At 40.2% G+C, this 135,752-nt stretch overlaps 1 protein-coding gene across 4 annotated transcripts; it reads left to right on the top strand.

The window, feature by feature from the left end:
- The first annotated feature begins 27,975 nt into the window (after positions 1-27,975).
- On the top strand, positions 27,976-55,203 carry nab2 (NGFI-A binding protein 2 (EGR1 binding protein 2)). 4 transcript variants are annotated; one of them, XM_039747350.1, is made up of 7 exons: positions 27,984-28,835; positions 35,075-35,995; positions 40,892-41,025; positions 42,109-42,160; positions 43,945-44,086; positions 44,332-44,532; positions 54,239-55,203. In XM_039747350.1, exons 2-7 carry the CDS (start codon positions 35,087-35,089, stop codon positions 54,340-54,342), a joined length of 1,542 nt encoding a protein of 513 aa, XP_039603284.1. In that variant the 5' UTR covers positions 27,984-28,835; positions 35,075-35,086; the 3' UTR covers positions 54,343-55,203. The 4 variants fall into 4 exon arrangements, with proteins under 4 accessions (XP_039603286.1, XP_039603287.1, XP_039603285.1 ...); XM_039747352.1 differs by lacking the exon at positions 44,332-44,532 and having other exon boundaries at positions 27,976-28,835; XM_039747353.1 differs by lacking the exon at positions 54,239-55,203 and having other exon boundaries at positions 27,977-28,835; positions 43,988-44,086; positions 44,332-44,478.
- The last annotated feature ends 80,549 nt before the right edge of the window (positions 55,204-135,752 follow it).

Raw genomic sequence — 135,752 nt, forward strand, 5'->3', positions numbered from 1 at the left:
CTAGTCATTATCACTGATTTAGTGTTTTCTTTTATTTTTTCTTGTTACTCTATGGTTGTGCCATGTGACATTACCCATGGTCTAAGGACACTGCTGCCTTCTTTCAGTACTGGAAAGATAAAGAAAAAGAGCTCCATAAGACTATGTAGAAAATGGGGACACATAAAGGATGGTAGAATGCCCAGAGTGGCTGGTGGTTTTTTTGACTTATCTTCTCTAAAACCTTGTCAAATGGAGTTTTTATTTTGCTCTCCTCCCTGCCCATTTGACCATAGTTTTTGGAATTAAGCTGGATATTCGCCTTCTCTGCTGTAAGTAACTATTCTTTAGTTTTAGTTTCTTTTGTACCTGTGTTTAGCAGTATTTATTTTAAATCCCTTTGAGCTACTTTCATATATGAAAATGTGCTATATAAATGCACTGCATGTCTCTAGGTGTTACAGTGTCCAACCACACCCTAAATGCATGTTAATGCAGTTCCAAATCAGTGACTAACATAACATAATGTTCTCAAACTTGCTTAATCCTGCTCATGGTCGTGGAGGCCCAAAGCCTGTCCTGACAGCATTAGATGCAAAGCTTAGCAGCAGCCCTGAACAAAGAACTAGTAGCCTATCACAAGGCCCACTCATGCACACATAGGGCAAATTTGTTATTCTCAATTAACCTAACATATCTTTTTGGATGTGGGTGGGAGAAATGTACTACCTAAAGAAAAACCCCACACATATGAGAAGAAGATGCCAGCTACATACTGGCATTCAGGAGTAGGATTTGAAGCCAGGATGCTGCATTTCTAAAGTACACATACATTAAATATATGGTACATGTACACAACACACATATTATGGCCTGTATACTCCTAAATCGTCTAATGCCACTCCAGAGAATGTTGAATACACACACATAAAACCAAAGAAAACCCACACCTTCCTCCTTTCAATTCTCCTCCTCCTCTCCAGGTAAATGCATTCCTTCTCCTCTCCAGACACACACCATCTTTAAAGTCTAATCTTTGGTGTAGTTTTGAGGTCTCTTCCAGTCTCTTCTGCAGAACTTCCTGGGCCAGACATAACCCTACAAAACCCAATGGGTTGTCTGTGAAGAACTCTTTTTGGTGGTCCCAAGTGTTTCTGCCAGACATGTAACAAAAGGGCTAGACAACCCTACAAGGTTCTCAATAGAAGCCTGATGCTACCTGCAGTTACAAGGGTGGGAATCTATTATTTTTTTATTGTGCTTTCTCCTACTGTCCTTCCATCATGCTCACATCCCTACAATAATTCAAGGGACTCCCTTGGCTGATGTGTCTTTCTGGAATTCCTGTGATTGGCCTCCTGTCCAGGACAGCATCTACCACCTGCTGACACAGACCCAATCTTTGCAATATATATTGTACATACATTTATATATACAGTTAGGTCCATAAATATTTGGACAGAGACAACTTTTTTTCTAATTTTGGTTCTGTACATTACCATAATGAATTTTAAATGAAACAACTCAGATTCAGTTGAAGTGCAGACTTTCAGCTTTAATTCGGTGGGTTGAACAAAAAGATTGCACACAATCCCTTTATTTCAGGGGCTCAAAAGTAATTCGACAAATTAAATAACTGGAAATAAAATGTTCATTTCTAATACTTGGTTGAAAACCCTTTGCTGGCAATGACAGCCTGAAGTCTTGAACTCAAAGACATCACTAGATGCTGGGTTTCCTCCTTTTTAATGCTCTGCCAGGCCTTTACTGCAGCGGCTTTCAGTTGCTGTTTGTTTGTGGGCCTTTCTGTCCGAAATTTAGTCTTCAACAAGTGAAATTCATGCTCGGTTGGGTTAAGACCAGGTGACTGACTTGGCCATTTAAGAATTTGCCACTTCTTTGCTTTAATAAACTCCTGGGTTGCTTTGGCTATATGTTTTGGGTCATTGTCCATCTGTTTCATGAAACGCCACCCAATCAATTTGACTGCATTTAGCTGGATTTGAGCAGACAGTATGTCTCTGAACACCTCAGAATTAATTCGGCTGCTTCGGTCCTGTGTCACATCATCAATAAACACTAGTGTCCCAGTGCCACTGGCAGCCATGCACGCCCAAGCCATCACACTGCCTCCACCGTGTTTTACAGATGATGTGGTATGCTTTGGATAATGAGCTGTTCCACGCCTTCTCCATACTGTTTTCGTGCCATCATTCTGGTAGAGGTTGATCTTGGTTTCATCTGTCCAAAGAATGTTTTTCCAGAACTGTGCTGGCTTTTTTAGATGTCCAAAGTCCAATCTAGCCTTTCTATTCTTGAGGCTTATGAATGGCTTGCACCTTGCAGTGCACCCTCCGTATTTACTTTCATGCAGTCTTCTCTTTATGGTAGACTTGGATATCGATACGCCTACCTCCTGGAGAGTGTTGTTCACTTGGTTGGCTGCTGTGGAGCGGTTTCTCTTCACCATGGAAATGATTCTGCGATCATCCACCACTGTTGTCTTCCGTTGACGTCCAGCTCTTTTTGCGTTGCTGAGTTCACCAGTGCTTGCTTTCTTTCTCAGGATGTACCACACTGTAGATTTTGCCACTTGTAGTATTGTAGCAATTTCTCGGATGTTTTTTTTCTGTTTTCACAGCTTGAGGATGGCTTCTTTCACCTGCATGGAGAGCTCCTTTGACCGCATGTTGTCTGTTCACAGCAAAATCTTCCACATGCAAGCACCACACCTCAGATCAACTCCAGGTCTTTTATCTGCTTAATTGATAATGACATAACGACGGACTTGCCCACACCTGCCCATGAAATAGCCTTTGAGTCAATTGTCCAATTACTTTTGAGCCCCTGAAATTAAGGGATTGTGTTAAAAAAATGCTTTAGTTGCCTCACATTTTTATGCAATCTTTTTGTTCAACCCACTGAATTAAAGCTGAAAATCTGCTCTTCAACTACATCCGAGTTGTTTCATTTAAAATTCATTGTGGTAATGTACAGAACCAAAATTAGAAAAAAGTTGTCTCTGTCCAAATATTTATGGACGTCTGTATACTAGCAACTGGAAGCCCTATCGATTTGGGCTACAAATTCTACGGTTGTGAAATCTACTTTCTCTGCAAAGAATTATTTGTTTTTTTAAGTCTTTGAAATGATTTTGTAATCATGGCACTGATCTGTGCTTAAAATAGACCTTTTCGGCCGATGTAATGAAGAGCTTTCTGTCTAAACAGGGCTGCGAGACGTGAACTCAGCTCTTCGGCGCACCTCATTTGATCTTCTCCGGCAAACAAATTTTCAAAACAAACCGTATTTTACGTCTCTAATCAGAGTCGGAGTAATAATTATGTTGCCATGGTCATTTTAAATATGAGATCGGCTAAAACTTAAGCAATGACCGTTGTTAATACCCAGCCGTCATTACTCAGTTTGCCAATAGATGTCAGAAGGACGGATGCCAAAACTGAACTGCCCAAAGATAGATTTCAACGTACCAAGCAAATGGCGATATGTTGTAAATTAATTATGGTTCTGAAGATGTCAAAGGGTTTAAGTCTGTCGATGATGTTAGTCCTGGAAAGTACTCCCCACCAAACCAACGTTCCAAAAACCAACCGAACTTATCTGCTCGAACCAACACCGACTTACTATACTCGGCCGTCCAGCGGCATCACTGAAGCATTAGAACAGTCTTAGCCAATCATGCAATACTGCGTCCGAGTTTGCCACGTTATGTTCTAACTACAGAGGCAGAGTCCCATTGGATGGTTCTAACTTGTATTGAGTAGAGGTATTGATGCAAACACCATACATACAGGGTATTGATGTGAGCACCATACAGATGGGGTATTGACGCGAACACCATACATACGGATAGTATCAAATGATATACAAGGATATATATATACTAGGGGGCTTCGCTGCCTGCTTGCTTTGCTCACCAGCCCCCATTTTTGTTTTTACGGATACACACTTTTAAGATTTTTTTTTCTTTGGAATTGTTGCTATTTAATTAGTTTCACTTTTATTTCAGAACTTCTGTAAAACAATATTTTGAATCTTTCGAGTCCCAATGTGCTGAATCGTTTTAATGAGGTCAGTGAGACATGTGTTTAATGACTTTGTACCATAATTTAGGATAGGTTCCTCTGTTTGGAATTTCAGCACAGACAAAACAATCTACATCATCAGCAGTTAATATTTTTTTTTGCAAAGTAACCAATAAATACATGTGACGTAAACTCTGTTTTTGAAATTTTCTTTTGACTTAAACTTCAAAGCCTTACAATATTTACATACTTCTGACATATCACCTATGTCCATATATTCAATCTCTATTCGCCTTTTAGTTATTTCTCTGAGTAATAATATCTTTCTTTGCGCTAATGTGATGTTTACTTTCTTTGTTTTCGAATTCCACTGCTTTCATAATCTATAACCTGCTCTGCATGTGTATAGCGCTAACATCCGGAATGGATGTGCTTTTTTTTCAATTCCACTTGCCCCGGGTTGATAATTAGTTTCCTTATTTTCTGAATTAGCACCTAGATTATTGTTTTTCTTTTTTGTCTCTCCAACGCTTTTGTGTCTGTTTTCTCCACACTGCTTTCTTCTTCGCTTAGTTGTCTACGTTTCATTTATAACGTATTGTCCTTATATAATTTATATGTGCTGAGAGCACTGGATCTGTGTGTGCTCAAAGCCAAAACAAGACTGAGTATTTTGCTGCCCGTGCTGTTATTTGGTTGTAAGTAGGGCGTGTCTTGCAAGAATCTCATGTTCTATGTCATCGCGAGATGATCTTGGGTCAATCTCTTGGCACAAAGTCTCATGTTTAAGGTCCCCACGAGACGCTCCGTGGCCAATCTGTTTAGTCTCGCAGGTCTTTTAAGTGTCTTCCATGATTTTGGTGGCAGAGTGTCTGACTGTCTCTCTCAGTTTCTTGCAGACCATTCCCGGGAAATGTGGCCAGTTTCTGGCACCTCTGATGATGTCACTTCCAGCACCTCTGATGATGTCACTTCTGGCTCTGGCATAGATGACAAAATTTCCTTCCCCAGCCCTTAAAACGGCCATCGTACCTCAAAATATTCAGTTCTGTTTTGGACTCAGTCTTGTGAATATCTCTGTTCAATTATTTCAAACTTTTGCAACTTGGATATAATATATGGACGGCTGTCCCAAACCTTTATAATGTCTAAAGACTCATTCTTGTTACAAAATATATTTATAGATATATATATGTATATGTATATGATGTATATGTAAATATGTGTGTGTGACTGTCTTGCAGCTACCCAGTCCCACATGCAGCAGAGGGACACAGACACTGTGTATCTAGACAAATTATTCCCGTTACCATAACTAAAATTATTTGTGATTAGTGCAACAGTAGCCCTTCTGTTGTTTCCTACCAGGTGGGCCAGACTTTGCTAACATGTGGTTTTTCCATCCTGGAACCACCATCAACAGCTACTTACCACGGCTGACCATGAGCACCCCACAAGCCATGAAATGGCCCTTATCAAAATCACTCTAGCCTTTACATCAACTTTACATTTGCCACGAGTAACTAATGTCAGTTTACAGTCTAATATATCGCTGACCTTGATGTGTGACATTGTTATGAGATAAAGCCATTTGCTTCATGTGAGAGTGGTTATAATGTTTTGGCTCATCAGTGTATGTGTGTCTGTGTGTGTGCATGTTGGTGTGTGAATTTATTTATTTATATATATCGTCACACATGTGCACGTTGTGACCACCAAGAAGGCTTAGGTAAATCTATCAGTACACCTTCAAAGCAATAGGGGGCACTGTCACTAACTGTTTCTTCTGTTTCTTCCACAGCTCAGATCAGGGCGTCAACGCCTAATCCTACCCCTCACACACCTTCCACACCCTGCCCCTTCCAGGCATGGATCTATTTATACTGAGGGTATGGATGAGGTCATCAGTCTTGGATGCACCACTGATGGAGACAGGACTCTTGATAGCGGGTCTTTTTGCAGTTAATAAGTGCTTCAACACTATTTTCTTTTCCTTGTTTATCTTTAATTGAGCCAGATTGGATATTTTCTGTTATTAAACGGGGTAATATGGCTGATACCCCAAAAACTTGCACTCTCGTCCAGCAAACCTTTCACAATAAATACCATAATTTATTTATTTTTTTTACAGTTGAAGCACAAGCCACGTTCAGTGTCACACACTGGGCCAAAAGAGAAACTGAACCAGACGCCTTGTGGCTAAACGTCCAGTTCCTTAACCATTAAGCAAGAAAGCCAGTTAGATCAAATATTTTCTTAAAAACGCCCTGTTTATGTGAAATGTCTTGCAATGACCTTGCGTCCTGTCTGTGGTTGCGACCTGCCTTATCACTTAATGCTCTCAGGACAGGTTTTAGTTCCACTGTGACCTAAGCAAGGAGACAAAAACATGGATGGCAATTTAAAAAGATTTTTTCAGGACAAATATACTTAAATTCCACTTTGTAAACCTCTTTGATTTTTGGTGAGATGGTAGGCACTGGAGATGGGAGCCTCCATCTCCTGGGGCATGACTTTTGTCTTCAGCATAGAAATTTGATCAATTAAAGAAAAGCAGGATTTTTGATAAAGCATCTGGGTGTTTGTTTTTGTAAAGTGAATCATGACACACTCTTTGCAAATTTACCATTATTTACATAGAAATATTCCAGTGAATCACATTGATGATGGTCGCGTACCCCGTGGGTTTACCCACTGTAGACTGAGAACTACTGACCTTGAAGTCTTAGCTAGTTTCATGTGCACATTATTGATGGAGAGTTAAGTTACTTGAAACACAGCGCACTGAGAGAGGCTGGCCACATGTGACATGTCAGCCTGTATATCGACAGGGAGTTTGGGACACGTCAGCCTGTGCATTGACGAGCTACTCTCTCGTGATGCGTGTGCATTGAGCCTGTATTTTCTTCTCTGGCTCCAGCAAGCCTCCTTGCTCTTTGTCTCTCCGCCTACTCACTCCTGTCATGTGGGTGCTATTCCTGACGATTCCGGTTGCCGGGCTAATGGCATCCTTGAGGAATTGCAGGCTGTGGATAAGCTGAGGAGTGCTAGAGCTGATAGGAGGGGGGCGGCCCGCTTGCAGCTGTGGGCGGAAGGATGTGCGTCATGCATTGAGGGGACAGACAGAGGTGGGGGAAGGAAGAGAGGCCAGGATAGGGAGACAGCTAGCGTCAGAATTTTAAACATGGACGCTGGACAGAAAGGAAATATAAGATAAAAGAGTATAGTGGAAGAGAAAGTTTATTTATTCACCTGCTGAAAGTTTGATCATGGTCCAGGTTACTCAGAATGTCAGGTTTTCAACATGATTTCGCTTGACCACTTTGACTAGAATTCTGCTTGGTGCAATATGGTTGTATTACCACTAGTTTAGAATACTTCAGCCAATTGACACTACGTTATCCTAGTTACAGTGCCAAAAATTCTTTAAGGTTTGGCCTGATCACACTGCCATGGACAGATAATGATCAAGGTTTAATAAACTCCAGCTTCTGTCAAAATAGCTGCACATCATCAAGGTGCACTTCAGTCATTGTGAGGTAAGCCGAATGGTGGCAAGCTAGTTATAGCACAGAGAAGTCAAAATCTATATAAAGTTTGGTTGGGTCACACTATACAAGAGTCTCAAACAAAATGTCATGTTCTTTGATCTCCAGATAAGTGGACTCAAACAAGAGTTTTTCACAACCTGGCAAAGCCCTCTATGTTGAGAATAAAATAAATCAAAGACTTATGAGAGGCACTTCACAGTCAGGGTGACTTATGCATTGTATGAGTCTTGTTGTCTAGACCAGCCTTGCTTATAATAAGGACTAGCCTGCTCAAAACTTTGTTTTCGTAGTTGTTTTATTCAGGCATTTGATGTCAGCTAACCACCCTGTCTGTTTACATGGTGGGAGGTGGACATGCCCCATATCAAATTGTGTAATTCTAGCTTTTCTGATGAGCAGGGCGGATGGCCCACGCTGAAGAACTGGCATGAAGCGAGGGGCCTAGGAGGCTTGGCTTCAAGCCTGAGTCTTTTGAACAATACATCTGCTGTCCTGGATAGCAGGCCAGATGAAGCTGGACTATTTCACTCCTACACATTATACTTACATTCCAGTCACTGCCATGCGGACAGTACAACTGCTATACAAATCTATGTGAATGCTAACCAAACCTGTGGCAGGAATCAATTGTCTACTTCATACTTTACTAATCCGTCTTAATTGTGTCCAAGCTGTAAGGGGCTGGAGAGATTCTGTTTTCACATATGGGATGCCCAACCATTAAACTGGGGTCTGTAGGATGTAAGCAGATAGCACTCAACCAATATGCAGTAGCACAGATATAACTTTGTATGACCATGATGGGCTTCCTCTGCAATGATTAAGCAGTTCTGTGCTAAATGGATAGTGCAATCAAAGTGAAACTGGGGTAGCACTCATCAAACCAAGATCTATGATATGACTAGGTTGTAGTCCTACCACCCTAGGAACCAACCACTATGATGTGACTATGCTTGCTAGTACTACTAGTAAATATCAGCGGTCTAGGCAGTTCCCACTGTGGTAAATATCTAAACAGACCACCGCACAATGAACACAGTGAGAGCTCTGTCACTGACAGGTCCTGTGCTGACCCATACGACATAACCAGGTGCTCTTTATTTTTAGAGCTGTAATCTACATATTGAGATGAAACCCTGAAAAATAGGCAGAAGTGCTGCCCACGGTTTTCCGCTGAGCCGCAGGCCAGAATCCATTTGAAATAAAAGGTTTCCAGTGACGCCAAAGTAAGCGAATGCCTGCAGATTGAGCTGCTGCCATAAGAACTGTAGACGCACATGTCCAGGATAACCTAATTTGCCGCTAACATCAAACAACATGAGCGTCATTTACAGGCTTTCAAACTGCAGTATAGGAGTGTAAAAATAAATACTCCCTCTTCCTATCTCAGTAGTGCATGGATAAATAAAAGCCTTCTTCCACTCTGACCAGCAAGCTAGGTTTGTAAATAAATACAGAATCCACTAGTTCCCTTTTTTCTCTGAACAGTGGAAAAGAAAATATATAAAGATCCTCCTTTACCTTGCTGACCAGTGCCATAACCTGTAAATACAAATCTCCTTTATCCCTTTGTGACCAATGTACATAAAACTATAACTAAGTACACTCCTCTTTCTCCCTGACAAGTGCACAAGACTGTACCTATAGCTGTGCTTCTCACACTGATGGGGTCTTAGGGCTGCCACAAAATATGCTGTTTGATTTGAAAATTCTAGGAGCTGAAGATCTTGGGATTTCATAACCTCAAGTTCCTAGAAGGCTAGAACCACCTTCCCTTTAATCTCCTTTCCAAGTAGTGCCCCCCCCCCCTCCTTTTCATTTCTTGTTTCCATCACTTTTTCATGGGGAAAATATCCATTAGGGTTTCAGTTTGTTAAAAGAGCTTAGGTTCAGTACAAAAGTGAATCAAGCCCTACTCGGATGGGATTAACTTTACACCAGGAAGTATCGAAGGTTGCTTTTAACGTCAAAAGAATTCTCACGAATAATTTTGTTTTCCTTTAGGTTTAATTTATTGGGAGGAGAAGGGTGCTGTTAGAACCTTTGTATTGGCTCAGAGGGCTTTGGAAGAGAATGGTTTCAGAAGCACTGATCTATACAGTCTCTAAGTTCACCTCCTGATCAGTGCATAGCAGAGTAAATACAGAACCTCCTCTTTTTAAAATAGAGTCTCCAGGCAAGTACTGAAACTCTTTCAATTGATACTCCCCAAGCAGACACTGCTCTTTCTTCCTGATCAGTGCTACAGAGAATCGTATGTATTCCTTCACTCCTCATACTCCTTGCATGTAACTACGGAGTCACCTAGTGCCTCACCTGACAATTGCATGACAGAGTAAACACAGACCATCCTTATTATCTGACCAAAGCCTAGGCATGTACTGTCAATGGAGTCCAGTATTGCTCCCTGACCAATGTGGACCCTCCTCTTTCTCACTGGTAAAATGTCTTTTTCCTCCTGTCCAGTATTCAAGTGGTAATACTGTCACTGCTCTTCTACAATGGCCAGTACCCAGACACAGAGTCTCCCAATTTATGGCTTGACCAGAATAGCAAATGGAGATCATCCTGTTTTTTTCCCTTGTCAGAGCCCAGGACTATGAGTAAGGAAGGTCACTTCTCTAAGCAGGAGCGCACATTACACGTGCACTTTCTCCAAGGTGGTGGCGGGGGTGGCCCACGTCTGCAAGCTTGACGGGGTCTCTTTTTGTGTCGGTGGGTGTCTCCGGTGTTGGGGGGAAGAAGGGGGGTGCTGCTAATTTTAATTCCGCAAGTTTAAAGCAGCAATGCGGTCGGTGAGACTGGCGTCACAGGGAACTCCCCTCCGCCGCCCCCGCGCCCGTCAATCATGAAGACGCAACGCTCGCCCACGCGCCGCCAACAAGCGGATTTGGCTTCGAGGCGCAAAGACAAAGGCGGTAAAAACCCTGGGTGGTAATCTCAAATGACACAAAATACGTTTAACGGGTGAAAACGTGGATGACTTAGTAAGAGTGCGGGGTTGCTGTGACCCCAAATGAAGGCGCAAGGCGCGTCAGGAGCTGCAGCTTCCACGCAGGTGTCAAGTCACACTAAATAAGATGTATGGATATCTTGCATTTTCTTTCTCAGTCCATTGTGTGTAAATTGCGTTATATGACACTTTGGTAAACATAAAATGCAAGTCGTGCAAAAAGAAAATATATATAGCTTAAATATACATTAAACGTATGTCGTGCCAGAACACAGACATGTTAAGACTACCTACCTCTCGTCGATTGCTGTCATTCAGTTAGGAAGTTTAAATGGGCGGTCCGGGAATCCCGCTCGTTGATTGGTGCACAGCATTGTCAATCAGGAAGCGTACTGTTCACGGCGTAGCTGGCGTGAGATCGAATATGCTGACATCCTGTGTATAGCACCAGTGGGGGAGTGGAATTCCTCTTGAAGTGTACGTACTGGCTGCGGGGTAAAATGCTGCTTGAAAACCATCTTGGCACAACACACCCTGTTAGAAATATATACAGTACTTGATCTAAATCCAATACATTATTGACTTTCCCCTCAAAATAAGAAAGGAAATCAAGGCGAGGCTGATCATGTTTAATACATGTGGCTTATTAAAGACGTATTTTTCACTATTGCCTTCAACTTTGCGCAAATCAACTTCATTATTGGCCAAGCTTGTCATCCTCTCAGGTCAGACGTGTAGGTATATAGGTAGACGGTAAGGTGTGAGCAGGGAGAAAAAAAAAGTTTGAGTATACGAAATGGAGAAAAAGGTAAACATATTTATTAAGCTGGGGAACATTTCATCTGCTACGCAACTTGGTAACCCATTGGATTTCATGGTCTGGGTAGTATCCGATTGTAGAATGACAACGTTCTCCACGTTTTTTTTAAGATTTTTTGTTTGTCAAAAATCTACTTGAGATCAGATAATGTTCATCTAACTACTTCGTTTACTCTTTGCTGTTTCCAGTTCTTCAAAGCTCTGTACTCCTTAGTCTAGTCTGATAAACAGAACCATTTCTTAGACTTATTTATATCTCAATTTTTGCATATTAAACACATTTTTTTGCATTTTATTTAAATTTCCTGTAATCCTTTTTTCCCTAAATCCTTTTTTTTAACAATCATTCTTTTGTTATTTTTATCCATTCTTAATTGCATTATCTCTTACTTCTGTGTAGAATTCCAAACATGGTAGACTAGCAGATATCTTGCAAATTCAGACAAATCCATTGGCTTTTTCTTAGTATAAAAATTGTGGTGAGGGCATACAGCAATTTTCCTTTACGTCTACAGTCCTCTCTAATATTACATTAGCTTAACTATGGCTTTTGCTAATAACTTGCGAGACATCAATCCAGCAATGGGATGCTCATGCTTGATCTGTCCTGATTGGCGTCAGGTCATTGTGATACTCTTTGACATTGTCATCATCTGACAGAATACTGCCATATACAGCAAATTTAAATATGAGGTAAATTGAAAGCCTCACAACCACCTACTTCCCTGGAAAAAATATTGAATATGAATTGTCTAAACTGAAACAGCAACACCTCAAGATTAGATTAAAAAAACTGAGGCACAAAGGACAAGACACAGTTAAACTCGAAGAAGACAACACACATTGCACAACCTGGATCTGGGGCAATCTAGCAGCAGTGCTAACCACTGTGTGGCCAGACATTAACTGAAAAGCATGAGGCTGGCAAACAATTCAAAAAAATATTTTCTAAGTACCTGTTCTTTCTGCAACAAAACTCTGGCTTCTTTGAAACAGAAGCATCATATTGCTTGCATTCTTTCCAAAAAGTGGATAGAGCACACATAAGGGTTCCTTGTTGGCTTTTTAAGAATTTAGCACCACAATTTTGAGTGAAGATCAGGAATGTATGGTTCTGTGTTGGAAAAGCTTGACTTGGAACTGTAAAAAAAATATCAGTCCTCTTTTAATTGCCAAGAATGAGGGGCATTAGCCATCAAGCCTACCAGATTGTGTGCGGTTTACCTGGTAAGCCAAAACCACTGCAGGGCCAATTAGTCCATCCTCTCATTCAGAAACAGGCTTACAGCAAACTGCACGAAGAAAATTTAACATACCACAAAATACAATATTGTTCTACATAAGAAATTACATTAAGTGTATGATGGAAAAATGGGTAAAATTTGATTAAGAAGACAAAGTGGAGAGTTGTTCTAAACATTTTAAATTGCTGAGGGAAGCTAATTTTGCATAACATTTGCTCCACTGGCCATTAAAGCAGAAATGCTGTTGACTAAATCATATCCTTTACCACATTATTTCATGTGAAAAGAAATAAAAAAATATTTCCCATTGTCTCTTTTCTGTTTTCTCTTCTCGTCAATAGTGGGTGTTTTCTTGTTTTTTAATTTGCTCCTCAAACATTCTTTCGCATCATTTTCTTAACTTTCCTTTACTGAAGATATCTTGGACATTCAAGATCAATATGACATTGATTCTGTTTCATGTCAGATTACTCTAGGGCATTTGACATCTTTACTAATCTTTCTTTTGAACATTGCTAAATTGGCTGGAAGGGTGTTATGTAGACTTAGCCATCCAAGGTCCTTATTTTCGTTTTTTAATTGAATATTTGTCTACAGATTATTGGAGGCCTGTTAAATAATCCACCCTAATTAATTTATAACTTTGTCTTGTAAACTCAAAAAATTTCTTCATAATTTCCGTTATGTGCTGTATATCCCACTGGTATTTATTCAAACACTTTACTGCTTTTCTGTAATGGTCTGCCACATTAGAGGCTACTGGTTTGTTTTAGGCAGGAAGCAGAACAGTACTTTCCTTTAGATGATTTTCTATTTGATATTTTATCATTTTGGCTGAATTGAATTTTTCACTTTTCACAGTATTAACTGCTGTTACTGCATATTTCAAATGTACAAGTTTTACTTTTAAAAAGCTTTTTCTTTCTTTGCTTTATTTGTCGCAGCTTTTTCACACTTCAAGCCCCAAAAGAGCACAAAGCATCTCCTCTTTATCTGTTTGATCACTTTAGTGTGTGAATGAAGCACCAGAGCTATATTACAATATTGTGGGCAAGATTACTTTTTAAGTTAATGTTACTTCCTCTTCCATGGTCTAAGGAACAGAGACTATAAACCTAACATTTTGTCTCACTTTTCTTTCTTTCTAGTTTACTGTTTACTGACAGCCAAATTTAACCCCCACTATTTAAGTTTCCTTTTTTTAAATCATTTTGTGATTTAATTAATATGCTGTGTTAACATTCAGAATCCTGCTTGGTCAGATTTTATCCTGACAATAATGCACTCAAAAATTATTCTTTAGGTGCAATGCTATTACTCATTTAACTTTAATTATCTTTTCTCAAAATGAGGAGATTTTACCAATTACTGGTACAACTGACTTATATTTCTTTGCTGTCACATTAAGAAATATAGTTTACGAGGAAAAAATGTGAAAGAATTTCACAGTTGTAATTAATAACACCACTCCAAACCCTTGGACCTTTCTAGGGTATACTGTCATTATTCAGTTACCTTAGGTTAACTTGAAAGGCAATGATTTTAAGCTTTAAAAAATGTTTTTTTGGAAAGTTTCTCATTACACAACTATTTTTAAATTGATTCAACTTAAAATTATTCTGTTTGTAGTCTTTGTTTATCTTTTTGTAGTAAAATTGACATAAGTTTGCATCACACGAATGTCTTCCAAGTCTTGGTGAAGAGAAATGCACCAGGAAGACTATATGTGAAACACACACTCATCTGGTTTCCATTTAAGTCTCTAGAATGGAGCAGAACCACTGGTTTGAAGCTGCAAGCCAGGCCTCTTCTGGTCCATCCTGTAAATGTATTGCCACCTTCCTGGAAGTCTGTGTTCATTTTGATACCAGCTTCTCAGGAGCACAGAGCTTGCCCCTCCAAAAGCCTTTATTTAGCTCATGGAGTACTGTCAAGTCTGGCAAAAAGTGCCAGAACTACCTTTTTCATTTGTTTCCTTTTCATTTCATCCACCCTTTACCTGTTTACTCGTACCTCCTTTCACATTTGTTAGATGTCATAACAACTAGATTAATCTTAGTTTTAAAAAAAGCAAATGAGTCTCATTTTCATAGAATCAGTAATTATGTTAGGAAGGCACACAGCAGTGTTGCTAAGATGACAGGTTCCCCCAGATAATGTGTTTTTTTTAAATTTTCTATTGAGGTAGAAGAGGATTGGATAAAGTGCTATGTTTTGTGAAATCTTCCAAAATATTTCTGGAGTTTTAGGCTATTTTCGGTGGCAAAAAAAATCCTTGTTAGCACAAGTTTTTTAGTTAATTTGCATTAAGTAACTACTCTTTTTGCATAAATATTGCTGAGTTTTAACAGTCCACCCATTTGTTTAATGTCAGAGAAAGGTAAAGGCCTGACACAATAGTACATTTTTAAGTGATAAACATTTTTGTATTTATGAGAGCAACTTTAGGCATGTCTGTCTTTGATAACCTATGGCACTCCTTACATCACATGAGCAGGCTTTTCTTCTCCTTTACTGGAGTACATGTACAGAGGTGGTGTAATATATTAATTACCCTGGTATATTCAGTTACTTAGTAGTATTATGTAGTAATGACATGGTGGAGGTTAGTTATAATGTAACTTGCCATTTTAATTAAATGTGAAAATAAAATTTCTAAAAAGAAAGGTTTGCTGTTTGGGTTGACCTAATTAATGTGAAATTATCAAGTAATGTAAGAGTGTGCAGACATCATATTTAAATTTTAACTTAAAATTCAGCAAATTGATTTTATGACACTGTTTAACAGTTATCAGTTAAAATATATCTTGAGTAACTCATGTAAGTTACTTTAATCTGATTCTTTCCACTGTGGCTAAAGCAACTCAATTGGTTGGTGTTAGCACAACCACAATATAATATGAGTTTGAATGACTCAATTCATTTTGCAACAAAATTATAGGAATTAATTTTATGATGTGGGTGGCATGGTGGCACAGTGGTAGCGCTGCTGCCTGACAGTAAGGAGACCCAAGTTCGCTTCCTGGGTCCTCCCTGCATGGAGTTTGCATGTTCTCCCCATGTCAGCGTGGGTTTCCTTCGGGTACTCCGGTTTCCTCCCAAGTTAGATGCATTGGCGATCCTAAATTGTGCCTAGTGTGTGTGTGTGTGTGCGGTGGGCTGGCGCCCTGCCCAGGGTTTGTTTCCTGGCTTGCACCCTGTGTTGGCTGGGATTTTTTTTTACAAAATGTAATTATGTTCTTTCAATAATCATTTTTTGAGTGTGAGCACATATCAAGAATCATTACTGGATCGAGAGCATGTCCATCACAGAGTCCAGTCATCCAGACTCACGCTAACCCAGAGCCAGTTCTGAGTTGCATTTAACCTAACCTGCAGTGGTGAATAAGTTAAATTGGATGAAATTGAGCTGAAGTTATAACATTTGAACATCTGAGCAGTTTTCATGAGAACAGCCTATTCAACCCAACAGGCTTACCTATCATATTCACATACATTCACCAAAGAAAGATCAAGTAGGGTTTTAAAGGTCCCCAAATTCCTAATGTCTACATGGTTTGGTAACTTATTACATATGTCTATGGTTCTCTGGGTGAAAAAGAACATTGTAAAATTTGTGCAAGATTTTACCCTTAATAAGCTCCCGTGTTATTTTCCCATGTATACAAATAAATGTTGAAGATGACCCCAAAACTGCACTTCCTTTTTGCTGCTGTTGGTCATGTCACTGTGCATAGTGCCAAGATATACACCTTTGCTTGTATAATTGCTGGTCCTGTTTGTGCCTGCAGGTTGGCTGCAAACATAAAGAAGGCATTGTGAAAAAACAAACATAGATGAAATGGAGTTGATTATATAAGTATTGGCGATAACTATAAGAAGACATAATAACACCTGATTTTTGCTTGGTGCTGATAGTATCCATTCATACGTTGGGCATATTGTTCATGTTCAAATCATGGTGGAAATTTTTAAATTAAAGTCACCAGTTTATTGAAACATCAATTTCAGTAGTTAGTAATTACATGTAAAGGAAAAAATAGACATTCATTTATACATATATAGTCAATGTCAATGTTTCTGGGAAAACAAAAACAATAAGGTGAAAGCTTTTTTGCATCTTGCAGGTTTTGTTTAAAAGTAATCCCTTGTATTCTTGTGCATGCATGTCAGAACTCCTTATACTTGGCTTACTTAAGATTGACCTGCTTACCTTTGCATTAGTTTTGCGGCTGTGGTAGACTTCTTTTCAAGCCAGGCTGTCCCAAGAAGGCATGGAAACCTCTATTTCTCAGGTTGCTGAGATACTGGAAAACAAGTGTGCTGTCCTATTAAATTAGGGTCACGTATCCTTTATCCAGTAGTCCACATGAATAACACAACTGCAGAAAATGCAGCTTAAATGAACTTTTCTTATAATTTTCATTTTTCCTTTACAACACACTTTTTCTCCAATAACATGATCTGCAATCATGTCAACATGGACTAGAATCTCAAATGAATGTTTCTAACATCTTCTAGAATCCATTTCACAAAGAAATGAGGCTGTTTTATAGCTAATGGAAGTTATGTGCCCATGTACAATAAGGAGGAAAAAAAAACTATTCCAGGTTAAGCCGAGCTACCAAAATCCTGAATACTGTATTTTGCATATGCTTTAAAAATTAGCAGATTGTAGAGAAGTTTGTCAGTTCACCCAAAGTAAGTTACAGTGCTTCACTGATTCAGCTGCCACTCAGATTTGTAATTTGCTTTTGGTGAAATGAAGTCTCAAAAATGTAATGGTGTAACAGCTAGGTTTGTAGCAACTTTAATGTTGCTCAATAGGAATAACAGGGAGTTTGGCCTATTACTGACTGATGCCCCATCCAAGGTTGATTCCTACTTTGAGCAAAGCTGGTCCTAGAATAGGCTCTTTTGATACCTAGTGACATAGAGCAGACAGATTTAGAAAAGGGATACTTGGATAAGATAACAGAATATTTATATACAGTGGTGTGAAAAACTATTTGCCCCCTTCCTGATTTCTTATTCTTTTGCATGTTTGTCACACAAAATGTTTTTGATCATCAAACACATTTAACCATTAGTCAAATATAACACAAGTAAACACAAAATGCAGTTTTTAAATGATGGTTTTTATTATTTAGGGAGAAAAAATCCAAACCTACATGGCCCTGTGTGAAAAGTAATTGCCCCTTGTTAAAAATAACCTAACTGTGGTGTATCACACCTGAGTTCAATTTCCGTAGCCACCCCCAGGCCTGATTACTGCCACACCTGTTTCAATCAAAAAATCACTTAAATAGGAGCTGCCTGACACAGAGAAGTAGACCAAAAGCACCTCAAAAGCTAGACATCATGCCAAGATCCAAAGAAATTCAGGAACAAATGAGAACAGAAGTAATTGAGATCTATCAGTCTGGTAAAGGTTATAAAGCCATTTCTAAAGCTTTGGGACTCCAGCGAACCACAGTGAGAGCCATTATCCACAAATGGCAAAAACATGGAGCAGTGGTGAACCTTCCCAGGAGTGGCAGGCCGACCAAAATTACCCCGAGAGCGCAGAGACGACTCATCCGAGAGGTCACAAAAGACCCCAGGACAACGTCTAAAGAACTGCAGGCCTTACTTGCCTCAATTAAGGTCAGTGTTCACGACTCCACCATAAGAAAGAGACTGGGCAAAACGGCCTGCATGGCAGATTTCCAAGACGCAAACCACTGTTAAGCAAAAGAACATTAGGGCTCGTCTCAATTTTGCTAAGAAACATCTCAATGATTGTCAAGACTTTTGGGAAAATACCTTGTGGACTGATGAGACAAAAGTTGAACTCTTTGGAAGGCAAATGTCCGTTACATCTGGTGTAAAAGGAACACAGCATTTCAGAAAAAGAACATCATACCAACAGTAAAATATGGTGGTGGTAGTGTGATGGTCTGGGGTTGTTTTGCTGCTTCAGGACCTGGAAGCTTGCTGTGATAGATGGAACCATGAATTCTACTGTCTACCAAAAATCCTGAAGGAGAATGTCCGGCCATCTGTTTTTCAACTCAAGCTGAAGCGATCTTGGGTGCTGCAACAGGACAATGACCCAAAACACACCAGCAAATCCACCTCTGAATGGCTGAAGAAAAACAAAATGAAGACTTTGGAGTGGCCTAGTCAAAGTCTTGACCTGAATCCAATTGAGATGCTATGGCATGACCTTAAAAAGGCGGTTCATGCTAGAAAACCCTCAAATAAAGCTGAATTACAACAATTCTGCAAAGATGAGTGGGCCAAAATTCCTCCAGAGCGCTGTAAAAGACTCATTGCAAGTTATCGCAAACGTTTGATTGCAGTTATTGCTGCTAAGGGTGGCCCAACCAGTTATTAGGTTCAGGGGCAATTACTTTTTCACACAGGGCCATGTAGGTTTGGATTTTTTTTCTCCCTAAATAATAAAACCCATCATTTAAAAACTGCACTTTGTGTTTACTTGTGTTATATTTGACTAATGGTTAAATGTGTTTGATGATCAGAAACATTTTGTGTGACAAACATGCAAAAGAATAAGAAATCAGGAAGGGGGCAAATAGTTTTTCACACCACTGTAGCTCCATTACTGGAAGCATATACATTCACTGAGCAAATTATGTGGAATACCTGTACACCTGCTTATCCATGCAATTATCTAATCAAACAAACATGCAGGAGCCGTGTAATACATAAAATCCTGCAAACACATGTGAAGAGCTTCAGTTAATGTTCACGTGAAACACCAGACTGGGGAAAATATGTGATCTCAATGATTCAGAATGTGGTATTGTTGGTGCTAGAAGGGCTGGTCTGAGTATTCATGTAATTGCTGAATGTTTCATGCTACAACAGTGTCTAGTGTTTACTTAGATTGGCATGTGAAATAAAACACCCCTGGTGAGTGCCAATTCTGGCTTTTGAGACATATTTTTAATGAGAGAATGGCCACAAAGGGTTTTGAGCTGGTAGAAAGGCCATGGTAAATCAGATAATCACTGTGTTCAACTGGGGTGAGCAGAAAATCATCTCAGAATCATCTCGCAGCTTGAGGTGGATAGGCTACAACAGCAGAACATCATGTCAGATGCCATTCCTACCAGCCAAGAACATAAAGTTGAGGTTGCATTGGCCACCAGTTCACCAAAATTGAACAGCTGAAGATGGGAAAAATGTGGCTTAGTCTGATGAATTTAGATATCTGCTGAGGCACACAGATAGTAGGGTCAGAATTTGGTTCCAACAGTATCAATCCATGCACCCAATCTTATGTCAGCAGTCCAGGCTGGTGGTAGTGTAACAGTGTGAGCAGGGTCGGCGCCACCACTTAAGAAAATTCAGCATTTGCTTAGGGCAGTGGTTCTCAACCTGTGGGGCGCAAAATATCAAAAAGGGGGGCGTGAAGATGTGAAAAAAAGAAAACAAGAATCAAAAATATGGAAAAACATCTGTTGAAACCAAAACAAATTAACTTAAACTACATTCTGATACTAGAACAATAAATATAGAGTTAGATAAATGTCGATAAAAGTTAAGTAGGTATAATAAAATATGCATCTATATTTCAAAAAATTGTTGGGGGGGGGCGCGATTAAAACTGTTATGAAAACTCGGGTCGCAAATACTTAAAGGTTGAGAAACGCTGGCTTAGGGTGCAGATCATAATGGTGGGGAAAACCCAGCTGCTCAGGTTATCTACCAAAACAGTCTATTGGTACACTAATAAGCTTGACCTAGGGCACAGAATAACTTGCAGTGAGTGTGAGGAATGTTTTCTTGGCATACTTTGGGCCCGCTAATACAAATTCATCATTGCTTGAATGCTGCAGCCTACCTGAGGATCATTGCTGACTGTGTGCATCCCTTCATGGTCATAATTCACCCATCTTCTAATGGCTACTTCTGGCATGTTAATGCACCAGGTCAAAAGTTGCCTCAAACTGGTTTCATGAACATGATGATGAATTCCGTGTTCTTCAGGGGCTTTCCCAGTCACCTTATCAGAATCCAACTGAATACCTTTGGGATATGGCGGAACAGAAGATTCGCAGCATGATTGCGCAGCTGAGAGATCTGCAGAAACTGAATGATACAAGCATGCCAACAATGACCACAATCTCAAACAAATGTTTCCACCATCTTGGGGAATCTATGCCATTAAGAACTGAGGCTGTTTTGAGTGCAAAAGGAATCCCTTGTCAATATTAGTAAAGTGTTCTGAGTAAATAACAGCCACAGCATATTATCTATATTATCTATATTATCTATATATGGCGCGAGACATTCTATAATAACAGCATAGAGAGTTCTATGCAGCAATGTAGTTAACATTGTGTACTATACTGTGTTGTGTGGGCACCTTTATTAGGATAAATTTCAGTTGTTTCAATGTATTTTTTACAAGTAAAGTTATCTGTTTACGTTCACGCTGTTATTTAGAGATTTGGTCTCTAAAGAGATCCCAGCAACTGCAAAGCACTACCTGCCTTTAATAAATGCCCATCTGCTATAATTAACTACTCAGTCAGAGATGGCATCTTAATGCGCAGACACAATGCTACTTAATGCAAATAGGCCAGTGAAGCTTAAGGCCACGGTGAACTTAATTATTTCTGAATAAAGACATGAGATGAAAGAAAGGTAAAGAATACAGTAAGGTAAAAAAGAAAATTCAAACCTGAAAAATATACTGTGCTTTATGGTTCTTGCTTAGCTACCCCTTATTATAAATATGTTAGTGACTGGAGGTATGAATGATCTCTTCTATTGTGAATTTTTGCAATTCAGAGAAAGAATGTGCAAAACTAAAGAATAAAGTGGTTTGTAATGTGACAGACTCAGTATGTCATCTAAAAGCTGAGGACACTTTGTTACTAATGGCATATGGTATCTAATGGCCCAGATGATTTCCTCTCTTCTCAGATTTACACTAAAGGGAGGGCAAGAATGTATTTACATCTCTCTTTTCTCTGGCCTATCAGTGTTCTTTAATGTGGAATGGTGATAGCGTTGTAATGGTCCGCTGATGTCTTTTCATGGTCTACACTGAGTAGAGCGACATGTAAACATTCCAGGAAATCAGGATGTTTTTGTCTATCTTGCTTATCCTTTCATGGCAGCAGCATAACTAACTCTGAATGGTTTGTTTCGGTCAGGATAATACTCAGTGGCCTGGATTGGTTTCAGAAACACAGTCATTCAATCAGTTTTTTTTTTTTTTAGATAACATCCTATATAGAAAATATAATAATTTCATTTCACTTATTTTTTGTATATAAAAATATGCTGAACAATTTCAACAGTCAATTATTTAAACATACATTTATATACACAAATGTATAATTTAGCTATGCACATAGTAAAAAATCTAAAACTGATTAACTTTGATCATCTACTCTCTATATATAAAATCCTAAGCCTAAAAGTGCAACTACTTTATGTGACTTTTTATGTCACGCTTTAAATTGGGCTTATTTTAAAACATACATATATACATGTATGTTTGATGTAATTCTTTTCAGAATTTACTTTAATGTGATGTTGTTAGATTTTCAGATTCTTATTCCGTTTTTAAATTATAAACTAAAAAATATCAAGAACTCACGTCCCGCGAGATGAGACTTTGTGCCAAGAGATTTAACCACGCCCGGGGCCGGAAATAAAAGACAAAGAGTAGGACAGCTGCAGTACAGACTTTTAAATGTTCAAACTGTCACGCGAGATGCCCGATGCAAGCCAGCAGCTGATCAAGCAAAGAGGAGCTAAAAAAAACTGTATTTGTTTTCCATTGTATCACTGTTTAAGAGGGGGTTTTGGAGGAGCGACTGCATCTCCTTGGGGTGCGTTCAGCCCCCCTCTTCACAATGCGAGTGGCCGAGACACAAAGTGGCTGGCGCGTAGCACAGGCCACGGGAGTTGGCAAGCAAAGCGAACAGAGGGGAACCCCCTAGTTAAACTATAAAGTCCTCGTCACATTATAATTTAGATATTACCAGCCGGCAACTGAGGAAAGAAAAACAAAAACTCCAGTTAACAGCAGTCCTGGACAAAATAAACCCCTGGTGAATCCATGGTCAGTTATAGCAGACAAAGACACGCGTCTAATGATTTTTTTTTTGTCAGAATCATGATCAGAATGTACTAAAACATGAAGAAAGGCCAAGAAAATAATGCAGTTTCCACCTCCTTTATGCAATGGCTAAGGCGGGAGTCATACAGTAAAATAAAAAATCATTACATTGCATGAGAAATTACAAGAAAGTATGCTTGAACGCCTACATGATAAGCAACATTATGAGAAAGAATTAGATAAGATTAGATTATATTATCCTTTTTTTTGATCCCAAGGGGAAATTAAAAGCTGATATAATGATATGAAAATACATCATTCAAACTTGACATGTACTTATAGACATGGTTGAATAAAGACGGGGTTTCAAATGTGATTGAATGATTGCACTGAAAATCCAATGTGACAACTCTGGGATGAGGAGGAATGAGGTCTTTATTGTACTGGTCTTTTTCTTGTCTTCTTACAGAGTCAAGGCTTTTGCTGTCCCAAAACAGGGCCTGTTACATCCCACTAAGCCATTCCTTGTGTGAGCTTGGGCTATGTGTAACAATCTGTAGTTGTTGTTGTCTGCCACCAGATAACTTAAAACAGCCATGGGACACACTGAACTTGATATGGGCTGGCAACATGGAGTCCAAGCTGCTCCTTGCACAAATTGACAGCCAGCTTACTTTGACTTTGGGTGAGTGTACCTAATAAAGTGAAAGTTTAAAAAAAGTTAAGTTAAGATTATTCTGGACTAATTTTGTACCTTACTATAAAGAATCATTTGAAAATGTTGTCATGTTTGCATGAAACTAGAGCCACATGTTAGTAGCCTTGGAGTGTCTATAAACCTTTCTAACAAATAGAGAAAACATAAATTAGGAGAGAATGGCATGGTGGCTGAGTGTTGTTAACTCTTATGTCTTATATTTCTACTGCCCAGGATTCAAATATTGGCCTGGTCACTTTCTGTGTGGAGTTTGCGCATCTGCCCATGTCTGTGTGGGATTGATTATGTGTCCAGGCACTGTAATTTTTTTGTCTGCTGGATTAACTACTGACTCTAACCTCTGCACATGTGTCTATGAAAGTGACATGTAAAGAAATATGAGGGACGTTAGAAAAGTTTCTGTACTTTTTTTAATTCAATTCATTAAGAATTTCAAAAATAAATTGCATCAGTTTTCTACATAGTCACCTTCGTTTGTGATGTAATTTTCGCAACATGGTACCAACTTTTTAATGCCCATTTACCTCTCCTCCAATGAAAATATGAACATCCCTTGTAACACCCTGCTAAACAATGATTTCCTACTCTGAACGCAAAGCTGCCAGGGGAGACTCCAGACCCTGTGACCAAATCAATAGTTAACAATATACACTGTTTATGGTTACACTGTTCTCATATACAGTATATAATCTTAAGGAATGCTTTAACAACAGCAGAGTTAATTAACATTGGCAGTTTTGGTGTGTAGGTTAAGTGAAATCCCAACCAGGGTTGGATTTTGATGCTATGTGTATGGACTTGGGGTACTGTCCACCCTAAAATTGAATTAAATGGCCTTGGTAAATTAACAAATAGTGTGAATGTATTTTTATTATATTTTGTTATATTGTTAAGATTTAATTTATACAGTCTTCTCATTACTGGACCTTTATTATTCCAGAGTCATGAACCAGGCTAGGAAAATCATTACCGACCCCTCACATCAAGGCCACAACCTTTTGAAACTTCTACCATTGGTCAGGCGTTATAAATTAATATACACCAAACCAAACAGATATAAGAACAGTTTTTTCCATCATGCCATGAAGCTCACAAATGGTTAATTTCATCCCCCCAAGCCTCCCAGGGTCTTGCAATATTGCTCACATATTGTTACTTGTTTTTTTTTCAGTGTTTGTTTCAGCACTAGGCTGACTTTTAAGGCGACTGACTTTTAAGTTGACCACTTCTGAAGGGAATTCAATATGTAGATCAATTTGATATTTTATACAAACTCATTAATTTGGTTATATTGCATTTGAGCGGTATTACTTTAATACTCGTAGTTTCTGCTATTTTTGCGATGAAATTTAAACTTTTTTTCTATATTGAGGTCGCCCTTTTGAACCCCCCTGATATTTACTACGCGTTGAGGCATTTATACTCCATCAACATTAATTATTTCCAGAGACATAATTTTGTCTATTTTTCCAGCGCATCGTGCACAAAAGCAAGGGAACGATGGGAGCACCAGAACTCTGCTCACATCATGTCGCCTGCACAGAAGCTGCAAGTAGTAAGTCTGTGATAAGCGGAATACCGCTACGCTTTCCACTCACGGGACGGAAGGACAATCCTGACCGCTTTTATATAGTAAGATAAGAAAGAAGAAGATATCTCACAGTCTGGAGTAGAAAATCATCTTTTACCTGGAAAAACGAAACTACAAATCCCATCTTGCATTGCAAAATCGATGGGGCGTGTGTGAAACTCCGCGCCTGCATAGCACTCACGGGACGGAAGGACATTCCCGACCGCTTTTATATAGAAGGATTCCTTACACTGAGCTGCACTCAGCACTTTGTATGCATATATATATGCACATATATATATATATAGATATATAGATATTTTTTACATTCTCTCTCTTGTGTTTTTTTTAACTGATTTAACAGTTGTTTGTATGTTGATTATGTAACTTATAGTGGAGAGTCACTTAAACCTGAGTCAAATTCCTTGTATGTGAGCATACACAGGATAATATCTAAAAGTCTTAAAATGGTTTTCTTATTTTTTCTAAATAAACATGATCAAGAGAGGAAAAATACAAACTGAAAAAAGAAAATAACCGAAATAAAAAAGCTGCCAATCCCCCTGGCAAACTATGTGGCTACCAGCTAGAGGATTGTATGCATGCCCACATTCCAAACCAGAACAAAGCACTCTCCCTTTACATCAGCCCTCGTTCCCTCTCTCTGACTCATGACCCTGGCATCTTCCTTCAGCCATTGACCCTTTATTCACCCCAGCCTCTCTGCCCTATTCTGAACTTATCATAATGCTGACTGATGGTGGCATCAGTCTCTTCATATGGGTTGCTTTCATGCTACCAAAATAGATAGATTAATGGACAATAAACTGAACAATAAACCTGAACTTGAATGTCTCACTGTAACCTAATTGGTACCACGTGGCATGACCTAAAATGACAGCCTGACAATATCAATGGGCTGAAGCAGTTCCACAAAGAGTAATGTGCCAAGGTGCCTCCAAGCCAATGTACTAATTCATAAGATGTTTGACAAAAGTGAGGAGACAATTCAGATGAAGCACATTTGCTAACAGCTATGCACAAAATTTGGCTAAGCATTTGTGGACACCTGACTATCATTACCTGTATACATTTGTTGGACATCCCATTTCAAAGCCATGCATTAATATGGACTTGCATTTCTGGAATTTTGGATTGTGTCTGTTAGAACATATGCCCATTCAGCCAAAAGAGCATATGTAACATCAAAGCTTAGTGTTAGACAAGTAGACCACCTTAAAGGTGTTCAATAGGATTGAAGTCAGGGCTCTGTAAAGGTCACTGGAGTTCCTTCATGTGTTTCTGGACTTGGCTTTGAGCATTGGGTCATATTCACGCAGGAACAGAAAAGGGACTTTTTGTCACAAAGTTGAAAACACACAATGTCTTTCTATGCTGTATCAGTACCCTTCACTGGAACCACGGCATCTAGTCCAAACCTTAAAAATAGCCCTAGAACATTATTCCTCCTTCATCGGACTTTACAGTAGCCATTATAGAGTCCGGAAGGTGGTATTCTCCTGGCATCCACCAAACCCAGATTCGTCCATCTTGATTTATCACTCTAGAGAACATGTTTACACTGTTCCAGAGTGCAATGGTGATGTGCTTTAAATCGCTCCAGCCAATGGCTTGTGTTTCGCATAGTGATCTTAGGCTTCGGTGCAGCTATTTGGCCATGGAAACTCATTTCATGAAACTCTCGATGCACAGATCTTGTGCTGATTTTGCTTCCAGAGGCAAAACAGAGGATAGGCACATTTAACACTCTATGTGTGCCCCAGCACTTGGCCACCCAGCTCTTTGAGTTTGCGTATAGTCTACCACTTCATGGCTGAGCTGATGTTGCTCCTTGACCCTTCCACTTCACAACAATAACACTTAAATTTGACCATGGGGCGGATGTAACAGATCACTGACTTGTGATAAAGATGGCATGCTATGACATTGCCATAGTTAAAGTTACCAACCTCTTCAGTATGACCCTTTGCACAGCCAATGGAGACTGCATGGCTATGTGCTTGATTTTATGAACCTATTAACAATGGGTGCAGCCAGAACACTTGAACTCAATAATTTGGAGGCATGTCCACATACTTTTGACCATACAGTGTATATTTTCTCAATATCTCATCCAAGTATATATTTTTAATTAATCAGACAGACAAAGAAACATTTAAGTCATTACAGCTAAAGCAAGTTCCATTATGAAGTAACATCATTTTTTTAAACAAATATAAGTAAATGTTAAACCAATGTTTTAGTAGACATTGCAAGTGCACTTTCAGATTATTTGTTTAGTCAAATTCTCTGTTCATAAGTACTCAGATAAAAATGAGGTCTCAAAGCTTTTTTTTTTTCTACCTCTGTATGTGCTTAGCCAGGAATATTAGGAACTGTTAACTGACTGAGAAAGAAAAGTTGAAGAAAACGCATCTCAAGGGGTGCTGCCTTCACAACTGCACAAGCAGCGTCGACTCCCACACGCAAAGCAGACAAGGAAGCTGAAGGTTGAGAGATCAGCCCCAATTAGGTCAGCTTACGCCTTTGGACTTCAGTTTACTGCAGTGAGTATATGGTGTACATACTGATATCATATGCATACATTCAATTGTAAAATATTTATCTTATATAAAAGATCTGCTGTCTTCACATTTTCTCTGAAGAGGTGTAACTCCCAACAAACCATCACAGGAAATTCGAAATGCCTTTTGTAGTATCTATGCCTTTTACGGCTATCGCTGATGTTCCTTCAAAAGTGTATTTTTAAGGCGGCAGATGGGGGAGACTAAAAAGGCCGTTTATCACTTAAAAGAAAATAGAAGAAGTGGAAGCAACGACCGCCCCCGAGTTGAGCTCATCCAAAGACGCGCTAAGGATTTTTTTTTCCATCTAAAGAGAGGAAATTTCAAGATTAAAAAAAAGCGCGCAGAGGGAATCCCGAGAATGACGATTAAAAAAAATTGCAAACCTGCAGTTTCAGATGGTCTATCATTGATTTATAATTTCATCACAGATTATAGTCTTTAATCCACGAATGAACTGAACCCATGCGCGTGCACGTAGCGCGTCCCATTTAAACCAGTTTAATTTTGTAATTTTTGCTCGTGCGCAACGCAACAACGAAACGTGGAAGGTAAACCCTGAGCAGACGCTGTAGCTTTCTTATTTACTGGTCCATATGCGGGCAACAGGGCGGGCTACAACCGTAGTGGATGGTACATTGGTAGTAAAGAGTTAACCCCCAGCCCCCCCACATTATGAGCTACTCCACACCTCCAGGTTGAAAACGCCTCTCTCTCTATCTCTCTCTCTCTTTTTTCCCCGGGAGAGGAAAGCACTTTTTCGGTCAGATGGCGCGCTGCAGTCCGCCCCCGAGTCTCTCTCACCCACACACGCACAACAGCAGCAGCAGCAGCAGTAGACTCAGCCCGTCATTAACAATGCGAGTCTGGGAAGGACAGGAGACAGCGCAGCGCATGCAGCCGGGGAGAGGCAAGGACTAAAAGAGGAAAAAAAGTGAGTGTCTAAACTAAGAGGAGCGAAAGAGACCTAAAAGAGCGTACTCTGTACTGGCGCTGCCCATCTCTTCTTCGCTGGGACAAACGACTTAGCCTTGGTACCCACTACGCTTGCGAGTACACTAGGACTCAGACTGAGGGCATCGCCCCCCACAAACTCAGTGGCATTCCCAGCCGAATCATCTTTACACGGGCAGTACTTCCAGAGTGTGATCGGGCACATTAAGGACAAGAGGAACTCGCGGCAAGACGTATTCCTGTTTACCGGCACCAGACCAACCCAGTCCGGATCCCGACCGCGCGATCGAACGCAAGAGGACCACATCCCACTGGATCTACCAGAAAAGGTGATACGATTATTGTTAATAGCGAAATATTTTCATGCAACTTTTTAGTAAAATGTCGAAAACGTGAAGACAAAATAGGTCTGCACCATCCAGGTTTAGATCCAGTTTCAGCAGAGGGGTGAGGCACGGACGTGGGCGCATTGTGGAAGTTTGTTGGCAGACACCTGGTAGTAAGTGGAGTTCAGGGAGGCTTGTTATGTAGGACATCTGGAGTTAGGAGATCAGTCCATCAAACATTTAATCCCCAGAAGCTTGTGGAAGGGTATCTCACGGGTCAAAACAGAACTATTGCAAATAGGGAGCTCCTCTGGCACTGTCAAATTAATCAACCTACTTTCTGGTCAGTTTATTTTATTTTTGCTGGCTTTCCCATTTCAGAATTTATTTCCGTGTGACCTGACTTATTTTACGCGACCTGACTTATTTTACGCTTTGTTCTATTAGTAGTTTTCATTCTGAATTTTGCTTTGTGTTATTGCGCTCATCGAACGGTATTATTTAGGATATAAGAGGAGTGGTTGATTGAGTGATTGACTAATACAAAGTTCACTATTTAAAGCTTTCTTGGCGGTAATTCATATTTGCTCACCTTAATCCTAGCTAAGCTGGAAATGTCGTAATCAGACTTCCATGTTCTTTTTTTTTTTGCAACTGGAGTTTCTCAAATCAGTTATGAGCATAACCAATTTGCATGTTGTTTTCACACTTTGACTTTTATTAACACACCCTGCTTGGGGAGAAGAGTCATCAAGGAAGACATACTGTAGCAAGTTGGAGAAAACCATAACTGTGCTATCTATTCTTGCTTCTGAGCCCTTCAAGATTCCATATATATTAAAGGATATATGAGGAATTTTGCATGTTAGAGATAAGTGTATGCTGTTAGAAATAAGCACATTTTCAAATTATTAGAAGTGTTGTGTTTGTGCCATGCTGGATCACCTGAGTACTTTTTTGCTATTTGTTGTTCAGGTTCATATTTAGTTCAGTTCAGTTCAGTTCAATGTATATAGTGCCTTTCTCAGTAGACTGGCACTAGATCTGAAGTCTACAAGAGTGGGTGTGCATAAGTATGGCCGGCAATGGACAAGCAACACCGTCCAGGTCTGGTTCAGGCCTTGCATTAAATGCTGCTGGGTTAGGCAACAGCTCCCCACCAAATACAAACTGGACAGGAAAACGGACAGATGGGTGGACATACATTACAAGGCTGTTTATCAATCCATACTTAACTTGATTAGTACCAGCTGCTCATAGATCAACAATTAATTAAGGGTCAGATATTGTTGGCCCCCATGACCCTACCTGGTATTAAGCAGGCTTAGAAGATGGTATGGTGTACTGTATGGTTGTTTTTCATTAACTTTAATAAGTTTGTATTATTTTCTGTGTGTTTTAACACATCTGTGTTTTTTATGTGTACTGATTTTGTATTTAGTAATTTGTAAAATTTATACTTGAGAACTTGTCAGTGTACTCTGTCCCTGCACCCAGTAAGGAGTACTATACAAAAATAAACTGAACTGAATTAGTACAATTCCCAGTATTCACTGTCACAAGGCTCCTCACAAAGCAAAACAAATTTGTAACAGTATCAAAAAAGCTGATGATAGTGGAAGAAGACACATTAATTAAATAAATTAAAAAACTACAGATATATATTATACATTTACTATGAAGTATAATAACAAGAAGTCACAAAGGCTATGCAAAACTGATTTAGAATTTATAATAATTGTATATTATACAAATTAGCTTAATTGAGTAAACACTTCTAAAAGACTTTAAGAAGAGCCACTGAAGAAAAAGCAAATTACATTTTAAAAGAAGGTAAGAAATTCAGCACTGTACCGGTTGAAACTTCATTGGTTTGTGTGTGTTTTTTAATATCATTAAATAAAGCAGGTTCAGAGTGAATGGATGAAATATACAGTATAGACAAACTTTTCCTTGTTTAATAAAATGCTTGTAAAATAGTTCATTATTCATCCATCCATTTTTCTAACCTTTTATTAGATTGCAGGGTTACACAAAGCTTGAATCTCCTACAGCAGGAACCAACCCAGGATGGATCAGCAGTGTGTCATGGAGCACATTCACGCACACACCTACATATACTCATACAAGGCTTTTTTAGTATCACTTCATTTAATGTGGACATCTCTGAGAACTGCAAGAAAACTTGGAGTATTGGCAAAACAAATTCTAGGAAAGAACAAATTTATACAGAAAATGAGCTGTCCAGGAACTAAAATCTGGGCCTTACCTTTGGAGGCAGCAGTGCTAACCTAGTGTGCCATTATTCCAGTTATTACGTTAAAATAAATGTTTTTGAAACTAACTTTAAGATGAGCTGAAGCAGTAACAGATGTCAATGTCTATCAGGCTGTCTTTATTTTATTCAGTGCCTGTTTTATACATAGTATCATCACAAGGTGCTTTATAAAGCACAAAAGAATGCAGTGCAAAGCGACACAAAATAACACGTTATCATTCCCTGCAGAATAAATTACAGGGAAATACAGGTATTGAAACTCTGGGTGAACCTGCAGACATCCTGCCGAAAAGTCAGATGATGGCACAGTGAATGGACTGACAATGCAAATGAATGGACTGCAATACAGAGTCAGTCTTAATACAATAATTGAAAAGTCGAATTAGCATAAGGCACCCTAATTCAGGGTGTTCATAAGAAATGTAATGGTTTACTTTATGTAGTATATAATAAAGAAGAATAGTTGAATCAGATATTTGAAATATTAAAATATGTGCTTCAATTCTAATGTTTAAAGTCAAAAAAATCTCGATTGTAACAGAAATATGCCATTTTCCACCTTCTGATAGAGGTCCTTAGAGGGCTAGATTCCTAGAAAAGGAACAAAAATCAAAGTAACATCATATTTGTAATCACTGACCTTGAAATAGTCTGTAATTATACCCCACATGCTCATGTTAGAAATTAGTAATTTTTCAAATTATAGGAGTGTCTCTTAAAGGGTATGAACTCCAGTAAAGATTCAAAAATGAAATATTTGTGATCATTAACCACAAAATAGAATATAACAACACTAGCCAACCCGTGGCGTACCATACGCCGCATAATCAGGCCGTTTTTTTAATGATTTTTAAGCACAGGGAGAAAATTAACATTTGAAAAATCGGTAATGTAATAAATCAGCAAGAAAAGCAACATTGTAACAATGCACGGAACGAATCAACACACAATCGTTCGTTACTGAAAACTGGCGGACCGCCATCGCTCATGTGCCCACCTCCAACTCGTCACTTGAGTCGTTGTCGTCTTTGCACAGTCCAGATGCACCTGTGACTCGCGTAGACTTTCCGTGTTCCTGCAGGAGCATCTAAGAAGACGCAGTTTGCTATGGTGCACGCGGTCGTGCGTCGTAACCGAAAACTTGGTTTTTAAAGACTGCTTACTTCATTTTGTTTTAACCTCAATTGTAAAGGATTGTTTTAAGGATCCCATGGCATACCCCTCGCAAACCGTTTTACACGCTGCATATGGCGATTCACCTCTGCGAGAAACATGCCTCTATGAACAGTCAACGTAGCTCGGAGGTGCATGTAGCCTCTACGACAGACGAATATAAATGACGCCATTTTTTCTGTGTCGTCGCGTTCGAGTTGGTGGGCGTGGCTCTGCGAGTTGTCGTTGTATCCAATGGTCTTGGAGTTGGTGGGCGTGGCTCTTTCCTGCGTGCGCCATAGGTGTCTTACTTGTCGACGCCTTAGTGAATCCACGCACCCTTCCGGTGTGCTTTCCATGGGTGTCTTGCCTTAGTGAATTATATATATAGATTCCACATGCCTATATTATCAATTTCCATTTCTTCAAAGTTTTATGAAAATAATTTTACCCCTTCTATGCACAACTTCTTCTGATCATTTTTGGTAAAGACACCTATTGGTTCACTCTTTATCATAAGTGTGTAATTTCCTGCAAAAAATGTGGTCCAAACATGGCCTAAATTGGATTTTTTGTTCGGGACTAGATTATAAAACAATGGGAGAGAACCCAAAAAAACTTGACCTCTTGCATGACTAAACATCAAGACGAGTCGAATGATAGATATATCATATATGGGAGTTTCCTTGTAATGGTGAGTCAGGAGGTGCAAGAAAAAAAATGAAAGTGTTCATAAGTAATTTTTATTAACACGAGACCCGGGTTCGCTTCCCGGGTTCTCCCTGCATGGAGTTTTCATGTTCTCCTCGTGTCTGTGTGGGTTTCCTCCGGGTGCTCTGGTTTCCTCCCACAGTCCAAAGACATGCAGGTTAGGTGCATTGGCGATTCTAAATTGTCCTTAGTGTGTGCTTGGTATGTGGGTGAGTGTGTGTGCGCCCTGCCCAGGGTTTGTTTCCTGCCTTGTGCCCTGTGTTGGCTGGGATTGGCTCCAGCAGACCCCCCGTGACCCTGTAGCTAGGATATAGCAGGTTTTTTAATAATGGATGGATGGATGTACAATAAGAAATTATTTGCAAAATAATTAAGTACAGACAAGCAAAGAGGAGCTGGAAACTTTGCTCATTTCTGTTGGTATTCATTCTAGAAATGCCACATGGGCATTCCAGGTAAAGGCAAATTAGAATAATTTCCAAATATGGCGGTTTGTTAGATTCTTGTGAGCCAAGTTCAACTAACCAGATAGGTCTGTTCGTCATGGCTTTATTTAGTGACTAGCCTGAATGCAAGTTGTGCAAGATTGGCAGGATTACCCCAATGTCATTCTTTTAAAGCTGAGGTTTTGAGCCTCATTCTGTTTATGATCCACATGCTGTATAATTGGCATGTTCAGCATAGTGTGTTCGTTCTCCACCTTTGGTCACTATCTGGTTGTATTGTCAGTAAACCTTCTGATCTGTTCAGGCTTAAGGTGGTTGATTAGTGGGCTTAAAACTTGACCTATTCCTTTCAGTAGCCCGTCGGCTTCCTTACTCCTTCAGTTGGCTGATTCTACATTCTCTCTGTAATCAGTTTGCCTTTTTAATTGATACTTCACCTCAAGTATAATTTATCTTTGTTGTCATCTCCTAGTAGATGGCCTGTTGATATGGTTAATTTGAACTTTGCCTTTTCAATGGCTCCAAGTTCATCTCCTGTATGCTTCATTCATTGTCCGTTTCCCCATCATTGGGTTTCATTTTATATCATTTTCCATACATGTTATTGTCTATGTTGTATTTGCATGTTCTCCCCTTGTCTGTGTGGACCCCCTCCCTCCATGTACTGTTTTTTTTTCCTAACTTTCCCAAAGACCTGATTCCAAATTAGCACCATTGGGTGTGTTTGTGTGATTGAATGGGTCTGCGACACACTGTTACCCCCTCCAGGGTTCTTGTGCACAGGGTTGCGAGGACAGACTCTAGGCCCCAACAACAATGAATTAGATTAACTAGCTTTGGGAGTGATATTTTCTGTTATCGGTGCCTATAATAACAGGTATCCTTATCAATACCTTTCCAAACTCATTTTATTTACATGTGTGTTGTTTTGCCTAGTTTATCCACTATCTGTACTAAGAAGTTCTGTGTCCTCAACTCTGGGCATTATGAGGGCTTTTAGCGCTACTCCATATTTCAGTATAAACTCATGTGAGGCAATGCTCTTCAAAGAACCTCCATAAATTATGCCTAGTTTATTTGTTTGTGGAATATAAAGAAAATATACTAATTTCAGCATGCTGGTACATGGGTAAGTAGTGCTTACTCTCAATTCCAACAGCATGGCATGAAATCTCAAACCAGTCTCTATCTTTGTGGGTTTTGCATGTTTCTTTTCTGTCAATGTGGTACTTTTTGAGATACTCCTGTTTCCTTTGACATTCAAAAAATGTGCATATTAGGTTGGCTGGTGTGTGCAAATTGATCTATTTTGAGTGAGGGTGCATAAAAGTGTCAATCGATGGACTAGCATTCCATCCAAGGTTGGTTCTTACTTGTGCCAGATTTTGTTAGGAAACGCTTAGCTCCCTGACAAAGAAAATTGTTAAAAAAAGTAAACAAGGGTGCCCACAGCTCATTGTCTTTCAGTTTGGGCAGCAAGTGCATGGAGATCCATGATATTTCTCATACACCCTCAAGCTGCAGTTGTAGGCTTCTGTCTTTGATATTATATTTTAGGGCATTTGGGAATGTTTAGTTTCCTTGTAAGTAGCAAATATCTTCTCTGGTTCCTGACTAATTTGTGTTTCCTTTTTCTACTCCAAATGCTTCTGCAGGAAGTGTGACCCATGATGTCCCTTCCACGTACCCTTGGTGAGCTCCAACTGTACAGGGTCCTGCAACGTGCCAATCTGCTCTCCTACTATGACACCTTCATTCAGCAGGGTGGGGATGATGTGCAGCAACTGTGTGAGGCAGGGGAAGAGGAATTTTTGGAAATCATGGCCCTGGTTGGCATGGCTACCAAACCCCTCCATGTGCGGCGGCTGCAGAAGGCCTTGCGCGAGTGGGCCACCAATCCAGCCCTCTTCAATCAGCCCCTTGCAAGTGTTCCAGTTAATAGCATCCCTCTTTTCAAAATTTGTGATGCTCCGGGGCACCGCAAATCCGTGAGCAATGGACATTCCTCAAGCTCACCAGGTGGTGGGGATCATGAGAGACCAGGTTCTGCCCTCACTCCACAGTGCAGTGGAAGTCCCAAAAGCCCATCATCTCAAAGCTCCCAGCCAGATATTCAAGGGTCATACCGAGACAGAGTGCAACTCTCCCCTTTAGATCTGAGGGAGCATTCTGGGTCTTGGATTGGACGACACACCCCAGAGCCAGAGGTCAACAGCAACCATTGCACCAGCAGTCAGCCTGCAGAAGATGACCATGCTGTTACCACCCCACCACTTTCCTCCACACCTCCTGCACCTATGTCCTATACCTTGGGGGTTAGTGCCAGACTGGAGGCGGAGACTGTGAAGGCTGTGGCGGAGAGTGTGGAGCGGCTCATGAAGACAGTACCCCGTACTGACCCTGGTGAGGTCAAGGCCCTGCTGAAGCTCAACAAGAAGCTGGCCAAGACAGTGGGGCACATCTTTGATATGGACCACATGGACCCAGCAAAGGAGGAAGAGATCCGCAAGTATAGCCTGATCTACGGTCGGTTCGACTCCAAGAGACGAGAAGGCAAGCAACTCACCCATCATGAGGTAAAGATCCCTTTCCTTAGTACTTAGAAGAACCTTCCATAGTGATTAATAGAATATTGGCCTACAATCATAGTGACTTTGTGAATGAAGTTCACCCTGCCATTTTACAAGTTTATGCATTAATGCCTCTAATTATTCAATTACTCTGACATGACTCATGAACTTAACTTATCTACTGTCACATTGAATATGGCCTACTATTATTTTTGTTGTGTGTCGATAATCATTATGACCCTCTGAATTTAATGAATCCTATTAAGTTATAATTAAAATCGATAGGAACACCAATCATTTTTATTTATAAATGGATTCAGTCACATCCTTGTTAATTAAAAATCATAGTTTCTTTAATTGCAAATAATGATTGTAACTTTTATTTGAAATTAATTACATTTAGCTACAGCTGTATGAATCACTGTTGCTGATTACATCCGTTCATCCTGACTGATGTTTCATAGTAGTTAATTGAGTCCAGTTGCAACAACTTGGGCTTATACTTCTAATTATAAATTGATCCTCATCAGCACAATTTCAGACTTGTGAATAATGGCATCCAAGTGTAGCTGCATTGCTAAACTCCTTTAATCATTGCTATTTAATAAGAGCAAATGATCTTGAATGACCAATGTAATAATTTTTTCTTAATCACAGCCATATTGACTAAGACCATTAACAATTTGTATCAGCTACAGCCAGTCACCTTGACAGATTACAAAGAATGAATTGCATATGATTACAGTCACATTGATTCATAAGGCTGGTCTGTATAAGTGTAAAGAAGACTACTTAAATAGATTAATTTCTGTTGTAGCCTTATTGATGAAGCTCTTAATTACTATCCTTAACTATGGATAATTGGTACAGGTTCCAAAATGTGACTACTTGCAGATGGCTATAACCTCAATGATTAGGACCACTAATTATGTTACACTACAGCACATTCATATCAACTTCTAAAAATTGCAGTCATTATAACTTATCTATCCATCCATCCATTTTTTAACCTGCTTTTCCAGATCAGGGTTGTGGGAAGATCATGTCCTGTCCTGAAAACATTTGGTGCAAGGTGGAAATCAACACATTATAATGTGCCAGTCTCACATAAATGAATTTAGTGTGACAAGTGTGTTTGATATTGATTATTACCTACTATAGTATTTTCTCATTAAGTTGTATAACCAAAGCCTGGTGAAATTAGTAAATTACATTTAGTAATTGTTGCTGGCTTCTGTACAAATGACCATTTATATTTATAATAAAAATATACTTTGGATTCTAATCCCAAGGTTCTAAATGTGTTATATTTGCATTTGAGTGCACTTGAATACTTTCTGGATTGCAGAGATTGCAGAGAGAGGGAAGTTGTCAACATGGTGATGCATAGGGCCATCGTGACCCCACATAATAGGTCAACCAGCTCGTCTTCTGTCCTACTACAGAGAGAGGGAAGGAACCAATCAGTCTGATGAGTCCAGCTGTATCCTGGTCACACTCCCACACACATCAGTGGCTCAGTTCTGCTTTGTAAAGCCACCAGGTCAAAAACGCCCACTGTAGTGTATATTTCAAAAATCTGCTATGAATGCTCATTTATTGCAGCCATTGTCACTGACAGATAGTACAATTATGGGCAGGATGCACCAATTTCTAAAAACACATCTGGTCACTCACAAGCAATAGCACAAGCAAATCAAAGAAATAAAGACAGAAAAGTTTTCAACTTACCTTTAAAACAGATTGTTTGTGTGTTAGCATTGTGCTCAGAAAATGTTAGAATGGTTATTACTATGCTTAACTGTTCCTTGGTTAGAAATTAAGGACAGAGACCAAACTGATGAAAATGTGCATTTTTTATTGGATCAGACAGCCACATTTTATTTTATACAGTGCCTTTCATAATAAATACCAGATGAAAGTGCTTTAATGTATACAGAATGGAGTAACATTAATCCAGCCATCCGTCCATTTACTGAGCCTACTTGATCCAGTTCTAAGGTCTTGACCAGACATAGCCTTTCCCACCAGCACTAGGCACAAGCAGAGCTTGGACGGAATGGTAGTCCACCACAGATTACCAAAGATGTGGTTTTATCGGTTTCTAGGTTACATTACCTGAATAATCAATTGCAAGAGTGCAGAGAAGTAGACCACCACATATATCACACAGGAATTTTGTTTGCCCCCAGTAATTGAGGTATCTATAATTTATATAACAGAGCATCTCAACTCCCAACTAAAAATCCTTTTGACACCCTGCACAGAGGGTAAGCACAGTAGACTCCAGGCCCACTGTGTCAGGTACTGTATCTCGACTTGCACCCATATACATTTTATTAACTGTAGTGCCTTTGCTAACCAAAATCCATTATAATGAGCATTGCATGTGCAATGCAGTTGTTTACAGATTTGTACCTTTGGGATTCCGACATGCTAAATAGTTTGTTCAGCATCCCACAGAGTGAGTCATGAAACTTAATTGCTGATCCAGTGGTCTCCAGCCACTCGGCCACACAGTCTCCAAATGTAGATATCTTGGTTTTGTGAGGGCTTCCTTTGTTATACTCAAAATGCATTTTCTTAAATCATTTTCCAAATTAGACTCTAAATAAAAAACAAAAAGTCATATAATTAAATAAATACTTATGCATCATTATCTTCACAGTAGCTTATTTAAAGATCTAACACAGCCGAATACCATCAAGGGATACCTAGCAGAAATATCTCCTGTAAGCCACCAGGAGCTCCTTTGTGTATCAGTTCTGCACTAAGTAGTCCCAATATGCCCATATTACTTGCCATATATTTCATTTTGTGTTTATAAATACATGTGTTATCAGTCTTTACTGACATCATTTCAATATGATGTATGAAGTTATAGTACAGGAGTAACATGACCTCTGCTGCATCGTTCAGAAGCACTCATCCACCTCCAGTGTTTTGGTTTCAGCAGAAAGGTGTGGTGAAATTATAATGAAAAGGGAACAGTGCACTCGAGGAATGAATATTCTTAGTTAACCATCAGGTTATGGTTCATATAACTAAAAAAAGTATGGAAAACTACCGAAAGCTCTCTTTCTTTGGAAAAAAAAGTTATCATATACAGCAAGGATATCATCTTTGACCCTGCTGCCTCACAGATTTGAAATTTTTGGTTTGTTTCGTGATTCAGTTTCACACTCATCCTGTCTCTATGGTTTTCTTTCCTGTTTTCCTCCATTATCCTCAAAGTCTTGTGTATTAGATGGTTATTCTAAACCGGACCTGTGTAAGTGTAAGTGCACGCAACCTACTGTATGATGGACTGGCACCCAGTCCTGTTATGCAACTGTTGTTAGTAGGCTCCTACAACAGTGGATTGATTAAACCAATATGGCAATGTTATGTTGTATGTGTATGGAAGATTGTATGTATTATTAGAGGAAGAAGTGTATGATGTGTATACTCCCTGTAGTGTGCTGGCACCCCGTTCCTTTCTGACTTGCATCCATTGCCAGCAGGTTAAACTCCAGCTGCCCTTCACCCTTGCATTTTCATATGCAGGTTTTGGAAAAGGGATGGATAAATACCTAATAACTAACTAACTAAATAAATAAATAAATATCTGAATACCAGTCTGGGTATTGACTGCAGGCTGTTTTCATGTTCTTCAATGTCTATGTGGATTTTCCTCCAGGTTCTTCAAGGATGAGCATTCTGGATTGCCTGGTGACTCTATGAGTGGATCAGTCTGAGTGAATGTGGGTATGTGTGTGACTATGCTTTTCAATGGAGTGGCACCCTAACCAGGGGTGGTTCGCTCCTTTTGCTTAGTGCTACTGGGATACCTACTGGTTCCATATGACCCTAAATAGTAAATATGAGTTAAAAAATAAAAAGATGGATGGATTCATGGATAATAAATTGTCACTAAAATTAGAACTCAGTGGCACAGAGACTTCTCTCAGTCAATATAAGAAGCTTGCGTGTTCTTCCCATATCCATATGGTTTTTTTGGATTCTTTTGTTTTTACCATTGTATCCCACAATACATGCATGTTGGAAAATTGTTTAACGTAAATTTATGTGGTAGGAGTGTTTGTGGGTAAAGGTGTGTATGGTCTACTATAGAGTGATGGCTCATATGTGATTGATCCTTGAGCCCAAATATTGCTAGTATATGTTCTGGTTCCACACCACATTGAACTGGATAAAGAGGTTCAGGAAATGGAGAAAATTGTGAATTTGACCCCCAACCACAGTCCCACAGCATGCTATGAGATTGATTGGTAATTGTAGACTATCTATGGCACACTATCAATGGTGACCACTTGTCTTGTGCATTTTGCTGCTGGATTAGGCTTTGGCTCCCTGCATCACTTTGTCATGTTAACTGAATTCAATATTGCTGGTAATAATAATAATTATTATAACAATAAAACCAATCAAGAAGCTCTTCCTGGAGTGTAGTATTCCCCTTAGGAGTAGTCTTGGTGACCATCCATTCATTTTCTAACCTGCTTAGCCAGTTCAGTGTAGCAGTGCCAGCAGCACAGGGCCTACAGCAAGAACCAATCCTGGACAGCCCACTTCAGTGGTCTGTTCACCCTAATCTAAAGACAGACGTATTACATACTGGACTTAACTTCACGCATCCTTTTATTTTGTATATCTCCTTCTTTGCTCTGCCACCTTCAAAAGTGCTTAAAATCAAGCAGAAATGCAGCATTGCTTGATGGTAAAAGGATTGTGAAGAACTGAACATAGGCAACAGATATTTTTGATTTACATGGTGTCTCAAGTGTCTCCTATTGTTTTTAGGCATTGTTATTTTGTTTTGCCATAACATGGCATCTTTCATATTGCAGTGAAATTCATTCTCTGTCACCACTCCCCATTCTCTCTCTTTATTTTCTACAGTTGACCATCAATGAGGCATCAGCACAGTTCTGCATTCGGGACAATGCCCTACTTCTGCGGAGGGTGGAGCTCTTCTCACTGGCACGACAGGTGGCACGGGAGTGTGCCTACACCTGTACCCTCAAGTGCTCCAGGTGACTAACTGGTTGGGAGTGAAATAGGAGGGACTGGATATGAATTCTGATTTGGTGTATGTCACATTTTCAAAGAGTTAAGACAAAACAAGAAGCTGACCATTACACCAACACCCTCCCCACCACATAAGACAATAAGAAGTTTGACAAATGGCAGGAGAACATTCAATCCATCAGGCTTCTTTGGTTAGGTAAAAGCTAAGGTGTCCTCATATCCTATCTAGATACTTTTGAATTTTGTTAAGGTTTCTACATTTGCTTTTCCCTCCAGTATAACTGGACCAGCCTGATTACCCTGAATGACTCCCAACCTTTGAACAATGCATTTTATTTGGGTTAGGAATTCAGAAGTGTTCCCACAGCAGTGCTGGCCAGTCCTTTTGCAAACAGATGGTTGTCCCTTTCAACTGCAGCTTGTATAAAGGTCACTAGTTTTGCAATGGCTGGTGAGGAGCTGCATCACTGCGTCAATCCTGTCTCTCTCCTGATAATGTCCCAGCAAAGGAAAGCTTGCTTGCGTATGTGTGAGTCATCCCACCAGTTGGGGGGGGCGAGTGTAACTATGCGTGTGTGAGAACCATCTGTATTTGTGCGTGTGTGGGTGTGTGTGAGGCGCCCACCTCTGTGAGCATGTGTGGGCGTGTGCCAAGCACTGCTCTATTCTGCAAAGCGTCCCTTATAAGTGTGTGCCTAACCAAGCACAAGTAAATGTGTGTGTGCGTACCTCGAATAATTGTGGGTTCAGGCTCAGATTGTTTTTTTCTGAAATGAACAAAACCCCTGCAAATCAACGCTTGACCAGAAAAATATGCAGTCATGAAGTTCTATGCTCAGATACACACAGGTCAAGACGAATTAGCAGAGTCATGTTAATTTTCTCTTTGTACAACTTTTAATGGGAGAACCACCCACTATTGCTCATCACCCTTATAAGTAATATTTTCTACTTCATTGTTTAATCCTTCTAAGGAGCCTAGGCCGAACAATGTGGGTACACCATATTGATGTCTCTGTGCAAATTTGTATGTTTGCACCTTTTTTTCTCATTCTTACATCTTTCCTCACCTTTCTGTCTTAATGCAGGCTAAGCACAGATGAGGCAAACGGTTCAGCACCGAAGAAAATCAAGCAGGAGGTGAGTAATTATGACCTGTGTAACTCAATAGGGCACTTTTTCTGAGGAGAGGCTGAGGCTTGTGTGCACCTCATGTCCATTCTTTTTGGAGGAGCTTGCTTGTACTTTAGGTCTGCTGAGTGATTTGCAGCCTTATGAACTGATTGGTCATTCTAATGAGATGAAGTGTCATTCTTGCATGTTAGCATCAGGTTTAATAAGCTGTTTATAGTCAGACAAACAGCAAAGTCTTGTGACTAAGCCATTTGAGGATCACTCCACCCCACTATGTGCTCCTGTAAAAAATGCATGTAAATAATAGTATTCCAACCTTTGTAATTCACCATAAACAAGAAAGAAAGAAAGAAAGAAAGAAAGAAAGAAAGAAAGAAAGAAAGAAAGAAAGAAAGAACAATAATGATGATTGTGTCCACTCCATTCCACTCCTCTCCGCAGGAAATAGCCACCTGTGTTTCCTGCAAACTCCATTCCGAGTGAACGTCTGTAATCAACACTCTCTCCACTAACAGAGCTGACAGTGCACTTGTCCATTTTAATTTACACCACCATGTCTTCTGTTTGTTCCACTGAGGGCTGACATCACACTCTTATGTGCACTCTGTTATAATGAGATATTTAGGCTTATGCCCATTATACTCTTCTGAAAGGAGGTACGTGTGCTTCTAATCATTCTGCTTAGAGGAAATGTTATTGTCTCCTGTCTACTCCACCATTAAGCACTATTTCTACTCATGTCCACTTCACTCCAATCCATACGAAGTAGCCATCTTTGCTTCCTGTTCAGTTAATTGAAATTAATGTGACTGTCCCATGTCAGCTGTACTATAAATTGTTGTCTATGCTTATGAAACTCCAATGAACTGGAAAACGCCATACATACTTGCCACTCTCTCCATTAAATGATTATCAGAGCCTTGTGTCCACTTTATTATAGAAAATAGCCATCTACACTTCCTGTGTATTCTATGAAGTGTAAATGACAGTGTCTCATGTCCACCTCCCCATAAAGATCTAATACTGTGCATGACCCCTCCTCTATGGTTCTACTAGAAGAATGTATATTTGTCTCAAATTTAGCCAAAAGAGAGTCCACTTGACTATTCTGATGTCTTTCCCATCCACTGTCCATTCCACTAAGAGACATTCATGCTCATTCCTCCAGTAAGGGAGGATGACTCTGCCTTATATCTATCTACTCCATTTATTAAATGTTTGTCTGTATTTGTCCAGAGAAGAGCATCAAGGCTGAATCCAGGTCTACAGGTGATGAGTTATGAGAAAAGATTAAAAGAGCCATGCCTTTTCAGAGTTTAAGAGAAGAGGAGATATGATTCAAGTGTTTAAAATTATGAAGGGAATTAGTACAGTGGATTGAGACTGTTACTTTAAAATGAGTTCAACAAGAACACAGGAACACAGTTGGAAACATAAGGGTAAATTTTGTACAAACATTAGGAAGTTTTTCTTCACATCCATAGACACATGGAATAAGCTACCAAGCAGCGTGGTAGACAGTAGGACTTTAGGGACTTTTAAAACTTGATGGTATTTTAGAAGAAGTAAGTGGATAGGACTGGCGAGCTTTACAGGGCAGAATGGCCTGTTCTCATCTAGATTGTTCAAATGTTGTAAAAATATATTGTCAATCAATGCAGAATAAGATTCTTCTGGCCTGTGTCCACACCCAAACCCATTGTTTTGTCTTCACCCTTTATGGTCCATAGGTTTGGTCGAAATATTTATATTTAAGAGTCAGCAGCTCTGAGTGATTGTTTATATTGCAGGTGATGGTGTCTGAGTGTATCTCCTCCTCTCATGACCCTGCAGATGGACATGTTGGAGGGGCCGATGGATTCAATCCAGGCTTCCGCCATGGAGCAGATGAGGACAGCCTTTCTGGAGAGAGCCTTGATGGGCACACACAAGGTAGGTTGTATGTGGAGTAACATTGTTCACTTCTCACATTCTTTTTGAATAAATATGCCAGTGCAGGAATTTCCTGCTTCCATAACTGGCTGAGCCTGCCCATGAGCAATGAGCATTAACAGCTGGTGGGAAAGTGGTTCAGCCTTAGGTGCCATAAGATTACAACTCCCTGCCTCAAACTCTTTATTAGGGGCCAAAGGAGTGATAGTCACATCTAACCAGTCTTTCCTGTGCTTGTTATGCAGGGCTGGGCTCGAGATCTAGTCTTTCCTCTTCCCCTTGCCCAACTGCAGAACCCCAACTTACCTTGACTGGCCCACCAACCTGGAACCGTCACCTGATGCAGCAGACCTTGATGGATGAGGGGCTTCGATTGGCAAGGCTTGTGTCACATGACCATGTTGGCAAGCTGAGCCCAAACACAGTGGGGGGCATCCTGCCAGGAGGTCAGTAGCTAGCAGTCAGTCATGAATGAGGCAAAGCATCCTTGGGGGGGTTCAGTTGACTTTAATTTGTACCCCCCCCCCCTTTAGGTTAACAATACTTGTTATAAGCAACAGAAATTAAATTACTACTGCAAATGAAAATATCCTGAGCTTTGCCAACAGAATTTTCCCAAATCTGCATATTCAAATTCAAGGTTGTAGGGGGCTAAAGCCTATTCTGGCAGAATCAGATGCCAGGCAGAATCCAACTTTGGATGAGATGCAGAATCTGCTGACATCCATAATGGTGCAATTTAGAACCACTAATTGGACTAACATGTGTGTCTTTGGGGTGTGGATGGAAAATCCAAAGAAAAACTAACACACACACAGGAAGAAAATGCCAAATCCAGACAGACAGCAACTGGGTATAGGATCTAAACATGGTATCATATCAGTGAAGTAGTTCGCCATAACCAATGTGCTGTCCCTGGGCTTAGATGCTGCCCCAAAATGTAGTCTGGTTGTGTGATAGGAAATATTTATGACAGACTTTTCCTCCTAAATAAAATATTTAACCTTAAGGGACAAGCTCTTTCAGTCTTTAAAAGCTAATTTTCCATTTAAGTTTAGCTTTTTTGTTTCAAAGCAGAACTTAAACTCCTTTTCTACTAAGTGGGGCTTAAAGTACAACGGGCACAAGTAACCCGGACAGCATTGTAGAGAAGCACCAGGTGGGGTGCAAGAAAGTGGTAGGAGAGCACTGAGATGTTAACAGCCCCACTCATTACCACAACCTTAGCACTACTGTATATGAATCATATGACTAAGTGATTCTTTATGTTTGTTCAACCATGCAACGCTATTTGGTTCAAGCTGCACCCCATTCACACTTACATTTTGAAGCAGATGTACAGCTCATTCCCTACAGAGAGTAAAATGATTGTGGCCACAGTGCTTCTGACGCACAGTGGTGTTAGTTTAGTGTAAACATGCCAGTACATTGCGAGCATTCCAGTAAGAAACTGCCATCAGCATAATCTGCAACAGTATCATTAAGTGTCACCATGTGCCACTTGTTTCAAACATAGCCGGCTGTGTCATTCTGTGTTTGCGTGTGTCCTTATTTTCACCCTCCAAGATTGTAAAATCATTTAAAAATGATGAACACAGACTGCTACTCTGTTATGTGCTTCTGACATTCTTAAAGTCCACAAGGAATGTGAGTTTGGAAACCTTCGACCATTTCTTTTTTACAAAGCCGTGGTGTACCACGAACACCTAAAGAGTGCACATTAAAATCAAGTCAGAACAGATGAGCCATAACTGTCGTATCCCAGACGTATTCATTTGCTTCATCTAGCTAATGGTGCAGTTTTATAAAATAATAGGAGCATGAAATGAAAAATTCAGTTTAAAGAATTGAATCAAAAGAAAGAATCAAGAAACAATGATTACTGCTAGCAACTCAATGGTTGCAGGAGCTTCAAGGCATTGCACTACAACTTGACACCAGCTTTAGATTGCACAAGTTTTCATTTCCATCATCCCATGCTGCTTCTCAGAAGAATCCACAGGCAGCCAGTAACCACGGAGGCACCAAAGTTCAGGACCTGATTATACAATTAATTGGGGTTCTTCAGTTTGTTGTTGAACTCTAAGCAGAATCGCACAAAGGGAGCAGCCGGCTGCGTAGCCTTGTCCAAAGGGTTCATGCCCAAGATGTGCTCTCAGTATACACTCCTCTAGGAGTTTTTATTTTCATGTAGCACAATTGTTTCTATGAGCATTGCATAGGCTCTTCTACATATGCCGATTTAAGTGTAATTTTTAGTGTGTTAATATCATTCATTTTCACAGTATCTGTTGTATATGTTTTATACAGAGTGTCCCAAAGTCACTACACAGTCAGTCAGTCAGTCAGTCATTATCCAACCTGCTATATCCTAACACAGGGTCACAGGGATTTGGGAGCCAATACCAGCCAACACAGTGCGCAAGGCAGGAACAAATCCCCAGGAAGGGCGCCAGCCCACCGCAGAGTCACTATACACTTTTAGTAAATTTCTAAAAATTACACAAGAACCTGAGTTTATTAATATTTCTAGCATCAACAAAGGATTCGTTGCAGTTTTACTTGTTAGGTGTGCCATCAAGTTCCAACGCCTTGAAGACTACTTGTATACAGTACCTCCACATGAGCGCCTCCATTTTCAACAAGTTTCAGCCACCTTTGGAGGCAAGCCTCTCCAACCTTTTGCAGCATTTCTTACCTGACCTCGTTGCAGGCCATGCGGATTCTTTCCTCAAGCTGTGGCAGGTTACGGGGCTTACTGGCATACACCTTGCTTTTGATATAGCCCCACAAAAAAAAAGTCACAAGGTATATGGTCAGGGGAGAGCGGAGCCCATTAGAAGGGACCCCTTCAACCGATCCATCAGTCAGGAAACTTGAGGTTCAGGAAATCTCTGACTAGCAACCATAGTTATTTAATGATAGCAAAAACTGCAAAGCCTAAGTTGTCATATGCTGATGGCTTAAGTCTCTCTGAATGGTACCTGGAATGAAACAGAAAAAAGGAAGTGTAAAGTGACTTTTGGGACACTCTATATATAAGGAGCAGAGTGATGCAAGTTACTTTACAGCTTGAGAAGCCTGAAGTATACCCTTTATAAAGGATATGAATAGGTTTTCTCTAGATATTTGTATTTTCATGCCTCATACTAAGTCAATTAAATGACTTGCACCTTGTGGATACATGAATGAGCTCTTCAATAGACAGTCAACAACATTTATTTATATAGCAAATTTTCATACAACTGTTGTAGCTCAAAGTGTTTTACAAGATGAAGAAAGAAAAGTTTATAAACAATACAAATATTAAAATAAGATTAGGCAATGCTAAATAACAAAGAATAAAGCAAGGTCCAATGGCCGGGAGGACTTAAAAAGCCCTGGTTTTCATTGCTCTATATCTCTTGCCCGATGGCAAAAGCTGGAAGAGGCAATGACCGGGATGTGATGAATCCTGTGAAATGTCTATTGCTTTTTTGCAGCATTGGGAGGTGTAGATTTGTTCCAGATTTGGGAGGGTATAACCAATTGTTCTCTCCGCTGTCCTGATGACCCTGTAGAGCGATTTCCTTTCTGAGGAAGTGCAGCTGCCGTACCACACACACAGTCCGTATGTGAGCACACTCTCGATGGAACAGTGATAAAAGGCAAGGAGCAGATTTTTGGGGAGGTGGTTCTTTCAGAGGATTCTCAGAAAATACAGTCTCTTCTGCACTTTCTTCAGCATCTCCTTGGTATTGGCGCTCCAGGTCAGGTCATCCTCCAGCTCAATGTCCAGAAACCTGAACACCAGGACCCTCTCCACACAGGCCCCGCCAATGATGAGTGGCTGGATGTCAGTTTTGTTTTTTTCTTGTTGTTTAGCTCTTGGAATTATAAGCAAACAGTCGAGTCCTCCTTTTTACCCAATACCACCAAGATACGTTGTTGCCACTGCAAATCTGCACTGCATAACTTGCTATAGAAAAAGAGTAGTTGCAAGGGCCTTTACCTATTTAACACAATCCCAAGATGCTTTAACAGTTAGAGAGCAGCTTGTACTGCATTCGTGTATTGTGAGTGCTAGCAGCTTAAGTGACTTTATTCCAGATCACTCAATCAACCAGCCACTTTGTATGTTACAGTCTTACACCTTAGCTAGTTGTTGTCTCTGTTGCACACCGAGATAGTGCCATAACCATGCAAAGGTATGATAAGTCTTGCTTCTTGTAAATTCTGTGAAGGGTTGTAAGGTTGTATAGTTTTAGCATTACTTTCTTACAAATTCAGAAGACTGGGATCAAATCCTGGCCTGGTCACTGTCTGTGCGGCATCTTAATGTTCTCCCTGTGAGTTTTCCTCGAAGTATAACACTTCTTACGTTGATCGGTGATTGTTCAATTGGTCCGGTATGAGTCAGCGTGGGTGTGCATGAGCAAGTCTGTCTGATGTTGGTTTCTGTCTTCCAGCCAGTGCTGCCAGTATATGACCTAGTAACCCTTTAACCCGATTTGAGTAGATCCAGAAAATGCATGGTAGTTAACAGTTAGGAATCAAACATTTTACACTAATACAGCTTAGACATGTCATATTGATAGGAAAAAATTACATGCATAAATAAAATAGAACCATAATAGATATGCTAAAATATGAAAGCAAATCATGAACAAGTCAAGTAGAAATAATTAAAATGTTTGACCAAATAAGTATATAAAATGATTGCATTAGTTTCTAATTGGAAGAGGAAAAGGAATTTCTGAGTTTTGGATGAAAATAATTAAAGGCACTGCCTTCAATACCTAGTATAAATTGGGATAGACAAAAGATGGGTATAAGCAGAGCTAAGCATTTTCACTGGAGCATAAAGACCGATGGGCGGCACGGTGGCGCAGTGGTAGCGCTGCTGCCTCGCAGTTAGGAGACCCGGGTTCGATTCCCGGGTCCTCCCTGCGTGGAGTTTGCATGTTCTCCCCGTGTCTGCGTGGGTTTCCTCCCACAATCCAAAGACATGCAGGTTAGGTGGATTGGTGATTCTAAATTGGCCTTGGTGTGTGGGTGTGTTTGTGTGTGTCCTGCGGTGGGTTGGCACCCTGCCCAGGATTGGTTCCTGCCTTGTGCCCTGTGTTGGCTGGGATTGGCTCCAGCAGACCCCCGTGACCCTGTGTTTGGATTCAGCGGGTTAGAAAATGGATGGATAAAGACCGATTCAATCTGCTAAAGAGGTCAGTGAACTACCATGTAAAGATTCCACAAGTTCCGCATTTGACTTGTAAAAGTGACAGATTGGCAATGGCTTACACTCTGGACAGGTGACAGAAAATTTGAAGTTGAGGGGGCCACACAAAATGAATAAGTATTGATGCAGTAAAGGCTGGCTCAGTGGCACATTGGTTAGTATGCTGCCTCACAGATCCAGGATACTAAGTTTGAATTTAATACCGGCTGTTGTCTTTATGGAGTCTCCTTGTTTTTCCTATATTTGTTAGATTTTCCTCTCCCATCAATAAAGACGTACAGGTTAAGTGAACTAGTGAGTTTATTCTGGCCCTGTGTGGCTGTGTGCTTCAATAGGACCCACTGATGACTGACACCTTATCCAGGGTTTGTTTTTGTCAAATGCCTGATGCTGCTGGAATATTGTGCCCCGCGGTGACCACAAACTTTTTTAAACGTGTAGCAGAATGTTAAATGTTATGATGCAACTTGTATGTCTAGGCAGTGCCTATAAAAAATATTCACCTTACCATTTTATTGTAAGTCAACACTGAATCATAGAGGATTTCCTTTGTCTGTTTTGACACTGATCAACAGAAAAACACTCTTTAATGTCAAAGTGAAAACAGTATACTTGAGGGGCGTTGCAAAAGTCCTTAGCCTTTAATGATAGAAATAACGTTTAACGCCAAAACTTTTTCCTCAATGAAAGTTCATTTACTGGTGACATTACTGCATCGTCAGTGCAAGTTTTCATATGCTCGATCCATTTGTCAAAGTAAAGCAGCAGAGTCCCCTTTCGTTTAGCTCTCAAGTTGTTCATTCATGGCATCAATCAATTCATCACATATGTCAATTGCTTTTCCATACAAAGGTTCTTTAATTTTTGGGAATAACCAGAAATCTCAAGGTGCTAAATTGGGCAAATAAGGAGAGAATTCAACCAGCTGGATGCCAGACTTCTCGAGTTACAGTGGTCAGCTTTGCAGTGGGCACTGGTGCATTGTCATGGTGGAAAAATGACTTTTTCAGAATCAGGCAGTGACAACCTCCACCTCTCTTAATCTTCCCAATCGTACCACTCGCCATGACTTCCTGTGGGTAAGAATATTTTATTTTTATAAACTCAGGAAAGTGCGACATAGTGGCACAGTGGGTAGTGCTGCTGCCTTGCAGTTAGGAGACCCGAGTTTGCCTCCCTGCGTGGAGCCTGCATGTTCTCCCTGTGTCTGCGTGGGTTTCCTCCCACAGTCCAAAGACATGCAGGTTAGGTGCATTGGCGATCCTAAATTGTCCCTAGTGTGTGCTTGGTGTGTGGGTGTGTGCTCTGCGATGGTCTGGCGACCTGCCCGGGATTTGATAGATAGATTGATAGATACTTTATTAATCCCAAGGGGAAATTCACATACTCCCGCAGCAGCATACTGATAAAAAAACAATATTAAATTAAAGAGTGATAACAATGCAGGTAAAACAGACAATAACTTAATGTTAACGTTTACCCCCCTGGGTGGAGTTGAAGAGTCGCATATTGTGGGGGAGGAACGATCTCCTCAGTCTGCCAGTGGAGGAGGGCAGTGACAACAGTCTGTCGTTGAAGCTGCTCCTCTGTCTGGAGATGACGCTGTTCAGTGGATGCAGTGGATTCTCCATGATTGACAGGAGCCTGCTCAGCTCCCGTCGCTCTGCCACGGATGTCAAACTGTCCAGCTCCATGCCTACAATAGAGCCTGCCTTCCTCACCAGTTTGTCCAGACATGAGGCATCCCTCTTCTTTATGCTGCCTTCCCAGCACACCACCGTGTAGAAGAGGGCATTCACCACAACCGTCTGATAGAACATCTGCAGCATCTTATTGCAGATGTTGAAGGACGCCAGCCTTCTAAGGAAGTATTGTCTGTCTTCTCTTGCACAGAACATCAGTATTGGCAGTCCAGTCTAATTTATCATCCAGTTGCACTCCCAGGTATTTATAGGTCTGTACCCTCTGCACACAGTCACCTCTGATGATCACGGGGTCCATGAGGGGCCTGGGCCTCCTAAAATCCACCACCAGCTCCTTGGTTTTTCTGATGTTCAGGAGTAGGTGGTTTAAGTCGCACCATTTTACAAAGTCCTTGATTAGGTTCCTATACTCCTCCTCCTGCCCACTCCTGATACAGCCCACGATAGCAGTGTCATCAGCGAACTTTTGCACGTGGCATTGGAAGTCCGATATATATAGGCTGAACAGGACCGGAGAAAGTACAGTCCCCTGCGCCGCTCCTGTGTTGCTGACCTCAATGTCAGACCTGCAGTTCCCGAGATGCACATACTGAGGTCTGTCTGTAAAATATTCCACGATCCATGCCACCAGGTATGAATATAATCCCATCTCCGTCAGCTTGTCCCTAAGGAGTGCCCTGTTTGGCTGGGATTGGCTCCAGCAGATCCCCGTGACCCTGTGTTTGGATATAGTGGGTTGGATAATCGATGGATGGATAAACTCAGGAAAGAATAAACTTGACCTCCAATTGATGTAAACACAGTGACAGCTCACCAAAAACCAAAGGATTTTTCTATGCCTCTTATATATTTATTGTACATGTGACAATGTTGCTACTATTACTACCTATAACTATTGTGTTGTTATTATGCTGGCTATGCCTTACATCATTTTTTGTAGTCCTAAGCATGTCTGCCCTGCAAAGTAAAACAGTCTGCATGGGTGGGGATAAACAAAAGACGAAAAAGCAAAATGGGACAGACTTAAGCCTCATAAAACACAACCAGAGCTCTTGAGTTACAATGTATGCCTCCAGGATACATTTGTAGAATTTTAAGTATTATGTAGCTTTGACAAGTAACGATAGCATCTTTTTATTATAACTTATTATTTGTCTGATGCCCTTCTCCAGTGCGATTTATAACATTTGAGATACCTTTAATTTGTTTATTCATTTAGAGCACAGGCAGGTGAAGTGACTTGTTCAAGGTCTTCAGGGTCTGAGGTCCAAAGCCTTAACCACAACACCACACTACTTGCCCATTAGTAAAGGGTGTTCCTAGCATAGTGACATCAATCCGAAATGACTGACCCCATTTCCTATTAGCAGAGGGTCTTTAGATTACAATCCACCCTGCTTTTATGCTGTCACAACCTTTAGCTCCTGAAAGTTAATAAGAAGAGTGTCTGTCTTAGCCATTATGCCATTAGGGAGAATGGGCATGTTTGAGTTAGTGCTGAAGGCATGGTGCTGCCAGAAAATTCAATTGTATACATATATTTCTAGACACAATGCAGACCTGGGGTGATAAAGGGTATGCTGTGTTGTTAAAGTAATGAATTGTCCGTAGTGGATAGTGTATTAGCACTTTGTAGCACAAACCAGAAGAGTCCCCTGCCTGATGGATGAAATGGACACTGAATTGGTTACCAACCTTAGCAGGACACAGTGTAGTGTGAAGTTTAGCGGATTGAGAGACAATTGATTGTGAATGAAGATAATGAGGTTTACCCCAATTGCTGATTTTTTTTTCTTGTTTTCCATCTGCTGCTAAACCGTTTTTCTGTTAAAAACAGCCCCAGGATGTGACACATTATATGTCTTTTCTAGTTCTTCTGCTTCACTTTGAATTTATTTATGTTATATGTGATGCATAGATTACAACTTCAGTAATGCTAGAATAAAAAACAAATGACCAATCTTTATATTATTGTACTATTCTAGCTGTTTCTATATGTCAACATTTGGAGCCCTGACAGGCTGTGTAACACACTCAGGATCACACACTGTGTGAGTTATGGAGATTGACCCAGAATTATTATGATTCACAGCTCAATGCCTTAAACACTCAGCCACACTTCTTGATATTTTGTTTTTTTGCAAATCATCTTAATTTTTTGAAAATATGATGCACCTGCTTCAAGTGCTTTGATTTTTTTTAGCTTCATTTATTGTTGCTTTTGCCAAACTGGTTGTTGTGCTGTCCTTGCAGGAGCTGTCCAGCTCCCACCTCACTGCTCCTGCCTGTTACACTTTTCTTCTGGGCGTCTGCCTACAATTCAACTGTCAGGTGAGATGCATAAAAAATAAAACTATACTGAAAAGAGCAAACAGGTCCAAATGCTGAAAAAAAACTTGTTATAAAAATAGTGAGAAATGTAGACAGATGGCGTATTCCAATGTTTGAAACATGTGATAGAGGATAAACAGCTGAACTTTACAAAGCACTCATATTGTTTAAAAGAAAAATGTGAAATGGTCACAGTTGCTTCAAGTGGAGAAATAAGATGTTTTGCCTTAAAGGTCAAAAATGTAAAAGCAATGGGAACTCTAAATAAGGGCAACAGATTTGCAGTTGGAACTCAGGCGATATCTGTGAAGGAGCTGGGTAGGTCTGTGACAGAGGGAGCCCATGGGAGACAATGCCTCCTAAAAATGGCACATGGGCTCAGTTTTTTAGCTAAAAGCTGAATGCTCTTTAAGAACAGAAATGATCCCCCCACCCCCTTTCTGATGCTAGCAGCAGGTGCAGATGAAGTAGGTGGTGGGCATACAGATTTGGAAACCCCCAGCACGTCACACAGTCAGGCGTGTAGGAGGGCGGGTAGGCGGATGAGAGGGTGCAAGCACGCAGCAGCCTGCCGAGTAACATGAACGTGAGTAGGTGGACACTGTTTTTCTGTAGCACACAGTGAGGAAGAGCAGTGTCCCTATATTTCCTCCTGGCAAATAACGAACGAGGAAGAGGAGGGTCTATACATTCACCTGTAGACAGTTAACTGTGTGTGGGTGTGTGTGTGGGGGGGTCCTGTATCTCTACCTCTGGGGATTATGCTATGAGAAACAGACAAACAGACATTTGTAAGTTTTCATGTAGGGATGAGGAGGAGGACCTTTATTTTTAACTCTGGGTTGTGCATGGTGAAGAACAGGAGGACTCACGTTCCAATATCTTGTCTCTTTGTATTTTTAGAGCTGGTGGAGAGAGGGGCCGATGGATGTCTTCGATCATCACTGCCAAGCCGACGGAGCAGTAGCTGCAGCACCAAAGAGGAGCAGGACAATGACTGCAAATAAAGCACAGCAGGACCTTCGACGTCCCCCTATGCCCCTCAGTGACCCCCATTCATCCCTTCACTCCTCAAATATCTAATCAGCAATAACCTACTGTTCATGTCACTGGGAGCTGCTCATAAGTCCACCTGCTCTCCATGCTGGCCGTGGGCTGCACTGCTGAGGGTTGCCAGGAACTGGACATGCAGATTCTTCTTTAGGGTACAGAGTGAGGACCTCTGTATGACACCGCAGAGACGTTCTCCCTAAGCCCAATTTGAATTGGCAGTGTAGCTCATATGGTTGCCTTTCATTATGGCCTGTCTGGCAGCTTTACATTACCGTCTGCCAGAGCAGGCTGGGCTCTGCCGGATACAAGATCTCTTGTGCTTTATACACTTCTCTTTTTCTATTTGACTATTGATTTTTTTTCAGTAGTTCAGTTTTCCATTTGTTTGAAAGCTGCTGGATAGTTTTTGACTGAGCAGTTCAGTTCAGTAGTGGTCAGAAATAACCAACAACTCTCCTTATGTTAGCCCCAGCAGAAGGCACTCAAACACATTCTGCTTCTCCCTGTGTGAGGATCCATGGGCGTGCAAACATCTCTGTGCCCTTGATTGCAATAATGCCAGGGAGGATCTGTTGTTTTCTAACCAGGTCAACATTCAGACAGGGCCCAGTATTTACTGAGGCAGAGAGCTGAGTAAAAAGCCACATGCCTGAGCGGCATGGTGTAGGACTGGTAGGGCAGTGCCCCCTGGGTGACCTGTTTTAGTAAATCACAAATATGATTAACTAGAACATTAGTTTGCATCATGATTTTATTTTGTTGTACAGTAGATTATTTATTTTATTATGTTTAAATAAAGTTTATTTTATTGTTTACATGATTGGCTGTTGTCCACATCTCTGGAGTCTCCGGGTATTCTTAACCCCATCAGAGACCGAGTCAGGGTTGTACTCACTATTCCACCTCTGGAGCTCTGAGGTATGAACTGGGTTTGTAATAACATCCAGCAATCTGTACTGGAATCCTTGTGTGCATAGTGCAAACACCTTTATTGCAATGTTCATTCAGCTGCTTTGTCTAGCAAATAAGTCCCAAAATTCAGAGTATAATCTAACATTTCATTAAAATGGTTTCCAACAGCCCAGAGTCAAATCAATGCCTTTCTCAACATTTTCAGAATCATATTAACATCCATCCATTATCCAACCCGCTATATCCTAACTACAGGGTCACGGGAGGCTGCTGGAGCCAATCCCAGCCAACACAGGGCACAAGACAAGGAACAAACCCCGGGTTGGGTGCCAGCCCACCGCAGGGCACACACACACACCCACACACCAAGCACACACTAGGGGCAATTTAGAATCGCCAATGCACCTAAAATGCATGTCTTTGGACTGTGGGAGGAAACCCACACAGACAAGGGAAGAACATGCAAACTCCACACAGGGAGGACCCAGGAAGCGAACCCAGGCCTCCTAACTTCGAGGCAGCAGCGCTACCCACTGCACCACCCCTCATATTTACATCCATCCATCTATCCATTATCCAACCTGCTATATCCCAACCACAGGGCCACAGGGGTCCGCTGGAGCCAATCCCAGCCAACACTGGGCGCAAGGCAGGAAACAAACCCCGGGCAAGGTGCCAGCCCACCGCAGTCATATTAACATTTTGTCCAATAATCTTATTAAATCCTCACTTTACAGCGACATGATTAGCCACCTTATCCAGTCTGGGATACATCATTTTCCGGGTCAGCTATGACCAAAGTTCACCCATTTTGGTCAAGTGCCATATGTAGCAGTCCATTCAAATATAAACCACATAAGGTGAGTCAAATCAGTATTTTCGTTATGAAGCAAGTCTGTAATCGATTAGCAACCTTGTCTAGTCTGTCTGTATTGCCAGACAAGTCAAATGTGGGTCATGTTCTCCAGTCTAGCGTCAATCATGCATCATGTCCAAAATTAATTGCCTTGTCCATTAGTTCAGTCTGAGTTAGAAGTATATGTAGTGATACAGAATCAGATTAGTGCAATTATTTTCTAACTAGTGAAACCCACGGACCTAAAATAAAATGCTACAAAAGGCTAAATATAAATGCCTTTTGTTTACAAGTGTAAGAACGTACTCTTAGTTATCAATTCCGAACGTGTATCTACTGTGTCTTGGGGGATTATCCACAGATGAATTTATAGGGACTTTGCTTTAATTAAATAAACTTTTCTGCCCACCAGGTTGCTACGATGGAAAATGTTTGGATTTTAACAAATATATCATAAGCTTTCAATTTAGATCAAGTTCTAGTCCCATTAATTTGCAAGTAATACTGTGATAGATAGATAGACATTAACATTTTAAATATATACATAGATTAGTCCAAATATGTGAGTGTTAATTTGCAACTCTAAATTGGCCCTGTGTGAATGGTTGTGGGATGTGTGCCATATGTCTAATGCCCAATTCTGCTAAAGTGCAATGTGCTCTCCAAGATCCTGAACTAAATAAGTGGATCATTTGATATTATTATGAATGGATGTATGTCTGGCTGGCTGGGTGAATTGATCACATCCAGATATTCAGAAATTATTAAATGCTGTACCCCTGTAAATCAGGCAAAACCAGCTCATGTCCAGGTTTCCAGATTAGGACTAGGGCCTTTGTTGGACAGAATAATGCTAAATTAGCTAAATGTAGACCATATGCAAAGATTCAAGTCAGTGAGACTACTCATTTATCTCACTAATTTGCCAATCTATTGCATTTCAGAGTACTTGCATCTCAGAAAATCCATAGATACATAAGTGAGGTATCCAGTAATCCATATGTAATTAGATCAGTTCCAAGATGTCATGTTCTCAAGTTCTAAATTATTTTTAAGGGCTTGGGAACCTCATTATTAGTTTATTTGTATTTACACTTTACATTAATTTTGTCACCCAATGTTGGTGCTGAGCTGTTGGCTGTGGATTAAATTCTTGGTACCTTAGTGTTGCAGAGCATGCATCAGTTGGGTAATGTACTAGATGCCACTGCCATGTTACTTAAGAGGGAAGGGTTGCAGTAACTTCTTGTAGAATCTTTATCTAAAAAATAAATAAAGATTTCTTGTTCTAAATTACTTAAAAATAATTAAGAATTTAAGGTTCTCAATGAAAGCACTCTGTTTTGCTCTACTAACCCATTTGAGTCTTAAAGTTTGTGTATCAGACCTGGGCCTCTTAAAAAATAAACCAGTGACATGTTATTTTTAATGAGAGTCATTATCATTGGTTGCACACATACAGCAGTCAAGTTTATTTTCTGTATTCCTGAGCCTTCTGAGTACATTGTCCGTCCACCTACGGTCAAGCAGGTTTTGTAGCCCAGTCAAATAATGACCATATCCAGTGAGTCACATCTGTGTCATTTCTAGACATTTAAACTAGTCTGGGGTGGTTGTGCATGTAAAAGTCACCTGAAGGCATCATGCACTAATTCAGACTCCAGTCAGTGCCATTGAACTAATTCAAGTTGAACACAACTGGTCCAGCACCAAATCACTATCATCAATTATAGCCAGTTTTAGAATGGACAATTTCTGCCCATCCAAATCTCATTGACAGTGACATTACTCCAGTTAAAATTTGTATGTAATGTGGGCCCATTTCCAGTTTATAATAGTTAGAATTTGGACCATACATAGCGAGTCAAATCAGCTCAATGATTATCGGCCTATTGCAGTCTTGGCCTTTTTCTGTATTGTAGAGTGTCCTGGAAAAATTGCCTACTCACCCAGAGTAGTGTCATCAGTGTTTCTCAGCCTTTTTGGTGTTGCAACACACTTTTTCATATATTAGTGTATTCACAACCCTCCAAGTGTAAATCAAATGAGATCATCAGAGCGTCTTCCTAGGTGATCCGAGTGTGATCATCAAGCGGGAAGGGAAGTCCCCCTTCGTGAATCAAGCGTGATTATTATTGCAAGAGTGGCAGGGAGGGGATCTAATGCAATTGTCGGAGCAGAGACCTACCTCAACCTACTCACGACGCACCATGGCACATTAATATAAACAATAACAACTCACGATTCATTGGAGGCAGCCTGCAACCAACTCAGTGGTTGAGAAACACTGATGTATAGTATTCACTGACTCAGAGGTAATGGAGGGGCATCTTCATTGATTCAGTTTCATTTTAATGTCATTGAACTAATCCAAAATTGAGACCCAGCCACACCAAATAAAATCTTCCACTCCAGATCAAAAACAGTGGTAGAGAGCCAGATCAGTGCATTGACAGTAATCTAACCAAGGCTGGAGTATGTGCAGAACTCCTCACTCTATTCTTGAAAATGGCCATCACATTCATATCAGATCTGTACTATGTATATTTTTGCAAGGCTGAATTCATCAATATCCAATATCTATTAATGGGTGTATTTGATGTGCTTTAGAGATAGATAGATAGATAGATAGATAGATAGATAGATAGATAGATAGATAGATAGATAGATAGATAGATAGATAGATAGATAGATAGATACGATACACAATGATTCCAGAACTGTCATCATTATTTTAATTTTTTAAATTAGATTCCTCTGATGGCAGGTACTGTCTTTTAATTAAATCAAGTCTATAGTTAATATTTCCCAGACACATCATGGCTTGCAGCCTGAATTCAGTCCTGACTTTTAAATCAGATGTCCTAAATGAAAAATCCTCACCCTCCAGAGCCAAAACATCTAAATGGTTGCAGACTTTACTATCAGACTGAAGAGTTAGCTCTCATGTTTGTCCTAGCCGTAGATTAGAAACCTCACACCTCTCTTTATGGCTATCTCAAGTTTACCATAATAGAACAGCAGAAATGTTTCCATCCTGAATCTACAGTATATTCATTATACAATTGAGATAATTTACAATAAGTGACAACTCACATTGCTCCTTCCAGTTTCCCTAGATTAATCTCTTTCCCAAAAAGGCCTGCATGCTCATCAGTAACACCGCCCAGAAAAAGTCAACCACACCAATCTTTATGCAACGAGACAGATGCTTGGATAGGGCCATCCAACATTATCTGATTGTGATTTGACAAGACACTTCTGAAACTCCAGTCTAAGTCTTCGTGATTCACGATGAGTCACACATCCTTATGATGTCAGCCGAGAAAACAGCATCTGCGTAGACCCTCCTGACAGGCCTAAGGGCTATTAATAGACCTACTGAGCTCTTATCACCAGGTGCACCTGTGCCACTGCCGGAGGGATGAGCAGGATGCGCAGCGCCGTGTGCTTTGTAGTTGCTGGCTTTCCAGAGAACCCTGTAGGCTCAGCAAAACTGATGAAAAGTCTTCAAATGGCTTGTGCCACAGGTTTTAGTTTTGAAGGGGCTCAGCATCCTTTAGGCAAGGTAGGGGGCCAGAGGTGGGATTTGAAGTCACCAGCTTCCATGTTAAAATGCTCTTAAACCTAGGGAAGCTTACTCAGCAGGTTGCTAATACTTTCATGAAAAGAGTTAAAAACTACCAAATAAATACCAAGGGATCTGAAATGAGGGAACTTCTGCTGAGATGAAAGTAAAAATGCTTTGCTGATTCAGTGTGGAATAATCCAGTTTTGTTAAAATGTTAAGGAGAATAACAGACAGATATATTAGAAGAACTGATCAAATAATAAGTCTGTCTTTATCTTACAAAAAAATCTTTGAGAGGGAGACTAGGGAGATGAGAAGTGATCTTCTCAGAAGACAATTTGAAGTCCCGTGAGAGACACTTTAACTTGCTCCCAGCTCTTAAAGCAACGACAAGCAACAAGCAAAACTTACAGCTCGCCAGCCGATGATCCGACCGCTTCTCCTTGCCTGCGTTCAGCCACCCTAAACCCCCTCACCACCCCTCCCTTCACAACACGCAAAGTGGCAAAAGGACAGCTGCTGTACAGGCTCTAAAATGATCGGCGGGAAGTGTGACAGCAGCAGCAGAAAGACAGCAGATGATCCAACGGCATCTCCTTATTGTGCGTTCAGCCGCCCCTCCTTCACAACGCGAGCAGCATTATACATCCTGCGAGAAAGAAATTTAAACACGTCTGGGGCTGGAAATAAAGGAGAAGTATTATTTTTACAATATCATGCAAGACAAGGCAGTGAGACATCATCTAAAACAAGTCCACGGACATCTAACCTAGCAGTTGTTGGATTGCTTTTGGCAGACACACTTCATGTGCTCTCAGCTCTTAAAACGACAAGTGACAAGCAAAACACGCAGCTTGCCAGCAGCAGAAAGCCAGCAGATGATCCGATCACTTCTCCTTAGCATGTGTTCAGCCACCCTTACCATAACCCCCCACCCCATCCCCCCACAACAACGTGAGCGGCAGAGACACGAAGTGGCAAAAGGACAGCTGCTGTACAGACTTTAAAATGATTGATGGGCAGCGCGACAGCAGCAGCAGCAGAAAGACAGCAGATGATCCAACTGCATCTCCTTAGCGCGCGTTCAGCCGCACCCCGTTCACAACGTGAGCAGTGTTATACGTCCTGCCAGAAAGAGGTGTAACCATGCCTGGGGCTGGAAATAAAGGACTAGTATAGTTTTTACTAAAGTTTTAAAGTAAAAGTGAAAATAATGCATATGTAACAATTCCCATGAAAATAACAATCTTTTTAAATTGTATATCCGGTAAACCAAACCCGGGAGTGGGCGAGTGAAGCGAGCAGGGGGCAGAGCCCCCTAGTACATTAAAATAGTGGAAACTACTATTCCTAAGATAAAGAAATCAATAAGAATACATGGAAGCAACCAGGAGAAGAAATTAAAATCAGTAAGAAATTCAACACCAAAAGTCCATCCTATCAAGCATCATTTTCAAAGCATTAACCCTAAGTTGTGGCTATTATTAAAAGTCCCAATTCTAATAACTGAGTAGATACTGTAGATGGTAACGCTAATTACAAATCTGATACAATTCTTAGTTTTTTTATCAGCAAACTCGGATGACAAGGAAGTGTACAATGCTTGACTTTTATATCGTCTCGTCAATAGCATGAGCACCTCTGTTTCATTTCTCTAGTAAAGCTGTAGAAGCTGCCATTCAAAATGTCACCAGGGAAGACACAAAATATTTTCAACTATACTAAAAAGGAATTCTAATTAAAAATAAACATATTCATTTCAGCATCTCAAAACACGGGCAGCACGGTGGCGCAGTGGTAGCGCTGCTGCCTCGCTTCCTGGGTCCTCCCTGCGTGGAGTTTGCATGTTCTCTCAGTGTCTGCGTGGGTTTCCTCCGGGCACTCCGGTTTCTTCCCACAGTCCAAAGACATGCAGGTTAGGTGGATTGGCAATTCTAAATTGGCCCTAGTGTGTGCTTGGTGTGTGGGTGTGTTTGTGTGTTTCCTGCGGTGGGTTGGCACCCTGCCCAGGATTGGTTCCTGCCCTGTGTTGGCTGGGATTGGCTCCAGCAGACCCCCGTGACCCAGTATTCGGATTCAGCTCAGATGGATGGATGGATCTCAAAACACCTATAATAAATAAGTAAAGGTTATTAAAAGCACCTCAGAAAAATATACAAAATTTCAGAATGAACCCAATTCCTAACAGAAACAGCTTGAAAAATTGAAAATACATTAGCCAAAGGTTGTAATATAATGATTATGCGGGCAGGTCATGATGCACAAAGAATTTAAAGAAGACCTAGTCATAGTGCAGACAACAACAAATCCTCTGACTGCATATACCAGTTGTAAATAATATAGGCCTCCCTCACAAAATGATGTCAAAGAGGCCAAAATGAATAAAAAAGTACATGCATTATACATCAGGGAGAAGTCAGGGGAGAGTAAACATGAGTATCAAATTAACAGAAACAGAAAATCAGACTGGGCCTAGCCTCACAGAGCTATATGTATAATATATACTGAGGTGAAAACCATGAGTGAATTTTGCTTAAATGTGGGTGGAAACAAATAGATGGCTCTCTGAGTGTCACATTTCTGGTAGAGGTAAGCACTGGAGAGAAGGGGAATGAAAGTCAGTAGGAGTAAGACAGAGTACGTGTGGGTAAATGAGAGGGAAGGTGGTAGACAGGTGAGACTGATAGACAAATTTAAATACTTGGGCTCAACAGTCCAAAACAATGCAGAGTGTGGCACAAGGGTGAGGAAGAGAGTACAGGCAGGGTGGACTGGGTGGAGAAGAGTGGCAAGAGTGATTTGGGATAGAAGAGCATCTGCAAGAGTGAAGGTCTAAAAAACGGTAGTAAGACCAGTTATGTTGTACGGTTTGGAGATGGTAGCACTGACAAAAAGGCAGGAGGCAGAGCTGAAGATGCTATGATTTTCACTCGGAGTAATGAGTGTAGACAGGATTAAGAATGAGTATATTGATGGACAACACAGGTGCGACAAGTTGATGACCAAGTGAGAGAGGCTAGATTGAGATGGCTTGGGCATGTGCAGAGGAGAGATGAGGGGTACATCAGGAAAGGAATGTTGAGGATGATACCGCCAGGCAAGAAAATAAAGAGGAAGGCCAAAGAGGAGGTTTATGGATGTGGTGAGGGAGGACAAGTGGCAGAAAATAATGAAAAGACAGGGATAGATAGAGACAGATGATCCACTGTGGTGAACCCTAAATGGGAGTAGCTGGAAGAAGAAGAAGACTGAGTGTCACATTGCTAAACCAATCCAATCCCGCATGAAAGTGGCACTCAAAGGAGGGGTGGTAATTTTTCACTACAAAGAAAAATTGTGCTGTCATTAACCTGAACTGTCTTCACTCAAAAAGTCTCTTAAAAAGTTAAACATATAAATGTGAGTCACGTGTGTGGAGAGTATACTGCACGTGTTAAAAGTAAACATAACTTGTTGAAAGGAAAAAACCTTTCTGTAAACCAGGTAATACTTTGACATTCAAAGACATCATTGGACTAGTGGTAAAAGTGAATGATACGTTGTTGCTGTTGTTCACAATTACAATCATAATGTCAGATGTAAGGCTAAAAGAATTGGCAGCTACTTTTGTGAAAATATGAATTGCAAAATATGCATTTTTGAAATAAATAATATGTCACACCCCAACAAAAGGAGATGTAAGGGGTTGCCATTAAGATAGCTGATAACAAAGAGCCACATGAGATGTAGGTTTTGGTACTCAAAAACACCTAAATAAGTATATACAGTATGCTTAAAGATACTAACAGCGCTCCAGCAGCAATACAAATGAGGGCACACAGCAGCCACTTTCTGCCCGTATGTCTAAACGAATAACTAAAGAAGATTGATGATTCTGTTTCTTTGGAAATGCAAGCATGCCATGCCAAGAATATAGCCACAGAATTTTAGCATGTAGTATACTGTATACATAGACCACAATGCTTATCTAAATTGAATTTGCTGTTGTTATGCCATATTGTGATACAATAATCAAAATCTCAAATGTATAGGGCCAAGTACCTGCATTGGTTGATGAGTTTGTCTGTGACTGTCTCTTCTGTGGCAACATTCATTACAATATACAATAAGTCTTCTGTTCAGTTTCTTTTTCTATCTCTCCATCTTTCCGTAGTTATTTTACATATTTTTTTTAAGTATATGAACAGAAGTGGGACTCTGCAAGCCCAAATATTTAAAGTTCCCAGAGTGGAGGAAATTGGGTGTGTTTGTTTTGGAACAAAATCTTATTGGGTGGAACTTTTTCAGTAGCGAAGTTCACTGCTAATCAATACAAACTTTTTAACCAGTTGTCCCCAGACATTTATTCTTGTTTGAGAATCAGGTTTGGCCTTGCAGAACGTCTCCGTGTCTAACTGCATATGTTTGTGATTTTATATATCTAGTTTGACTGAGTTTACCAATAAAATGCTTATTTCTACCTCAAAGTGTCTTTGTGCCCCTCTCCTATATCTGCTCTTTCTTCCTTCTTCTGTTGGAGCTCTTTCCCTAGTCTTTGTCCTGACTTTGCATTTGCCCAGGACTGTTCTCTGTAAGTGGTATTTAAATTCAGTATTGGAGTTCCATCGAGGTCTGAGATGCTCTCTGTATGATCCAAGACCTTTCTGTTGCTCCCTCTGGTGGATCACAATACCTCTGCATGTCTGGGACCCTATTTCTGCTTGGTTTTTTCAGGTTATTAATGTTGGTTTGTATTTTGTGATATGGATTTCACTGGGTCTCTCCTCTCATGTATGTCACATTGATATGCCTGTAATCGCCACAACCACAGGGTCACTCATCACAGTGGGATGTGAGTAGAATGTTTAATCAGTGGAAAGTCATACAGGGTGACGAAGACAAGCTACAGTACCCACAAGTTTGTGATAATATTAGTACTAATAATGCTCCAAAACCCTAATGTGTCAAATGTAGAAAGTTTATTTTTGACAAGGTATATAACATAGACTTTTATTTTACTTTTCACATACAAAATCCTAGCAATGTGAAAATGTAAGACCATGTTTTGAGCCTGATTATTCCAATAGCATTTAGAGCAAGGTGAGAATCAAACTTAGGCCTGTTCACACACATACCTAGACATACTCATACCTGGTCAATTTAGAGTGACCAGTTCATCCAACACAGGACTGAGATGCCGGACTACTTGAATTGAGAGAATATATAAATTATACACATAAGATGTGCACAGTCTAGGAGCTGAACCGAGTTTCTTAGAACTATGAGTCCACATCATTAACCACTGAGCCAGCAAGCTAGTCCAATTTTGGGACCTACAGTATACTATCACCATTAGGAACAAGGCAGGAAGCAACACTAGGCTGGTGGGTCCAGGGTCCAGTGGCCTCCCATTGCTGCCCTAATAAATCTACACCAAACAAAACGAGCTGTCCAGATTGAAGAATGACCTTCTACTGGAGCCTTGTCTAGAGTGGTACTGTTTTTTCGCTGTGTTGTAATGTCTTACTTGAAAAGTAACATGCCATTCGAATAGCCATATCTGCAGCTCAAAGAGAAACATGCATTTTGAAAATAAGGCAAGATGAGACTTAATCTTAAGGTCAATGGAGGTACTTTTTTTTGCATATCATTGCAGCCTTTTTGTCTTAAGGCTCAATGACTGTCAAACATTGTGATAAAACAGAGAAAGAAATCGTTGTGGAGGAAGGCCAGAGTGCACAGAAGTACCAGGTACTCTCAGGAACAGTTGCATTAGCCGGGATCTGATCATCTGGAACAAGGATATCTGACATGCATGCTGCCATCTCTCCAGAATAAGCTGTAGGTTAGCTCAGATTCTTTAGCTAATCGCTGCACTGACATTCCCAGAAAGGGGTGGGCTGCCACTTGACGCAAACTCACAAGATCCGCCTCCTCCTGCCTACTCAAAAAGTTATTTTTACTTGGCTACGTGCAGCGTGCCTGCTGGCCTGCTCATCCACACTCCACATGACAGCGAGGGCTGCTGCCGTGACGTGCTGGGGGTTTCCAGATTACTCCGCCTCTCCCACCTCAAGCATATTTACTCCAGAATCAGCACTAGAGTTGGCATCTGAAAGCTTTCTCGTGACCAGTTAATCACCTGTTACATGCCTTGTAAAGCCATCTGCATTGTATCAAAGTTCAAAGTGATGCCTGGCTAAATTGTGTATTGATCAGCCCATAATAATCATTAACCACTTAGGCCTTGAGAGGAAAGTGAGGAGAGGATATATGATTTTTGGAGTTATGAAGAGAAATATTACCTTAGTGTGACTTCTTGGAGGTACATTTCCTACCAACATACACAACAATGTAACAACTGTCAAATATTTTCAGTTCAATGTCAGCTTCCAACAAAAAAAAAATTAACATGCTTATAAACGTGTTAGGAGTAGTTGCTTCTTCAGTTTCTTCTCTTATGATACAAACAAGCCAACTTGCGACTCACAAAGGCAATCCCCTCAAGCAGACAAACAGTCCAGTTCCAACCCCCCGGAAATCAGCCAGGTGTTATGTGGGTATCCCATTGGCCTGGTCCAGTCACTTGAGATCCTATGAACCGGTACACCCTCAGGCTGTAGTGCCGTAACTGATGCTCCCTCACAATGCAGGTAATGTGCCTCATTTGGGACTCTGTGAGCAACCATTCATTAGACACAAAGTCAAAGCAGTGGTAACCAAGGATTCTCCAAAGAGACACAATACCAAAGGAGTCTAGTCTTTATCCCAGGACAATGGATAGTATCCATGTCTTGCAACTATGTAACAAAACAAGAAGCACCAGGACTCTAAAGACTTGTTTGTCCTTTTGCGGAGATATCAGAAATGCCACACATTCCTTTTCAGTGACCTCTTGACCCAACATCCTCTCTCAATCCATCTACACGCATGAATGTCACTGCCAAGGTAACCTCTTGAATAAGGTTGACACTCTCTCCACAGACAGACACACTACCAATGGCTGTGACCAAGAGATCATTATAGGACTGGATCTTGGTTTTTATCCACTACACTCGCAAGCTCAGACATTCAGACTCCTTGCTTGAGAGCCTCGGTCAGAGACTCCATTGACTCAGTGAAGTTCACAGCATCATCGACATAGTCAAGATCACTTAATCTTTCTCCAGCAACAGACGCCCCACAGCCGCTTGATCCCATGACCCCGGCCAACACCCAGTCCATGCAAGCATTGAATAGAGTAGGAGCAAGAACACACCCCTGATAAACCCCAGAATCAAATGGGAAAAACATAGAGGTTCTGCCTCCTCTCTGCACAGCACTCACAGGAAAAGTATACAGGCCAGCCATGATATTCAGCAACTTTGGGAGGATCCCACAAAGTCTAAGGATGTCCCACAGAGCAGCCTGATCAACTGAGTTGAAGGCTTTATGAAAATTGACAAAAACTTGAAAGAAACTCTGCCGATATTCGCGTTTGCACTCCATGCGATCCCTCAGCGCCAAGATACGGTCAATAGTAGACTTCTTAGGCATAAAACCAGAATGTTCCAGTCACTAAAGGGTGAGCAAGTGATCCTATTGAGGATGACCCTAATAAGGACCTTACCTGGCACCAACAGCAGTGGTATCTCCCTGTAGATGCCTCAATCCATGCAATCACCCTTCCCTTTCCAGATAGGGACAAGTCCTGTTTTTCAGTCAGTTGGGATGACATCTGTCTCCCAAAAGGATGTAAAGATTGCTTGCTATACAAGGAGGAAAGTCTTACCACCATCCTGGTTCACCACCTGTGCAATCTCAATGAGTCTGAGTGGTGTGGTTCACAGCTAATTGGAGGATCATCCTCAAGAACCGTGGACCCAGAGATGTCCAATGTTGTAGTCGGAGGATCAGCTTTAAACAGCTGCTCAAAGTAGTCAACTCAGCAGGTCACAATTGCAGCATTATCCGTAAGGACCATTCCATCACCCACCCCGACTGCAACTCTCTGAGGAACAGATTTGCATGTGCATAATGCTCTGATTCCTCTGTAAGCAGGGCGTGGGTCACTAGCTCATAGATGATGTGTCACTTGCTTACAGATTCCTCTAACAAACACTTCCTTATCTTCCCTCAGATCCCTCACAGCCATCCTGCTTAGTTCCTGGTACAGACCTGAGTTGCCATCAAGCTGTGCCCTGTGACTCCTCTTGATGATATCCAGAGTGCTCTGCAAGGTGAATCACCTTCTTCTGGGTACACCAGCAATATCAACACAACCATCAGTAACCTCCAGGGCCTTGTCATGGAAGATCAGCAGTAGCACCCAAGTCTGTAAGTTCCTCAAAGAAACTGTATGCAAACTCATTAGAAACATCCTGATCTTGGAGTCTGGCCAGGTTCAGCCTCATTCTCAAAGTTCAGGGCTGGAGAACTCCAGGCCTGGAGTGCTGCAGTGGCTACAGGTTTTCATTCTAACCCTTTTCCTAATCAGTGACCAGTTTTCACTGCTAATTAACTTTTTCCCCATCACTTTAATAGCCTTGTTAGAAGAGTTCAGCCCTCTGAATTGATTCCTTTCTTCATTAAATGACAGCCAAGCAGAAATGAGATATGAAACGAGCTAACAGATGACCAGCTAAACTGGGGCTTCAAACTCTAACCAATTAGACTCCAATTACTTTCTTAATGAGAAGCCAATTCTTGCTGTTAAGTAAACCCATTATTTAATTCCATGGCTTGGTGCTGCTCTCATTCTGCCACAGCACACATTTCGTAATTACGGATGGCAAACTCCAGGCCTAGAGTGCTGCAGTGGCTGCAGGTTTTCATTCTTACCATCTTCTTAATTAGTGACCAGTTTTTGTTTCTGATTACTTCTTTTAATTAACTTGACTCAGGCCCCATATTTGCTTCTTTTTCCTTAATTAGTATCCAAACAATAATGAGACACAAAACAAGTCTCTTTCACCATACCACTAGTATTGGAGTACCAAGTACAAACAATGCAGCTTAGGGTGCTGGAACCAGTGGTGATCCACAGCCTCTGGCCTTTTGCAAAGTCAAGGAACATGAAGCCACTTTCACCACGGTTGCCAGATCCATGGGGACTGAGACAATCCTCATAGCTAGCCCTATCAGTGCTAGTTGTCACAATGAGGTTACCCTTGGCCAGAAGAGTGTCTCCTCAAAGGCATGCATCAACCACTGATTGAAGTTGCAAATAAAATATCTCCCTCACAGATACACCACTCCTTGCGGTCGGAGCATACACCGAGGCAACAGACAAGGCACCCAGAGAGTACCTTAATCTGAGTCTCATAATACGCTTGTTGAAAGGAGTGCCATTGGACACCATTAGAAGGAGCTGACCTGCCAGAGTATGATGGCCATCAGAGTGACCACACCAGTAAAAGTAGAATATTTACCCACCTGCTGAGATCTGGCCAGTCCCAGGTCTACACACCTCAGGGAGTGCCACCACTGAAATGCAGGGTTTATGAAGCTTCTCCGACAACAGAGGCCGAAGAGACAAGATGCTTCACGTGCCTACCTGGATGGGCCACCTTAAATTGGAACCTGAGTGCTGCTGTGCAGCAGGCCACACCTCAGCAACACACCAGTTCCGATCTCCAACAGGCCTGACCCCATTGCCTCTCCAAGGTTTTGACTCTTACGGGGATGAGAAATATAGAAACATAAAAAAGAAATTCAATAAATAATTTTAATGGCCAGAGTTCTTAGAAGATTCCCTATTGTTCACTATCTGTTAATTTTTCTGTGTACACACTGTTGGGGTCTTTTGGTGAAAAATCTTGATCCTGGTTCACTACAGCACTTGTACAGAAAAGGTTCTTTAGATTCCATAAGACTGCATAAGTCAAAAGAAATGTACTTAACAAGGACGTCTTTGTCCTTGAGCACACCATGCATTTAGTCAGTTATCACAGTTGTGTTAATAATACCTTGTTTGGCAAAGCTTTTATAGTTTATGCATTTACAAAAGCATATTTAATGTAGAGCTGATAACATGCTAATCTAATGCACAAAGTTCCTCATATGGGACATCAGATCATCCTGCTTTTGGTTACTGAGAGAGATACAGGATACTACATTCGAAGGTCAGGGGTTACCTTGCAGTTTGTATACTAGAATGATTTCATTCCACTTAGAGTAGTTACACAAAAGATAATATTGCTGAAAAGTTTAATAGACTTAAGCTATTTCATAAAGGTTTTCTGTTGCAGGTCCCAGACAGGAAATCGTAGTTTTGACTTTTTATGTCTCTGTCTTCCAGTGCTGCTCTGGTAAGACACTGTTCTGCAAGTGAAAGTGTCCTCTATGGAGTCTGCAGTGGAAGAGGTGAAATCTGGTGAGACCGGAAATGATGTCAACCATCTCTGTCCTTGGAACAGAAACAGCAGGATGAATTATATACTATTTACAACCTCCCCAGTCCACCCAGTGTGTCATTAAATCACTACTTGTAAGACACTCACAAAGTTGACAATACCAATGGGATCCCTGGAAATCCTCCTAATAGGTCTTTAAGATTTCAGCACACAGCTGAAAGACAGATTGGGAAGCAGAGGACTACTCTATTCATGTTTCGATTTAATTTCTGTTATGTTTATTTATTATTTAGTGTTTATACTTTTTATATTTAAGCATACCTATGTTCTTGTGTTTTTTTGGTGGAATCCCAAGAAGCAGGACCATCCTTGTGTCACTGTTGCTGAACCATCCTCAGCTTTTATAGTAAGGTGAAAGAAATTGACTCATCAGTGTTTCATTGACGTTTGGAGCGTGCATTTCATCATGAGTATTGATTTTCTGTTTTCTTGGATTTACTCCTTATGTTTTTGTTTTTTTGACTTTTGATTGTGCTTTGGGACTTGTTTCGTCTGGGTTACCTTTTTTGTCCTTCTTTTTAGAACTTTAAATATAATTTTTCATTTATAAGGATTTCATATTATATTTGTCCGTTTCTCTTCTGGGGTGGCATGGTGGTGCAGTGGGTAACGCTGCTGCCTCACAGTTAGGAGACCCGGGCCCTCCCTGCATGGAGTTTGCATGTTCTCCCCGTGTCTGCGTGGGTTTCCTCTGGGTGCTCCGGTTTCCTCCAACAGTCCAAAGACAAGCAAGTTAGGTGCATTGGTGATTCTAAATTGTCCCTGGTGTGTGCTTGGTTTGTGTGTGTGTGTGTGTGTGCCCTGAGGTGAGCTGGTCCCCTTCCCGGGGTTTGTTTCCTGCCTTGTGCCCTGTGTTGGCTGGGATTGGCTCCAGCAGACCCTCTTGACCCTGTAGTTAGGATATACCGGGGTTGGATAATGGATGGATGGATAGATGTTTCTCTTACTTTGTGGGGTATTTTTTGTTATATTTTAGAGCAATTAAAAGAATATTTTCAACTTTAAAAGCTAGGATCTCATTTTAGGCCTTTGCAGGCCAAAACCTGCCTGGAGTAAGGTCATATCTGGGAAGACCAGTGAAGGTTCTGGCCTGTTTTGTGGGAATTGCTACAGCCTTTTTGCTATTGATGTGTCACCCTTCACAACAGAGCGTTATGGATAAGGGAAACTGGGATGCTATGCTGGCAGAGGGACATGTCCATGTAAATGAGGGCCAGGTGGGATGTTTGACAATACAGGTGTAGATCATTTCATTTCCTCCTGGGACTGGCAAATATGGTGCGTTTACAACCAAAAACCAGTGAGAAATGAAGCTGACATTTAAAACTTTATCTATAGTATTTAAAACTTTGTGACTAATGGAAAATGCCTGACTATGAGGTGAACTATTCACACCTGTATTGCATGGAAAACTACTTTTGCCTTGATGCTTTTGCAAAATTTTCACACCAATATGAAATTCACTTTGACAAGAAATTATTACTTTAACGCTAAACAAATTCTAATTTACTGCATGTTTAATGTAGCTTGATCATATACCTATATAGAGGAACCAGGGTTTTGTTGGGCATATATGAAGTATATACCTCCTCCACATTGTTTATGATGTAAAAACAAGCCATAGCATGCTTTTAGGTTAAGAACAATGCCCTTCATTTTGCAAAATGATTGTTGACAGAGAGTAACAGTAGAATTTAAACATAAGACAAGGCTATATGAAAATCTCATGCATGATTCATTGAATACCAAATGTGAGCGTCTGCCAATCATTAGACAATAAATCACTATTAAATGTAGGCAGCATGTGTGCACACATTTTTGTATTATAATTATTCACAGCAAACCTTGAAGGTGCAGTATATGGCAAGGGCAGAGAAAGACTAAGAATAAAGGAAAATTATATATATATATATATATATATATATATACTATACTATACTATATATATATATAGTGAGTCTGAAAGCAGAATTCCTTAAAGGGTGCAAACAAGGGAATGATTTCATTTCAAAGAAAATCTTGAGACGAGATGAGACTATTGCCAAGAGACTTTTTCAAGTCTCGTCCTCCTCTCAACCATTTATAGTTAACAGCCTATGTCCACGGTTCTCTCACCTCTCATTCGTTTGAATACTTTTGACAGACACAGTTCCAGCGCTCTCAGCTCTTATAAATTTTTACGTATTCCTCACTTGAAGTTGCCCATAAAAGAAGACTTATGTCCAAATCTTATTGAAGAATTTCATCCCAAAGGGTTATCAACAGAAGAAATGAGTACACGGGCAATCCTAGCACCGAGAAACGATGAAGTCAAACGAATTAACCTGAAAATTGTCAATTGGTTACACAGCAAATTGGTTAAATGCATATCAATAGACTATGCCTGTAGTACTAGGTTGTTGTACAGTGTTAGCCATTATGAATGTAGAGAAAAGCCAAGCAAAATGACACCTTTTATTGGCTAACTGATTACAATATGCAAGCTTTCGAGGCAACTCAGGCCCCTTCTTCAGGCAAGATGTAATCATTACATCTTTACATCTTGCCTGAAGAAGGGGCCTGAGTTGCCTCGAAAGCTTGCATATTGTAATCTTTTTAGTTAGCCAATAAAAGGTGTCATTTTGCTTGGCTTTTCTCTACAATAGACTATGCCGAAAGAGTTGGTGGTGATTGTGCGGAAGATGAAAACATCAACTTACAATATCCCGTAGAATAACTGCAGCCATTAACACCGTCCGGTCTTCCACTGTTGAAAGAAGGATGTATCGTAATGTTATTGCGTAATTTATGTCTGAGTGATGGGCTATGCAATTAGGCAAGATTAGTTGTATTCACAATTGGTCGAACAATTCTGACATAAAATTTTAACAGGCGACAAGAAAGGTAATGTATTACATATTCCGCAGATAGCATTAGACACCAAAGGAGGTCTTGATTCATATTAAAATGTTTACAGTTTTCCGTTACAATAGCTTTTGCTATGACAATTAACAAATCACAGGGACAACATTCGAAAAAGTCGGTTTATTTATTAGAGAGAGAGAAACGATATTCACTCATGCGCAGTTATACATTGCGTTGTCATGATGTAACTCCAAACACTAAATCAAAATTCAATGCGATATTGACAAAAAGTTAATTCCAATTATTATTTTTACTGAAGTTTTACAGTAAAAGTGTAAGTTTAAAAAGTATTTGCATATTAATTTCAAAGCCAAACAGAATGAAAATGTATAACCAACAACAACAACAACATTTATTTATATAGCACATCCGTAGCATGTGGTCTGTTAGTCAGTCTTTTGATTAAACCTGCCAAATGGAGATGGATCAATTTTAAATATTACTGTACATAAACCATATACAGTATGAGGAGGCTTTTCATTGTGAGACCTATCACAAGCTGCTTGCTGTTTGGTAAAAACACTGACTTTGTGGAATTCTTGCCTGATTAAAGACAAAACCAGCCATTCCGCTCCTCACATTTTTAGTATAATGCCCTCAGCACCGTCTACTCTTCTACTTTCCTTCAGAATACTCCACATTAACACTCCTCCATTTCTCCCCTAATATTTGCTTCTTTGTCACCAGGTTCTCTGCAGGAAAGATGCAGCCTTCTTCCTGATTATACATAGACTACCTTCTCTCTGACTCCTTTTGAAGGCTTGTCCCTTCATTATAATTTACTTTATGCTGTACTTCATGATTCAGAAATTATCTCTGCGCAGAACAAGCAAACCCTTGACAATCCTGTTTTGACCTCCTGATAATTTCATCCAATTTCTTCAATATGTTTCATCTTTCCAACAGATTTTTTGACCTCATGGACCAGTGAGACCACATTTTAATTGACCTCCTATCCCTTACTGCTGATAATGAATCTCTGTCTGTGCTGGATCTCCTTGAGCTCATTCTGTCTTTACCACCAAGCACCCCAATGAAAGAAATGGACACATCCACTGGACTTAATGGAAAGTGTTATCTATAATTCACCAGGCTAGCACTGTGGAACAATTTAGAAAACTACTAAAGCCCATTATTTTAACATGGTTTTTTCATAACTACATTTCAATTGTATTCCTGATAGACAGTATGGGTATTTAATTAACATATTCTTCATGGATCTTCTAGTTTTACTAAGCCCCACTATTCACTGCTGTCATTTTTCCAGTTCTTGCACAGTGATGATCTGTGCCACCACCACCTGATCAAAATATCATGCAGCCCCCTGAGATGATGGAATGAAGGCAGGTGTCTCATCTGTCCACAAGTACCTACATCATCAGAATCCTATAATGTGAAACCTGAAAACTGAGAGGTTTGCTTTAGGAACATTAATGTTGGGTAGAATGCCCAGTGGGGGCTGTGTAGTCTTATAGCCTTGGAGCCCCTGCAGATTTTGTTTTTTCAGCTTTTTTAAAAGGGGATGTGGTGGCATAGTGGATAGTACTGAAAGCTCAAAGGTCTAATGTCCTGTTTTCAGTTTCTGCGCTTGGACATTCTCTGAGTGGGTCTTACACATTTCCATTACAAGCCTCTAATCCTAGGGTGGACATTAGAATGTGTAAAGAGGGCAACTAAATACCAAAAAATTTTCACTGAATTTTCATTAGGTGGGCAGATGACCTTTTTGGGTAGCCCCCCACTATTCATACTTTCCTCCTACATCCCCCAACACATGCATATTAGATTCAATGGAGAGTCTAAATCATCTCATGTGGGTGTGCACATGAGTGGGCAATGAAATGGACTGTCAGAGGTCATTCCCTGCTTTGTGCCCAATGCTGGAATAAGCAAAGTTGCACTTTCAATGATTCCACTGACAAAAACACACTTAACAATGAAGGTTCCAAAGTGGTTCTTCATACCAGTGCCATTGGGCAACCATTTTTTGTTCCTTAAAGAACCATCCACATGATGGTTCCAGAAATAACCTTTATTTATTTAGAGCTGTAACAGGCTGCTTAGCCATGAATAGATGGCAACAGATTTATACAATACCAATGGGTTTTTGATTTTTGAAGTAATCTTGCTGCATGAAACAACACAGGCTACGTTCAGGTTTTCTTGATCGGTTACGGTCCTACACGTTAAATATTTATTTTTGTCCACATATTAGGAACCCTTTTCCTGAACCAACTTCGTTAGTTTAGAACCCTTCCCAGATTTAAGCAGATCTTCGTCAAGCGAAGCAGTAAAATGCCATTAAGGAGTCAAAGCTGCTTAGCCAAAGTTCCTATTTTAACTCTTTTGAATAAAAGTGGGTGTGCCCTTAGGATAAAATATGTGGCAATGGAGGTGGAGTGGGTGGGATTGGTGGGCGGGACTGGGACGCCTATGTGACGTCAGATATATTCGGGTATTGCATCAACCTACAACTGATGCTTCTTGCTGTGTTTCGATTTTAATTTTATTTAAGAGCTGATATTGTTATTATTAAACGTCCTTGTGGACTTTAGGATTGCTGCGTTAACCCGATTTTCTGTACTGCAGTACAAAGTATTCATTCGAGATACATTTGTTCATATACCTCCGTGATGAGCAACTCAGCATCATTAAACATCATTAAAATAATACGATCTAAATGTGTGCGGCTATTAAGGCATTTTCAGACCAGCTCTTTTTCATTTTATAGAGGCGGGGGCTCGAGGCGACACCAGCAGTATCCTGCGCAAACAGTCCTTGTTGAGGCTACCTTGAAGTCGCCGCAGTCAACCCTAATGAATGGATAACTCGAGAAAACCAATCCTCCCAAAACCTGCACGACATCAACGTGCGAGTGCCACAAAGATGGTACCCGACCGGAATTAAAGCGACTCCAGTATACCCAAACCCGAGAAACACGTGTGCTAAACGTTGTGTTATATTTTGAGATCACATCTCTTTATTCAATTATTTTCTAAGCAGCTTATCTACAGTTGATTCAGAAAGAAGTTAGATCACTTCACTTTCTTCACACTTTGTTGTGTTGATTTAATTTAAAGAGGATAAATTTGTCATTTTTTCCCCATCAATCAACACCCAATACGCCACAATGACAAAATGAAAACACATTTTCAGACAGGTTTACAGATTTATTAAAAATCAACAAAATGACATCTCTCATTTATATAAGTATTCAGAACCATAACCTAGTACTTTGTGGAAGCCCCTTTGGAAGCAATCGCAGCTTCGTGTCTGCTTGGGTAAGTATCTACAAGCTTTGCACACCTGGATTTATGTAGTATATGTTATTCTTGCTGGCAGATCCTCCCAAATTTCTTTAGATTAGGTGTAGAAGCATCTGTAAACTGCCATCTTCAGGTTTCCACATATATGCTCTATAGAGTTTAAATCTGGGCTTTGGCTGGGCCAACACGCAGGCACACACATCATAAACGCGCTAAAGCAAATTTAGCGTCAGTTAATGTCGTTAGTTACCTAACCCGTTTAACAGAACCCAATTTGCACAACTTTGGGATGCGGGATTATCGTGGTTACGCCAAGCGGACAACCCGGCGCTATAGCGTTGCAGGACGTCAGATCCGTGAGGTAGCAGCGCTAGCCAAATTCCATCTCGTTACCCCGATCAACAATGGAGTCGGCACTAACCTGTAATACGCCAGCTGCTCGCTGTGTGGCGACAAATAATAAGAAAAAACAAAACAAAAAAACGTGCTGTACCTTAAAAGGCTAACAATGATTGGAATCAACCAGACTTTACATATGAGGAGGTAAATTCAATTCAATTCAATTCAATTCAATTCAAAGAACTTTATTAATCCCAGAGGGAAATTACTTGTGCTCGGTTACAGGTGCTCACAGTTGTTGACTAAGGAAAGGAAAAAAAGATGAGCAACATGACTCGAGTAAGAGTTTTCAAATAATTATGAATCATGGCAGTGTTCGAGATCTTTTATTTGCTATGTATTCTGTGGTTCAGGGTTTCCGGCGACAGAAAGCCACAACGTCTACTAACCTTTAGGCTGGAAATTAGTTGTAAAGGGTGACAAGCGCATTTTTATTATTGCTTTAGCACAAAACATTTCGCTTCGTTCTGAAAAAACGTATTCAGTTTAAATTAAAGAACACAATATACGTTATGTTCAATGTACAGCATTCGCAGTTTAGAGGACACTTTACTGCTTTTGAACCAAACTAGAGAAGCTGAAAGAATACTTGCAAAAGACATCTCCTAAAGATCTAGAAACCGTTGAATCTTTGGTATACCCACTAGCTTTCATTTTGCCCCCATCCCGTTTGTATACAGTTTTATTTTAAATGAGCACCAATCATATTAGAGAAAAGTTTGTTATATGCAGCAATCATGGCACCGGAAAGTGGCAACGTGTTGCAGGTTGAGCAACACATGTAAGTGAGAATTTCACTGTACACTTGACAGTAATGATCCTATAAACATTACATAGGCAAAAGTACGAGGACGCCAACGAAATGATCGAGTTCGGGTATTTAAGCCTCTCCCATTGTTAACAAGTACATAAAATCAAACACGCAGCCAAGCAATCTCCATTGACAGACACTGGCAATACAATGGGTCTCACTGAAGAGTACAATAACATTCAATGTTGCACTGTCATAAGATGCCATCTTTTCCACACGTTTGCATGTGAAACTTCTAATCTGCCAGATCTGTATGAGTCAATTGCAAGTGTTGTTACTGTGAAGCTGAAGCATCAAGGAGCAACAGCAGCTCGGCCACAAAGTGGTAGACCACTTCAGCTCACAGAGCAGGTCCATCAAGTGCTGAACTGTGTAGCATGTAAAAATGGCCTATCTCCTGTTGCATTACTCACAATAATTTATCAGGCTGCCCAAGAAGCATCATCAGCACAAGAGCTGTGTGTTTAGAGCTTCATGAAACGGGCTTGCATGACAGAGCAGCCACACAGAAGCCCAAAGATCACTATGCCAGTGCCAAGCATTGGCTGGAGTGGTGTAAAGCAAACCACCATTGGAGTCTGGAGCAGTGGAAACATGTTTTCTGGCGTGATGAATCAAGTTTCACAATCTGCTAGTCTGATGGAATAATATGGGTTTTGTGGATACCAGGAGAATGCTACTCCCAGACTGCATGGTGCCTACTGTAAAGTTTGGTTAGTGGATGGATAACTATATGTGGCTGTTTTGGAGTGTTTGGGCTAAGGCCCTTGGTTCCAGTGAATGGTGCTGTTAATACCACAACATATAAACAGTCATTTTAGGTACTTGTGCCCTTCCAAATGTGTGGCCACAACTGTTTGGGGAAGGCCCTTATCTTTTCCAGCATGACTGGGCACATGTCCACAAAGCCAGGTTCATAAAAACGTGGAGGAAATCAAGTGGCCCGCACAAAGCCCTGACCTCAGTCCTGCCCGACTCCATTAAGAATGAACTGGAATGCTGATTGCGAACCTGGACTTCTGGTCTAACATCAATCTTTGATCTCACAAATGCTATTTAGGCTGAATGAGAATAAGTTCTAACAGACACAATCTAAAATCTTCTGAAAAGCATACCCAGAAGAATAAAAGCTGTTATAGTTGAAAAGGGTGGCCAAGCTCCATGCTAATGCCCATGGACTTGGAATGAAATGTCCAAGAAGCTCATATAGGTATGAAGGTCAGGTCTCCACAAACTATTGGCCATAAAGCGTATCTGTGAATCTTTTATTTAATACTTGCTGATGTCCTTAATAATTGGAATAAAATACATTTTATTTATGTATTCATTTGTACGTGATGTCTGCTCTTTGATAATGAAGTGCAACATTAGCTGTCATGTTTGTAATGTCTGGTACAGTTGACATGCAAAATATAAACTTTAATTTTTTATAATTCTTACAATGAGTATTCCTTCTAGTTTAACGGCACTAAATTCACTTAAGAATTAAAAAAAAGTTCTTCCAAGTTTGATCTAATTGAGTTTTGTAGGTTTTAATGCAGCAATCCATTTTCTGAGTCTCCTTTTTTTGATTATTGGATCACATGGAGATGGAGCCTTGTCCAGCAGCATCGGGCCCTGGACAGGATGTCAGCCCATCACAGAGCAGCCCGGCTCATATGGACCTCAGGCCAGTTACCCCAACAAGCACATCTTGAGGATGTGGAAGGAAATGGTAGAAAATTTCATAGAACCAGCACTTCGGTCTGTCATGCTCATCATTAAAGATAAAGCTATGTGAAAGTGAGCACTTGAAGTGTACGCTTTATACAAGAACACTTGACAAAAATTCAATTGCTCTTCTAATAAAGTCATTTACTGTATGTTGGGTATTAAGTGCACTACATTACACATTTTTTCCTTCCTAATTGTTGTGTTTATACCAATGTGCACATCTATATTTGTTTGCATTTGTCTTAACAACACATAAATAAGATGACAGAGAATTAAGAAACTGGACTATAAACCAGGAGGTACCTCACATTTTTAAAAATAATGGTTCTGATATGGCTGTTTACTTGGTTTGTGATTCCTTGTAGAGCCTTTGCCTGACAAAGAACCATTTAATTCCAGGAAGGTTCTTTGGGCTTTGAAAAGGTTCTTAACACATGATCTCTAATGTATAATTGGCCATGTAGCAGGATGGTCAAAGATCAAGAAAACCTGAACTCAGCCCATGTTACTGTATGCAGTGAGAGTTCTTTTCTAATCATGAACCCATTTGTACTGCACAAATCTGTCACACATCCTTTCACGGTTATTTATGGGAAGTGAAGCAAAATGACGCCTTTTATTGGCTAACTGAGTAGATGACAATATATGCAAGTCTTCAAGGCCGAGCAGGCTCCTTTTTCAGGAAAGGTGTAAGAGAGCTGCCTCAAAAACTTGCATATTGTCATATACTCAGTCAGCCAATAAAAGATGCCATTTTGCTTCACTTCTCATTGCATCCACAAATTGTTAACTACTACATTTACATTTATTTGCTTAGCAGATGCTTTTATCCAAAGTGACTTACTCAAACAATTGAGTAACATTAGGCTAGGGCCTCTTTGTTCAGTAAGTGTAATAGGATGGATAACAAAAATTGATTGCCACAAGTTAAAAGATGTAATAATTCATACATTTACAATCATAGGTTACAATCACTAAAGTAATTAAAAATCAACCAAAAGTATAAATTATTGCAGAGAAAAGTTTTTTTTTGCCTCATCAATTCGACATATATTCACAGAACGGATAGGACTTTAATCACTTCTTAAATATATAAATACATTGAGGAAGTCAACAGTAAGGATAGAGGTGGGCAGCCTGTTCCACCAACTAAGAACTACATAGGAAAAGAGTCTAGATTGAGACTTGATGCTACACATCCCCAGATGCTATTCCCTGGCAGACAGACCTGAGTGGGCGCGAAGGAGTATAGCACTTCACCGGTGTCTCCATATACTCAGGTGCTGACCCATTGACTACTCCATAGGCAAGCATCAGCAATTTGAACTTAATATGTACTGCTGCATGGGGTCTTAATAAATAAAGGTTCTTTCTGAAACCTTCTTGAGGTGATTGTCATGTAGCACCTTTATATAGATAGATAGATAGATAGATAGATAGATAGATAGATAGATAGATAGATAGATAGATAGATAGATAGATAGATAGGTGCTTTATTAATCCCAAGGGGAAATTCACATACTCCAGCAGCAGCATACTGATAAAGAACAATATTAAATTAAAGAGTGATAAAAATGCAGGTAAAACAGACAATAACTTTGTATAATGTTAACGTTTACCCGCGTCGGGTGGAATTGAAGAGTCGCATAGTGTGGGGGAGGAACGATCTCCTCAGTCTGTCAGTGGAGCAGGACAGGGACAACAGTCTGTCGCTGAAGCTGCTCCTCTGTCTGGAGATGACACTGTTCAGTAGATGCAGTGGATTCTCCATGATTGACAGGAGCCTGCTCAGCTCCCGTTGCTCTGCCACGGATGTCAAACTGTCCAGCTCTGTGCCTACAATAGAGCTTGCCTTCTTCACCAGTTTGTCAAGGAGTGAGGCGTCGTTCTTCTTTATGCTGCCTCCCCAGCACACCACCACATAGAAGAGGGCACTTTTAAGAAAGTATAGTCGGCTCTGACCTTTCTTACACAGAGCATCAGCATTGGCAGTCCAGTCCAATTTATCATCCAGCTGCACTCCCAGATATTTATAGGTCTGCACCCTCTGCACAGTCTCCTCTGATGATCACGGTGTCCATGAGGGACCTGGGCCTCCAAAAATCCACCACCAGCTCCTTGATTTTGCTGGTGTTCAGGTTTAAGTGGTTTGAATCGCACCATTTAACAAAGTCCTCGATTAGGTTCCTATACTCCTCCTCCTGCCCATTCCTGATGCAGCCCATGATAGCAGTGTCGTCAGCGAACTTTTGCACATGGCAGGTGTTGTATTGGAAATCCAATGTATATAGGCTGAACAGGGCCAGAGAAAGTACAGTCCCCTGCGGCGCCCCTGTGTTGCTGACCACAATGTCAGACCTGCAGTTCCCGAGACGCACATACTGAGGTCTGTGTTATGTTATGTTTAAGAGTTTAGGACTGCATCTCTGCTATATGAGGATGATGTTGTCCTTTCAGCTGCATCAAACGGTGTTTTCTGGCACACACTAGAGCAGTTTTCAGTTGAGAGTTATGTGGTTGGGGTAAGAATCAACACCTCCCAAACCATGGTCCTCTCCCAGACAGTGACTAACTCGCTTTCTAAAGGTTACATGGAAGTAGTTGTTCCACTTGGATGAGGTTAAGTACCTTGGGTAACTTGCTGATGAGATGAGGCAGAGCAGATTGTTAAATTGACTTTTGAATCTATGCATTAATGGCTATACTACATGAAGGTAGTTGTGAAGCAGGAACTACAGTCTATAACAGTATGTTTTGCAAGTCAATGTGTGTCCCCATCCTTGCCTCATTAGGTTAGGTAATGACCTAAAGAATGAGATTAGGGGTACAAGAGACTGAAATGATATTCTTACACAAAGTTGCTGGATATACTCCCTGTAGTGGGGTAAGGTACTTGAAAATCCAAGATGTTTTACATTAGGGCATCTGTTTCTTGCAGATTGATGGGGCTCAGTTGAAAAGCTCTGGGCAGGTTCTGCAGGAAGTGCATTTGACATCCTACTTTACAGAGCTGCAACAGTACACAATACAAGAATATATCACACAGTTCACCTACTCTGAAGTGGGAATTCCCCAGAAGACTGAGTCAGGGAAATCAGATCTGACAAACTGTTTTCATAGGCGCAGTTGCCAAAATAGAAAATGCAAAATAAGATAATGATTTTTGATGTTAATCTTGTTCCTTGAAGATCCTTCCATCCATCCATTATCCAACCTGCTATAACCTAACTACAGGGTCACGAGGGTCTGCTGGAACCAATCCCAGCCAACACAGGGAGCAAGGCAGGAAACATACTCCGGGCAGGGTGCCAGCCCACCGCAGTTCCTTGAAGGTGGCTGTCACAGATGTCACACACAATGCAAGCAGAGAATGAGCAGGCCAAACACAAAATGACTTGATTTCCCAAAAATACAGTAAAATCAAAGCCGTAGGTTAGCTATGTAATGTAGGATTTCCATGAGTTTTGCTGCAGATTACCTAATAGAAAAGTACTCATTATACTATTTTAACAGGCAGGTGACAATACAGAAAGATAAAGAATTGTTCATGCATTACTAGAACAACATACTCAAGTTAAGGGTTGTAGGAGCCAGAAAATAGGTGCAAGGCAGGTTCCAACCCTGAAAAGAGCACCAGACCATTGCAGGGCACATCCACCAAATCATACCATGCCAATTTAGAGTCACCTATTAATTTATCATGCATGTCTCTTGGATGTCGGAAGAAAATCAGAGAATCTGGAGAAAGGCCCACAAAGACATGGAAAAACCATACACATTTCACATAGTGAGTGACCAGGAGAGAGTTCAAACCTAAGACTCTGGAGCTGTGAACCAATAGCACTAACTGGCACGCTGTGTGCTGGTAGGGAAAAAAAATAACAGCTTAAAGCTAAAAGCATCTTTGGATCTTCCAAATCAGCACTAATGCTGAACACATACTTAAGCAGGATCAGTCATCTAATCTACATCTTCAAAAAGTCATGATCCATAAACTATTCAATTCGAAATAAGTGAATTGAATGCATTCATAAAGTTACTGTTAAACAGTTGTTTAATATACTTTCTTAGAATGGAATCGTTACCTGTTTTCAAGCCTTTAATCATTGTATATCCTCAATGAGGCAATTCAGATGAACATCAATAACTCATCATTTGTGATCTTTGAGCAGAGTTTGCATTGCATCATGCAATTTGATTCCTCATCATTTCCTCTTTTAGCTTTTCATGAGCACCCATCTATAATGCCCAGGAGACTGAATGCACAGAAGACTGAATGCACACAGACATTTCCAAAAATCTTCTGCAGGCCGCCCTGATAGACTCACACTATGACCCTCATACCTGTGTGCAACACTTGCTCATGTCCATCCCTCTTTCTATTAAATGTGGTTACTTTGATGTATTTAAAGAACTGGAGGTGCTTCATTATGACTGCCTTTACCTGCCACTTACAGTATGCACCTATGCAAAATTCTTTAGTTGATCTGGGTTTTCATTGCTTCTGGTGTTGGGTTCTGTCAAAGGTGGTGGTCTGACTTGCTGGGTGTGGGTGTATTTACTGTGATATGTGCTACTGCAAGTGGTGTCTTAGCATCCTAAAACACAGTATTTTGGGCAGCATCTGAAATATGCTGCATTACTCCTTATCCAATTCACAAGGGGCATAATAATGAATTAGTTCTGTCCCAGCATAAATATCATAGACAGCTATGAGAAGAGGAGAAGGGCTCCTCTCTTAGCCCTCCTCCCTTTCGCACTCATTTAGCCCATGCCTCCTGTCACTGCCTGCTGCAATACAGTATTAATTATGCTTAACTTAAGTGATGAGAGCAAAACAGGAAATGAAAGTTACGGACTTGAGAGGTCTTCTCACTTGAATTATACATCCTGTCCTTGCAAAATCCTCTCGTTAAGTTAGGTTTTGAATTTTTGAAGCTTAGTGCTTTTGCTTTTTTGACTCCATTCTTGATTTGGAATTCTGTCTTTGCTTTGTGCCTGATTTTCCTGCCCGACTTCTTATGCTCAGATCTTATCTCTGCCTGGTTTTAAATGGCTTTTGGTTTTGGGCGGCTGACTGGAGCTGTGGCCGTAGGGTGGTCTGTGCCTGTCGTTGTTGCAATCCCCAAACCCTTTGGTGGACACTGGCAGTGAGGGATGCTGTCAAGCTGAAGAAGGAGTCCTACAAGACCCTTTTGTCCTGTGGGACTCCAGAGGCAGCTAACAAGTACTGGCAGGCCAAGCGGAATGCGGCTTTGGTGCATTGCTGAGGCAAAAACTCGGGTGTAGGAGGAGTTTGGGGAGGCCATAGAGAACGACTTCCGGATGGCTTTGAGGAGATTCTGGTAAACCATCTGGTGTCTCAGGAGCGGGAAGCAGTGCAGTGTCAACACTGTATATGGTGGAGATGATGCGTTATGGGTCTGTGGGGGGAGTACTTCGAAGACCTCCTCAATCCCACTAACATGTCTTCCAGGGAGGAAGCAGAGCCTGAGGACTCGGAGGTGGGCTTTCCCATCTCTGGGACTGAGGTCACCGAGGTGGTCAAAAAACTCTTTTATGGCAGGGCCCCCGGGGGTGGATGAGATATGCCTGGAGTTCCTCAAGGTTCTGGATGTGGTAGGACTTTCTTGGTTGACACGCCTCGCAACATCGCATGGACATCGGGGACAGTGCCTCTGGATTGGCAGACGGGGGTGATGGTCCCCTTCTTTAAGAAGGGGGACTGGAGGGTGTGTTCCAACTACAGAGGGATCACACTCCTCAGCCTCCCTGGAAAAGTCTATTCGGCAGTCCTGGAGAAGAGGGTCTGTTAGATAGTCGAACCTCGGATTCAGGAGGAACAGTGTGGTTTTCATCCTAGTCGTGGAACAGTGGACCAGCTCTACACCCTTGGCAGAGTCCCAGAGGGTGCATGGGAGTTTGCCCAACCAGTCTACATATGTTTTGTGGACTTGGCAAAGGTGTTCGACCGTGTCCCTCTAGGAATCCTGTGGGGGGTGCTCTGGGAGTATGGGGTACCGGACACCCTGATAAGGACTGTTCGGTCCCTGTACAACTGGTGTCAGAGCTTGGTCCGCATTGCTGGCAGTAAGTCAAACCCGTTTCCAGTGAGAGTTGGACTCCGCCACGGCTGCCCTTTGTCACCGATTCTGTTCATTTTTATGGACAGAATTTCTAGGCGCAGTCAGGGCATTGAGGGGGTCCAGTTTGGTTTGCTCAGGATTGGGTCACTGCTTTTTGCAGATGATGTTGTCCTGTTTGCTTCATCAGGCCATTATCTTCAGCTCTATCTGGATCGGTTTGCAGCGAGTGTGAATTGGCTGGGATGGGAATCAGCACCACCAAATCCAAGACCATGGTTCTCAGTCAGAAAAGGGTTGGGAGCGAGATCCTGCCCCAAGTGGAGGAGTTCAAGTATCTCGGAGTCTTGTTCACAAGTGAGGGAAGAATGATGAAGAAAGACAGGCAGATTGGTGCGGTGTCTGCAGTGATACGGGCTCTGCATCAGTCTGTTGTGGTGAAAAAGAAGCTGAGCCGAAAGCTCTCAATTTACCAGTCGATCTACATTGCTACCCTCAGCTATGGTTATGAGCTATGGCTAGTGACTGAAAGAAAGAGATTGTGGATACAAGCGGTTGAAATTAGTTTCCTCCACAGGGTGTCTGGAATTTCCCTTAAAGATAGGGTGAGAACCTCAGTCATCCGGAAGGGGCTCAGAGTAGAGCTGCTGCTCCTCCGCATCGAGAGGAGTCAGATGAGGAGGCTCGGGCATCTGATCAGGATGCCTTCTGGATGCCTCCCTGGTGAGGTGTTCTGGGCACGTCTAACTTGGAGGAGGCCCTGGGGAAGACCCAGGACATGCTGGAGGGACTATGTCTCTCGGCTGGTCTGGGAACGCCTCGGAATTCCCCCGGAAGAGATAGAAGAAGTGGCCGGGGAGAGGGAAGTCTGGGCATCTCTGCTCAAGCTGCTGCCCCCGTGACCCGATTTCGGATACGTGGAAGAGAGAGGATGGATGGATGGATGGTTATGAACCATCATTTCGGACTGTTAACTTTAATATAACATCTTGTTCTTTACCAGCTTGCCATACCTTCTGTCCTGTCTACTCATCCATGTTTGAACTTCAGCCTATGTTTATGCTGCCATCTGTGCTGGGTGATGTGCTGTGCTGATGTCCAGTGGCTTGGCCCTTACTTTGGGGAAACTAGTGCCCCGGGTCTGTGCTGCACAAGTGTCTCGCTCTGTGGGGAGCTGATGGAAGACAGATAACATTCTGGATCATGTGCTTAATATACTTGAACTCTGCCTCTAAGTTCTTTGATTGAAAAAACATTGTGCCCTTGATCCATTCTGAGACATTTTTACCAGTTTACCAATAGGGCAGTTTACCACCTACAATCCCTTTTTGCCTAACTTATGCCTGTTCTAAACCATGCGTCGGTATATAATAGACTGTGGAAAAGCAACCTAGGTCAGCTAACCTGAAAAACACCTCATCAACAAGTAGGTTATGCTTCACCATACATTAGTCTGCTTGACTTAATCCAACACTTTTCAGATAGTCAACCTGTACATACTTTTATGGCCAGGAAAACTTTAAGATCACTTGACTCCTTTATACAACAGAGATGATGTAAATCTTCAATCAGGCACCTGAAGGGAAGGCTCGGGTAATTTTTCTAGTCATGAAGGGTAATGTTCATCATGCTTTGAGATGGACCCATGCAGTCACCTATGGACATATTGAATGATCTTTCTCTCACAGTTCTTTATCACCATCATCACTGGGATCTCCAAGGTCAAGAAAGGATATTAAACAGGCCACCATGCTAATAAATCCACTCTTGCCAATGAAGCTTCCAATTACCATCTGAACTCTTCGAAAGTCACAGGCAGCAGACATTCATCTTGCCTAAGCTTTGATCTGGTTTCTCTTTGATAGAAAGGACTGGTGTACCTCCTTTAAAGAGACAACAATCCAACCCAATTCAAATCTGTTTAACCCATTTTGCTTGTCTCAGGTGTTGTCACGGGTTGCATGTTTGGGATATAGATAGAAGACCAAAATAACTGATAGAAAATCACTGGGAGAACATACAAACTCCTCACAAACAGTGATTGGAATGGGTCTGAACCAAATTTCCTGGAAGGACGATTGAGTAGCATTAATAACTGAACTATAATGGTGGTCATGAAGACGCAGGATTTGAGCCATTGCCATTGATCTTGATTTTAACTGTCTTTAATATCATTTGCACTCATCTGACAATTTTTGCAGGTCATTTAAAATCCACTTGGTTTCCAACTCTGGGATCATCACATTTAGTTCATGCAGTTGACTCGGGCTTATGGTACTGAAGACTTGAATAGCTGCGGGAGAATAACTTTAGAGTAACAGAGTATTAATCTTAAAGAAATAGTATAAAGGGTTAATACATGATAGAAACCCACCACACGGCGAACCACTTGGACTTAGATCTGAGTGCAGCTGGAAACCAGATAAAAGTCAAGTGAGTAACAGAGACAAAAATGTAATACACAAAATGTACTTAAAGATGACTAAGAGATCAGGTGACCTGTATTCAGCAGGACTGAACAGTTGTTTTATACACAGAAATTTCAAGGGTGGTCACTCAACCCAAAGGACATAAGGATAATAAGCATATAGTAAAATAGACTGTTTTATATGAATAGTTTAGGTGCAAATCAACAAATCAACCAGAGTAAATGTATGCATTGACTGGCACTGTATGCAAATTCAGTAGTTTGTAAAATGAACCAGTTTCTCTGACCATTCTGATCATGCCATAAAAGGATGGTCCTTCTTCAGCATAATACTGCAAGAGAATAAATGAAGCAATGAATGTTTTTCCGCCTGCCTGTTTTTTTTACGCAAGAGGTTTTAGCAACTTGTCCTACTAGAAGATAAGTTTCTTTCTTTAATTAAGATGTTTGATTTCTACCACAGAGTGGACCTCTGATTTCGATCACTTCAGCTGATTTTACCAACATGTTTATGATGATCATTGAAGTAGTACACCAGTGTCAATACCTTTTTCCAGCCTAGGCCAGTCTATTTATCTTTGTTTCTGTTGCAGTAGTAGCTCTGAAAATACTGTAATAATCTACAATGATGTTTCTAAATAAACTTTGCTGTTTCTACTTATGTTGTTTTTTAAGCACTGGCAAGGCCCAGTCATACTTCTACTAACTTTTCATTGTGGTATTGCACCTCCCTGATTACAGGTTGTTATGTAATCAAACCTGGGTTTTCCAAACATCCTGGTACATTAAGGATCCTACCCCTATGTATAGATGCATTCTTGAGGAATTACTAAGTCAAACACTTAGACTTTTTGTTGTACTCGTTTGTTGCCAAAGGAACTTTCACTTAATAAAGTGGGGCTTCTGCCTTTGCACAACAACACCCTGACTCTCTCTTTCTCACTCTCTCTGGTCTTTTGCTGGTAAGTAGTACTGGTCCCCTAAAGTTCTTGTAACCAGTTTAACTTCTTGTCCTATTTTTGCATGTACACTCTGAGTAGGAAGTTGTGTGTATAGGCTAAAGCTTAGAACTTTAATCCTCAAAGCTGTTTGTTCAGTCCTCGCCACTCGCTTACTGTGTAATCCTAAGCAATTCACATGCTGTACCAGTGCACCAATATTTGGAATTTTATGTTAACAATTGTGTTATAGCTTTGTACTTATGAAACTCTTTGGGAATGTGCTTACGATAGAAATGTGCTAATTAAAATTAAGTTTGATTATTCAGATAACTGAATTAAGTCAGTGGTAAGCTATTAAAATCCAAATTTGCTCCCTATTGCTGGATCTACTTTCTTTATTAACCTATGTATAGAACAGCTTGTGATTTACTTTCCACAATTTAAATTTCTAATTTTGATGCCAGCTACTAAAGCTCTTCATATATAGACCTTAGTTTAAAGAAGAGTGGCCCTAAAACACAGAGATCAGGAGGTGCAAATGCTTGGTTTTGTAACATCTACATTCAGTACACATGATCCTACAATTTCTTTCACATTAAATTGAATTAACTAACTGGCTGATGCAGTCACATTTATGTGTTATACACAAAGCTTGTTCTTAACCAGATTTTTAAAATTAATTTGTGCTATTAATTTCAGGCAGAACTATGATCCAGAGCTCCAATGTTACAAGTAGTTATCTGTATGGAGTCTGCACATTTCATATATATATATATATATATATATATATATATATATATATATATATATATATATATATATATATATATAGGTGCAACGATACACAAAATTTACGGTTCGGTTCGGTTCGGTACTTTGGTGTCACGGTTCGATATTTTTTCGATACAAAAAAATTTTCATGCCTTTTTTAATTTGTAATTTATTAAAATTATATATATTTCTTTTAACTCAAAAATACAGTTTTTAAATTAAATGTTGCCTAAAAAAACAAAATAATAAAAAAATAAAAGAGTTTGGAAACGAGTTTATTACAGAGAAAGGTCCCTTTCCAAAATAAAAGCTATGCTATACCCTTCTTCTGGGGTATATTCTCAGGAGCATATTGAACATATCATGTCCCCATAAAATGAACCACTCTCTGATGGACCTCCCCTCACACTCATCTTCTGGAGTGCTAGCACTTAGCTGCATATACAACAAAACAACTTAAATAAAAATATGTATTGCACAGAAATGCCTTCCTAAATATATTTTGAAACATTTGAAATGTTCTAAAATTAAGGTACCAACCACATACAGTTCTGCATTATTTGGGGATCCCTGACTGTATTTTCTATACTTGGTAGAATATAAAACAAACACACCCAATGGTACACGCTTCCTCAGTTTGTTTGCCCAGTTGATTTCATACAAGGGACGCTATTGTCGGATGGCTTAGAAGCTACCCAATCAGAGCACGTATTACATATTAACTAAAACTCCTCAATGCTATAAGATATGCCTCCTGCGCGGTGTCGATTGTTTGCTTGTCTCTGCCTCTATCTCACCCTCTCTGACATTCTCTGCGCCTGACGGAGAGGGTGTGTGCTGAGGTGTTGTTTGCACAGAAGCTTTTTGCCTAGTGGATATGGACGCTCCTCTAAGAAATGCCGCTTTATCGAGGTGCGTCCAAAAGCTCACTTATTGATTTTTTGATTGTTTGCTTTAATCTCGCGCTCTCTCTCTCTGACGTTCTCTGCGCTTGACGGAGGAGATGTGAGCAGAGGGGCTTTTTGCACAGAGGCTGTTTGCTTAGAAGATAGGGACGCTCCTGTAAAAATGCTGAAAGGCTACCTTCGCATTGATCCCTTCATTGCCGCTGCTTTATCGCGGTGCTTGCATACTTAAAAGCGCAACAGCCCTATTGATTTTTCATTGTTTACTTTACTCTCTCTCTGACATTCTCCGCTCCTTACGCGCACTTTGAAGAGGAAGATATGTTTGCATTCTTTTAATTGTGAGAAAGAACTGTCATCTCTGTCTTGTCATGGAGCACAGTTTAAACTTTTGACTAAAGGGTGTTATTTCATGTCTAGAGGGCTCTAATAATGTTAAAAAACGTATTTAGAAGGTCGTAAACAGGTTTTCTATGCTCTAACTGCGAAAATATTAGATTTATAAATAAAGAATCCTACTTCGTGGAAATTCATTTATCTGTCTGGAGCGGATTAACCGCGATAAACAAGGGTTTACTGTATAACTGTGCGGAGAATATTTATAAACAGTGTGGGAGAGTTTCTAAGGGCTTAAAATATATAAAAATAATCATACAAACATATGGTTTCTACTTCGGATTTTCACCTATCGCGGGGTTCTGGAACGCAACCCCGCGATCGAGGAGGGATTACTGTATATAATTTTGTATCGTTCAATACATATGCGTACCGAACCGAAAGCACTGTATCGAACGGTTCAATATCGATACATGTATTGTTGCACCCTTAATATATATATATATATATATATATATATATATATATATATATATTTGTGGAAGTTGACTCGGACACAGACAGGCAGACATGTTGTTTTCAAACCACCACACATTTATTTACAATATTTCTAACAATAGTTATGGTCACACAGACCCAGTTACGTGCACAAACCCCAATTCACAGTCCTGGCCTCACAATGCCTTTCTTCGGGTCGCCTCCACACCTCCTCTGTGCTTCGTCCTTCCTCCTCCCGACTCCAGCCTCGAATGAATGGAGACAGCCCCTTTTATTCAGTACCCGGATGAGCACCAGGTGTTCCCGGCATTCCTCCCTTGGCCACGCCCCAGCGTGGCGGAAGTGCCGGCTGTCCTCCCGGCAGCTCTCTGGGTAACGTCCAAAGTCTTCCCCCCAGCACTTCTTCCTGGAAGTGCTGGGGTAACAGGTCCCCAAGGCATTGGGTCGCCTCCTGGCGGTGACCACGGGCCCCTACAGGGTGGAGCTTCCATGCCCTGTACCCGTGGCTGACAGAGCAACGCGGAAGGCAACCCCCACGTGATCCAGGATGGGGACAGACCCACATCCGGTCCCTCATGACGTCCCGGCCAGGTCATGGCCCCTGGCATCCCTGACAATATATATATATATATATATATATAGTGACAGGTGTCCACAGTTGATGTCTTCCCGGGACGCCAGAGAGATGGAAGGACCAAGGGAGAGAGCACCTGGGATAATGGAGGACAGCTCTCCTGGGCAGGTGTATCACCATGGGCTCTTCCAGCGCAGACTGGGAGTGAGACTTTCATGCAGCCTATTAATATATCATTTTTTGTTTTTGTGGCAGATAGCTAGTGCCACTGAACCCCAAACCTTGGACACAACCAACATAAATATACTCATGGGTTACTATAAAAAAAAGACCGTACAAAGCTTGCTGCAAAAGAAATTTACAAGCACAATTCTTTCTTCCTACCTTATTTCTTTTTCTGTCCACCTCTCTTCAGTGATTGTTGCTTTCCTTCTTCCTGACTCTGACTCTAACCTTATACAGTATGTTGGACCTGGGAGTACTTGTGGCCCCTGCCATGGGCCGGACATTCCTCCAAGAGCTAGTGTCTTCTTTAAGCAGATCTGAGAATATTATGCTATGTTATCAAGATAGGCTCATAAAAGAATAATCTACTCCAGAAGGCTTCACACAGCTTTTGTTATCACCTCGCCAGTAGTGATACATTTACCTATTCAGTTGGGAATAGTGATGGGAAAGGGGGTTGAGAAATATATTAACTAGGTGTGCTTTGTTTTCCGTTATGATTTTCTTGCAGAAAAGACACAGAATATGGCATTTACGGTGCTGTAAAATGACAGATGAGATTAAAAAGAAAAAAGCCACTTTTTCAAAAGGGTCACTGGTGTAATGTGTGAGTCACCATGTGAGAAAAGAGAAAATTGGTCATTGGCATGACGCACATGATAAGGAAAGGAAGAGGGAGGAAGGGATACTTATTATTATTTTACAACTTGGCTGAAGTCTGGTAGGTAGGTAAATAGTTTTACATAAAAGTACAAAGGAATAGTAATGAGGTCTCTTCAATTTTCTGTTGTTTCAGGATTATTTATGATACTTCAGCATCTTGTTTAAATATCTTCACTTAAATATCTGTATTTTAAAAAATTGATAATTTTTATTGAGAAAATGAGTTATTTCTAGTTAATCTTTTTAGAAACCGGTAATACAGAAAGACATTTTTTATAAAGTTAAACAGAACACCTTATTGGAGAATTTAAAGCATAATAATCAGGACTGTATGATATCCCCCATCGCATACTCCTCTCCCTTTTTCCTTCACATCCAAACTATTTTAACAATTCAAAGTTAAGTGAAGTTATAAAAAGTGTGACCTGTAGGGTGCACCACAAAGCCCCAAACCCCAACACACAACCTAAAAGACACAAGTCTTGGGTTCAAATGAAAAGGCTATTACAATAAAGTACCTTCAACACAGGCTTCTTGTAGAAAATACAACACAATTCCTTTCTCACTTCTTTCTCTTTCTCTTTGCCTCCATTAGTTCATCCTCCAGATAATTCCCTGCCTTTCCTCCTGACCACTCAGAACATTGGTCTTCTGGCTAGGTAAGAAACCCAGACCCATCCTGGCAGGGACGCCAGCCCATGTGTGCCTTCCATCACAAAGGCCAGGCATATCTATAAAATTTTAAAAAATTTGAAGTCTGCTAGTCACCTGCTGTATTTAAAAATATTCACCTCCCTGGACCCTCATTGCTCTAACTATTCGAAGGAGATCATGAACTTCTCATTGACCTCTGCTCGTCCAACACCAGAAACATTGTTGTCTATAAACAAACGTCATAATATTTAGGAATCATTGCAATTGAGCTCTAGATTAACCATTAAACTAGATAAGTACATACCTCGCATAGAGTACCAAGGAAAGGCGGGCACCACAGCATTCTTTCTCCATACCTATCATTCCATTAACTGTTTCACTGTCACACAAGAAAACTACTTGATTTTTTTGTAATTGTCCTTGCCATGTTCACATTTAATCTTCATTGTCAAAAAATCATTTTCTTTGACATGATGAGTGACTAAAAAGTAAAAGTTGCATTTAAAGTTGTTGTCAGACATCACATTTGTTTCCATCCCATACCATAACAATTTTAGCACAGATGGCTGAGTCTGGATGGCATTTAAGTCATCAGCTATATTGTGTAATGGATCCTTAATCCCTTTATTTAGTTATTTTGGTGATACTTTTATATAAACAAGGTAAGTTTTAAAGTCTTATTTCACCTTCAGCAAATATTGTACCCTAATGCCAGTTACACAATGGAAGGATCGAATTGACACCATTGTTAACTTCTGCTTAGGGCATTAGCTGCCCTCAATCCGGCACTGTTGTAACTGCAAAGAGAAGATTTGAAAATGAACACTGTCACACATGAAAGCTGCAGGAGTGGCTGTGTGGCTCAAAAATGCAAGGTACAGGGAAGGTTAAGAATGGTACGTCATCTTTAACTAAACCCGTTTTATTTCACTTAGACTGCAGGACACCTTTTGTGACAAACAATGATGCCACTTCCAGTCCTGGTTCTTCTGCTTCCATGACCATTATAAGAAAAGACATGACTCAAAGTGCATTGTCATTTAAGACCCCACTCTCTATGAAGATGATGCTGCCTTTAACAAGCAAGCTGTTACTTGGAGAGTCTTTAGTGGGCTGTTCGTTCCATCTTTTGTTTCCTTTTAGTGTCCTTGTAGGGCAAACATATGTTGCAGGGTGCTATATGTCCCAAACTGCTGATGTTGTGTACTGATTGTTTCCCTCAAGATGCATTTGCAAAAAGTTTAAAAAATAGAAAAATGGTATCAAAGTGTTCAGATTTCTCTACGAACATCAGATAATTGATACGTATGAAAGGGAAGCTGCTTCACGTTTCTCAAACATGCTCTAGAAATGAATCTCTATCAAAACTAAGCTCATGTGAGAAGTTACTGAGGGGCCATTCAGCACACTGAAAGCCCTTCAGACTACTGTGGCTACTAGGAGTGGAGTAAAATGGCACCAGTCAACTCTATCAAGAGCTCTACAAAACACTAGCTTGTATGAAAAAAATGGCGAAAGCGTTTTGAATGGCCCTCAAAATCCTGACCTAAACCCATCAATAATCTGTGGCACAAATGACAGTCCTCAAGTGAAGTCCTAGAAACTTGAATTTAGAACATTAGAGCAATCTAGACATAAAGAAACAGGCCATTCAGCCCAATAAAGTTTGCCAGTCCTATCATTTTAATTCTTCCAAAATAACATCAAGTCTAGTTCTGAAAGTCCCTAAAGTCCTACTGTCTACCACACTACTTGGTCACTTATTCCAAGTGCCTCTGGTTCTCTGTGTGAAGAAAAACGTCCTGATGTTTGTGAGAAATTTACCCTGAAGAAATTTCTAACTGTGTCCATGTGTTCTTGATAAACTCATTTTAAAATAACAGTCTTGATCCACCATTCTAATTCCCTTCAATCATGTCTTCTCTTAATCTTCTTTTTCTGAAACTGAAAAAGCTCAGCTCTTTTAAAATTTCTTCATAATTCATCCCCTGTAGGTCTGGAATCAGCCTAGTCACTCTTATCAGCTTGAGGAAATGTGCCAAGAGGAATGACTTGAAATCAGTTCTAGTTGAGACCCTAAAGACTTAAAAAATGTTATTGTGAAATAAAAGGGCTTAATAAATGATTAATATATGGAGCCTGAATACTAATTGAAGCAGTATGTTTCAGGTTTTTGTACTAAGAGGTCGGCTAACAAATTACTCATTTTGATCCTGAATTTGAGTTGCAATAAAAGCACAGACAGGAATATTTCTATATTTGTAAGGATCATCTGTAATCCAGCAATACTTCAAAATGAATAACTTTGCAATATACTGCATCTTACTACCTTTTTGTTCAGCCTTTTACTGAAATGCTAGCAGAATTCAGAGGACTTTTTAGAACTGTACATGTATGTGACATGTATGTCATTTTGCTTGGTATCGGTACACGGATATATTCCAAAACAGTCAAAACTCTCACCCTGAGATTTATTTATAATTTTAGCATTTAGAATATGCGGAAGGAATATGACTTCTCCTTATTATTTTGCTAATCTTTTTAGATATTAGGGGGCTCTGCCCCCTGCTTGCTTCGCTCGCCAACCCCTGTGTTTGGTTAATCAGATATACAATTTTAAAAGCATTTTTTTTTCTTTGGAATCGTTGCTTTAACTGGTGTGGGACCACAGATTCTCATAGTCCATTATTGTGTAAATCCACGGTTTGTCCATTGAATGATGCAAAGGCAAAAAGACTTTTGTTTTCCACTCTTTGCCTTTTATTTCTGACATCGATTTGTCCTGCTATTTTTTAAATTACACCTGGATCTGATGATTAATTACCTTTTGTTTGCGATAATGCGATCTATACTATATTTTTTTTTATACTGTACCGACTGAAATAATAAAGTGTCACAAAAGTTCTACTTGCACAATCGCTAACTTCGTAACCCCAAACACAACTTTCTAGCACCCTCTCCAACCCCTCTTCCTCCCGGTTTCGCACCCCCTTACCACATCAATCAGTACCCCGCTATCAGTCTTCTGTGCTGTACTCCGCCCTCCCTCAATCAGACCTAACAGTCACTTAAAACAAAAAAGGTTTCATCTTGGCTGGGACGCTACAATACTTTCAAATTTTACTGCTTTTACTTTAAAGCTTCATTAAAAACAATATTTGGAATTACCTTTTTTTCAAGATCGCATTGAATTTTGATTCCGTCTTTGGAGACACATTGTGACAACGCAACGTATAACTGCCCGTGAGTGAATATTGTTTCTGTTTCTCTAATAAATAATCTGACTTTTTCTAATGCTTGTCCCTGTGATTTGTTAATCGTCATAACAAAAGCTATTCTCATTGTAAACTGTAAACATTTTACTACGAATGGTATATCACAATCTCCTTTGGTGTCTAATGTTATTTGCAGAATATATACATTACCTTTCTTGACACCTGTTAAAATGTACATCTTTTCTCTGTGATCATAAATATACACCTCACCAAATTGTGTATTCTTTGAAATTAAACATGTCATTGCTTTGACTGGTGCGGGACCACAGATTCTCATAGCGTATGGTCCATTATTGTGTAAATCCACATTTTGTGCATTGAATGATGCAAAGGTGAAAAGACTTTGTTTTCTGCTCTTTGCCTTTTATTTCTGACCTCAATTTTGTTGTGTTCCTTCCAACTCCAACAAATAATATGAGACACAGGTAACTCAACGTGCTCTTTACTCAATTTCGATTGTGTGTCAAGAAAACTTTCTTTTTCCCTCAAGGCTAAATTAAGTTATTAACATTGCTAATTAACAAAGGCAAGATACATAAAAGATTTGTCCTGCTATTTTTTCAGTTACACCTGGTTCTGATGATTAATTACTTTTTGTTTGCGCTAATGCGATCTCTACTAACTTTTTTTGATAATGTAGCGACTGACGTAATAAAGTGTCACAAACGTTTTTCTTGAACAATCGCCGACTTCGTAACCCTAAACACAACTTTCTAGCACCCTAAACTACAGGGTGTTGTTTTGGCTTCCAAATTCCCCATATCTCAATCCAATTGACCATCTCTGGGATGTGTTGGAAAAACAAATACATTCCATTGTGGCCCACCTTGCAACTCACAGGATGTAAAAGATCACACAATATAAACTAAATCATATTCTCTTGACACCCTGGGTTATGCCTTAAAGTTTACACATTTCACAGCGGGAATAATTCTTTAGTAATAACTGCTTACTTTATATTGGAGATTGAGGCAACATAGTAAGGTAGTGGTGAGCACTGCTGTCTAGCAACTCCAACAGACTTGAACTTGAGCTCTGCCTTTTTCAATTTTGGGTTTCCTCTCACATAACAAAAATGTTCATATTAGGACAAAAAAAAAACACCCAAAAAGTTGTCTCACTGAGTGTGGCCATATCTATGCGTATACAGTGCCTTCAGAAAGTGATCAGGCTCTCTTTACCTTTTTCACATTATGTTATGTTGCAGCCCTTTGCTAAAAGTTCTTAAATTCATTGATTTCTCATCAACAATACTTCAGAAAGACAAAGTTAATATTTGAGCAATTTTTGCAACTAAAAAAGAAATAAAATTGAAATATCACATTCATACAGGTATTTAAATCCTTTGCTGTGGTACTTGAAGTTTAGCTCAAGTGCATCCCATTCTGTTGATCATTGTTGAGATGTTTCTACATCTTGATTAGATTCCATCTGTGATCAATTCAATTGAATGCACATGATTAGTAAAGGCACACAAACTGTCTATAGAAGGTCCCACAGTTGACAAAGTGCATCAGTGCAGAAACCAAGCCTGGTGGTAAAAGGGATTGCCTGCAATGTTTAGAGACAGGATTGTGTCAAGACACAGTACTGGAGAAAACTACAAAAAAAAAAAAAAATCTGAAACAGTTAATATTCCTAGGAGCACAGTGGCCTCCATAGTTTTTTAATGGAAGAAGTTTGGAGTACCCATGGCTCAAATGAGATCTGGCTGTTTGGTCAAACTGTACAATCAGGGTGAAGGGCCATCGTAACAGAGGTGGCCAAGAGCCTAATGGCCACCCTCTTTAAGACACCCAATGCCTTGTGGGTAATCCTTGGTCATATAAAGGCTTTGGGAGTAAACTCTGAGAAAAGACAGGAGCTGGAGTCCCTAAAGCAGCAGTATATTGTTTTCAATGAGGACTAGCAAATCCTGCGACACCGCTGATGCCAAACTTTTGGTCTTTGCTGCTCATTTGGATGCATCATCTGTGTGGAGAGGAGAACCTGCTGCATGGGAAACATCTTGTTCTCCATATCCTTCTGCCCTGTCTTGTGTTCCAATTTTTTTTTCCTTTTGATATTGTTGGAGAGGACACTCCAACTTTACCCTTCAGTGGCGGCACAACACAGGAAGTAGCAGTTACCAGTTATAAGCTATTCAGCTCAAATGGCATAGAGCATTGCACCAGGGGCTACTTGTGTTGGTGGGAGGTTATTCTAGGATCCCACTGGACAGTTACCACCCGCCTTAATCTGGACAGCCCCCAGCCAAAAACGTGCTTTTATGCCACAGCCCGCCTTCCTCATTGGTTGCATAGGGAATAGGATTCATTCGAATGGCAGACTGTAAACACTGTACCAGGCAAAAAGCAAAGACAACGAAAGAGACCACCTCTTAAAAATGATGACCGGGCTCAATGACAACCTCCATGATGTTAGCTATGCCAGGAAGACAGATGCGAATAATGACAAGCTCAAGAGGGAGAGGGAAATCTGGGCATCTCTGCTCAAGTTGCTGCCCCCGCGACCCGATCTCGGATAAGCGAAAGAAGATGGATTGTAGGATGGATAATTACAGGAGAAATTTCTGCAATTAATATTGCTTGGATGCATTTAAAAAGCTCACATTTATCCATATTGTGCATGTTTTTGAATAAGCCCACCTGAATTACTCGCATCTTAAAATGCATTTGAACAAGTTAGCCCCCGACTACTCTCAATCCTAAACTTCGTTAGGATGAAAGGAACTGCGTCTCTCTTCGGTTGTACTCGTTTAACTCCGTCTTTCTTCGTATACAGTACTGCTGTTTTTTTTTTTTTTTTAAACTTTGCTCTCCTTGCAGTTTTGGTATTGAATTAAGCAAGTTCAGACAATGGGCGGATGCCATAGATGGTGCAGTGGGGAGATTTATTTTCTTTACCGCAGGTCGAGGAATTTTCCAAAGCTGCGATGCCGCTGATTATATCTTCAAGTCAAGCCTTAGTATTTGCGGCTATCCCGTTATCGAGAAAGTCCCACGAGAGGAAATGCATTGAAACCGAAACGCTGAGCATGCGCGTTATATTTTCTGAAAGCGGCAACTTTTTTCATGTATCTTTTCCCCTTTTATGCATTTATTGTAAGCGTATGTTTCTGTTAGTCATACGGATGTCAGTTTTCTTTTCGGATATGTCAATCTGTAGTCGTCAAGTGCTCGTCAACAACTTTGAAGGACACTGGAATCCACTAACGGTTAATTTTAGGAAACGCTTATTTTGATGAAATTTCTCCTCATCGCTCCACCGGTCACCGTCTTCCTGCACAGTCACACCATACTTGGTTGACCTGTAAGAATAAGGGCTTTAATGATGGTTTACTGTAGTGCGCGTATATTATGAGTCACTCATTCCTATCCGCGAACAAGGTCAGTGTTAAGATCTTTAAGCGTAGCAAGTGATTAATAGATGATGTATTAAACAGTCCTCATTCTAAAGTGTTATCATTTGTTCTTTGCAAATCTTATTAAAACCAAAAATATATTTTTAAGATCTGTTAAATGACTAATAGCAAACCCTACTCGTTCAAAAGTTTTTCCAATATTTTTGCTGCAACCGACATGCACACTGCCAGTCTGTTTTACTGATGATAAATGACTTTTGTAGTATTGCCCAATGTGTGCATCTAAATGAATCATGCTGTTTTTTAAATGTCATTAAGGGCAGAAGTCAGTGATACTGTATCCACTGCATTTTACTGATGATCATGGACTTCAAATGCCAATAAACTGGATCATACTGTACATACAGGCAACTCAAGTAAACAAAAAATAACAAGCATCCGGATGGAAAATCATATTTAAGGGAGACTTTAATGACAAAATCTTCACCAGTTAATTACTAGATGCAAACAAATCCAGTACATGGTGAGTTGTTTGCATGTTTGTCCCCTGTCTGATTGAGCTTACTTATTGAGTACACTCTTAAAAAGATTGGTGCTATAATGGCACGTTACTTGGCTGTACCATTGCTTGACAAAGAAAGAAACATTTACATCTCGAAAAGGTTCTTTGCATATTAATTTGGTTCTTTGGTCTTTAAAAGTTTCCAAATACATTGTCAAAACAGAAATCTTTAATGTATATAGGAGATGACCTAGTAGGATATGACAAATTAAAAAGAATAACACTAATTCAGTGTTATTGTATGCAGCAAAATGCCATTTAAAATCAGGAACCCACTGCGATTTCATCATTCTGTTGAAATCTGTTCATGGCTATTTATTTAACTTCTTTATGGATATAAATTAATAAAGGTTTTTCCACTAACCTTCATGTAACTGTTCTTTTGGGGAGCAAAAATTGTCCTCCTATGGCACCTTTATTTTTAAGAGTGTATAGCAGGAGACTAACAAATGAAGAAGGTCTGAACTGAGCCTGTGCTTTTGCATGCAGCAAGAGTCTATTTAAAATCAGGAACCCATTGGCATGTATGAACCTTGTTATAAATCTAAATAAAACATTCTTTCTGGAACCTTCATATGAGTTGTTCTTTAGGGAACCAAAAATGGTGCCCCTGTGACATCATTTTTACACCTTTATTTTTAAGAGTGTACTTAAAACACATTATTACGGCCATTGGGTGAGCACTCTCCTTTCTTGATCCTTTGTTGTTAGGTCCATCACCACAGAACTGAATACTTACACCTGGCATCCCAGGTGCCCCCATGCTTTTACCTTTTGTGCTGGCACTGGTAGACAGTCAGTTTGGTGCCCAGTTGGGGTCCTTTCTTTTTAGCTATACGTTTGTATCGGTTCTTCTTACAGTTTAACCATAAGATCACATCTGGCCTGAGATCACTAGTCAAAATGTCAGCTTCTGGCCAATATCACTCTGCACCTTACAATCCTGTGTTATATCAAATGAGTTTGATTTCCTTTTTATGGATGGTGTGGCGAGTGGCTGGGGCTGCTGGCCAGCCGGGACACCCAGGAGGACCGGAGGAGGGCTTGCGCCTCCTCCAGACCACAAGGGGGCGACCACCCTGGTTGCTTTGGGGACCATGGGTACAGAGCTTTGAAGCGCAACCCTGTAGGGGCCTGTGATCACAGCCAGGGGGCCCCCAGTGCCTTTGGAGCCCTGGACCTCAGCACTTCTGCCACACCTGGAAGTGCTGGGAGGAAGAGGACCGGGGACACCCAGAGTGCTTCCGGGTGCGCAGCCGGCACTTCCACCACACAGGGGAGTGCCGGAAGAAGAGTGTTGGGAAGCACCTGGAGCACATTCGGGCGTGTATATAAGGGGCCGCCTCCCTCCATTCGATGGCTGGAGTCGGGTGGAAGAGGACAGAGCTCGGAGGAGAGGAGTGGAGGCGGACCAGAAGAGGCATTGTGAGGCCAGGACTTGAAGGGTGATTGGTGCTGTGGCACTGGGTTGTGCGTGCTCACTTGTAAATATTTGTAAAATAAACATGTGTTGTGGTGATAAAATCATGTCTACCTGTCTGTGTCCGGGCTGTTCCCCACAATGGCTTCTTTGAGATTTGTCTTGCTGGTACAAAGGCATGGCATGGGTGAATCTAGAAGGTGGGGGAGGGAGGGTGTTGATGGTTGTTCTCCTTCCTTTTAGGATTAATGACAGTTTCTGGAAGGCCTGGTTTCTCAAGGGAGCTGTTTATGTTCTAGACTCATGCAAACTAGAACTGGATATCCTGGGTCACAGAATGTTTTACTGTGTTATGGTCATGGAAAGTTTGATATAAGCATAAGGATGGATGCAACAAGTGAACCAAACCTGGGCTTGGCCAATCCATTACAGCAGGGATCTTCCCTCATAGTCCTGGAGATTCACAGTGGCTGCAGGTTGTTGTTCCAACCAGTTTCCTAATTATAGCACAAACCTTACTTGATAGTATTTAATTATACTGCTTGCTGGTGCTTTCCTTCATCCAAGACAATTTCTAATTACATTGCTGAGTTTTCTTATCTGAGAACAATATCCTTATGTTTGGGAGACCTGAACAGATATGCATTTCATGATCAATTTATTTCTAAATATTTTTTTTTTTAACACAGATACTTCATGATGCACATTATCCATTGTATTTTTTAACCAGGCTAGTTAGAGTGCTGCTAGGAAACTTTTTGCATTTCATTGTGATCCACGGCTGGTTAAGAAAACAGGAAGCAATTAAAACATAAACACATAGCTTTATTCTTAAAAATAAAAGAGGAACTTAAAGGTTCTGCATCATAACAAGTGAGTTAAGAACTTCAGATAGATAGATAGATAGATAGATAGATAGATAGATAGATAGATAGATAGATAGATAGATAGAGCTTCAAGGGAATTGGAGTCCCACTGAGTAGCCCTGCTGGGTCTTGTGGGAGCCATGAGAAGGGGCTGTGGGGAGGTTTCCTCAATTATTTAGCTTCATAAGCTTCTTTTCCTTCACTAAGAGTTTTCTTTAGCACTCACTGTGCGTCCTTCAGAGCATCTTTGTCACTGGATTTTTCTTTTCTTCATTCCAGAGACCTCATAGCTCCTTAGTAATCCTGAATTTTTATTGAGAAAGCAACCTAATATCATTGTGGGTACCACAGTATCAACCCAAATGTTAATATAGTCTGTAATGCAGTGACTGAGTCCTTCAATATCATCCCCCTGTGACTCACACATCCTTTTTCAGTCTGTCATTTAAAAGCACTTTGTGAGCATTGATGAAATTGCCTGGAGCAGCACACTGGCTGATGGGAATTGTAATTCACACTTCATCATTTACACAAGGCTGCAGATAACATGAAGCTGTGTGTTGGGGAGGTCTGTGTGTGTGCGTGTGTGTGTGTGTGTGTGTGTGTGTGTGGGGAGGTTAATATACATTAAACACTTTTCTTACTGGATCAGTTGTGCATAATTGACTAAATTCACCATCATCGTGCCTGGCAAGCATTTCCTTCTTTGATCTTTGCTGAACTTTGTTCCTTTTATTTTCTTCTGCAGGAAACCCACATTTAGATAAACAAACATGACTCATTTCTCTGTGAAATCACTGTTAGCATTGTGGTAAAATGGTGGATGCGATGCGTTAGAATGTTCCACACTCTAGAGCATTATTGATGACAAATATCAACAAATAAAAGAAAAGCGTAGGTTAATTTTGTTGTTTGTACAACATCAGCATAATTCAATCAAATCTGTCAAGGTGTTCTTGAGATTTTAGCTAAATGGGAAATAGTGCTTTTGTTGACGAGTGTGTGAGTAAGCCAGGGAGTGAATGAATCAGCTTTGTATGATAGATAGATAGATAGATAGATAGATAGATAGATAGATAGATAGATAGATAGATAGATAGAGTGCATCCGGAAAGTATTCACAGTGCATCACTTTTTCCACATTATGTTACAGCCTTATTCCAAAATAGATTAAATTCATTTTTTTTCCTCAGAATTCTACACACAACACCCCATAATGGCAACGTGAAAAAAGTTTACTTGAGGTTTTTGCAAATTTATTAAAAATAAAAAATTGAGAAAGCACATGTACATAAGTATTCACAGCGTTTGCCATGAAGCTCAAAATTGAGCTCAGGTGCATCCTGTTTTCTCTGATCATCCTTGAGATGTTTCTGCAGCTTAATTGGAGTCCACCTGTGGTAAATTCAGTTGATTGGACATGATCTGGAAAGGCACACACCTGTCTATAGAAGGTCCCACAGTTGACAATTCATGTCAGAGCACAAACCAAGCATGAAGTCAAAGGAATTGTCTGTAGACGCACAAATCTTGGGAAGGTTACAGAAAAATTTCTGCTACTTTGAAGGTCCCAATGAGCATAGTGGCCTCCATCATCCATAAGTGGAAGAAGTTTGAAACCACCAGGACTCTTCCTAGAGCTGGCCGGCCATCTAAACTGAGCGATCGGGGGAGAAGGGCCTTAGTCAGGGAGGTGACCAAGAACCCGATGTTCACTCTGTCAGAGTTCCAGAGGTCCTCTGTGGAGAGAGGAGAATCTTCCAGAAGGACAACCATCTCTGCAGCAATCCACCAATCAGGCCTGTATGGTAGAGTGGCCAGACAGAAGTCACTGCTTAGTAAAAGGCACATGGCAGCCCGCCTGGAGTTTGCCAAAAGGCACCTGAAGGACTCTCAGATCATGAGAAACAAAATTCTCTGGTCTGATGAGACATAGATTGAATTCTTTGGTGTGAATGCCAGGCGTCACGTTTGGAGGAAACCAGGCACTGCTCATCACCAGGCCAATACCATCCCTACAGTGAAGCATGGTGGTGGCAGCATTATGCTGTGGGGATGTTTTTCAATGGCAGGAACTGGGAGACTAGTCTGGATAAAGGGAAAGATGACTGCAGCAATGTACAGAGACATCCTGGATGAATACCTGCTCCAGAGCGCTCTTGACCTCAGACTGGGGCAAAGGTTCATCTTTCAGCAGGACAACGATCCTAAGCACACAGCCAAGATATCAAAGGAGTGGCTTCAGGACAACTCTGTGAATGTCCTTGAGTGGCCCAGCCAGAGCCCAGACTTGAATCCGATTGAACATCTCTGGAGAGATCTTAAAATGGCTGTGCACCGACGCTTTCCATCCAACCTGATGGAGCTTGAGAGGTGCTGCAAAGAGGAGTGGGCGAAACTGGCCAAGGATAGGTGTGCCAAGCTTGTGGCATCATATTCAAAAAGATCTGAGGCTGTAATTGCTGCCAAAGGTGCATCGACAAAGTATTGAGCAAAGGCTGTGAATACTTAAGTACATGTGATTTCTCAATTTTTTTATTTTTAATAAATTTGCAAAAACCTCAAGTAAATTTTTTTCATGTTGTCATTATGGGGTGTTGTGTGTAGAATTCAGAGGAAAAAAAATGAATTCAATCCATTTTGGAATAAGGCTGTAACCTAACAAAATGTGGAAAAAGTGATGCGCTGTGAATACTTTCCAGATGCACTGTAGATAGATAGATAGATAGATAGATAGATAGATAGATAGATAGATAGATAGATAGATAGATAGATAGAGCTTCAAGGGATCTGGAGTTCTATTGGGCAGCCCTTCTGGGTCTTGTAGGAACCACGAGAGGGAGCTGTGGGGAAGAGATTTCCTCAATTTGTTAGCTTTGTAAGCTTCTTTTCCTTCACTCAGAGTTTTCTTTAGTACTCACTGTGCATCCTTCAGAGCCTCTTTGTCACTGAATTTTTCTTTTCTTCATTCTAGAGATCTTAGAGTTGTTCCAGAGCTTTTTATTTAGAAGCTACCTAATATCATTGTGGGTACTACAGTATCAACCCAAATGTCAATATAGTCTGTAATGCAGTAACTGAGTCCTTCAATATCATCCCCTTGTGACTCACATATCCTTTTTCAGTCTGTCATTTAAAAGCAGTCATTCAGAGTCATTTCAGTCTCCAGGCTCCTCTTCTTCACGTCCTTGGCAGTTGTAATAACTGGCTTTTAGTTTGGAATATGATGTATCAGGTTGTGATCAGATCTACCCAAACGTGCCAGTAGTTTATACTTAAAGGCTTCTAAAGCTGATCAAATTGATCTAGCTTTAAAAAAAAAATTAATTTAAATAGATGACCAAAATCATATTGCCTTAGCAACAAATAAATTACTTCTAATTTAGAAATTGGATAAAACAAAAAAAACCCTCCAAGATGATGACTAAAGATCCTGCATTATAGTAAAGAGGAGTGAAAAGTATTTTGTCCCTGAAATATAATTTGCCAGAATGTTGCTAGTCCACCATATTTCTTTCTAAGAGCTGCCTGTATGACTTCTCAAAGTGTAAATCCAGGGGTAAATGTCACGATTGGTGAGTCCACCATCAGTGTATTTCATTAAAGGTTAGCCAAGAGGCTGTCCAGGATGAACATTGTTTAAAAGACCACATAGATGTGCTCAGAGCAAATGAGACAAATTAGAGCTGTTTGGTCATAAAGCACAATGTCATGCTTGATGACTGGATAGAGATGCCACCTTTAAAGCACAGAGGCGTGCGTGTCAGTCTTTTATGAATGACACAATTAATTACTGTTAAAAGAAATGGTGTCATCATCTGTCTGTGATTTTTTTTTCCTTAAATATTTTTCATTTCAGGATTTATTAAAGGTGAAAAGGTTACATTAATAAAAATTAAATACAAAAGCTACATTTTCAATAGTAAGGTGTAGACTTGAAATTACTATATATGTATGAATGAAATGTAGTATAAATTTAAAGATATAAAGCATCTAGGGATGTTGTTCACTGTAGAAGGGCAATATTTAAAGTAAAGAATGTTTGTTTTTGGATACGGTGTGTGTGTATATACTGGGTATAGGTATCTTCTATGTGTGTTTAAATAAACTCTTGGATATTTGAAGACAACTTGAGGAAAACTGTTTTTCACTAATGGATCAATCTCATGGCCCTGAAACCCAAAATAATCCAACCTTACAAAAAGTCAATTTAATCATGAAAAATCTGAGACAACTGCAATGATATATTAGATTTAATACAATACAATACAATACAGTTTATTTTTGTATAGCCCAAAATCACACAGGAAGTGCCGCAATGGGCTTTAACAGGCCCTGCCTTTTGACAGCCCCCCAGCCTTGACTCTCTGAGAAGACAAGGAAAAACTCCCAATAAAAACCTTGTAGGGAAAATGGAAGAAACCTCAGGAAAGGCAGTTCAAAGAGAGACCCCTTTCCAGGTAGGTTGGGCGTGCAGTGGGTGTCAAAAGTAGGGGGTCAATACAATACAATATACAGAACAGAACAATTCCTTAAGACAGCATAATAATAAAAATTTTAGAAGTACGGTTTAACAGTAGATGATATGACATAATTAGGTTTGGATATTTTTAGAGTCCTGGAGACCTCATCCATCTAGCTGCCTCCCCATTTGGCGATTTGGAAACGTTGCTCCGATGAAAGGACCCTTCTTTTCCATGATTCCTGTGATCCTCCATCAGGGATGACTTTACCATAGGCAGGCAAACAACTTGGCAGGTGGGCCGTGGCACCAATTGCCACATTTGGGTACCGAGAAAAGAAACAGAATAGGTGAGGGTTAGTATTCAAATTATAATTATCATGTTACTTATGTTATAGTGCTAATGACTAACAACAGAGATGCAGTATGTACAGTTAATCAGCAGCTCTAGTCAGGATATGCTAAACTGAAGTAGTGAGTCTTCAGCCGGGATTTAAAGGCTGAGACTGAAGGGGCATCTCTTATGGAAGCAGGAAGACCATTCCACAGTTTAGGGGCCCTGTAACTAAAAGCTCGAAATGAAGATCTTTGTCTGAGTCTGCTGCGGTTTCATTATACCTAAGATGGTAGCTGTTATGATTTGTCCAGTTCACGAAACTCAGGGTTTGCCCAATAATTAGGACTCAATGCCCCAGATGAGGCCTAGAATCCTAAATCAATCATTGTCATGAAACCTTTAAAGAGGCTTGCGAATGTGGCCTGCATTGTAATGTTCAGACAGATTGAAGGCCTGAACTGCTCATTGTTCTGAGGAAATGGTCAGCAGATAAAAGAGGCTTTCTTGTAAGGTTTGAGGGCAAATACTTTGGTCAACAAAAAGCAAGAGTTCAAAAAGCTATAAGGTCCAAACAACTAATTAGCCATCTAATCCACGTGGCAAAAAGAAAGAGTATTTAAGAACATTTACACAAAAATGCAACAATGATGCTGATAATACGCAGCTGTACCTCAAAGTTAGTTCTGACAGCACTTCATCTGTAAAAAAAAAAGCTGTTGAAATGCTTTGAGGATATTAAATATTGGATGCCACAAAATTTCTTGCACTTAAACGAAAATAAAACAGAAGTCATTATTTTTTGGTCATAGCACATCTTGAACCGCAGTTGAAATTGGCATGCAGTTAGAACCTTTGGCAGCAATGATTCATAATGATTGTCAGAAACCTAGGTATCATCTTTGAGTCATCACTAAGTTTTGAAAAACAAATCTCCATGGTAGTAAAGTCCAGTTTTTACCAACTGAGGCAAATTTCTAAACTAAAATCCTTTCTATAACAGAAGGACTTGGAAACAGTCATTCATGCCTTTATTACATCTCACCTAGATTACTGTAATTCCTTATATGAGGGTCTGCCAAAATCTTCTCTGTTGTGCCTTCAGCTGGTTCAGAATGCGGCAACTAGATTTTTGATTGGGTCAAGAAAATGAGATCACATCTCCCCCTCTCTCCATTGGCTACCGGTGAGTTGTCACATTGATTTTAAAATCTTGTTGTTTGTTTTTAAAGCCTCGAATAGTCTTACTCCAAAATATATCTGTGACCTCCTTCACCCCTATGTGCCACCAAGAGCACTGAAGTCATCTGGACGACTGCTCCTTGTAGTGCCAAGATCTTGGCTGAAGTTGAGGGGAAATAGAGCTTTTTCAGTTGTTGCTCCTAGCCTTTTGAATAAGTTGCCTCTGCACATCAGGTCTTCATCCTCTATCGAGGTTTTTAAAAGTCGGCTTAAGACCTACTTGTTTTCTTTTGTCTTTCATTGTGCATGATGGGATTGTGGTGGATGTTACAATTGGATGTTTAATTAATCCGCTTTTGCATGATTGTTTGTATTGTGTTTATTTTAATGTTGTTTTGTACAGCACTTTGGCACAACCTCTGTTGTTTTAAATGTGTTTTTATAAATAAATAAATAATCTAACCTAAATAAAAAACAAAAACAATTCCCGCAATATTGCAATGGGTCATTACCAAGATGACTGAAATCCTATCATCAAAACAAAAATGTAACCTAAACTAAAAGTTGGAAAATAAAAAATAGTCTTTTAGGCAAGGAGAACTTTCTTTGATAATCCAGAAGGAGTTAAGAGTAAGTGTGGACTCTTTACCATCAAGGTCCAGACAGTGCTCAGAAGCAATTAAGATGGCTAACAGAATGTTAGCACTACGTGTAAAGTGTAAGTCCAAGGAGGTGATGCACAATCTTTATAACACACTGCCACAGTTTTGGTCTCCAGGCTACAAGAAAGGCATAGCAGTGGAAGAAAAGAGCCAGAGAAAAGGAACTAGGCTGATTCTAGGGCTCATTTGGGATGAGTTATGAGGAAAGATTAACGAAGTTGAACCTTTTAAATACAAGGAAAATAAGATTAATAGGAGACATTATTGAAGTGTTTAAAATTATGGAAGGAATTAGTACACTGGATCAAGACTGTTACTTTAAAATGAGTAAGACAACAACATGGGGGCACAGTTGGAAAATTGTTAAGGGTAAATTACCCACAAACATTAGAACGTTTTTCTTCACACATAACCACAAACTCATGGAATAAGTTACGAAATAGTGTGGCAGACAGTATGGCTTTAGGCAGGACCAGCTCTCTCATATGACTACAACTTTGGGGGATGGTATTTTGTTAACTATTATAGATGCAGTGTATTATAGCAGAAGATGGTGAACTGGGATGATCTGCTCTTTCTTTTCTCCAGCCCTGCACCTCACTCCACCCCACTCCCAGTTTTATCAGACATCTATTTGAGCATCTTTGTGAGACCCAGGTGAATCTCCAAATGACAACCCGACTCTTAGATCCAACATTTATGTGCAACTTACACTAAACACCAAATTGGAAACCTCCAAACACTATTTGGGCTGATGTCCATTAGGGGGACCTTCGTCGAGCTCTTCGATCCGATATCTGTGAGCTACTCATGTGCGAAATCCCACAAGGGAATACCACCATCCCCTGCTCTCTGATCTGCAGTAATATGTATAGCAAATACCTTCAAGACTTTGTGGTTTGGGCGTGGCATTTTCACTTTAGTCTAGAACAGCAAAAAAGGTAGAGCCAGACCTGGCTTTAGGGACATTCAAAACTCGACTTGATGTTATTTTGGAGGAATTTAGGTGGACAGGATTGACAAGCTTTGTTAGGTTAAAATGAAAATCTTCCTAATGTTCTTCTGGTCCTTTGTGCTTGATTATTTTCAGCCCTTTTTTACCGTGAGGCACTATAGAGTCCTACCTATATCTTTCTTTAATCTTGATCTTATTTATGTTTAATATACAAAAATATCTCTTTGGACTGATTATTATGAACACAGATTAAGTGATATCAAAAATCAAAATTAATTGATTTTTTTACTTTAATTATCTCTTATGCAAAAAAAATGGCCCACAGTGTTTTACAAAATAACAACAACAACAACATTTATTTATATAGCACATTTTCATATAGATAATGCATCTCAAAGTTTACACGATGAAGAAAGAGGAAAAAGACAAAATAAATAAGAATTAAAATAAGGGAACACTAACTAAAATAGAATAAAAGTGAGGTCCGATGGCCAGGGAGGACAGAAAAAGCAAAAAAAAACTCCAGATGGCTGGAGAAAAAAATAAAATCTGCAGGGGTTCCAGGCCACAAGACCGCTGCCTCACCACTTTTTTTTAGGTTTAGCTCTTGGAATTCTAAGCAGACACTCATTTGAAGATCTAAGGTTACGATTTGGAGTGTAAGATGTAAGGCATTCCGAAATATAAGATGGAGCAAAATTATTTAAGGCTTTGTAAACTATAAGCAGGATTTTAAAGTCAATTCTATAAATTACACAGGTAACCAATGTAGGGACATCAAAACTGGAGAGATGTGCTCAGATTTTCTTTTCCTAGTTAAGATTCTAGCAGCTGCATTTTGCACTTGTTGCAATCAATGTATGTCTTTTTTGGGTAGCCCTTAAAGGAGCGTGTTACAGTAATCTAGTCGACTGAAAACAAAAGCGTGAACTAATTTCTCAGCATTTTGCAGTGTTATAAAAGGTCTAACTTTTGCTATATTTCTTAAGTGGAAAAATGCTGTCTTGACTTTTAATCCTAATGCATCAAGTTTATTTCTAATAACCTCTTTACATCCATTATTGCCAATCACTAAAATTTCTGTTTTCACTTTATTTAGTTTGAGAAAATTACTATTCATCAATTCAGAAACACAAGTTAGACATTGTGTCAGTGAATCAAGAGAGTCGGGGTTGTCAGGCGATATTGATAAGTACAATTGTGTGTCATCAGCATAGCTATGTTAGCTCACGTTATGCCCCGAGATAATCTGACCTAATGGAAGCATGTAAATCGAAAAGAGCAGCGGACCCAGGATAGAGCCTTGTGGAACACCATATAGAATATCATGTGTCTTTGAAGTATAATTACCATAACTTAAAAAGAATTTTCTACCTGCCAAGTTAGGATTCAAACCAATTTAAGGCATTGCCAGAGAGGCCCTTCCATTGACTAAGGTGATTTCTAAGAATATTGTGATCAATGGAATCAAATGAGGATGAGAACAGATAAACAGCCTCTGTCTGCATTTACCCACAAGTCATTTACTCTTTTAACAAGTGCAGTTTCTGTACTGTGATTTGTTCTGAAACCGACTGAAACTTATCAAGAATAGCTTGTTTATTGAGGGGGTCATTAAGCTGCATAATGACTGCCTTCTCTAGAATTTTACTTAAGAAAGCCAGATTAGAAATAGGTCTAAAATTTTCAAAAGCAGAGGAGTCAAGATTATTTTTCTTGAGCAGGGGTTTAACTACAGCAGTCTTAAGACAATCTGGGAAGACCCCAGTATCTAATGACGAGTTTACTATGTCAAGAATACTATCAATTAGTATGCCCGATACTTCTTTGAAAAAATGTGTTGGTATTGGGTCAAGGACACAGGTGGAGGGTCTCAGTTAAGAAATTATTTTATATAAATCAGGTAAATCTATCCTGGTGAAAGAATTTAATTTGTTTAAAATGGAGTACTGGGATTTAAGTGGTTTAGTATTGGGGAGATGTACTATATTATTTCTAATATCATTAATTTTTTGATTAAAAATACAGCAAAAGCCTCACAAGTTTCACTGGAAGTTTTTTGTAGGCATTCCATTGAGTGACCTGGATTTAGAAGACAATCAATCATAGAGAATAAGACTCTGGGATTGCTAGCATTGTTATTTATAATTCTAGAGAAATAACAACGCCTCTCAAGATGGACTATGTTGTTATATTCTGTTATTTTAACCTTCAATATTTCATAATGGACAGTCAGTTGTATAATTGTATAATATTCACACCTTTCAGTCTTTACTTGTATGTTTCTTATGTATTAGAATACACATTTATTTGATATTATTTTACTGCCTTTAAGCATGATAACATCTTATTATTTCCTTTGAATTTTCCATTGCTGTCTTCAGTCCTCTGTAATTCTAATTATGATATCAATGTTCCTTAAGAAATCAGAACCATCATGTTCTCAGGCTATCCTACATTGCTCTTTATTAGTTCACATGTTTAACTTGCTTTAACAGAATTACTTAACTGGGATTTTATAATTATCTCTCTTGTTCATAAATACATCATTAGTGTTTTATACATTTCTCTGTTCATTTTTATTCATGATAACTCTGTTATTTATTTCATGATCAAAACTTAATGGCCAGCAGAATACAAGCCTTAATTATTACTAGTATGCAGGGTTACTAAAATGTGATTTTCATAAACAAAGTTGGTTGCTTTTGCTTTTGCATATCACTCTTGCTTTTCTTCTACTTTTAAACCAGTAAGGAAAAGTTCAGCTCAGTGCCAACAAACTATACATCAGTTGGCTAGGACTATGCCATCTTTTTGATTTGCCAATCGTTCTGGGCACCATCTTCCCTTAACTTTGTCCAATTTCAGAGTTGTAAATCAATGTTAATGCTAGTCTTACGACAGTGTTCATTTCTACTGTGGTGCACTTCCTGGCTGAGTGTTTTGGGTTGGGTTTAGGATTAGTTTCTCAAGGTTTACTGCTGGTTGTACAGCCAGGCATTGCGGCTGGAGAAAGAAGAACACCCACAATTTCTATAAAGTGCCACATTGAGTTTTGTCTGGTGACTCTGTAAAGTACAAATTGATGAACTAGGATAAACAGTGGCAAGTTATAAATAATACTCATGCATCCATATAATGAACTTACTGTATAAAATGTTAGTGTTACATAGATTTATAAATGATTAACAAAATAAAATGCAATTATGCAATATGCTTTTTAGTCAGAGAGGGGAAGGTTATTGTTCTTTCATTTGAGATTGCATAATGCGGTGATAAATTCATGCCTGGCAAATGAGCAATGAGTGTCATAACTTGGAGGCTAGATTTCTGAATACTTTTATTTCTTCACTTGAAATTATTCATTTCCTCCTTCAGGTCATCTCAGATGAAAAAAAGTCCTTACAGGTGCCCTATAAAAAGGGACCAGTCACCAGAAGTCAACGGCCAGAGTCGGGAGGAAGAGGACAAAGCCTGAGGAAGAGTGGAGGCAGAAGGACTGGCAGCAAAAGGGACTATGTTAGTCTGTGAGCCTTGTGTGTTGATGATTTGTGCAATGTATAAATAAACTGTGTGCTGGGTGCTAAACCTGTCTCCTGCCTGCCTGTGTCAGGGTTAGGGTGGCTGTATGCCTCCCTGGCTTCCCAATATATATATATATATATACAGTATATATACACTCTGTTGGCAAACATTTCAACTTAATGCATACTGAATAAGTACCCACCAATTCAGGTTGAAGACCAGATGTGCCACAGTATTTTGAATCTTCTGCAGAAGCTTGATGACACATGCAGGTCTTCCTGTTAACAAAGAGTGTCAACAGTCCAAATGTGACAAGACCAAAGCCTGGATCAGGAGCTGTGGTGTGTTAACATTTTCTCTTTATCTGCTGAGACTGTTCTCCAACTCTTCTAGTTTCCTTCTACATCCCAGAGAAGGTTGACTGTTAACTGTAAACAATATGCATAAATTTGAATGTGTCAAAGATGGTGTCATGTGATAGATAGATAAGTGCTTTATTCAGGGTTGCTTCTTGTCTTGCATCCTAACTATGAACTGAATAAAGTGGGTCTGAAAGTGGAAGGGTGGGTGACTAAATTATTTTTGCCACTATAGAACAGTGATCAGGGAACTACTGCTACACCAGTGCAGGGCTCTGTCTGGTCACTTCTGTTTGAATTTGCATAGTCTACATGAGCCTCCATCATTGTGTTACTCTATCTTTCATAGATGAATACTAATGAGAGTCTGTGTAGATGCCCTCATTATGGGTTGGTATCCATTCCATCTTTAGTTCAAGTCTTGTGCCCCACAGGTCCTGTCTTCTTTTGACTCTGTAATGCAAAAGTGGAATCAGACAATATATAAATTAATTGAATTGAGAGAATAGGAAGAGATGCAATATTTTTGTATACTCATATGCTTAGCATGTTAGGGATGAGCATGCATCTGATATTGCTGAAGTTGTGACCAACAAGCTTCTAATTCGTAAATATCAGGAACTCACAGCAGTAGCACATTACAACTTTGCATAATTAGTATCTTATAAGACAACAGTTTAAAATATTAACTCATCCACTTCTTGAGCCTTTACTGTTCAGCACAGGGTTGTGTAAGTCATTGGAGTTTATATTAGGATGAGTTCAAGGTAGTGCTGTAATATCAACGGTCAAGCAATCCTAAAGTCTTGTGGAAAAGGGTAGTACCTGCAGGAAATGAAGATTGTAGACAGTCATGGAACAGGGACTTGGTGGGAATAGTGATCAGAATAAGAGCAGAACAAGGAACCTTTATAATTCTATATTATGACGATGAAAGAAGTAGCAGGAGGAGGTGAGAGTAGCAGTTGAGGAGGAGCAATCTAGCAGAGCAGTAGGGATGGGACAGCCAGGTTCATGGACTGGATGGGGACAAGTTGTAGAGAGAAAGATATCATGGAAAGTCCTTTGGCGCAACCATTTTCCTATCAAGTTCTTGGCCCATCCAGCTTGCACTGCTGGATGCATGGGGAAGAAACCAGATTGCCCACTTTGCCATGTGAAGGAAACTTTGGACTATTTATTTAGAGCTGCTGTCCAAAAGTTTTGAAGGAAAGCTAATATTAGTGTCAGCACCATCTGGAACTTACTGTAAGTCCATCAGTGCATGCCAGATGTCTAAACCTCTAAAGCCATTCATTTGCTTAATCAAAACATGGAGAGACTTTAAGAGCATAAGCACCATCATATCTGCTCAGCACTGCCAGCACTGGCAACTGTTAGTTGACTTGAGCAGGCAACCTAACTTCATACAGTACAATGCCAAGATGACTCTCAGGAACCAACAATAATATTGATATCAGGGTCAACATAGTGCATGATCATGCTGGAAATCACCAGGTCATGGGAGGAGCATTTGAACGAGGTCTTCAAGCAGAAGAGGAGTAAGTATGAAAGCTTAGTCAGTGACAGCCCATAGACAAAGACGGAGGACAAAGTGCATTCCTGTGGCCATTCTCTCTACAGAGCATAGTTTGCACTCTATTTCGCAAGGGAAAGAAGGAGGAGAACCATCTACAGCAGAGCATAGGCTGCAGTGAAAGTCTCCAGATGGCTTTGGAGCAAAAGAACAGATCCATGAGAGATTGCTGCTAGGGGACAAGCTGAGGCTTGATCAACATCAGCTGAGTCACCTGGGTGTAGTTGTCTAATTTTCAAAAACATGAAATGTTCAATGATCTCAGGTAATATCGCTGATGATGTGTCCTATAGCTTAGCATCAGTAGATCAGTATCAACAGCAGTATTAACAATAGTAATATGTGCAGGACAAGAATGGGTTCTGGATAAATGAGCCCAAAACAGTGCAGGCACATACCCACATTCATTTACTACAGGCCAATTTACATTTTCTACTGTACTGTATTGTGCTGTTGTCTCCCATATATAGAGATTCACGTCACAGCCTCCCACATAAGGAATTGGCCTAAGTGTGGATGTGTGCTTCTTTGATAAACTGAGGGTCCTGTTTAGGGATTTTCCTGGAGATGCCAGGATAGGCTCTGGCGGTATGAAATAAATTAGGTGGGCTTAAATGTGTACTTATAAAATTCAAAAATGCATTATAATACACATATTACAAAACAGCTTGAGCAATGGAACAGAAACAATGAAAAGTTACCATTAGTTCAGAGTTTTCAATGAGAAGCATTTCATTAGATTGTGGAAGGAAAGCAGAACTCCCTGCAAATCCAGGCTATTGTATGATAACATGAATGCCTTTTTTATGTAAATAAAGAAATACACTATTATTAATACCAAAATTAAATATTAGACATTCAGAGTGACTGGGAATTTGACACTATAAACCACAAAAAACTTGATTGCCACGTTTTCTTGTTAACAGAAAGCCCATCTTTTTATTGTTTCTCCTCTCTCTGAAAATTGGGCACAGGGAGGATTCCTCCTCTGGCTGCAGTCGGATGTGAGCTGAAGCCCTCGATACCCAGGAGTTCCTTCTTAATGTTCCCCTTGGGTCATGTGACCAGATACGGAGGCCCTAGATCAGTTTCCTGCTGATCTCATAGGGCATGTCCTCTTATCTGATATCATCTTGACCTACATATCTGAGATGTCACAAGGAGGTGGAGCGACCTGTGACAATAGTTATGGGCTTTAGCATATGACTGACTTATGATATTGTAGGATGTCTTATGACCAAAAGAGAACATCTGTGAGTCTGTTTTTTCTAAAGGACTATTGACTCCCCAGGGGATTTTTTAATTCAAGAATGCTGCTAAATAGACGTTTTGTTTCCTCTTCTCCTTTCGCACCTGGTCATATCTTTTTTTAGCTAAAATCTCTGTTATCGCACTTCAATTATGTTTTAAACAAAGTTTATGGATCTTTGTATTGCCACTTAATTAGATGTGTGTTTATATGCTTTATATATTATAAATGTTGGATAGTTATGAGATTTAATTTTGTTGTATTGTGTCTACAAATCTGTGTATGCGCTCTGAGACTTTCCTCAGTGGAAAATGTCATAAAAGAAATTTGAATAGTGGTCAGATTATCAGCAATTTGTGTTTCCTACATGTCTTCCCAGTGGCTATCTATCCTGGATGTACCAGGATATGTCAATTAAAAACAATCCCTCTATTTTTGGTTGTAACAAAAACTCCACTTCTACAAACAAAAAAAGCTAGTTAGTCCCATTCTATAGAAAGATCCATCAATCCCAACCCACTTTTCAGTAAACAGCTGTAGAATACTTCGTTGCATTTTGCATGCCTTTCAGTTATCATACAGATTGGTTAAATGGGTCTCTTGGGATCTCAGAGTAAGGTAAAGGGGTAAAGGATTGAATTAGCAGTCTGGTAATTAAGGTCCAGTGTCTTAACCATCCATCCTTCTGTTCATCTTCTCAACCTGCTTTATCCTAAGCAGAGTCGCAGGGAAGCTTGAGGCTATCCCAGCAAAGATACAGTAAGGAGGAACAATCCTTGGACAGGACATCAGTTCATCGTACGGTGAATGCATACACACTCACAAATGGATGGCTTAACCACACTACCCCTTAAGTCTATGGACATAAATTGTACACATTTAGCTCACCATCTCTCTTTTTAAAAAAAATTAGTCTCCTACAAATTACCTAAATAACTGCCTTTACTTGTTAAAAAAGGAAGGAAAATTCTTCAAGTCAACCTTTCCTTGAACACAACATAGCAGGTTTAAGTTTACAGTATCTCATATTCACTTTCTGGCTCTGAGTAAATCAGTTCAAATAATTTACTAATACTACTACTAATAACAATATGTTTTATTAATATTACACCTTTATCAAACCCAAATGCATTGTTTATTTTACATGGTATTCTCCTTTACATTTTAAGGTTTTCTGTGGTGCTGCTTGTCATGAAAGTCACTATACAGAATACATTTTGATCACCTTGCTCTATGCTTGACTTGTATTGTATGAGGTAAACTGTACATTAAACAATTTTTGGATGCTTTTTGTTGGATGGCTGGGTTTATTTGGTAACACATTATGCTGAAACCTTTGCCTATAAAATTTGTGTATATTGATATCATGTTTTTATTAACAAAACATATATGCTTGCCAGAGTGTTCATTGATAAAAGGATCTTGGACCCAAGTGGTTTATTCATGGCAAAATGTACACCTGTTTTTCAACTCTATTGGCAGAATTTAAAGTAATGCAATTAATACATCTATAAAGGAGGCACAGGCCACCTTATAGTTTCAGAGTCCTGGGTTCAAATCACTTTGTCTGAGTGGAGTTTAAATCTCCTCATGTCTATGCAGGTTTATCTCCAGCTACTTCAGTTGTCCTTTCACGTCTACGAAAACAGAGAATTTTCCAGGCCCTCTACGGCTGTCCTGTGATGAACCAGTGCCTTGTCAACAACAATGACGTTTATTTCTATAGCGCATTGTCATACAAACAATGTAGCTCAAAGTGCTTTACATGATGAAGAAAGAGAAAAAAGACAAAACAATTAAAATTAGGGAGCACTAATTAACATAGAGTAAAAGTAAGGTAAACAAAATAAACTCCAGACGGCTGGAAAAAAAAAAATTCAGTAGGGGTTCCAGGCCACAAGACCACCCAGCCCCCTCTAGGCATTCTACTTAACATAAATGACCTCAATCAATCCTCATGGTATTCTGGGTTCTCATGGAAAAATTTGATAATGATGGTCATGTGGACTTCTGGCCTTTAATCCATCAATGTAAGGACATCATGGTGCTTTGATTAGGTGGTGGTGATCGCCACCACAGAAAACCGGAAAAAGAATAGAAGAGAAAGTAGGGGTTAGTACGGATTTTGGAGCCACCATGAATAATAATGATAATTGATTGAATATACAGAGCATCAGGATTTAACTAAGATAAAGCTATGAGAAAGCCATGTTAAAGTAATGTGCTTTCAGCAGTGTTTTAAAGTGCTCCACTGTATTAGCCTGTGTGAGACATGCCCGAACACCACCAGACAGACACCGCATCTTAATAAAAAGCTTGTTTAATTTTCTTCCCAAACACACAGTACACTGGGCTCCTCGTCCCAATCACCTTTCCTTTATGTTCCACTCTCTGACCGGGACCGCCTTTCCTCTCTCCACATGAGCCTTGTCTTGCTCCCACTCCTGACTCTAGCTCCCAGACTGTAGGAAGGCAGGCCCTTTTATTCTCACCCAGATGTGCTCCAGGTGCTCCCTCCGATGTCACTTCCTGGTGTGGTGGAAGAGCACTTGGAAGCACTCCGGGCGTCCCTGGAGGGATCCACCTCCACCTTCCCGGGTGTGGTGGAAGTACATCAGACCTGGGCCCTCTGAGACTCAGGGCGCCCCCTGGCAGTGGTCATGGATCCCAATAGGCGTAAGCCTTTTTGTTCTTCTCCCGTGGTCCTCCTCTGATGCAGGGCGGTTGCCCCTTCGTGGCCCGGAGGACATACATGCCACCTTCCGGACCTTCCAGGCGTCCTGGCCGGGTCGCAGCCCCAGCATCTCGCCACACCTGGCGAATTCCTATTGGCAAGCTGTTCCAGATTTTTGGTGCATAACAACAGAAGGCTGCCTCACGACTTCTTTTAAGTTTAGCTCTTGGAATTCTAAGCAGTCATTTGAAGATCTAAGGTTACGATTTGGTGTGTAAGGTGTAAGACATTCTGAAATATAAGATGGAGCGAGATTATTTCAGGCTTTGTAAACTATAAGCAGTTTTTTAATGTCAATTCTAAATGACACAAGTAACCAATGTAGTAACATCAAAACTGGGGTGATATGTTCGGATTTTCGTTTCCAAGTTAAGATTCTAACAGCTGCATTCTGCACTAGCTGCAATCGATTGATGTCTTTTTTGGGTAGTCCTGAGAGGAGCCCATTGCAGTAATCAATCTGACTGTGCTTGTCCCCAGTTGTTTCCCCATTACATCCTATAATGTTGGTTGAGGAGTAGGGGGTCTGTTCCCTGTCTTGGATAATAGGTTGAATGGATGGAAAATGCACTAATTATTTTCCTGAACTAATGTTTTCAGAGCAAGATGTGTCTTATAGTGTGAAGAGGACATTTATTTCTGGATTATACGGGGAAACGGCTCCCCAATTACAAGAAGATAGTCCGTGTGCGCGTGTCTCACGGAAAGTGGGAATATACAGGGTAAGGTAAGAGACATGCTTCATCTTTTATCATATTTCAATTTTCTTACGAGAGGGAGAGAGATCTGCATCATACAGTACTGTACATGTAAAATGTTACGAGAGGTGTTCGCCATCCATGAAAGGTTCTGCAATAAGTAAAGTTAATTGGACTTTTACCTCCATGACCCATAGTATTAGGCCTACACTATAAGTCAAGCTCCAATAGACTACTGAATTTCTGATGACGTCGAATGTGATCTGCATGTCTAACAGCAATTATAAGCAAAAGTCGTAATTACCACTTCGGAGCGCCACACCCTGTAATCCTTCTCGTGATAGCCAGCGCACAGCTGCTTTCCGTCACCGTCAGGTGACTTTTCTCCGGCTCCTTTTCTAGCTGCCCGCGTGACGCACATTCTTTTCAATGTGATTTCTAGCTGAAAGGGTCCCATTGCGGAAATCTAATCAAACAGCGTAAATGCTGCACTCGGCCGCCTACTGCGAGCGCTTCCGGAATCACCTTCTGGAAAGCAAAGCTGCTGATTATGGTTGGGTGGCCAACACTTTTAATACATCAGTCACAAGCGGATCGCAACCCAGTATCCGTTTTTGCACGGTTATTGCCACGCACATTAGTTACATTGGCTAAGCCAAACCTGATCCGAGCGCACGCCTGGGTAAGCCTGGCGTGTCTTCCAGATTTGTGCGTTAATAGCTGCCAGCACAGGCTCCACCCCCTCGTCAGCCCACTTTGCTACCTGGAATTGCTGTAAACTGGTTTAGGTGCATTTGATTAAAGTTGGGGAAGGGCCATCTAGGTGTGCCGATGAGCTTTCTTTAAAGATCTCGGATTTTCGTTTAAAGTACTCGCTTAATCCTGTCTACTGAAGATTTATTTTCTCCACAATTTACACCCCTCCTCCATCAAATTCATTACTGACCCATGTATTTGGCCGCATATTCCAACAATACCATGGGGAGCTGGTATTTATCCCAGCAAAGACAAGACAAAAAGCAAAACCCTCCGGTAAACCGGGACCAGAAGTCACTTCTCTGGAAATAAATGGAAGGGGAAACCAATTATGTAAGCATCTATAAGACTGAATTGACTGAACAATTTTATCTGCAGATTATAACTGTAAACAACCGATGCTGTCTAACCCAGAGTTAAATAGTGTTTGAACTAATTAATAACATGGGAAAGGTGCAGCCGCCCTAACTGATAAAAATGTTAGGACCGTTTTAGAAATGGACAGTGGTGTCGGGAGGTGGGAGGCTTCATTATCTTACGCCTCTGGTGCCTAGCCCCGATCTTTCAGTCCCAGATATACTCGAAGAATTCGTACAAGCTACATATTTTCTTGCCCACCGTGTACCATTCATGTTCCCGTTATATAATTGCCGTTTTCTTGCTAAGTTCTTATTTATATCATTTTAGCAATTTACCCTGTTTCAACTTGTACTGAGCTTGATGGGGAACTTTTTTCAGTTTCTGTTCTTCTAGGATAATATTGATGCTGTTTGTATAGAAGTACAGGTGTGTGTGTATATATATATATATATATATATATTATATACATATATATATATATATATATATATTATATACATTTCAACTGTTAATTATTGGATGCTACTTTGATGGGTATCTTTTCAAAAATGTTTAAGAAAATGAACAACATTTTGTCACAGACCCTCCCAAACTTAACATCTGAATTGCGGTCTGCCGTGTATGAAGTTTACTGAGCCACCACTAGCCTATTTGTACTCCATTTGTAACTCCATGTTAAAGGTCTGTTAAAAAGCGCGCATTTATTGTAATCTGTTAACACATGGAATTTCATTCTATTAGCACTATTTCTTTTGATTAACTATTTAATAAACAAAAATGTAATAACTGGCTCATGGTAGAAATAAATAAAAACGTTCATACCAGTTAATTTAGTCGCTGAACGCACCCGAATGTTACGAAATACATACTTCGCCTAACTGGTTTTCTATTTCAGCCAACTAGGGATTTAGAAGACAGGTGAATTGACAGGTTTGCTCATTGAGGTACTGTAGCGCCTATTGCACAACAACTGTCTAATAAAAGAGGTCGTTAAACGTGTTGCCATGTTTGGATTAAACGGGTTCTGAAAAATATTGACCAATGATTTATCGAAAGTGCTTCACTCTTCTTTCTCGGTCTTTTATAGTTCTGCACATATCCCTTTACGCAAATTAGATCGGCTGACCACATTTTCAAAATCCCAAAACGGGACACAACTTATTAATCAAGAGATCCAGATCAAAAATAATTTAGACGTTTATTAATTTGTAAAGTCGCTTTATCGCTGGGAGTTGGTTAGTGGGTGGTGTTTGAGTGGCATCCCTTTGGAGTAGATTTGTGCTCAAGTTCTTAGACGGAAATTAAAAGCAAAGAGGAGGTTTTGGTGGATGTTGGAATCCTTCTCCCCTTTGAAGTTTTGGTCGCGCTGAAAGACAACGGTGGCTCTACGTTTGCTGCACAATACCTTATAAATGACCAGCCTGCTAATAACGGGACAATGCGAAAAACTGGATCGTCTTGGGCTGGTCACCCTACAATTAGACAATTCATGTACAGACATCTTTTGTGGCACAGATTTGACTTAGCGTGAGACCGTGGTTAGTTCCTTTTATCATTATTTGGGGATGAATTGGTGATGATCTCTTCTGCCACGCAGATCGACAGCCCTGGATTTAAACCCGTCAGTGTCACAGCCTGTTTTTTTTTTTTTTTCTTTATTTCTTTCGATGAATATACTTCACAAGAGTTCACCTGTATCCCAAAGAAAAGGTGAATCGATTACTCTAATACATCATTATGGGCGTGCGCGCTGTTCTTAGAGTGCGTTTCTGCTTTGAACACAGTGCGATGACGATGTATTGAATGTACAGGTCTGAAAAATGAAGGATTCTTTTTTAGCGTTAGAATATTATCTGCCTTAACTTAAGGGATATGATGAATCAATAGAATTAAATAAAATGCGTTTGTGTGTAGAGACAGGAATTTCCACTCAGCAGTTTGACAATGCGAGATTCTTTTGGATAGCTGTCAGGTCACGAGGTTTAAGAGTTTTAAGCAGACTAATGGGTATTAAAGTACTTCATGATCCTCCCACTTGCAGAATTACACATCAGCTCAGCATACTACGGGAAGTTAAGTTCATTATGCTTTTAAACAAATGCAGCTACACGCACTGACAAAGATGTTCAGCAATGGAAAATGTGGGAATCGGACTTAAATCATTGTGCCTCTTGTCTCTTTTAGTATTGAAAAGATGTTGATACAGTTGAAATTTATTTATTGACCACTATGTTGAGTATAAGGACCCCATGCAACTACAGCTACATGGTTAAAGAGACTTCATGTAAAGAAATAAATATGGTAATGTTGTTTTTAAATTTGGTGAATCCAGCAGTAAAGGCAGCTGCACAATATTGCTGCTGTTAACACCATTAATGTGCTTACTTCTGCTTTCTTTAAATCTAATCTCCCATGTGCAATTTATTCGAATTTTTTACAGTCTCATAAAAATACATGCATGTTTGTTCTGATTTATATTGTACCACAACCACTACATATGGCATACAATTCCAGTGTGTTTCTCTTTTGGCTGTTTAAAACAGTGTATTTTCTAGGTTTGTGGGCTAGTGAGAGAAAGAAATGCACTTAATTTACTGGGAAGTTATCTGGTGCAATTTTCCAATTTTTTGTACTACTTTGTATACTGCTTTGTCATTTTGTTCTTCTACCTGTACTGTACTATACATCAAGCTTCAATCACTCCTTCTGTCGATCCCATTTTGTAATTTTAGAGGTTTATAAAGCTCCTCTTGATACTTCTTCTTTCGGCTGCTCACATTAGGGGTTGCCACAGTGGATCATCTTCTTCAATATCTTTCTGTCCTCTGCATCTTGTTCTGTTGCACCCATCACCTGTATGTCCTCTCTCACCATATCCATTAACTTTCTCTTAGGCTTTCCTCTTTTCTTCTTGCCTGGCAGCTCTATCCTTAGCATCCTTCTCCCAATATACCCAGTATCTCTCCTTTACACATGTCCAAACCAACACAATCTCGCCTCTCTGACTTTGTCTCCCAGCCGTCCAACTTGAGCCGACCCTCTAATGTACTCATTTCTAATCCTATCCATCCTCCTCACACCCAATGCAAATCTTGGCATCTTTAACTCTGCTACCTCTAGCTCTGTCTCCTGCTTTCTGGTCAGTGCCACCGTCTCCAACCCATATAACATAGCTGGTCTCATTACCGTCCTGTAGACCTTCCCTTTCACTCTTGCTGATACCCGTCTGTCACGAATTACTCCTGACACTATTCTCCTCCCATTCCACCCTGCCTGCACTCTCTTTTTCACCTCTCTTCCACAATCCCCATTACTCTTTACTGTTGATCCCAAGTATTTAAACTCATCCACCTTCGCCAACTCTACTCCTTGCATCCTCACCATTCCACTGACCTCCCTCTCATTCACACACATGTATTCTGTCTTGTTCCTACTGACCTTCATTCCTCTCCTCTCTAGAGCATATATCCACCTCTTCAGGGTCTCCTCAACCTGCTCCCTACTATCGCTACAGATCATAATGTCATCAGCAAACATCATAGTCCATGGGGACTCCTGTCTAATCTTGTCTGTCAACCTGTCCATCACCATTGCAAATAAGAAAGGGCACAGAGCTGATACCTGATGTAATCCCACCTTCAACTTGAATGAATCCGTCACTCCTACCGCAGACCTTACCGCTGTCACACTTCCCTCGTACATATCCTGTACAACTCTTACGTACTTCTCTGCCACTTCTGACTTCCTCATAAATACCACAGCTCCTCTCGAGGCACCTTGTCATATGCTTTCTCCAGGTCCACAAAGACACAATGCAACTCCTTCTGGCCTTCTCTAAACTTCTCTATCAACATCCTCAGAGCAAACATTGCATCTGTGGTGTTCTTTCTAGGCATGAAACCATACTGCTGCTCACTAATCATCACCTCACTTCTTAACCTAGCTTCCACTACTCTTTCCCATAACTTCATGCTGTGGCTCATCAATTTTATTCCCCTGTAGTTACTGCAGTCCTGCACATCCTCCTTATTCTTAAATATCGGCACCAGTACACTTCTTCTCCACTCCTCAGGCATCCTCTCACTTTCCAAGATTCCATTAAACAATCTGGTTAAAAACTCCACTGCCATCTCTCCTAAACACTTCATGCTTCCACAGGTACTTCCAGCCTTTCCATTTTTCATCCTCTTCATAGCTGTCCTTACTTCCTCCTTGCTAATCCGTTACACTTCCTGTTTCACTTTCTCCACATCATCCAACCTCTTTTCTCTCTGATTCTCTTCATTCATCAGCCTCTCAAAGTACTCTTCCATCTGCTCAACACACTATCTCCTCTTGTGAGTACATTTCCATTTTTATCCTTTATCACCCTAACCTGCTGCATATCTTTCCCAGCTCGGCCCCTCTGTCTAGCCAATTGGTACAGGTCCTTTTCTCCCTCCTTAGTGTCCAACCTCTCATACAACTCATCATACGCTTTTTCTTTAGCCTTCGCCACCTCTCTCTCTTCACCTTGCACCGTATCTCCTTGTACTCTTGTCTACTTTGTGCATCTCTCTGACTATTCCACTTCTTCTTTGCCATCCTCTTCCACTGTATACTCTCCTGTATTTCCTCATTCCACCACCAGGTTTCCTTTTCCTCCTTCCACTTTCCAGATGTCACGCCAAGCACCCTTCTTGCTGTCACCCTTACTGCATCTTCTGTAGTTTCCCAGCTGTCTGGTATCTCTTCACTGCCACCCAGTGCCTGTCTCACCTTCTCCCTAAACTCAACTTTGCAGTCTTCCTTTTTCAACTTCCACCATTTGATCCTTTTCTCTGCCCTCACTCTCTTCCTCTTCTTGATCTCCAAAGTCATTCTACAGACCACCATCCTATGCTGCTTAACTATACTTTCCCCTGCCACCACTTTGCAGTCTTCAGTCTCCTTTAGATCAACTCTACTGCATAGGATGTAATCTACCTGTGTGCATCTTCCTCCACTCTTGTACGTAACCCTATGTTCCTCCCTCTCCTTAAAATACATATTCACCAGAGCCATGTCCATCCTTTTAGCAAAATCCGCTATCCTCTGACCTTCTTCATTCCTCTCCTTGACACCATACCTACCCATCACCTTCTCGTCTCCACTGTTCCCTTCATGAATATGCCCATTTTAATCTGCTCCAATCACCACTTTCTGTCCCTTGGGTACATTGTTCATCACTTCATCCGACCTCAGGCTTTTTATTTGATACATGGGTGTCAATTTGGTCTGGTATAATAAAATGTACCTGATTCCTTACCCTTGTGGTGGCCTTTTCCTCTATGGAAAGAGCCTCCTGTATTCAATGCTTCTTCTCAGCCTCACTTGTCAAACTGATCATTCAGGTCAAAGTGTTTTGTTTGAAAAATGTTGCAGTGATTGCTACCAAACTGGCCTGATTTAGCGACTCTAGCCTAGTTGTGCCAGAGCATTTGTTTCCCAATGTCTGCATTGATTCATTATTTTCCATCATCTGTTACCCACCAATCATTAGCATTACAAGTATACGCCTTGTTCATGTGGCCCAAGCAGGAGCAAAGAAAATCACTATCTTCTTGCTGTTGCTGGTTTACTATGTCGGACAACATACTTTTATTATTATTTTTGATTTTTTGACCATTCTTCTACATATTATGCCTATTTCATTTTTTTTTTCTTGATGCTACCAACTGGACAGACATAGAGATACACAGATGCACATAAACACATTTCTGTCCTTCTGGCAGTTACTTTCTGTTGGATGTTTCAGTGTTAATGTTTGCTCTGAACCATCTATTGGAAAGTATTTTGTAAGGCAACTAAAAACAAAATGCATTGCATTTTTCATTCCAACAGATAGCTTATCACAATGATTAGCACTGCTTTTACGAATGCCATACCAAATAGCATATAATAGACGCACAGCAAGTGGATAGACACACAAACACTTATATATACTATACACACGCACACACATAAATATATAGTACTGGATCTTCCCACGAACAACCTCATCAGACTGGCAGAAATGGTTCTTAACCTCATTGTTTTTCTTTTGTTAACAGCTTTTTTTCCCCAGGACAATGGAGTTGCAATAGGTACTAGAAATGGGATGAAGTTGTGCCAACATCTTTGTCAACTGGGTGGAAGAACATTTTTTCTGTCCTACCTAGAAAATACAAAAAGATCTGTCGACGATTGCACTGGGGCTGCCTCTTGCTCCAGGAGCCAGTTACAGGAATTTATTGATGATTTTACTAGTTTCAAAATTAATAACTAAGTCTCTGTTTCATACTAGAGTTGGATGGGGATCTGCAGTTGGTGTTGGTTGACCTGGTTGGCCAACTGTTGCACCAGAAGAGACCCAGAATTTAGTTGGGGTTGGGACTAATGTCCAGAAAACACAACAAAAATGAGCATATATTGGCAGCTGAAACTGGGGGAGCTCTGTCATGAGGAGCTTGGGTCATTTACCAAAAACTGATCTAGTATCTTCTGGAAGCTCTCAGTATTATATTGCCCCAACCAGAAGAGGCAGGTCTTCCTAGGGCGTCTTGGCACTGCAGAGGAAGAAAGAGATGATACTTTTAATGACAGTGCCCACTCTCATCCCAGCATGGTATTGTGTAACTTATGTGAGCATGGAAGGTGCTATATATACTGTAAGTGCTGAGCAGGACCCTTTCCTGGCAAGGATGCCATAAAGGAAGAACATCATGGAAGTAGGCATAACCTGGCCAGAATGGGGCTGAATCAACATCCCGTGGACTGTAGGGGGAGCTGGGATATCAAGGGTTGCTCCTCCTCCAGTATAATAGAAGTGCTCCTCTGGCATGGACCCAGTAAGGTCTCCCACAGGATTTATGGAAATCATAGTCCTGAGGGACAACCCTGTTGGGGTGCTTGAGTGCCACCAGAGAGCACTGCAGGGAGAAGGACTTCCTGTTTCAGGAGGCTTCCATCTGACCCAGAAGTGCTTCCATCAGGCTATGCCCCAGTATCTGAAGTACTCCCAAGACTGATATAAAAGCAAGCTGTCCAGCCTCCACCAGTGAGTCAGATTCGGGAGGCAGAAGGTAAAGTTCATCTGGAGAAGGAAAAAAAAGGAGTGTTTATTGGAGGGCTGTGGAGTGGATTGGTGTGCAAGAAGTTATTTCCTACAATAAAAACCTTTATTTTGCACCTGGGACTGTTTAGCATGGTGTGTTTAGCGTTTTGTGGCTCAGTGGCGTCCCCTGTACACACAGGCCAGAGGTGTCAAACGTGAATCCTAGAGGGAGTAGTGATTGCAGGTTCCAGCTACTTTTCCTAATTGTTAACCAACTACTGCTGCTACTGGATAAGACTTTTTAAGATTCAGAAACCTTAATTGTTTCCTTCCTTTTTGTTTATGAAGTAACCTTATAATACCGAAATACAAAAACAAGCCAACAGAAGAGCAACTAACTTGATCCCATTTGCACCTACAGGATGTGTTCATGTAACATTTGTTTCAATAAAACATTTAAAAAGAAAAAAGTGAAACTTTGAGAGATATTGAATTGATCTGTGCCACAAAACATTCAGATGGTACACTCTGGAAAAAGGAAAGTCACCAGTTTTAGACAAATCTAATAGTGGAGAATGAGAGCATTAACAACAACAAGTCTAATAACATGTTTCGCTATTGAAAAGAATGGGCATTTGAAATTAATTGACGTAGAAATGGTGGCTCTCCGGTAACTGACCTTGAGACCCATCTTGTGACTTGCTTTACATCTCATTATAACTTGGCTGCTGATTAAGAAAATAAACATTTATAAGATTCTGAATCTTAAAAATCAGGCAAATTAAACTTAAATCAAGAGGTATACACTCTTAGCAGAAGCAATTGGCTACTAACTAAAGAGGGCAATCTAAGATAGCATATCTTTTGAGAATTTTACCTTACATTCTGATTCTCACACAATGAGTGGAAGTCAAACCTACTGAGTACATTGTTCCTCAATCACATGAGATGTTATGAGTGAGTTTAAAATTGTTTGTGACATTCATCTCTGTCAAATTAAACAAAGGATCTCAAACCCAGTAGTTTCTTCATTAGTAGCCAATCACTGCTGGACTGTTGTACTGAGAATGAGATTAGAACTTTGTTTATATTCTTTTGGTTGCCAATGGCCAGCAGCTACCTGAAGTATGCTTTTTGATTAATATCTGTAGGAAAGTGAATGTGTTAGCAGCTGTGTTCTTACTGCTTGTTTCATGGAGATAAAAGAATTTCAATATTGGGACATTTGATCATTAATTTCACTTTGATCTTTGTTTATGCACATACTAAAATGATCAATAAATGCACCATATCTTCTTAGCTAACAATTATTAAATCATCATTTGAAAGAACTCTCTGAACATCTCCGATATAAGTTTTTAGGCATATGTTTTATATAAGATAGTGGTTTTATTTGGTATATATAAACATTCATTAATCAGTCCATCCATCTATCCCGCTATATCCTAACTACAGGGTTATAAGGGTCTGCTGGAGCCAATCCCAGCCAACACAAGGCAGGAAACAAACCCTGGGTAGTGCGCCAGCCCACCGCAGGGCGCACACACACACTAGGGACAATTTAGGATCGCCAATGCACCTAACCTGCATGTCTTTGGGCTGTGGGAGGAAACCGGAGCACCCGGAGGAAACCCACACAGACACAGGGATAATATGCAAACTCCACTCAGGGAGGACCCGGGAAGTGAACCCGGGACTCCTAACTGTGAGGCAGCAGCGCTACCCCATCAGTCCATCTATTCTGAATCAAAATTTTTCAATTCAGGTTTGCGAGTAGCCAATGTTTATCCAAAAAAGATACAGAGTTGATATGCACTCGGCAATTAATCCAAACTGTATGTTATTAGGATGTGGGAACAAACCAGGCAACCTACAGAAAACATGCATAGACACAACCAGGGCTCTGGAGCTGAAAGGAAGCACTAACCACTGTGCCACCCAAGCATACCATATCTAATAAGAATGTTGGAATTCTTACTACCTTTTTCATTTCACAATAAAATAAAACAAAAAGTTAAATAAATAATTAAATACAGTAGTAAAGAAAAGCAAATTACTATACAGTAAGGCACAAATATCTGTATTGTACTGTACTGTACTGTGTACTATACAATGGATAATCAGTCCTATTGTTAACGTACAGCTGCCACAAATTCTTAGTCATCCAGCTATATGTGTGATTTATTTTTATATAGCCTCCCAGTACAAAGTATAATTCAAGGTTCTTTACAAATGGTAGCAAGTGGAATCAAAGAAAAACAATCAAATAAACGAAATATACTAAGGGCCAGATGATCAGACGGGAGAGGAAAAAAAACTGAAGTGGAGAAAAAAATCTCTCGGGTACTGTGACCAAAGGCCCACCAAGGCCTCACTTGGCATTCCATCATAAATTTAAAATACAAAAAAAATGGAATAAAAGAGAGAGTCAGACAGTGCAGATATTATCAAGGACAGGAATACAGTATTCTTTCTTTAAGCAGCCTCAGGAAATTTCTTTCAGATGGTGGTGGCATAGAGCGGATACCGATGGGAGAAAACAAAACACAAACAATGTGATTAGTCATGTGTTTAACAAAAAGCGATGTTTAAAAAGTAAAGTAAAGCAACTCTACTGTGCCGGCCTGATGTATCTCTATGCATTCTTAAAAATAATGTTTCTTTAATGACACTTTATGGCTCTTTACTGAGTTGTGACCTTAGGGCCGTCTTAACATATGGGCACAATGTTCTGATGCCTCTTAACGTATGGGCACAATGTTTCTGATGCCTATGTATGTTTCTGTTTTCCTATTAACACAGGGGCCTCAGTGCACTACTTTGCCTGGGGGCCTAAGATGCTGTTAAGACAATCCTGGGTTGTGTGATTCCTCATAGAGCCAATCATTCTGGAATAGGCCCTCTGCATATGAAGCTGGTTGTTTGTTCTTTGAAAAATGTCCTAATTTTTAAACAAAAAAAAAACTGAAATCTGTAATGTATGGTATGTTACCTAGCTGGACACTAACAGATTAAGAAAATCTGTTATGGTACGTAGGCTACAAGTGTTCTCTGAAAATCATGAGACATTGGTGCTTCACAAATCTGTTACCATCTATTATTGTTTATTCACTGTATGGAGCCTGTTACAGATTGAAATAAATAAAGGTTCTTTTTGGTCTTCTGGGAACCAAACATAGTTACCTTTTGGCGTTGCTCTGAAGAACCACACTGGCACCTTTATATTTAGGAGTGTAGGTAGTTTATTCCATATTTTTGGATCAATAACACTAAAAACAGCCTCAAAACAGAATTTGAGGATCTAAGGTTATTATTGGTAATGTAAGGGGACAGGCATTCCAAGATATATGAAGGTACAAGATTATTCAAAGCTTTATAAACAATTCACAGTATTTAAAATTGATTCTGAATGCCACAGGCAGCATTCGGAACCAAGTGTAATCTATTTAAATCATTTTTTGACAGATGTGGTGGACTCCAAACAAGGTATAGAAACATCTTTGTGATGATCAATAGAATGGGATTCATCTGAGCAATATTTCAAGTGTCTTAGCAAAAGGATCTTAATATTAGTGTCAGTTGTTTACTTTTAATACGTTGGTAAAGATTCCTAAAATTCTGTTTTTGTTTTGTCATTCCAGGTTATTAAGTGTTGTTTGATGAAGACAAAAAAGAATTATATGATTTAAGCATAAGGCTGCAACATAACAAATGTAAAAAAAGTGAATGGGTTTGGGTACTAACTGAAGGCACTGTATGAAAGGGATGAAGACCCCATGCAGGACAAAACCATATATTTATGATGGCATAATATACAGTAAATATGACAACGTCATTATTAATCAATCTTTATTTTATATAGCAATAACAGGTTGGTTTATATAGCTAACATGTTTACAATACATGTTGTGAATTTCCCCTTGGGATTAATAAAGTATCTATCTATCTATCTATCTATCTATCTATCTATCTATCAATATAGTGTCAAATCCACAAAGTGAGCAGTACAATAAAAACACAAAAAACACCAAACTTCAGTATCGACAAATACCAGGACAAGCTTGCAAGCATCACCTAGAAAGTATAGCAGAGGACCATTTCTTCCATGGAGAAAGTCATCAGTTTCAATTTGATCAGCACCCAACCCAAGAAATGGTCAATTTATTTTTATAACGTATATATATTTGTCCATCAGCCATCCTATTTATTTTAATGAAAAAGCCTATCAGGAATTGCACCCAGGGCTCACCATGGTGGCCTGCATTTAAGCAGCACATTGAAATTCTTCCCAGCTTTTGTCCTCTTGGTAACATGAGATCAAAGAGATACATAAATGTAATTAAATAAGTCATTTTCTCACCCACTTAGACCTGAACAGGGTGCCAGTCCATCACAAGGTCAATACACAAACATACACAAACACACCCCAGCCACACACTAGGGCCAATATAGTATCAACAGTCCACCTAACCTGCACATCTTTGGGGTGTGGGAGGAAAACTATGCAGATAAAGGGAGAACATGCAAATTCCATGCAGGGAGACGCAAACATTGGTCTATGTAAGGAAATAAATAATCTAAAAAGAAATAATAACACAGCATTAGAGAACTCCCTAACTCTAGGGCAAGGAAACACACAGGAAAGAATGATGGTGAGCCTAACAACGGAAGTAACTGATCATTTCAGAAACTCATACATACAGTAATAACTTGGAGGAGAGCTGCATATCCTGGCAGCATTCGGGACAAGGAAATAACCAGCCCTGGGTGGGGTACCAGTATCAACTCAGTAAATGTTATTTGGTATTTAGAAAACCCAGGACATTCCAAACTCTAAACAATAGGCAATTTGGTGCAGTAGCTAAGGTGTTGAACTTTAAACCAAAAGGGTCTGCTTCAACTATTATCATTAACTCAGAATCTGAGCCTGAGCATGGCCTATTCTTTTCTTCCATTATTCTATGCCTCTAAAGCTGTAAAATGACTTGGGATGGTGTTTGCTACAGAAACGCTGCTACAGTGGCTTCACAAAGTATTCAGACCTCTTCAATTTCCACACACCTTATTTTGCTGTTGATTTAACTATAAATGGATACATTTGCAATTTTTACTCATCAATCAACATTCAACAATCCTTAAAAATAAAGTGAAAACCAATTTTCAGAAAGATCTGTGAATTTACTTGAAATCGAAAATTTAAATCTCTCATTCATTTAAGTATGAAGACCCTTTGCTGTGGCACATTAAATTGTGGTCAAATGATTTCTGTTTGCTTTAATTATCTTTGAGATGTGGCTAGAACTTGACTGGATCCCACCTGTGGCAAATTCCCGCTGCATTTTATGACAAAAACCAACCAATGAAGGTCCAAGGAACTCTCTGTAGACCTCCATGGTAAAACTATGGTGAAGCATACTGTAAGTCAGGGCAAGGTGTCCCCAGGAACACAATAGTCTCAGAGTAAAGAAGTCTGAAACTACCAGGTATCTTCCTAGAGTTGGCCATCCAGACAAAATGAGTAACCAGGTAAGAATGGTATTGGTCAGAGAGTTGACCAAGACCCAATGGTCACTCTAGCAACTCTTCAGAAGTCCCCTACTGAGGTGGAAGAACCTGTAGAAAGGATGACCACCTCAGCAGCACTCCATCAATCAAGCCACTCTTGAGTAAAAGGCATATGACACATGAAAAGACTCTGAGAATGTAAGGAAAAAGATTCTCTGGTCTGATGAGACAAAAATTGAACTCTTAGGGGAAGAACTCCAAACACTAAATCTGATAAAGACTAGGCACTGCTTATCACCTGCTTAATGCCATCCCTGTGGTGAAGCATCGTGATGACAACATCATGCTCTGAGGGTGCTTCTCTTAGTGGCAGGCACAGGGAAACTGGTCAAAATTTAGAGAAGGATGAATGCAGTCAAATACAAAGAGATCCTTGAACAAAACCTACTGCAAAGTGCATGTAACATCAGACTGGGGCGATGGTTGATCTTTCAGTATGACAATAACCCAAAACATACAGCCAAGACAACGCTTATGTGGCCTGAAGATAAGTGTCTGACTCTTCTTGAGTGACCCAGCCAAAGCCCAGACATATATACTCCAAAGGACATCTGTAGAGAGACCTGAAGATGGCAGTTTACAGAAGTTTCCAATCCAGTCTAACAGAGCTTGAGAGGATCTGCTGGGAAAAAATTGGATAAACTGCCCAAATCCAGGTGTGCAAAGCTTGTAGTCTTACCCAAGAAAACTTGAAGATCTACTTGCTGCCAAAGGAGCTTCTTCAAAGTACTGAAGTAAGAGTCGGAATACTTACATGAATGAGTGATATCAGTTTTTTATGTTTAATACATTTGTAAACCTTTTTAAAAATATGTTTTCACTTTGTCATTATGGGTTACTGTGTGTAGCTTGATGGGCAGAAATGGCAAATATTTCCATTTCAAATTAAACATACAACACAATAATGTGGGTACAAATGAAATACTTTATGAATTGACTGGATATATAATTACATTTTTTTGTTTCTTGCTAGTTGGTTTCCCTTCTCAGCTAACCTCACTAGATTATGACTTCTGCCTCCTTGTTAATTTTTTACTGTCCAGTTAAATAACCCAAGATATTTTTTCTCTGGTACACTGGTGGCCTTTGCACCAATCACTTCTTCATTTTTTTCTTCCTCTTCATCTTTTCCTACATGAATGTGGGGTCGATGCACTTGAACAACCTTCTCCAAACAGTTCAGTTCTGCACCTCCTTGCCAGTCAAGCCCTTTTCCTTCAGAGTTATTTAACTTTCTCCATCCACTACCACTTTGCCCTCCATCATTTTGTCTTCACTGTACTTCCATTCCAATCACTCTTTTGCTTACATATTCATTGTCTCTTCTCAACACATGTTCATACCACTTCGTACCATATCCACTTTCCAGTACTTTCCTAGATATCTCAAACATTTTTGTTATACCTCTGATGGTCTCATTTCTTATTCTGTCCTTTTTTGTAACACTACACATTCATGTCAACATTCTCATTTCTGTCACATCCAACCTCTTCTCCTGTGCTCCCTTTACTGGCCATGTCTCA

The sequence above is a fragment of the Polypterus senegalus genome, chromosome 3, assembly GCF_016835505.1.
Source record: "Polypterus senegalus isolate Bchr_013 chromosome 3, ASM1683550v1, whole genome shotgun sequence".
Taxonomy (NCBI): domain Eukaryota; kingdom Metazoa; phylum Chordata; class Cladistia; order Polypteriformes; family Polypteridae; genus Polypterus; species Polypterus senegalus.

What these genes read in the sequence shown, in the direction of transcription:
- nab2 (XM_039747350.1), top strand. Translation starts at nt 35,087, where the DNA reads ATGATGTCCCTTCCACGTACCCTTGGTGAGCTCCAACTGTACAGGGTC. An exon ending in AGCAACTCACCCATCATGAG is followed by an intron (nt 35,996 to 40,891) that starts GTAAAGATCCCT and finishes TATTTTCTACAG; the next exon opens with TTGACCATCAATGAGGCATC. An exon ending in TGTACCCTCAAGTGCTCCAG is followed by an intron (nt 41,026 to 42,108) that starts GTGACTAACTGG and finishes GTCTTAATGCAG; the next exon opens with GCTAAGCACAGATGAGGCAA.